The sequence below is a fragment of the Rhamphochromis longiceps genome, linkage group LG18 (assembly GCF_057381845.1).
Source record: "Rhamphochromis longiceps isolate RC_006_pf linkage group LG18, R_longiceps_female_GT1.1, whole genome shotgun sequence".
Classification (NCBI taxonomy): Eukaryota; Metazoa; Chordata; class Actinopteri; order Cichliformes; family Cichlidae; genus Rhamphochromis; species Rhamphochromis longiceps.
The window spans coordinates 20,663,616-20,807,794 of record NC_140574.1 but is presented as its reverse complement, the minus strand read 5'-3'; the positions used below and the strand labels follow the sequence as shown (position 1 = coordinate 20,807,794).

Below are 144,179 nucleotides of genomic sequence, written 5' to 3'. Positions count from 1 at the left end.
AAGATTGGTTCAGATCTCTAGATTCATGTATGTCCAAATTCCTTTGGAAAAATAAACCCCCACGTATAAGCTTAAAAACACTACAAAAGACCAAGGATAAAGGAGGACTAGAACTGCCTAACTTTCAGCACTACTTCTTAGCCAACAGGCTTCAGTTTATCTCAGGATGGCTAAAACACACCCTCTTAGATGAACCTTGGCTAGATGTAGAACAAGCACTCTGCAATAATCTAGAGATCTCAGACCTACCATTTATCAGCTCAAACATCCAACGACATGAATGCTTTAAAAGCATCAACATCAGCTCTTCTCTGACAGCATGGTGGGAGTTTCTAAAATTGACGGCGTCTTCATTAATCCCATGCAAACGTACACCTATCTGGAACAACCCTGACATATTACAAAACAATAATATGATAAACTTTTCAGATTGGAGTGATAAAGGAATCAAATATTTAGAACATATACTAGAAGGAACAGAATTTATTTCATTTGACGGACTAGTTACACAATATGGGATCAACAAGAAAAGATTTTTAGAATATCAACAAATTAAATCCATAGTAAAAAAGAAATTTAAACCGGGTCAAGTTGAACTACAAACACCACCAAGTGTGGTTCAATTTCTTACTCTTAAACCCCCCAAATTACTATCCAAAATATACAGAATGCTTTCTAAAACAGATGAATCAATATCACTTCCTATTGCAAAATGGGAAGCGGATTTATCAGTTAACTTAGACCTAAACTTCTGTCTCAGATTTGCTTAAAAACCTTTCATCTAATTAGAAATCCCAGTCTTCAATTAATTCAATACAAAATATTACATAGAGTGCACTATACAGGTCATCGGATGTTCAAGATGGGCTTTACGTCTACCAACAACTGCTCACACTGCCAAACCAATTCACCGGACAATTATATCCACGCTCTTTGGTTCTGTCCACCAGTTCAGAAGTTTTGGCGCGAGATATGTGAAGACTTATCGAAGTGTCTGAAATGTAACATTCCAACTTCCCCCTTAGTGTGTTTGTTGGGCAGCTTAGATAATGTCACTTCAGAAAAGAATATAGCCCATATGGTTTTCACTGCCCTATGCATAGCCAAGAAAACAGTCCTCATGAACTGGAAAAATAAAAATAATCTTAATTCTAACCAATATAGAAATTATCTATTAGATTACATTAGTCTTGATACAGCCTCTGCCACCACATCAGATCAATTGCTCTGGGCTCCTTTGATCAGCTCCATCACCTAGTGGGGGTGGGGGGTCATAGTTTGGTCCCGCCTTCACTGTTGTGATTGGTGTGGGGGTAGGGACAGGCTTAGGGCGTCGGGGGGTTCCCCGGAGGCATCTTCCTTGGGGGGCTCAACCCGGGGTAGCGGTCATGTCCGGTTAGGGGCTCTGTTGGCTCTCAGGTGACTGTTTCCTCGCGGCTGCGTGCAGCGGGGCTAGGGGAGGGTCTGTGCTGACGGACGTGGGTTACTGACCTGGTACCCTGGCTGCCCCTGGGTGGGTCCGGGATGGGCGTGAGGTTCTGGGGGCGCTCCGTCTCTGGGCTGGGACCCGGACCGGGCCTCGGGGGGCTTGGGTCCTGGTTGGTGTGTTGCCGGGGTTGTGGGCGGGTGGGTGCATGGGGGCCCAGCCCTGGAGCAGGGTGCCGCCGGTGCATCGAGCCACCTGGGGGGCTCTTCAACTGGTGGGGGAGATTGTCACATCTTGCAGGAGCTTTCCTCTCCTCAGGAGCTCCCTCTGCAGGAGGGGGAGATACAGGAGAGGTGGAGGAAGATCTCAGCCTGGGTGTTTATTGTCTTATGTAGTCTGGAAGATGAGTGGATGGTGGGGTGGGTGCAGTTTTCTCTGTGGTGGGGTTGGGTGGACTGTCCCGGGCTCTGTGGGGCCGGGCGGCGCTGCTGCACTGGGCCCCGGTCTGGATGGGCCTGGGCCCCCTTTCCCTGGCGGGTCGCGGAGTGTGGGGGTGCCTACTGGGGTCAGCGGGGGAGCTGGCCCCAGGGAGGGGTCACTTGCCCCTCCCTTCCTTCCCTCCCCATCTCCAGCTGCCTCCCTCTTCCCGCTCCACCACAACCACCCACACATGCAGGGCCTTGGAGTAGGGGTATGTCACCAGGGTGCAGAGGAGGCTACCCCCCCCTCTGTCCCCTTCTGGCTGCCTCTGCCTCAATTTTATCCCACAACTTAGACATTCACATTACTCACACTCTCATTACACATACATATAGGATCTTGGGGGTGGGCACGATACACGGAGTCCAAAGTACCATCAGGGTGTACACCCCACCCCTGGCATCGTTGCCCACCTCTCAATTTTAAATACACATAGACATTGAGGGCTAGCAGGAGGGACCATGCGCTTACCTGCTGCTCTCTGGCAGGTAGCTCCAAGCCCTCCTGGGTTTTAAATGCACCTTAAAACACACATGCATCAACACTACAATGAGCGGGTGGAGGGAGGTTTGGAGTCTTCTCTCACCCCCATTCTCTGCGACCTGCTGGAGCAGGGGGGCTAGGAGGAGGAGTTGGCCGTCCGACTGCGGTCTGGAGTGTGGAGCCTTCCTGCTGCTGCGGAGTCGGGGCGGTCTGCCTCCCCCAACCGCAGGGAAAAGGGAAACACCACCTGGGTCTGGGTGCAGTTCCCCCCTCCAGGGGCGGGGGCACCTAGACCCGGTTTGTAGAGTACGCTTGGGGAGTGTGATCGTGTGTACAACGTCTCTTTATGTCTGTCTCCACGTTGGTTGAGTGTGGAGTAAGTGCATATGAGAGCATGAGGGTGGGAATGGATGTTTGTATCTGTGTGTGCCTGTATGTCTGTGTCTATATGTCAGGTTGGGTGTCAGGCGCCACCTCTCTGGGGACATCTCAGGCCCTCCAAGGTTTGGAGGCCTATCTCCCCCTACCACCACTTCCCCTGCCAGTGGCGGACCCCCTCAGACATCGGTGCGTTGGTGGTTCTTTGTGTCCGGGGATGGGCGTCCAGGTACACACCAGCTCACTCCTTGGCGGCCGCTTATCGGGGCCTGGAGCCTGGGGCTCGCTCGGGCCACTTCGGAGGTGGGGTGCCCCCGGCCTCTCGGCCTGGGGCTCGGTCACTCAGGCGCAGCTGGCTGCCGGCGGAGCTCACGGGCGCGTCACTGCAACTCCCCCTGGCTTCTGCTCCGCGGCTGCTGAGTGAGCCCTCATCTGGGACTCTCCTCAGCTCTTTCTGGGACAGTGGCGCGGCTGCCCCTCTGTTGGTCTTCCTTGGTCTCTTGTGTTCTGGGGGCCTCTGGATGTCTGGAGTTTTGATCTCCTCCACACCTGCTTCATGCCCTGGAGGACGGGGCTGTGGCCCCCCCACACCCTCTAGCAGATTATTACATGAAGGAACCTTTTAAAAAACAAAAAACAAGCGCGTCCATGCTCACAGGTGTACACACGGGTGATCACACCCACAAACTACACCCTTTTTGGCTCCTACCTCAAAGCACACTGTGTTCTGTTATCTTATGTGCTGCACAATAATGTTTAACAATTAGTATTTACTGTCATATTCCCATATATCATTGTGATGTTGTTTATTCTATTACTCTTGTTCTCTTCTGCTTGCTTTCTTTTTTCTTTCTCAGCAGGTGACCCAGGTGATTGATATATGCATTTTTTTTCTCTGCTCATTCTGTTGGTTTTTGTTTTTTGCCCTTCTCCCCCGTCCCTCTTCTCAGCTGTTTCTCTTTCCCTCTTTCTTTCTCCCCTTCTTTCCCCCAGTCAAGTCTGTCCCGTATTCAGTAAGTGAAAATAAAATAAACAATAAAAGGTGAATCAAATGGACCATTACGGCAAGGCTGGGATGGCAGCCTTCAAGTGTGCCTTGGACCACTCCACGACATTTTTTATGACCCTGTCTTGACATTTTAGACATCAGAATTTGGAGGCGCAGAATGCTTTTCATAGCTTTTACCTACTTTGTAAACATCACTTAGCTCCATTTTCAGATTGTCAGCCATCTACTTAGAGGAGCCCATGACTGCTGGCTCTTCAAACTCAAGGTCTGAGCCAAAGAATTTAACTTCTAAAGCTGTAATCAGTTGAAAATACATAATAACAGTACTTGACTTAGCATTCTTAGTTTGTCATTTACGGCTTAATGATTAAGTGACATTCTGAGACTTTACAAGAGGGAACTTTTTTTCCTTAATTTAATTAATTTAAGTTTATTTAGTTTAAGGGAGAAAAAGTAGTAATGCAATCAGAGTTGAAGAAATACTCACATTTTAATATACTTTTACTGCATGGTTGCCTTTTTGCATTCACCAAAGTCTAAATGTTCCCAACCTTTTTTCATGCGATTACACTCTTCACCATAAATTTAATTGGCTTAACACATTTTTTTTTAATTTACCTAAAACTTATTTTCTATTCTACTTTTTACTACAAGCTATATTCACCCATTCACAGCACTCTTATTCTATTTACTATCTTCACCCCTCACAACCTAAAGTATCTATTGGGCCGGCAATTTGTGTCACAGATTATTGCCCAAAGACACCAAAAAACTGTGTACTGGAGGAGCAGGGGTAATCAAACCACAAACCTTCCAATTAGTAGTACATCCCACTCTACCACTCAAGCCACAGCTGCCCCAGTAAAACCGAGAGACTGTTGAAAACTGGAACAGAAACTGTGCTTTGGTTAAGTCACTGTGTGTATATGTGTGTGTGTCATTGCTGTTCATGTCTGCTCTTTGTCGCATGGCCACAAGGTTGGGGGATACTTGCCTTTCAGGGACTCCATATTTTATTTATTGTAGGGCGTGTGCATAAGAGCAAGGCAGAGAGCAGAAGGAAAAGGGAGAGGAGAAAAGCATGAGATTGACGCATAAGGATGAAGGTGAGACAGAATGAGCAAAAAAAACTTTAGAATAGACATTTGAAACAATAAAAAAAAAATACTGTAGCGGAAAGGCACATGATGAAAGAATATTATATTGTTTACTCTCCACATTTTTATACCTTCCAAACTAACTTTCTTTATCCAGAAAACTGCTACCATACCACACTGCTGCTATTCCATTATATGTCTGCATGCCTAACTCTGATGTTCTTGCATTTACACAACTGGAACTAATGGCACTGCTTCTGGAGTCCTTCCGAATTAACCCTTTGAGTCAGCCAAGCACACAAATGCACACAGACACACAAATACACTGCTTAAAAACTCCTGAGGGGAAAGTTACTAAAGAAAATTAATGAGTTGTATCAAATAGCTCAGGAACCATGCAGTGTGTGCACTTTAACTCTTGTTGTGTGGTGTCAGAGAAGCAGTTGTTAAGGTTATAAAGAGTAGCAAATTGAGTGCCCAGTTACTGGCTGCACACACAGAGCTAAACTTAGTATACTGTATCTACATGACAATACTTTTCACACCCCTCAGGCTACAGTCTTGGTTTTAAGATTGGCATTTGCAATCTTTATCTATAGCTGTAGCTATGATTGATTCAGCTATGAAAAGCTGCAATAAAACATTGTTTTTGAAGGTTCAGGCTGTTGATAAATTAACTGCATGACACATAAAGAGGTTCGCCTGCAGCTCTCAGAGGTGAGGGTTTTACACGTGGGAATTTATCTGATATTGACTAAGTTATTACATCTCAGCTCGCACAGAAATCTATTAAAAACTGGATTTACATTAATTGTGTGAGTGTGCGTGATAATGAATATTTTCTCACAGTCATGCTGCATCTCTCACGCTCAAGGTCACGGTAGCTGCATAGTGTAATAAGTTCTACCAGTAAACAGTTTGTGTATCCGTCCTACAGCAGGCCTTTCCCTCCCTGAACCTTTACAATAGCAGCAGGATTGAACTACGCTCAACTCAGACAAGTCAGATATGTCTCTGTGTGCCTGGGGGCTTGCTAAACTGAATCTGCTTCGATAGTAACAGCACTGTAGAAGTCTAAACGCAACAAATCTCACTGGATTTTCTTTCTCTTTTCATATATAAAGATGTGACAATGTCAAGCTGAAAAAGAAATATTTTATTGCACATTAGCACATTCAGAGTTAAAAGTTTAGTATGAGACCAATAGCTCCTGTCTCAAAACAGTTAGAAATACTTTTTGTTTGTTTGTTTGCTTTCTTTTGACAAAGTGTGTAATTCCAAATCTCAGGCATAAAGCAGCGGATGAGTCTCACATGGGACATGTGTACAAGATACTCAATTTCGTGCATGCTCAAAAAGCACACAGCGGCGCAATCAAGTAGTCACTTTCACACCCACATCTACATGTTAATGACATGTTAGCATGTGGCTGTGATCATTCATCATGGTAAACCGCAGGGGAACCACCACAAAAATGTTTGAAATAAACCTAATGAGGCACTTAAATCACTTTCACCCAGCTGAACATGCCCAACTTGAAGAAGGGCAAAGTGGCTAAAGCTAAAGCTAACCAGAGCTCGCTCAGAGCTAGCCAGATGTCAGCAACCACAACCTGAGGCAGCGTGAGCCTCGGTATGAGCAGTAAAGGAATCAAAGCAGTTAAAAGGAAAATTATGGAGATGAGTGAAAAAGAGAAAAAGGTTGATGTCCTGTTATCTGGTAATTTTATAATTTAAAGGAAAATGATATATAGGCACCTGACACTTGTTTTGTTGTACAAATGCTCCTGCTTTGTTTGGGAAGGTAAAATTTGTCAGGTAAAGGTGGGTGTATAGCAACTTTATTATTTGCACCCCTCTATTTTTATTTAGAGAAAATGTTAAAGCTTAATAATTTATCTTATTTGGAAAATAAAATGAAGCATTTTATGGCTGTTTGGCTGATTATTGTTTTGGTGCATCAGTGAATCTCAAATCTAATGCATTGTTTTCTGTAGTTTTGGTCCAAAACAACCGGACTAATTATCCTTTAAAGCCATAAATACTTTTTGTTCACAGCTGGTAAGTGTTGGTTGCTGGGTCACTGCCTGCCTGTTCAGTAGAAGGGAACATTAAGAAAGGCAGAAATACAATTCAAATACACATGTAACATTTAACATGAATCTGTCAAAACAATTATTATTTTTGAACTGTTAGTGTTGTTGTGCTGCACCTTTGGTATGCATGTCAGATCTTATTAAGAACAGCTTTTAAACATATATCTGTTTTATGTGTGGAAAATGTGTTGTGTCTTTGCGATGGTCACCAGCCATATGTATGTAGGTCTCTCAGTATCTGTGGGCAGCTGATTTGAGGCTGCACATGAGACACAGCTCTATGTGCCGTGGCGAAAGCTATCAGTTTTTGGTAGGGCATGCTCGTATTACAAGAAAAACACTTGGCTTCGTGATCATTTTGATGGCATTACTACAGTTTGCACATCGTGCAAATGTTGCTAATGGTGAACACTGCTGTTCACCATTTGATCAAGTTGGTCTATAAAGTCTTGGAACGACTAGAGTTGCATTTATTTAAGCCCATAATATGTGTAGGTAGTAAATAGGAAGTCAGTCGGTTAAGCTAGAGGAAATCCTGGTCATGCTAACATCTGCAATCAGCTAATTTGAGATATCAGCTAAACATTTTTGAAGAAAAAAGGTATCTAACCAACATTTGTGTTTTAGCCGTTTGTGAAGAGAATATCAACAGCGAGGCAAAATTAAAAGTAAAAAGTAAACAAAATAAAAAATAAATGAATAAATCAAAAAGAGAGACAGAAACATAGAAGGGGATAATGACAGTTAACAATGGCTGTTATGCAAGAAAATGTACAAGTCCACTTGCTCCATCTGCCACTGGGGTTTTCTTGATTAATCATGAAGGAATTTGCGACATGGCTCATACCATAAGAGAAAAACAAACTGTGGAGACCACAATGAGAAGGGCTCACTCCAGATATTGTGCAGATGACAATATCACAGCCATACATGCAAACTCACACACACGAGGTTATTACAGGTTATTTTAGCTTGTATTCCTTGAGGAATACAAAAAACCCCTGCCACACTCTAATGCTTAAACAGAGTCAAAGCTCTGCTCGGTAGCAATAAAAGCTCCTTTTACACGTGTGTAAAATGCCTCATAAAGACCTAAAGACCCAGAAAATGCGGGAAACAGTCCTTTTCTATCCTGGATAGCTCCTGTAAGATTCATATCACTGTTGTGCTATGGAGCCTTTCATTGAATTATCGAATTACAATACAGAAAACAAGGTCTTAAAACGCTCCATTAGCATAACAGGGCAATAATACTGAGTTTCAATCAAAAAAGAGAAAAGAGGAATATTGTTCCACTTTGTTCCAGTTAGCCTCATTCCATTTCTGTGAGAATACCTAAAAGCTGCAGATAGTTCCCTTTAAATCTGAAAAGCCCTGAGCATTTTTTTTGTCCTCTTAGCTCCTCCTCCCTCTTTCATCCTAATACCTCCACTTCCCTGTATAAATGTATCATTACAGTATTATTATGTCTATGGTATCCCCCCCAGCCTCCATTTACAGGGACTTAGGTACTGTGTTCTGGGACTTAGGTGGACCCATTATGTTATTAAGTCATTATGAACCGGGACACAGAGAAAATAATACCCATAATGGGAGCTACATTGGGCACTGCTTAAGTCTATAACTATAACTCCCATCCTCCCTGCTTTCCTGCCTATTTGTCTGTCTGCCTGTAAACCTGTACGTGCTCTGTGTCATGTTACACATACCCAACAAAGCTATTTACCAGAAAAACAGAAAAATAGTGTGAAGTGAAACTTCTGATTTATTTAATTATGTAAACATGTGTTGGCAACAACGGGCTCACCCCAGAATTAGGATATGCTGTCCACCCCAGCTCAGCTGTGGCCACCCGAGTGTCCATCAAGGTCTCTGCAGCAAAGAAAGAAAAAGACAGAGAGAACCAGCGGTTAGCCACACAGAAGCTATTTTGAGTACCATCCCACACAGCTAAATTATATTCAAGCGCCAGTGATCGCTTGACACTCATTGATGAACAGAAAGCAAGAATCCCTACAGTGTTTCATCCGTCTCTGTTACTCTTCTGTTAAGACTAGAAACAAATCCTTGGCACTTTGCTGGAAGGAACCTCTGAGAGACTAAAAAAAACTCTTTGCATTGTGTTATCTCGCTATATACAAGGCAAGGCAAGGCAAGGCAAGTTTATTTGTATAGCACAATTCAACAACAAGGTGATTCAAAGTGCTTTACAGAGACATTAGAAACAAGAACAAATAAAAAGCATGATTTAAAATTGATTAAAACAAGCAAATAAACTAACTAACTAATTAACAAACAAACAAACAAACAAACAAACAAAAACAGTATATAAAATCAAAACAGATAAAATCAGAACAGTAGATAAAATCAGTAGTTAAATGTAAGTTTTGAAATTTAAGCTTAAAGTGTGGATTTGGTGCTTTATTCAAATGCAGCTGAGAACAGGTGAGTCTTCAACCTGGATTTAAATAAACTGAGTGTTTCAGCTGATCTGAGGCTTTCTGGGAGTTTGTTCCAGATATAAGGAGCATAAAAGCTGAATGCAGCTTCTCCGTGTCTGGTTCTGACTCTGGGAACTGATAAAAGACCGGATCCAGATGACCTGAGGGATCTGGATGGTTCATACTGGGTCAGGAGGTCATTGATGTATTTTGGTCCTAAACCATTCAGAGCTTTATAGGCCAGCATCAGAACTTTAAAGTCTATCCTCTGACGGACAGGCAGCCAGTGTAAGGACCTCAGAGCTGGACTGATGTGGTCCACTTTTTTGGTCTTAGTGAGGACTCGAGCAGCAGAGTTCTGAATGAGCTGTAGTTGTCTGACTGATTTTTTAGGTAGACCTGTAAAGATGCTGTTACAGTAATCAAGCCTACTAAAGATGAATGCATGGACTAGTTTTTCCAGGTCCTGTTGAGACATCAGATCTTTTATCCTTGATATATTCTTGAGGTGATAGTAAGCTGACTTTGTTATTGTCTTAATGTGTTTTTCTAAGTTTAGGTCTGCATCCATCACTACACCCAAATTTCTCGCCTGGTTTGTGGTTTTTAGATGTATAGATTGAAGTTCTCTGGTGACCTGTAATCATCCTGCCTTTGTCCTGCTTATATGTGTGCAAGTATTATGAAAGATAAGTGGGTATGTCGATACACTGTATGAGGTTTGCAGATGGCCTGGCAAAAAGAGTTGGCTTCACATATGAAGAAGGAGCCCTCCAAGGTTAGGCTCTGATGTATTTGCATCAGCTTTCCTTAACCTAAAGTTATGAAAACGCATATATCTGCAAGCCATAAAATGTTTTTTAATTTCAGATTAATTAGCTAATTTTCTAAACGCCTGCCAAAAAACATGATGACCTATGTTGGATAACTTTAGGCTACACAAAATGAAAGAGTAACACAATACAGCCTGAAAAAGGAAGAAAAAAGTACAGAGAAATGTTCAAGGATTGGATTTATCTTTGTTTGGACTTTTATTATACAACATGTCATATCTGGCCACATATCAGTGCAATATGAGAACACAGATTGCCCCCTTCCTAATCCTCAGGGACATAGCTTAGACAAATAAGTCTGGCAGCTCACACCAGAAGTTTATCAGCTCTTTTTTTGATTAATATCTGCCTTGCTGGTACATGATATGTTGCTCAAGGAAAGAAGAGAGAAATATGGCAGTTTTCACAAAGCGCTCACCTGCCCCTCTCCCTGCAATACAGATTTATAGAGCGATGGACTAACTGACATGCTGGCCTTAGCAGAGTAATGATAGATTGATAATTTCCCCTGTAACAGACAGTTTATCCTCGGTCCTAAAACATTAATATTACAGAGAGTGAACCAAAGGATATTTCACATTTTCCGATGTCCCCTGCCACGACATACACTCCATTGTGTTTGTTGTTTTGTGTTGTGTCCAGACAGATTAAAAACTGCGAGACAGAAGGGTGAATGGTATGCTTGTGTGATGATCTGCATTCTGTAGTAGACAAGCAGAAAGTGTGTGTGTGTGCAATTTTCATAGGAACTGTGGTCGTTGTGTGTTTGGCTTGGAGCTCTTCCACTTTCACAGCAAATGGTTGGCTAGCACAACCCACATGTGTTGTTGATAAGGGAGAAATCTCACTCTGATTAAATGCATAGACACAACGATGCCCTCTTTCAAGATTTCCAGGAGAGGTTCCAGCCCTCATCACCCTCCCTTTACCTACTCCCCCAGAACAAGCACGCACTCGCAGCTGCTGCTAATTTGGAGTCTCACTGAAGTCGCTGTGCATTTTGAAATCATTCCAAATGACGGAACACTCAAAGCCCGTCATCCGTGGTTCAAGAGCGTTGGTTAAAATTTTTTTAAAAACAAGTACATTGTGGTAAGGATGAGTGACAAGCCACCTGTAAGAAGAAAAGAGCCTTTTCATTCTCAATCTCTACTTACTGGGAGAAACTGTCCTCAGACATGAAACCAATTAGCCCCTGCACACACAAGCACTCACAATGCATGTTAGGACACATGCAGATGGACACCCGTTCTGCTCATGCACCAGCCAACTTAGAGAGCAATTTTCTGTGTACACCTACAGTGACAGCCTTGTTCACACCCGGCTTCCATCAGAGTATTTCAATTTCCCTAAGATCAGCCTTGCCTTGTCTAGTTTCCACAGCCAGCCAGCTCCAGCCTGCCTGCCTGCCTGCTTGTACGACTTGCTGTCAGCTGGGGAGATAGGAGCATGAAACAGCCCTCAGCGCCAGCCAGCATTGTGGGGACTGCCAAACCTTTCTCTGGGGAAATCACAGAAGCTTTAGTCAAATCACACAGGGTCTTGGTCGACCATTTTTTTTTCTATTTCCTTTTAAAATGGAAGGGGGAGGGTTGGGGTTGGAGGGGATTCGGTCTAAGATAGGATGCGGAAACGAAAAAAAAAAAAAAAGGTCAAAGGCCCAAGGGAGGGGTGGATGAGCAGAGTCATGTGGTCTAATGCCTACCATTAGCAGAATATCAAAGTAGCGGATGAGTAAATGGAGTATGCTAAGTGGTGATTAGCAACGGGGAGGGGCTCGAACAGCCATCATGGCATTGCTCGCACACCTGTCCACTGGCACTGGAGATTTTGAAAATGTCCCTTGTGTATGTGCATGTGTATGTGTATGTGTGGGGCTTTTAAATGAGCACTTCTGTGAACTGTTCATCCATTAAATGATAAGTGGATTTGAATAGTTTCATTATAAAATCAACTTAATTACACGAAACATCTCTTCGAAAAAGAGGAAACATTGTTTTTTATTGCTGAAATTACAAGTTATCTAAATAGCCTAAGGTTACACACTAATTAAATTTTGGTATAGGTATTTTTTAAATTTATTTAATATTGGGTAATATTGGGTAAATAATAAACAATTAATCTGTTAGTTTAATTGGTTATTATAATGAGTTTTAGTTTCAGTTGATTGCCTGTTTCTCTGTTGCCCCTGTAATGGAGTGGCGATCTGTCCAGGGTGTACTCTGCCCCCCCACCCCACCCCCAACACAAACACAATACAGTATGGAGTGCAGTTAAAAACAATACATTACTGAAAATTGCATTTCAAGGACCCGGGATGTTTATTGTCTGTCTAGAAGCTTAATGTTGGGTTACTCCTTAGCATTGTAAAAGCAATTAGTCGTCCACGCACTCCAAGTTTATAGCAAGTCATTTGCAAGGCAAGGAAAGGACCTTGCCATGTCCCTAGTGTTTGGAAGGTAGCCCAGTGTGTTTTCTTCTGTATTCATATTCTGCTATGTCAGCTCCACCTGCAAGCTCCACTAAATTAAGACCAGGCAGTTTCACCAGTAGTTGAGTCTTTGTGAAAATTGTTAACATGGAGAGATTAATGTTAACTAAGCAGCCACGGCTCATAAATCTATTGGAAAACAATGGCTTGTAGGTGTCGGCGTCACCAGCCTTAAATACATTCAAGGATCCATAAGGCTCGAGGCTGTATTGCAACTGCATCACAGAATATTAGTTACCCTTTATCATACAATGGATGTAGGTTGGATAACACTGCAAGAGTACCAGTCAAAACCCAAAAGTCGCAAGCCAAAGCCAAGACTCAGATGAGGCCTTGCAGCTCCCAATCCCCGAGAGCACAGCTCCTTCTTATTAGCAGCAAGTGATAGATCAATACCAAATGGTAGGTTCTGGAAGCAGCCTACCATTTGGGGCTAGAGAAAGGGAGGGAGAGAAATGAAAGAGTGAGAGAGACTACATTAAACATTGATGGGGCTCTGCATTATAGATCGATAAGGCAGCTCTCTTCGCACAATTACACGTCAGCAAGCAGTCGCATGACACATCGCATAGACACGCATGATTACGTGGAAGTTGTACACACTAAAGAACATCAATAGAACGGGAGTTCAGTGAAGGAACAACAGCAAAAATGAATTGGCCAATCTCTCTGCCCTCTTTTAGCTCTCATGCATGACTTTAATTCTACGCTTTAAAAGTCAGAATGCCAACATGTCTGTGTAATTCCCTCCTTTGCAGCCAATCTGAGACTGTATGGCCACTAGTCGATACAACATGTGCCGAAGTGCCTCTCTGAAGCTTCCTGGCTCCTCAATCAATACAGCAGGCCATTCTCCACGGATTTCCATTCTCTTTCCATCTTTTACATTCATCTATTCTTTAGCCTCCCCCCACTCCCCAATGTCCTCCTGTTCAAGGATGCTGGTATACTTTGTAATTCAATGAGACAATCACGTCCAGATGCAGGATGCAAAGCTTTAAGGGTCTTCTCTTTGTGACTGTAGCAGCAAAGCGAAAGAAGATCTGAGGCCCTTGGATGACATTATGTAAGTGGGGTTTATCTTTTCTTGGGGGGATGGAATCAAGATGGTCGGATAAAGAATAAAAAAGAGGGAGAAAAAAAGAAGACAAATAGACAGAAAGACGGAGATGAAAAACCAAGTGGAGAAATCAGCGGGATTGGAATGAGCACTTAACAATGATGAAACCCCATGGTAGCCTGCTGAGCCTGGCATCTTAATACAGAGCTGAAAACAAAGTGACAAACAAACACGAACGAAAGATGCTGCATCTCCCAAACTAATCAGCCGTCCACTCAGGGGACTTATGAATATAAAAAGAACGTTTTGACAGAGTGAAGTATTTTCCGAACAAATCATGTGGAAGTGTCTCACGCAGACAGACACCACTTACCCGCTGCATCCCTGATTTCGAAAGAAAAGACCGCTTCACGTCCAGCATGGTTAAGGCCATTTAGCAGATTTGGAAACTGCAGTTATGGCACAGTACTGCTTCAGGGGGAAGAAGAATATAAAAAGGCAATATCTGATTGAGTCACCATGTTCAACAAAGAAGACAATCCATACAAATACAGATGTGAGACTTCTCTACTCCGTGCCACACTAAAGCTCTGTCACTCATACTGAAGGATTTTTACTTTAAATAGAAGATACAGAACAGGCAACTGAAATGCATCAAAAGAAATGTGTTACTTCAATGTCCCCCTGAAGACAGAAATGACAATGTGACTAAATTTGAAAACTGAAGGAAAAAAAAAGAAAAAATCTGCCAGCCTCCTCCGAGACATTAGCGCGGAGTGATGGGATACACAAGTCCTGCATCTTCTGAGCCACAGACTCCATTAAACGAACAGGCTCACAAATTACAGATTGCCCACACTCATACACACAGATTTAGTAATAGCGCACCTGGCTAACAGTCACTCACGACGGCTGTGTGAAAATATAATTTTCGCTCCGTGGAAGAAGAGCAGACACGTATGAAAGACAAAAGAGAGAGAGTCTAGAAGATAAAGATGAACAGGGCAGCACAAGGCAAAGTGTGCTCAGCAGCAGCTGTTGAGAAGAATGTCTTGTAAGAGCAGAAATTTAATAAACACACAGCATCTGAAGAACCTGATGAAATTATCCTATCATCACAGGAAGGTGACATTACCTTGGCCTCGCACATCTGGGCTGCTGTGTCGCATTCAATATAAGATTCAACCTTGCGGCACTTGGTGAGCAGCCACATTCTTTCCCCGCTGTTACCGGTTTGTAATAGAGTTGTTATGGTATTGAAGCAGGAAAACACAACAGCCCCCCCTGAGGCAGGCTTGGCAAATACAGACAGGTACATGGTCAAACAAAGGCTATACCAACACCAAAGTCTCATGCATCTGATCATATCTTAGTGGTCAGTCTGTCACTCAGCTACCTGCATAATGTAGGAACAGCACATTTATACACAAGCCCCCACGTTGCACCTTTTCATCTATTCTTCTCCCTCTTTTCCTTTCTTTCACTCTTTTCTCTTCCCTCGCTTGGTCAGGGGAGAGAGGTTAGGCACATCATTTGCATTCATTAACATTACATTAGCAGACAGAGTGATCTTTAGAAACCAGGCTGCCGGAGAGTGTCATCTTTAATTCATCATAACCCCACCACCTACCCACCCACCCTTCCGCTTTCTCTTTACCTCCACCTTCTTCTCTCTTTTCTTCCCTTTTCATCCACCCATCTCTCCCTCGTTCCTCTCGTCCCTTAATCTCAGTGCATCATTTATCCCCCTCATCCCTGCAACTTTCTTCACTCTCCATTTAACACCGTCTTTCATCTCCTTCACTTTAGCCATCTCTGTTTACCTTTACACTGCCACAGAGCTGTCTGTATTTTGCTCTGCCTCCTGTTAATGACAGGCTACCGGGAAGGGGTTCGAACCCTGCCCCTGCGTAAGCCTTTTCAATATAGGAAGGAGAAGAGACGCGCCCAAAAAAGACCAATATACACATCATAAGCATCAGTCTGGGAGACAAGACTGAGCTGATGATCTCTAGGCTTTATTCAGGGTTCTCTGGCATAACCTTATGACCCGAGCTTATTCTAAAAATAAAAAATAGCTTCCTAACAAGCTCTGCTTGTATTTGTATCTGTACAAGTGCATCTTAAAAATTTCAATAATATGATTTTACATTAGTTACACTTTTACATATTCTATATTTTTCACATGTAAAATGAATTATGTCAAACTATTTTTATTTTACTTGTCATGATTATGGGTTCTAGCTCATAAAAATGAAAAGCACATGAAATCCACAGCATTATCTAATGCCTAAAAGTAATAATTAAGGGAAAAAAATCTTAAATACTAATAACTGATAACAAGATTAAACCTAAATCATTTTGTCCTCACAAAACTGCCCAGGATCAGATTTCCTATAGCAGCAGACCAGCAGCAGTGACCAAGCAATAATCCAGATGGAAGCAGCACTGCCCTCCCACAATCATCACAATACTCATTACTGCTGATATTGCCTCAGCCAGCCTGTCTGCTTTTAAGAAACCTGGCAATTTGCTGCAGTAAAATGAGGTAATTACAACTCTTATCAAGCTCCTCACCTCACAAAACAGCATTTAGAGAGAGGGAGACTACTCTCCGATGGTTCACTGGCTGTGGAACAAGGCTTTGGCTGGCTTCCCAATCACTCAGCCACACCCACTCACTGTCATTTATTCTATTTGCAACTCCTGCTCCTACCCACTCTCCGTTGCTTCCAATAAAAGCATTTCAGTGGAAATTTGATCACTTTATTGACACAGCTGGATAAAATTTACTCCGTCAGTCCCACTAGACTAAAAGTTTGATAAGGCTTACGTGAGTCACAAGGACACAAAGAAAATGACTTTCCAGCACAAGAACTGCACAAGGAGATTCCTTCCTAGTACCAAAATGGAAAATAGGAAAAATTAAATTCTGCAAAACTCTATGTTGGAGGGCTAGCACAGAGAAAATTGCAATTTAATAGTTTCCCATAAGGAGAATGAGTCTACTCTATAGTTTTGACATTTCTAACCTTCACATGAAAGTCAGAAGTTAGCTCTAGCTTACTGTCATCACTTCTCCTGCCTAGAGACACAATGAGCCACAGAGAAGTACCATGCCCGGGTCACACTGGGATTGCGTGAGGCTGACATTTACCACTATAAGTTATAGCTAATGGGCTATTCAGAGTGAGTAAAATCATCTGTGTTTTTCAAGTCAACCAGGAAGTGCTGAGTGAACAGAATTATGTCATTCACTGAAACTCCCAGTGCAGTCCCCCTCACTCTAATTAGGACAGTAAGAATTACCAATTAGTGAGGTCCTGCATGTGCTGGAATACAGTCATGTGAAAATGAAAGAAAAAAATAAGTAGACTCTTACTGTTTATATGGCAATTAACAGGGCAAGTAGCTGCCAGCTAATCTAAGCTATTCTAGCAATCGAATTCACCAGGTTAACTTCTACAAAAGCAACATGGACATTGAGGTGTGTGAACATAATGCCTTCCCAGGACATCCTAACAAATTAACCTGAAGGCAACACAGTGTAATACTTGGAAAATTTACAAAGAACCCAAGACCTAAGTAACCTAGTGACCTCTGCAGACCTCAGTAAGCATGTTAGACGGTACAAAGACTGACAAGTATGGCCTTTTTTCTTTCTCTCTCTCTCTTTCTCTTTTTTTTTTTTTTTTTTTTACAAGGCTTGAAGAACAGTGTCTTCTCTCCAAACTGAACATGGCAGCACAGATAAGGTTTGCAACGTCACACCTGAACAAACCACAGTACTTCTGGAACAATGTCATGTTCATTTAGTGCCTGAAATGTATTGTTGAAATTTTCTAGAGCTAGTACATTCCCGACCTACAGTATTGTTTGGTCTGTGATTTCACTCTGACACTACAGTGGTTGCTAGGCAACGTGATGACGGCATAATATATCACCCATAATGAAAGTTTTGTGGATATAAATTAGATCAGATTCTTGTGAAATTACACCGATATGATGCTTTTATAAGGTGTTACAGGCACACAACAAATTCTAAATGGGTCCTGGTGGCTGGTAGGAACATGATGACAACAAAATACCTGACACAGATGTACCTGGTTTTGACTGCACTGGCTTAACTCCTGATCATGTAGTAGCAAGTCTGCGACACGTATATGTGTCCTGCAACTTATGAATAACGGAAAACAAAAGAACAACGTGCCTTTAGTGATAAGCAGCAGCACATACAGCAGTCGGATGAATAAGATAAGATAAAGACACTTTGCGTGATGGTGTCAGTACCACACCGCTTTAAAAGGCAATTTTCCAAATGTTTGCCAGTACACATTTCATACATTGCTTTTGCTAAGGCTTAAGTGTATGCTGAGCAAATATGACTACCATCTCACAAAGTGTTTGTTATCTGCAGTCGTGGAGCTATTAATGTAGATGGGTGCTGGAATGACTCCCAGAGAGTTTCCATACACTAGTACTCCTCTTTTCTCCTCCCCAGGAGTGTTGTTAGCCCGCGTGTCCCCTGGCAGCTCACTTGACATAATGAGGCTGACAGACCTAAACAAACTCAGGTGGAGAACAGGGGCAGAGAAAAAAATATCAAGTACAGTCATTGGAGATGGACTAATGAGGTGAGGTGAGCAACCTGCTATGTCTGGCAAGATGTACGGCTACTGCTGTAGTGTCTGTGGCTTAATGTGATAGAGCATGAGTCATAACACTTCTTTGTTTCCCGTCTGTTTTCCTATCATATTCTTTATTTCCTTTTTTGCCTGTTTATGCTCTGCTGTACTCAGACGCAGTTCTATAAAGGCATAGGGTGATAACTGATTGAAAGAAAGTGCACTGTACCATCTCCTTTTTTCTCCCCTTTATTCCTTCTTTTCTTCTCTTTATCTTTTGGTTCTCTGTCCCTCTTTCTCTCTCTCTCCCCAGGTGTGCTGGTCGCTGGAGCGACCAGGAAGTGCTGAGTGAACAGAATTATGTCATTCACTGAAACTCCCAGTGCAGTCCCCCTCACTCTAATTAGGACAGTAAGAATTACCAATTAGTGAGGTCCTGCATGTGCTGGAATACAGTCATGTGAAAATGAAAGAAAAAAATAAGTAGACTCTTACTGTTTATATGGCAATTAACAGGGCAAGTAGCTGCCAGCTAATCTAAGCTATTCTAGCAATCGAATTCACCAGGTTAACTTCTACAAAAGCAACATGGACATTGAGGTGTGTGAACATAATGCCTTCCCAGGACATCCTAACAAATTAACCTGAAGGCAACACAGTGTAATACTTGGAAAATTTACAAAGAACCCAAGACCTAAGTAACCTAGTGACCTCTGCAGACCTCAGTAAGCATGTTAGACGGTACAAAGACTGACAAGTATGGCCTTTTTTCTTTCTCTCTCTCTCTTTCTCTTTTTTTTTTTTTTTTTTTACAAGGCTTGAAGAACAGTGTCTTCTCTCCAAACTGAACATGGCAGCACAGATAAGGTTTGCAACGTCACACCTGAACAAACCACAGTACTTCTGGAACAATGTCCTTTAGACAGATGACACCAAAGTATAGATGTCTGGCCACAATGCACTGCACCACATTTGGAGAAAACCAAATACACCAGTCCAAACACTTTACACCAGTGGTGGGGTGATAAAGGCGGGGGTTATTTGAGCTCGTGTTGCAGCCAGAGGACCTGTGCTCCTTGCATTGAGTTGACCACAAACTCCAAAGCCAAAGTATTGTTGAGTTAAATGTGAGGTTATCTGTCCAACAGGTAAAGTTTGTCCCAAATAGGGTCATGTAACGGGGCAATGAACCCAAGCAGACCAGCGAATAGTTGAAAAAGAAAAGAATCAAATCGTTGGAATGGGCAACGAAAGTGCAGACCTCAATTAAATTGAAATGCTGTGTTGGGACCTTAAATGACAAAAATGTCCACAAACCTAAAGGAACAGAAGCAATGCAGTAAATATGAGTGGGACAAAATTCCTCCAAAAATGAAAAAGTCATAATGAAAAGGATTACTCCAAGTTATTGCTGCTAAAAATCTTTCTATAAGATACCCAATCACAGGTTGTACTTGGTGTTTTACAGATCCCTGTGAAAAGTTTCTTTTTCACATGAATGTATATACATTTATCTGGATTGTGATAGAGGAATCACAACGTGTAAAACTGTTAAACTGAGATAAATGCATGAATTAATAAACTTCAATTGTTTACAAAGGTTGAATGATAATACAATGTGAGTCCCCTAGTTGCCTTTTATAACAACACAGAGGCTAGTAGGGCAACGCAGGAGATAGAAATGAATGTCCTCGTCTGCCACACTGTAATACACTTGAACTGAGATAACCATCCTGTAATATGCAGAACCAATATGAAGGGCAGAGAGAAACTGTGAGATACAGAGATGAAGGAAAAAATAAAGTGGATAGTAAGACAAGAGTGAGAAGGAGCAAGAGGAAGGAGGAAGGCGTTCGCTATTCATAAAAAGAGAGATACTCGGAGAGACACTGTGACGGAGAGCATGTCATAAGGCAGTGCTGTGTGTTATCTTATCTAGAAATTGATCTAACCTTAGCTGAACAGTGGAGTTGGATCATTTCTTGGAAACCACACTGTTTGTGTCTTGCAACCAGCATAAACAAAGACGCTCTGTCTCTTTGTGGTTCTTGTAGTATTCATATTCAATAAAACACACACAGTCAAGACCGTCTCATCCAAACGTGGGCACAAGCATCCCGCTAACAGCTGAAAAAAGTTCATGCATAACCTATTGAAAAAAGTATGCACGCACTAAAATGTTCTCCCAACACCCAAAACAGCACAGCTCTGCTGCTCCTCCCGTCAGGACACTGCTAAACCTCCATTGTATAACTAAAACTGTGGGTGCCATCTGTCTGAGCAAAGGGACAATATCAGGGCTTTCTAAAAGGAAGCACAAATTAAGACAATACAGAAAGTCCTTTATTTCCTAAAGATTAGGTTAGTACATATTCACTTATGCTACTGGTAGTTTCTCCCCAATTTTACGAATGAGGCCATGCACCTCTGTCAGCCTGTGTTTAATGGGGGGAGCCAAATACCAGCTAGCAATATCTTATTAAATCCTGTTGTTAACCGTGTTTGGATGTGCCACAAAATTGACCTGTGACTCTTCGATAATTCCCCTATGGGTAGAGAGGAAAAGAGTCAGAAAATCGTGGAGTCAGACAGAGAAGGGACCTTGAGGGTTTGATGTCGTGCTCTCACTCCATCTCATCTGTGGCAGTAAAAGAACGACCTTCAACCACCTTGAACCCACTGGAGCTGAATTTCAATAAAACTCAAATTATCACCCGTGCCCATGGGGCTTGGGAAAAGCACTAAGCTTAAACTGACTGCACGTATAAGACGATTTAACAGTCATATGGAGGTGTGAGTGAGTCAATCATATGACACACTTCTTTTTCACACTGAGGAGTCTCAGCGGTAAGCGGTGGTTACTGTACCCTGCCGGGAGAGGATGCCACTGGGATGGATCACTGATTGTTTTCCATGTGACTAAGTGTGTGTATGGAGGGGGGGGGGGGGTTAGATCACCTGAAAGCACATATGCCAACATGCGACCGGGAAAGGGTTATTCAATTTATCTGTGTTCTCCCTTGACCGATGTAGTGAGATGCAGGTAATTGATGCCTCAGTTTGGTATTCCCTAGCCATGTGCTCTCCACCATGGGGACGTTGCTGGCTAAGACGGTGTGAATGAGAGAAATCGTGTGGTGTGATCTCACTCCCTTAACTGCGAGTGAGGTGTTCTTTGGGGATCTCGTTAGTGCAGCTCTACTACACATACACACACAGTCTCAACACCAACAACATACATACATAAGCAGTGAATACATCCCAGGAGTGAGCTAAACCACTAGCGATGGTGACCGTGGACATCCGCAGGTGGAGTTCACCTCTCGTTCTCCCCCTTGCTGCCTATCCCCATAAAAACGCCAGTGGCCTATCCAATGCCTCCGAGCAAACACAATCCTTTCCATTAAAAGCGAACACTAAATCCACCTTCTTGCAGCATATGCTCGCATGCCTGAGGACGTCTATATATTTTTGGAGATGGGCTTTGTTTTTCCTCCAGGGCTTTGCTGGAGTTTGGATTCAGCAGTGTCGGCGTGTACGAAAGAAAATAGTCCTAAGGACAAAAGAAAAACTTTCAGCAGAGGATCTTGACCTTACAGCGTGAGTCTGACATAGGTGGGTTGAGATTCTCCAATCTATAACAAGAGAGAAGGATGGGGAGAGGGAGGAAAAGAGATCATTTTTACCTTTGGGGAGTGAAAGTGAGAGAGACCTTTTTTTGAGTAGGCCTATATTTGTCTGAAGATCTCTCATACTGCAGAGGAAAATGGCGTGTGCCCTCTTTGCTTTCCTCCAGAGGTGGGGAAGAACGTAAAAAAAAGAGGAAAAGGCTTATTCTCTTAGCTCCCAGGAGAAATATGTGTTTGATGTTCTTCCATTTGATGGTGCCGTTTTTATGTCCACCATCAATGTGCCCATTCTTTTCTTTTGTTTTCGTTTTTTTTTAATCAGTTGTAAGTAAGTATTTATTTTTTTTGTATCTCGCTCTTCCTTCGCAGAGTCACTCTGAATGCTAAGCCACAGCTCAGTAAAACACTGAGCTCTTCTGGGAGAGAAAATGTCATTTCATACACATTACATTCAGTCTGTTATGCCACGGGGAGAGTGTGGGTAATTTTGATCTTGTACTACAAACACACACAGATACATGCACACGCTGAATCTGACCTCATCTCACTTGGAATCCAGGACGCTTGAGCTTTGGCCCACAATGCAACCTCAAATGTCACAGCTGTCCAGTGACACTAGTGGGGAGTGCAAACATCAGCCATCCCTCTGGCAGTCCCAATAGTAGCAATGCCAGCACTAGCTGAATGTAACATTTTCTTTTTTTTAAATATTTTAATCTCGCCATTTTGGATCTTCCAAGCCTTCTGTTGATTGCTAATATAACAGAGACAACATTGGGTGGATCATTGGATGATCTTCAGAATGTAGCATGACAGACTGTGGTTACCATCGCAGCTAAAAATCTTCCTGCCAGAGGGAAAAAAAAAAAGAGCTTCCAGGCTGAGCTTTACTTGGCATTCCCACCAGATGAGGCCGTTTACTGCTGTGCTCCAGGAGTCAAAGTGCAACACTCTGCTCGCTGTGCTGCAACCGCACAGCTAAAGAGCCGAGATGCTTCGTTAAATATGTATTCGCCACAGACACATTTTAAGCACTTCCCTTTACTTCAAACGTAAGAGGCGGCAGCAGCAGAAACTTGCTAACTGTGCACTTTGCGCACTCGAAAACACAGATTTACTAATGGCCACATGCAAATGTAAATACAGGCGGCACACACAGCTTGCACAGCTGTAAATGTTGATCCGAGCTGTTAAATTGTTTCACCACTTCAGTGCCACCGGGTCAGAATATATGCAGGTGTCTGTCCAGGGCACAGATGTGGTTATCAGCTTGTAGTGGAAATTCACAAAGTGGTTTCCAGGTGTTTGGAGTGAAGAGGACTTACTGAAGACCTACTGTATTTTAGATAAATTCATAGAAATTCTACACATTTTGGGTATGCTGCGTGTAGAGGAGAAAGTCTATACAAGTAGAATTTGGAATTTTATTGGATTTGTGTACAAACAAAAATGTCAAGAAAACGCGATAAACTCCATCCATCTTGTGTCATTTTACTTTGAATACTCATTTAAAATTATCGGGCCCTGGCAGATGGAAATAAATGCCCTAATCATAAGTGGCAATATATTGATGATTTTAAGCTTTAAGCTTTGGTTCAGAGGAAGTAGAAAGAGTATGTTTTCATTACCATCCATCCATCCATTCGCTTCCACTTATCCTTTTCAGGGTCGCGGGGGGCGCTGGAGCCTATCCCAGCTGTCATAGGGCGAGAGGCGGGGTACACCCTGGACAGGTCGCCAGTCTGTCGCAGGGCTAACACATAGGGACAGACAACCCTTCACACTCACATTCACTCGCACATTCACACCTAGTGGTAATTTGGATTATCCAATTAACCTATCCCCCCATGTTTTCATTACGTTAAGCAAAAATGTTGCTTGTCACCCTGAAGAAATGAATGCACGGCCCAAAGGAAACAGATTTTTTAAGGTTGTATTTCAATATTTTTGCTCTCTTTCGCTCACTCTCTCCCTCTCTTTCAGACACACACACACACACACACACACACACACACACACACACACACACACACACACACACACACACACACACACACACACACACACACACACACACACACACACACACACTTTATATAAAGTCAACCACTGTTATGCCAACAATAATGATGATTCACTTATTTCCCCTGTGGATCTTGAATAGGGTGGAAAAGCATTTCAAGCAATAAACACTAAAACCTTCCACTGACATCCATACAAATGAGTGGATCATAAATTCTTCCAGGCAAGCTTCTTATTCAACAGCAAACATTACTATCTCAAAAATGAAGTTATTTTACTGCTAAATTAATAAATGATATCATAGTTCTGCTACATTTTTAGAAAGTCTAAAAGAAAGCAGTAACTGGTTAGAGCAGTGAAGCTGACTCTAAAACATTTTACTTTTAAATGCTTTCCCAGTAATTATCAGTGCAGTTTGTTGTGATATATAATCAACACTGGATTTGTGTAATAACAGAAAAAAAAAAGCTTCTCTTCATTTAGTGCCTGAAATGTATTGTTGAAATTTTCTAGAGCTAGTACATTCCCGACCTACAGTATTGTTTGGTCTGTGATTTCACTCTGACACTACAGTGGTTGCTAGGCAACGTGATGATGGCATAATATATCACCCATAATGAAAGTTTTGTGGATATAAATTAGATCAGATTCTTGTGAAATTACACCGATATGATGCTTTTATAAGGTGTTACAGGCACACAACAAATTCTAAATGGGTCCTGGTGGCTGGTAGGAACATGATGACAACAAAATACCTGACACAGATGTACCTGGTTTTGACTGCACTGGCTTAACTCCTGATCATGTAGTAGCAAGTCTGCGACACGTATATGTGTCCTGCAACTTATGAATAACGGAAAACAAAAGAACAACGTGCCTTTAGTGATAAGCAGCAGCACATACAGCAGTCGGATGAATAAGATAAGATAAAGACACTTTGCATGATGGTGTCAGTACCACACCGCTTTAAAAGGCAATTTTCCAAATGTTTGCCAGTACACATTTCATACATTGCTTTTGCTAAGGCTTAAGTGTATGCTGAGCAAATATGACTACCATCTCACAAAGTGTTTGTTATCTGCAGTCGTGGAGCTATTAATGTAGATGGGTGCTGGAATGACTCCCAGAGAGTTTCCATACACTAGTACTCCTCTTTTCTCCTCCCCAGGAGTGTTGTTAGCCCGCGTGTCCCCCGGCAGCTCACTTGACATAATGAGGCTGACAGACCTAAACAAACTCAGGTGGAGAACAGGGGCAGAGAAAAAAATATCAAGTACAGTCATTGGAGATGGACGAATGAGGTGAGGTGAGCAACCTGCTATGTCTGGCAAGATGTACGGCTACTGCTGTAGTGTCTGTGGCTTAATGTGATAGAGCATGAGTCATAACACTTCTTTGTTTCCCGTCTGTTTTCCTATCATATTCTTTATTTCCTTTTTTGCCTGTTTATGCTCTGCTGTACTCAGACGCAGTTCTATAAAGGCATAGGGTGATAACTGATTGAAAGAAAGTGCACTGTACCATCTCCTTTTTTCTCCCCTTTATTCCTTTTTTTCTTCTCTTTATCTTTTGGTTCTCTGTCCCTCTTTCTCTCTCTCTCCCCAGGTGTGCTGGTCGCTGGAGCTAAATGATGAACAGAACCACAGTGTCTGCTGTCTCTAATAGGGACATTATGCAGGAGGATGGGAGAAGCACTCACACCAGGCTCGTAAATCACGTAGACTCCTGTAGAGAGACTCACTGCAAGGCCTCACTGCTCCACTAACCCCGCAACAGATACACAAATATAAACTGAAAATCTACTCAAACACACACCCATGCACATATGCAAACACATATTGCGTATTTGCATACATAGACACGAGAATACAAATTAACACACTCGCGCAAGTGTGCACTTGCACTCGTGCCGTGACTGCACACTCCATTTACCTGACCCCCAGTGCGCAGTCACCATTTGCCATGTAACTACTGAGACAAAATTCACTTACATCTGTCCAGTGACAGCACCTCTGTAGGACAGTGTGCCACACCAAGAGCTTGTGTCAATGTGATTGAAGTTTGACAGAGGACTTAAAGCATTATTAGTGCTCCCTGTCACAGCCCAGCTCACACAGAGGCCTGCCGGTGGCACAGGTGAGGTAAACACAGGCCCCATTTAGCATATTACCCATCAGTCAACACGACAGGCAAAGGAGATAAAGAAATGCACACCCACTGTGAGTGGGAAAACACGCAATCCAGTCTGCTCCATCTCACAAGGAGGGCTATATGAAAGTATTTTGACAGATGTGTGCTCAGGCATCCCGCATTCACATACCCACATCCATTCATACCCACACAGAAAGAAATGGCATGCAGAAACACATTTCAACAAACGCACACAGGTTGATGACAGAAGAGACATTACTCAAAGTGAAACTCTCCAGAAGAGAAGTGCTTCACACAGCTAATTGTCTGTGATGAACCAGCGCTAGCACACTTTGATCTTTTGCATCCTTATTTATCTCATAATTTACACTTTATTTACTCAAACACAATAAGAAAAATTCCACATAACTGGGCATTTTTTCATGTGTTTTCTTAAGCCACAAATCCTTCAATATCTCCCCTGCTGCAAAAGTGAGACTTATTGCTTCCACGAATATGCTAATCTGGAAGGTGGGGAATTTTATTTACAGTCTCTTTGTATATAACTGTCACGCTAAAATAATATATTCCATCTGAAACTGTGAAATTGAAAAAAAAAAAGGCTCAAATCTGAGGTACAACTAATTCTCTAAGGATGAGTTCTAAACCGTGGTAAGCTCCTAACAATCAGCATCATACCAAAAGGCATCACAGAGCGGTGATGTGGCAACAAGGACTTAGATAACAGAGCTGTTTGGATGACAAACAGTCAGCTGACACCATAGCAGGGAGTCCTGTTAAATGGCCTCCTCTTGAGGCACCATGAACTGAGCTGACCCCTACAGACTTAGTCAAATGTTGATAATTACAACTTTTCTCCATTTTTTTTTTAAAACGCAGACCAGATGTGAGTATGATACCCTAGAATTCTATTTCATTTCAATATAAAATGACAGCGTAGACAGATACACATACTAACATGGGAGTTGTTAATGAGCAGCAGGCTGCAGGAGCCCTTTGGTTTCACCATGCCTATTAACTGTGACACAACGGCAGACAAGTAGGATGTAAGAAAAAACAATGCAGGTGTGTTAAAAAAAAAAAAATCTCAGGCAAGCTGACAGAACGTTTGATAAGGTAGATAAAAGGGAGACAGCATGCATGCATAGTCTAACCGCAATATTTATACGGTCTGCTGGTATTTGTCTTACATCTTTGACATGGCACGAAGCAACCTTTATCGTCCCTGAAGATAATGGATTGTGAACACAAACCCTCCTCCTCAAACCTCGTCATCTCGCCTTTCTTTACTTGCCATCATCAACAGACACAAACATACACGCGGCAACAGAGACACACACACCTCTGTCAACACTCCCCGAGGCAGCAGTGTTAATTCCTCTCAGCCTATTCTCAGTCACACATGGCTGTAGAGGCAGCCACCAGCCGAGCCTCACTGCTAGATTAACCTTTGCTCTTGCCACAGATCTGTTTTTCAGAGGGACCGGCAGTCGGACAGGGGCCACGGCTGGCAGATACTAACTCATTGTCAGAACACTGTCAGCACTGGGCCCTGCATTAGCAGCTTTTGAAGAAAGGGACCGTTGACATGGGCAGGATGCCAGCCATGAGGAAAAACAGACCTACTGCCCCACACAGCTCTTAACCTGACCTCCCCACTCAGGATGTGGGAAAGGGTGGAGGAGTGCGAGCGTGCGAGCTGTCCCGTGAACAGCTCACACACTGAAAATGTCTTCTCTATGATTCAGCAAGCGTGTATTTTGGCTGGTGATAAAATGCATGGCAAGAGGAAGGAAAATAAAAAATAATGAGCAATGAGTCAGTTTAGTTTTTTTAAGGTGATGAATTTAAAAGTAAAAGATTATCGGAACATCACTGATTTAACTACATTCTTCATTTACCGTTTGGCTACAATAAAAGTAAAATAAGTAGTTGACATAACTTAAAAGGAATAAGTACAAGTCACTTTTTCAGGTTAGCAAAAAAAGATCACAATTTATTGTTTATTATAACATTAACACTAAAAACAGTAATTATATGAAATTTGTTTCCAGTAATTGCTGTAAAAACACACGATACTATGCTCTGACATTGCGATCCAGACTCTTGAGTTTGTCAGTTTGGCAACAGTTTACCATCTCCCCAACCAAGTTAAGTCTTCTGAAAAAATGCAGTGTTGATCAGTCACTTGGGATAATGCAAGTGTAGTGCATAAATCAGTGAAACCATTCCCAGGAAGTTAATCAGTAATTCTTGGGAGACCGTCCACAATGTCACTTTCAGTGATGACAGACTTTCACAGGCTGGTAATGAACTGGGTCACAGTCATGGATTATTATAACGGGGACCACCGCAACATCTCAGATCTGGTTCATCAGTTCTATCCTAAATGAATAAGAGAGATAGTGATCACAAACTAATCCACTAATCCACAAAATGATTTTTTTTAACAAACCATCTCTCCAGTTTAATTAAATACTGCAGAAAGTCTTATGACAGTAGTTGTTACCTCATATGTACGTATATATGTATGTATATATCAGATATATATCAGATATATATGTATGTATATATATATACAGACTAGCTTCTCTTTGCTTTAACCGTTTCATGCCACTTTCTCCTGGGGTTTTCATCAGCTCTCACTTCTTCACTAACTCTAAATTTGAAAGATTGTATTTCAATATAATCTCTCTCCTTGTGTAAAAATAATAATACTAATCATTCAAACATATTCAAATAAAACATTTCCTTAAGTTTAATAATGTAAGCCTGTGTCAGGGCTTTGTTAGGCTGTTAGCTTGTTACCTGTTAGCTTTGTGAACCTTGTAGCTAACAGCAACGTTAGAATCAAAACTGCTTTGCTGACATCTTCCTGAAATGGCTTAAAAAAATTGAATACTTACTTTGATACAGTGAATGCAGGGCCACCTTATGGCAGGCGTCCTGTGAGCTTTCCTGAGTCTTGACTCTTGCCCTTTCAGACTCCAAAGGCAAACAATGGCAGACATGATAGCAAGACAGGAAATTACCTCAATAATGGTTTATGTGTTGCTTGTTTGAGAAAGTAAATTAGAAAGCTAAACAACATTCTGGTAACTCTGTTCTAAGGCTTGTACTGGTACAGATTTTTTTTTTAAATGCCCCAATGGACAATTATAATATTCATTAAGTTAACATTTTTAAGTCATACGTTATTTTGAAAATGTTTCATTAAATGTTTCAAACGGCTTTATAAAAAAAAAAGCAAAGCTAATTTTAGCTGTGTCGTTTCCACAGATGGTATATAAAATTAAGTATTTTAAGTTGTAGGTACTTAATGTATATATTTTAGCATATTTCTATATTTTTTCTACTACACTACTGCATTTGAGCTTACAGAGTGCATATAGTGCATAATATCTAAACATTTTTCCTTATGTGTCCCTGTAGTCTGTGTTGCATTTATTTAAAGGAAAAGGTCACGTCACAGTGAATGTAATGGGCCTGTTCAGGAGAAATACAGCCACTGGGGCTCGAGCTGCACAGCTTAAACAGAAACAACTGCTTAGGAGCTTTTTAAAACAAAGAGCTTGTCTAGCTCTTAGCTAGTTGGTTAGCTATATGATGCGCAGTCACAGAAGACTGGTGCACAAGCTGCAAATCTGTTGCATGCTACAAACACAAAAGTTCAAATTAAACAGAAATTCACACAAGCTACTTATTATATAGAGAGATTGCAGACAAGTTGAACTCATCGGTGCGGACTGAGTCAAAATCACTAAGAACAGGTTGGCAATCTGTTTGCATTTATAAATTAGACGCCAAATACTTGTAACCCATATGGAAAATATATATAAAAATCGTATAAAGTTTGTATCTGTCTTGTGTGAAACTTGTATGAAAAGCATACAAGAGTAAAAACAGATATAAGATCCCTTGAAAAATCATATAAATGAAACTGGTCTGTTTTGGATCCTTATTAAAACAATATATGAAAGTAATGAGAAAGTGGCCACTTTCATGAGTAAATCATATAAGCCCTATATGATTCACTATATGAAGTAGGCCACATCTTATGCAAGTCTTTTATAAGTTTTTACTATTTCTTTTCCATATGGGAAACCTTTGGAATTTTGTCTGAGAGTGGTTGGAGTCACTACGTGCTGGACTTTTTGAATTAATTGGAGACAGGTTGCATGCCACCAGGAAAACTCACCACGCAATCAAAACTGATTGTCCACAGGTTAAAGATGTTGTATGCTCAACTTCTGGGCAAACAGCTGATCACTACAACTACTTTTAACCATTTGGTAAATATATAAAAAAATAAATAAATAAATACAATCACCAGTCAACCACTGATTTTTCCTAGTCACGAGGAGGTTGCCATCCTATTTTGACTCTAGTGTGACTGAGCCAGTTTTAATTGTTTTCTTCTCTGCCCATATTTGTAGGTCTGGGCATGGACAGAAGTGCAGTAAAAGAGTTTAGTTAAGATCTGTGGATCAACTAATAGAGTGACCCTCATGTAGAGCAGCAGCAATAAGTAGTGGATGAAACTAAAAAATTAAATGGATGTGATGTTCTTGGTTTGCTGTAAAAATCAATGCAAAATGCCTTCACCATAATCAATGGCATACACTTACAACGCTCTCCGATGGTCTACATTCTCTCTTACAGCACTCACTTAGGGCGAGATGATTACCTGTTGTGCTGCAACGATGACTAAATGAATGGTTTAGACTTTCAAATACATCTTTTAACTTAATAGACTAAAGGAGACTTCACAAAGCAGTTAGATGATTGCAAGATGCAGTGATACACAATAAGAATGAGAAAGCGTGCGACAAAGAAACAACATGATAAACTTCCTGAAGTGCTGCGCCACAGTTTTGATGGAAATGTTGGCCTTTCCTGGCACAGTCTTTAGCTAAGCAATAACAGCACAATGGACAGCTAATTTCCTGAAAACGAAGGATGGTCAGGTGTCTGTGAACATTCCAGTTTCACCTGCGTTGATTCCAATTTGCCAAAACCTTGTTAAAATGATTTATAATACAGCTGAGGGAACAGAGGGATGGAGCAGGGGGCAGCTGCCAGCAGCTTTGTACCTCATTGTGTGGTTTGAATAACACAGAATGTCAAGACAGTACCAAACAAAAGCAGAACAGGAAAAGACCACTGAGAGTTCCTTTCAACCCTTGTCTCTTTCGTTCCGCCCCAACCCTCTACTCGCTACCATGTCACACAGGTGAGGCTTTTTGCTCTGCTGCTTAACCAGTGAAAAGACATTCTAGCCGGTGAGGTTCCCAAGTGGCTAATGTACTCTTTAGAGCACCTTATTCTCAACTAAGAGCAGTTTGGGGCTGAACTGCTTGTAACAGCAGGCTCAGCCTAGAAATTGAGCAGGCAGGATGTGGGACTTGTCGGCCTGGCAGTTGGAAGGCTGGGAGTGAAAAAGTGATTTGGGTTTTAATGAAGCGCTGATGAATGGGTCTCAGACTCCGGCAGCAATAACTCAAGGCCCAGGCGGAGACACACGCCTGGCAGGGATAAGAGCTGCGCGCTGCTGGTTCACGGCAGGGCCACGTAATCCTTACACTCCTTAGTCGGACTAGATAAACATGACATACATTGTTTAACATGTTATTCATATAGGAACAAACGTGGTTTCGTTTGATTTCCTAGCCTATATTTTAATACATTAATATATCTTTATATATACACACACTACTACTCTGTGGGTATAGGCAGATATATGTAGGCGTTTATTGTATATTCATGTAAAATGCAGCCATGCAGCCAAAAAGCATATTAAAAGTTCTGCTTATTATGACGAAACTAGTGCCCAATAACTCCTCCCCATTACAGAGAATATAGAAAAATCAAAGCACATTATATTTATCAGGCTTCTTGAGTTATGGTATCTTTTATAGTCTATTCAATAAAATCACCACAATATTGCTCTTAGTCATATATAGCCACAGATGATGTATTTTCCATTTATGAGCAGCAGTACATCGTGAGCAACTGCAGAGATTCTGACATTGGAAGATGTCACATTTTGTTGCTGCACTTCCAAAGAAAGGGCATGCAGAGTTGTGGCAGATTTGAATACCATGATATGGATAACAGGATTAAATGAATCTCTGGGTGGTGGCCTTGTCCAGTGCATTCCATCAAATGTGTCCTTTAAAAAACTCTAACCGCATCAGCAAAACTTTTTTTTGCAAAATATCTTTTAAGAGCAGGGAATGCACGCATTTATGTTTGAATCACTCAGCACCTAATATAATACAACTCTGTCACCCAGCTTTTTTTTAAATATTGTCCGTTGGCCTTTGGACTTTCACAATCACAGTAGTGCCACTCGCGAGGCATAATTATGCTCATATGCCTCAATATCCCCTTGGAGTTAGCTTTGTTACATGCAGTTTAACCAGTCAGTGGTACATTGTACACAATATAGGCAGCAAGGGAGCCCTCTAGAAATAAGTGTCACAAAGTGATCTCAATAGCTACTGGCTCAAAAAGCTCACTGTAGCTCTCAAGGCTCAAAGATCCTCTAGTATAAGGAAGAGGGAAAAAAACAAGTTTTAAGTGAACAGCTTGAAAAACAAAGAAGTAGAACCGGAAGGTCAACGTAAAAGTAATAAAATGAATCAATTGAATATTTTTATTTTGTTATTTAACGTGAAATGAAAAAGTGGGAAGCTACTTCTTTATTTGTTTGCTTGAAACTGTAGCAGGCAACTGAAGATATTCATGTCTTCACTTGGATAAAAATGTGCAACTATAATCTCAACTATAACCACTGAGCTGCGATTTAAGCCAAAACAAGAGCAATAAGGTGAACTAACACACTTTGCTATGATTAACAGATGATACCATGTTTTTGCACAAATTTTGGCTTTTTCACGGCTGGAAAAGTTCTAGTGATCCTAACGGTACAAAGGGAATCGCACACACATACGCACACAAGCACACCCTCATTCACTGGCATGGAACTTTCCACTTTTAATCATAAGCTACCATATGTCTCCTTTATAGATCCCCTGTGGTGTCGCTCTGAGCCAGGCAGCACAGCTTTTGGGGAGTCCACCTGCGATGGGTCTAAATCCAGCAATGCAGCTCGGGTGTTGTGCTGAAACTTCTCCACTTGGTTTCACAGTGGCCCAAAGCCAATGCTGAGAGTCATACTCAGTTCACAAAAGAGCCAGTGGGAAAAAGAAGAAAAAAAGCCCAAAAGACAAGCTCATGAATACTTATGCCTTAGTAATTAAACTCTTCTGGCTGCACTATGCTCTTTTTTTTTTCTTCCTACTGTTTCGCTTTTCTTTTTGCCCTTCGCAGTCTCACAGACACACACATTCCTTTCTCCGTCTAAAGGAAAGAGCAGACTGGAAAACAGACGGATGCTAGATTGCACCAAGGCTATCAGGTATTCCAAGATAAACCTTGGACGCCTTTACTATGCAGCACCTGTGCCAGCAGCAATGCACATCTGCCTTGCATCTGCTCATTTCAGGTGATTAGCTAGATGATACTGTGTATTCATACATTTTCTAAGTGCTACCCTGCAGTAACACTACCTGGTGTCTCCCTAGATTATAAACACCACTTACCCAAAACACACTACTTAGAAATAAGTGGTGTTCTAAAGCCAAAATAAGTGCAAAATTCATGTTCCCCATCTGGCCCGTTAGGCTTGTTTAGCACAATAAAAAAGCAAATATATCTTGTTGTTTCTTCGGTGTGCCTGGCCTCGCAATCCTAACTCTTCTGCATGCTTAAGAATAACCTGTCAGACATGACACCTACTTCACAGCAAAGATGACCCAACAGGCAAACAAACACATGCAAGACTGACTCAATAATCAGCCCACATACCAGCAAAAGACAGCAGCGGAAATTAATTCCTAGTTTCAGCAGCAATGTCAAATTGTGTTAATCTCCAAAACCTGACATTTTAAATCCTTGTGTTTCCTGCTTCTTCTTTTTTTTTTTCCCTTTTCTTTCTCTGTATGAATGTCAGCACAGACACAAGGTGGACCTGCAAAGCATCCATTTTTTTAGGCTGTTTGGTTAAGTGACAGGGACGGCAAGACAAAGCATCCAAATATCCAACATTTCAACCGTGGATTAAGTGAAATTAAATACATTCAAGGCAAAATGTGGACTGAGGAGACAAAAGCAAATGCTCTCAGTGTTAATTTAACAACAGAAGCCAGAGACTGAATGCGTCCCTGTGCGTGCGCTCAACAGAGAGTTATGGGCATTTCGCATAAACATTATTAAACAGTTACAACAACCACAACAAAACACAATGCGGTGTTAAGGTATGAATTTATAGGAATCCAAATTGAGAGTCACAGACAACTGGTGCTGGATAATTTGCAATTAATATCAGTAATTGAAGCAATTAACTTTGTTTTGTTGTGGAAAGGAAACCGTTTAGACACTCACGCGTGCAAGAACGCACAAACATACTCCCTCACTTTCCAGTCGCTAACACAAAACACGCACGGCATCTCTCACTCACATACAAAAGCACGCACACACACCGATACAAGCGTGCTCTCATTAAAGTGTTCGATGATGGCGCAGCTACAGCTCACAGTTGGTCCTTTATTTATACTTCGAAGACTTTTCTAAATATAATGCTGAGATGCTAAAATCAGCACGTATAGTAACTGACAAGAACAGACTTTCTATTCATATTAATATTTAACAAACTGTTAAAAGGCATTCCAAAAAATCAGTGTTGTCTCTCTCATTTCCACAACGTACCAGATGGTGGTCCTCTCACTCCTTTGTTAACACATTTTCTTTTGTGTTATTTTTGTGTCTACCTCGCTGTACCAATAGAAAGATGAGGTCTTGGGCACAAAGCAAGCTAAAAGCATCCGCCCCTCGTTTTTTTGCTTTGTTTTTTTTAACAATGGCCGCTCAGATAACTAGCTTGCAGTCTTTCATGTAGTAATACAAATGACTGCCCAGTATTCAGGGTGAATTTTTCAGTACGCCTGCTGAGATGGGAATAGCTGCGTGGGCAATGGAGCAAGTGGATCGAGTGCAGTCCAATTATTCACTTAGCAAGAGAAAAGTTATACTTTTAGAACATTTTGGGTGTTTCAAACTAGACTGGTGAAGTGGCTAATCATGTGGTGTGAAATTACAGGAAATTTACATTGTTATTTGAATCATTTAAGCTGATCAGCTTATATCCTGGACAATCTTTAATTAGATAAATTCCACAGATCATGAAAACGATGCTATATTGCAGCATTTCATTGTGGAAGGTCAGCCAAAGCTACATAGCTAACAAAGGATAGTCCCATGCGCTGGTATCTGGAGACTGGCTGCTTACGGTAGCTTCTATTTAGTCTCTTGTCCTGAGGAAACCAACTCTTAACATTTAGGACTGTAGTTGGAACCACAGGTCAATGCACATTAACATTTTTATGTCCAAGCTAAAACAGCATTCAGTAATGTGTAAGTTAGAACCTTTAGCATTTATTTTACACTTTCAGTACAATATGGAACATTTTAACCCCTCTGATGGACTTCACATTTAAAGGTTTAACCATTAGATATTTGGCCTGTATTTTAAAGCTCTTTTAGTTTAATAATTAAGCATTATAGTGTTAAAATGAACCCAAAGCTGCTTCAGCAACTGGACTCTGGACAAAGAGAGATGAGCATGAAAGCCAAGCTCATTTATGTTTCACCCATGGTCACGAGTTTTGGGTAGTGACTAAAAGAATGAGATTATAGATACAAGCAGTGGAAATCAGCTTCCTCCAAAGAAAGGCTGGGGTCAGCCTCAGAGACGGGAAAGGAGTTTGGCCTTTCGGGAGGAGCTTGCTATGGCTCTGGGTCATCGAAATGACCCAGTTAAGGTGATTCGGGCATCTTAACCCCCACCGGAAGAGCTGGAGGAGGTGACTGCTGCCCCCACAACCTAAATCCAGATAAGAGGCACAGACGAAGGATGGATGGATTAGTAGTATTTAACTGTGACCCTATATCATGTCAACATCTGTAAGGTTTGACAGAACAACAGTTCAATAAACAGCATTAAGGTCATAGTAATGCCAGCTTTCTAGTTTTTCGTACGCCTATGCCAAAGTTGATACATGGCTATATGTGTGGGTAATACGGCATAGTCACTGTTTGTATTTCTAAGTGCTAATTTGATGCCATTTTCCCCTGGAAAGGGGTTATATTTTTTCCTCATTTTAAAAAAGAAAGTAAAAACTAAACAGGCATCTTGAGTGACATCTGATGCAAGATGCTGTTCTTTAAAAGCTTCGAGTTATGCATATCCTGGAGGAGCCAACTCCAAAATCAGCCAACACTGATGACACCCGTGGTGGTGTTTTCATGTTGTATTTTGAAAAGTGAAGAGCACAAAAAAAGACTGTACAAGGCACAATATACTATAAATATCTTTAGTTTTTATTGCAATCATATAGAATTAAAATTTTTGTAAACCTTACTGGTCTATTGCCCTATTTTTAGTTAGGTTTGTTTGGAAGCTTATGATATGTTTTATTATCTTTTTTAAGAGCAAAATTGGAGATCTACTTTTACTACAAAATTTAAAAAAAAAAGACTAACTATAAGCTAACAGCAACACCATGGCTATGGATATAATTATCTTGACAGTCTTCTCATGATGCAAAACATTTTTTTGATCTCACAATGAGGGAGATCCCCTCCTGTGGGCGTACAGCAGAGCTTCACGTTTTAAGATACATTCCTAGATTTGAGCAGATTGCGTAATGCTACATTAGAGACAAGTAGGCAATTTCACTTATAAGTCCCGGTGTGTGTGTGTCCGATGGAAAATTTGCACCAATTTGTATTGGGTAGGAATTACAGTGTTATACAGCTAACTTATAACTACATACAACAGGGTGTTACATGCTAAACAAATCTACACAGCTGCTAGCTCCAGACTCACATTTAATGAGAGATGTCTGAGTTTTTTGACTCATTTTCCAACTGTCAGACAACTGATTTACAACATGATATTTACACCGTAGCTGTTTATTGTGTAGTAAGTGTTTATCCTTTAATGTTAAATCACTTCAATCAAATTTTCATGACCAATTTTATAATTATTTCAGCAATCACTACAGTTATTCTAATCACGCAGATACTGCTGTGAGACGCCGTCTTTCCGAAGTTTTGCTGCTGATCAATAAGCGGATTTAACTTCACACAAAAGACTGCTCATCTGGATTCACCGCAGGAACCTCGGAATCCAGCCGAGGTTCGGGAATAGTATCTCTCTCTCTGCTTGTGTTCTTTTTCAGTCCTGCCTTTTCTTCATGTTCACCTTTCGTCTATTAATCCCTGTCTTTCATGCCAACAGGAATGGGCAGATTAAGGCTGGAAAAGTATTCAAACGGCACGCAAACCCTTTGCACCCTTGCTATTTATCCCCCTCTCTAACCTACACTCAGAAAACGTCTGTGAGGATGTGTGCAATGTACGCGAGCTGCTATGGGATTCCACGTAGGTGCCCGACGTGTGTGGGTGATGCAGTGCTTTGCAACATAGAAAAGTATACAGTGAATGATCCTTCAATACTTCCTGTGATCCTGTTAAACTCAATGCTCAACACCCCCACACACACACACACACACACACACACACACACACACACACACACACACACACACACACACACACACACACACACACGTGCACCTTTGTATTTCCATCATTTTACAAAATCTTAAACTACATCATAAACTGTAATTTATAGATTTATGGGGGGCTTTTGTTCCTTTGACAACGGAAGCTAATCTCGATAGTGTAACTGCATCAACAGTACACACACCATCAAACACACTTATTGTATACATACAATCTTCTGTCTTCTCCGTCTCCCTCCTTCTCGCTGTTTTATTTCTCTCTCCCTCACACACACACATACGCCACCACAGCTTTGCCTCTGTTTTTTCTTTTTTCTGTGAGTTTGCAAAAAGGATATGCGACACCTGTTAAGAACAGACCTGTTTGTCTTTGACACAGTCTTAATGGAGTTAGCTTTTAATTCCTTTCACTCTCCCCTGTCATTATCGTGCTTACTTCATCTGTGGGCACAGCTAAACCCGACCACCTACAAAATTGCACACGCGCACACTCAAGCTGCAGTTTTACTCTTGCTGAGCCTTTATGGGACTTCTACTGCAAAGCAAGCAGTCTTTCACAGATGATGGGCAAAGACTGGCAGCATCTAATAAAATGGTATTAGACTGTCCAATCTGTCCAATTATTTTAGGACCGATCCCTCTGCATTCGTTGTCATTGCAGATGGCTTGAGATATGGACTGCACAAGAAGACAGTGAACCACTCTCTCTCTCTCTGGTCACTTTCACATGTTTGTTCAGCTACAGATGTCCACAAGTTTGTGCAGACATTTCTTTTTTTCCCTCGAGTGGTGCTGGTGCTATTTTCACCAACCATTAGTGTTTTTGCACTCAGCAGACAGGTGAAGCAAAGATAGTGTTACTCAGGTTGACAACAGCTCCTTACGTGACTGTAAGTGAAATAAAAGCTGACAATACCAACGAAGGCTAGCTCTGGCCAGAGGATTAGAAGATCTGCTAATAATAATACAGCTCCATCCCTCAACAAGAAGAACAGGACGGCCAGCCTGACACAGTACACCTCCTGCCTTTTTTTTCTAAGATTACCTCAGTGCTTTCACGGGGCTTGTGAATAACAGGTATACCCTGTCATTTAAATCTGCAGACACACACACCATGACAAAACAGGAAAGGTGCACATGTTTTCAGTCTTCAGTGTGTGTGGCCACAGAGCAACACAAGGAACAAAGGTCATAAAAACATCCACTAAAAATGTCCCCCCCCCCCCCCCCCCCCCCCCACACACACACACACACACACACACACAAAATAAAAAATCTATATTTGGGTATGAAGATGACCCACATGTCCAAAGTAAGAGTGAACTACAACTAGAAATACAACACAAATAGACTATAATGCCAGGAAGTCTGGTTTGATTTACAACACAACGCTTAGTTACTGTTGCTAATTACACAGCTCAGTGAAATCATCTGGTGCTGTCTTAGATGGTTGCCTACTCATGATCTATAGCATGTGTGTGTTCTACAATCCTCGATGAATGACTTACTCAGACGACTAAGACCGAATGGTAGTTTTCTGTCTGTGTTTTTTGTTTTGTTTTTTGCATCATGTGTCAAGCCAATGCAAGACAGAGCAACATTTAATTAACATTTATAATTGTGCCTTGAAGGCTGCCTCGATTTAGTGGCAGCTTCATCCGCAGCTGATTATGTCGCAATGATGAGGTTAATGGTGCTGGATATTTGGCTGCTTGGCAAACAGTAAACACGAGGATGCCGCAGGGCCTGCGTTGCTACTGGTAACCCCGTATTCGCATGTGAATGAGTAGGGTCTGTATGAACGTGTAAATGGTAAATGATCTTGCATAGTTCTTTTAGCTACATTCTGCAAAAGGTTTTACACCATGTTTCTCGTTCACACTCAGCCACGCACACACACACACACATACCAATGGATGGGAAAGCACTTGCCTTCCTGCCATTGGGAATAACCTGGGGTTTAGTGTCTAGCACATTCTGTGGGGTCATGTACTCACTCGCCAACCCAGTGATTAGCGGACCTAAGTTGCAAATGCCCATGTGTGTACTTGGACATCTTGGTATAACGTTCTCCTGACAGAGCCACGTGACCTATTTAGTGCAGCCTACTTACATCTTTCCATTATGACAATGATTCACCTTTAGAGTTGCTGTGCACAACTTCAGCTCCAGTTTGGTGTCAGTAAGTACTTTGGAATTGTGCTATATTTAAAATCACAACCTCCACCAGACTGCCATGGCACACTGAGTCATACTGCAAGTCACAGGCTAGTTAGTGACTTTGTGTGTTACTCTGCTGCTCTGTTAGATAGATAGCACAAAGATACCACAGACAGAGATACCACAAAGTTGTTGAGCCTCTCATTTGGAGCAAACTGAGCTACAGCCTTTCAAACAGAGAATCGGGGGTTGAGTACCAGTCAAAATGCACACTTGGAAAGGCACATTTCAACCCACCCCACTCAAGCAATGCTGTTCTGTAGGGGTGGGTTTTTATAATCGATTTATCGATTAAAATCGATTCTAGCTTGGATAACGTAAAATCGATTCATTAAAATCCTGAATCGATTTTTTAATATTAATTTATTTTGCCCGAAATGCCAGAATCTCAGGTGAAAGATCACAAAATTTCAACAACCACCAAACAGCTAAGACAGTAAATGAGAGCAGGTGCACGGCTTCTGCACAAAGACGTAAACACACAGCGCCGACGGATCAGGATCAGTTAGATGTCGCTTTTCTCAGCTGACGGTCGGGGCTGAAAGCCGACAGCTCGCTGATTCTGATCCGCGGGTCCGCGCTGTGTGTTTACGCCCTTTTTGCGCTGATCATATGGCTGTTAGTTTTATCTCTCTCCAAACAATATTGACCGAACCAGCAGCAAAAGAAGATCCAAACCACGCTTCACATAAACATCGTCATGAATTCCCTCTGACTTTTGCTGACTTTTCAGGATAAAAATCACACTTCATGCACAGCTCTCTCTCTCTCTCTCTCTTTTCTGCATTATTCGCTTGCTTGTTACACACAAGTCTACCGTTGTTTACAGCGCTGTCTGCCGACGTTTTTTTTTCCCTTTTACTTACTTCCGAAAAGTAAACCTAATTTCTGCCGTTCAATATTGAACAAATTTAAACTTTTTAAAATTAAGCAAAATGCAAAACGCTTAACGTGTCTCTAATAAAACCGCTGTAACTTCAGAGGTGATGTTCATATGTTGATTAATGGTTTTCTTTCGTTTTTGATGTACTGCAGAATATTTTAAAAAAATCCCAGAACAGGAAAATCACCTTCATGTTTTTCTGTGTTTTATCTTCAGCTACTTTGACACAAAGGCATCTGCTGTGATGCTCACACCTTTGATAAAGTCTTGCGTGTGTCAGCTTCCTTTTAATAGATACAAAAATATGTAAATGTACTGATCTGAATTATAATATTTCTGACTGTCAAAATTTCCCAGAATCGAATCGAATCAAATCGAATTAAATCGAATCGTGGATCGAATCGATTCGGGACCTTGTGAATCGGAATTGAATCGATTCTAGAAATCAGTGACGATACCCAGCCCTACTGTTCTGCTTCACCAACCACACTTGACTTTCTGCCAGTATTACTGTAAAAGTCACTGCCCTCCTTTCCTTATTTCTGTCTACTATGCTGTCCTGCCTTTTCCTTCCTTGTTCCATCTTTTTCTCAGTTCTTCAGTTTGAGTTCTTCTTCAAAAAACCGCACGAATGAAATAACTGAACTGTACAATCGGGGTCGCATTTCAAATAGTCTACAACGCAGGAAAGCGTTCATTAGGACAGAGCACCAAGCAGCTTTTTACAGTGGCCATGCAGTTGAGAAATGGAACTGGTAGAGCAAAGACAAACCTGCAATCACATAAAGAATCAGAGAGTCACCCAGAGACCTGAAAGCCATTAACTCTGGTGGTGGCTAGAAGGAATGGGGTCTGCAATGGCCTATTTCTGTAGGCTCTATATCTCATCAGAGGCTCTCACCCTAGACTTCATGTTGTGTGATTTATTTGGCCTTAAAGTCCTTCTTTAAGAAAAAAAAATTAGCTGTGTGCAAGTATGTGCATGTGTACGCCTGGATGTGCAAGTCTGCCTCATCTATGTCTTCCATCACCCAAAGGCCTTGAGCCAGTTGCCATGGAGATGGGACACAGGTGTTTCAGTGGCTCCCCAGACACCTGTGATGTCATCATGGAACAGGAAGAAGAAATGGTTTCCGCTTAAAATTCCTCTCGTATGCAGGTTTCTTAATCTTTGCCACAACGGCTTACAAGTTTAGGCCAACGAGGATCTGGGTCACCAATCTGTGGCATGGCACTGAGTTTGTTTCACAAAAGTTCACTGACTGACCAATCTAGGGTAGCTGTTACTGAATATATATATATATATATATATATATATATATATATATATATATATATATATATATATATATATATATATATATATATATATATATATATATACACAGACACACAATGTTTTTTGCCAGGCAGGTGCACTCACAAAAGCAAATACAGTGCTGACAACACAAGAGGCTGTTGGTGATGGCACCAAGTGATGTGCACAAAAGGGCCACTAAATATCAGTGGGTGGTCAGGAGGAGGACAAGCCTTAAATCAATGTCTGCTAAATAATTTGAGTAGATTAAGCAGGCTATTCATTAACAAAATAATTAAAGACTCCCGTGCAATATCATTATCTCCATAGTGTTTTTTATGCAAAAGAATTTGTGATTAGCACCTTAATTCCTTTTCTCGCGATGACCTCTCTCGCTACACATGCACCGAGGTGGCTGAGGCACTTGGAAAAAATGGGAAACATCAGGTCTTAGGTCTCAACTCTGAGAGGAAATGAGCTGCAGCGTCCACCAATCACTTTAGATAATGGAGAGATTTATTAGAACGAGGCTGCCGCTGCTGCTGTGCCAACCCTAATTAATTTTCCTCTGCGTGTGAGAGAGCGGGAAAGAAGGAGAGCGAGGCTGAGAATGGAAAAAAGGAAAGAAAAAAATGGAATTAAGCGCAAATATATGCAAACAAAATTATGTGTTTTTCCAAACACGGCCACACAGGTAGGGATTTGTTACAGTGAAAGCAACAGGTTTCAAAATGCCTCGTGCGCCCTTCGTTTTGAAACGCTCTTAAACTTATAGATCAGACAGCCAAGCCCAGCCAGAGGGCCTAGGCCAAATAGGCCTCCTCTCTGTCAACTTCACCACTAATTAGAATGTTTACATGGGGCCACATATGTCTGTGTGCAAGTTTAAAGGATTCCTAAAGGAGCAGAAAAAAAGTTTGAATAAGTGAAGTGGTCCTGCTTTTGCCGAACCTTTGCAATTACCATAATGGGACTCAATTTGCATGTTTTAGGCCTATGACGGCATCCTTTTCCTAACAGGGATGCTGAGCTACAGTCTTAGTTCTTCCTAGCAAGGGTTAGAGTGACTATCAATTCTATTTTAGCACTATGATTCACATTTACTTCTCTCCGTAAACATCATGAACAGAGTTTTAGAAAGTATGCAAACTAGAGATGGACCGATCCAATATTAAGTATCGGTATCGGTCCAATACTGACGTAAATTACTGGATCGGATATCGGAGAGAAATTTAAAAAAAAGGATCCGATCCATTAAATATCAAAAAAGCACCTCACAAAACTTGCGACACGCCGTAACTCGGCTCATAACTGTAGCACGTTGGAGCAGTGTGCTCACGTGATAGAGCGGCTGTGTGTATTTGTAGCCTCGCTACCAAACCAGCATTTCATCTCCAAGGAAGTTATCCCAGAGAGAAGTAAAGCAAGTGTGTAAGTTCATCTCTGAATGTTTGTAAAGCATTCCCGCGTTAAGCTTAACAACCGATATATGGAGCGACTGCCTCTTCTCTCTCCCTCCCTCTCCTGCTGCTACTTCAATCCTGAAACTGATCAATGATCAGCTTTTCTGTCGTGAGTACGTGTCTCTTCTTTGTTTTTGGCCCACTTTGCACCAGAAAGAGGAAACCAGCGGCTGAACAACAGCAGCACATTTAAGCTTGATAATCTGTTGTTAGAATTTATTTAATATTACTTTCTAGATCAGGATCTTTTTCTACGTAGCTGACGGCTGGTAACTGTGCAGGGGCGGATCTAGCAAAGTTTAGCCGGAGGGACCGATAGGGCATGAACAGGGAAAAGGGGGCACAAAGACATACTTTTCTTTCTTATTCTCATTTAAAATGTCTAGCTTTTAATAAATAATTATCTGAATCTTACACCCAAAGTTTTAATCTGATGTAAAATGCATAGAAGTCCATTACTGTATATAGTAACTGTTAAGTCTAATATACCCTAGTAAGCTATAGTACTTTTTCCTTTGGGAAGATACCATCTGTGCAGTCTGCAATTCTGTTGAAGAAAGATGTTGAATCTATTTAATTATTCTTGAAAAATAATTTATTTCTGTGCATTTTTTTTCACACTGCATCAAATTAAAGTTGATTACGTCAATTAAGCATCATGAGGTGGAGGGTGGGGGTGGTTCCCTATTTTTTTTTTTTTTGGGAGTTTGCAACCCTATTAGTTAGGTTGCTTAATATTTCTGCTAAGTACTCTTTAAAATACCAGAATAGGAAGGATGGAGCAGGTTTAAGTTTATTAGATTGATCAGTATTGCTGAACTATGAAATATTTTGGGTGCAGTGTATTTTTTTACATACAGGTATAACAGAATAGCTTTAGTGTTGTTGTTTATTTAAACTTGAGTATGAACTTATACAAAATGCAGCAAGATATTAAAAAAACAGTTTTATTGATTAAAAAACACTATATGGGATTCATATCGGTATCGGCAGATATCCAAATTTATGATATCGGTATCGGACATAAAAAAGTGGTATCGTGCCATCTCTAATGCAAACTCAAAGACACCTTTATTTTTAATACCCGGAAAGTGGAGGTTTATCAAGATGTGATGATCAAGTGGCTCATATACTCAACTAGTCTGCTGCCCATACTGCCATTATAACAGCAATTGACAATAACAATGCCTCACATCCTCTTTGCAAAATCACTGCCCCCAGTTCTTTTGTCATATCAGTCTTAAATCCTGCCAACCAGCTTTAGCTCTTCCTTTCCCCTCCCCATAACACGTCACTATTTTAATCTCTTCCACATTCTATGGGCCTCACAGCAGAGTGATGGGTAACAGGATGGGAACATGTTGCTCACTCACAAAATGTTTTAACATGTAATCACAATGACTCCAGATGGGCACCGGGCCAACACGTTTGTTTTATTTGCAATTATGGCTCTGTCTTAACAAAATATCTGTCAGCAGCGGCTGCTGATGTCTCTGTCAGCGCGCAAGGGAAATTTATGTACGTGAAACATTAGCAGCCATAACTTGTGTGGAGATACTTCCAAGCGCTCATCATGTTTTATTATGAGTCCGCGCATGCATGTGTGTGTCTCTGTGAGTGATTGTTTTTTGATGCTGCGCTAACGCCTCGCCATACATCTTCGGAAAGACAGGGTGACTGGGCCGGCCCTCCCTCTAGATGGTGGTGTGGTGTAAATCAGAGTTGATTTGGCTTGGTGCCACAGATGTGTCAGCTCTCAGTGTCCAACAGGGTTCCAGCGAATAGGAGAGAATGTCAGTGACATCACACGGCATAGATCTTCCAAAAGGATATAGTATCCCCCTCTGCCTTTTGAAGACAGACTCCACGAGACAGACTTTTCGCTAGTGCCCCCTGCATGTCCCTACTATGGATTTGCGGCAACACAATGTCATCTCTCTTCCCCTCAAATAGGCCTGTCAGAGTATTTCCACTGGATCAAAAGCCCAGATGGCTACAGTCAGCAGGAGAGAGAGAGACAGAGAGAGGGGAAGCCTCCAGAATAAAACTGGAATGGAATCAGATGACATGAAATATACCGGGTTTAAAATCTCACTGTGCTGCAAAAACACAGACACAGATCTACATTTGTTCTGTCAAACTGATAAAGCTGGAGATTGTGAGAAAACACATAAAGAACAGAGCAATTAAGAGCATGTTTTCCTTCAAACCATACCTGCTATCCTCATGTTACAGTTGTTTTTTTTCCATAAGGAAGCATCATGCTGGTGCAATTTCTCTGTGATTGTGTGCCTGTGCACGCTTGTTGCCATGTCTGCTCGCTGTGTGTAATTTCTCCAGCAACCATGACAGAGGAGAAACTGTACAAAGTGTTCAGCGACAAAGCATTGTGTGCTCATGCTGCTGTTCCCTTCCTGCCTCTGCAGCAGGGACAAGCAGATTGATGCTACGGCAGCAGAACACTATTCCGCCGGCATGTCAGGTCACTGGTTGCACTCTGTGCCTCGGGAGAGAGCGCACAAACACGGCTTTCTGTTTTTCTACGCCCTCGTCTACCTCGTTCACTTTCACCTCTTTTCTCCGCTGGCTCGTCTTCCTCCCCCAAGTTGAGTTTTACAAAGTGCCACCTGTTATCACTAACTTTTTACTGCCTGCAGACTCGGTGAGTTTTCTCCTGTGACTAACCTCTCCGAACATAACACAGACTAGGACAGACAGCAAGGGCGCTTTGTATCAAGCCACAAGGTAAACAGTGGAGACAAAAGCACTGTAGAAGTCTATTAGCATCATTGATACCAGCGCCGCAAGAGCTACGCGATTTCAAGGAACAAAGGATGCGCGCATGAAAAGAATAAAACGCTATAATACGAGAAACGCAAATGAACAAACATGCTCACACACGTCAACATCAGGGACGTCGCACAACATCTGAGATCAGCCTCAGTCAGATTAGATCTACTTGAATTAGCATGAAAATCCAACAAGCAGACAGCGATAGAGGCGAGATTCCTCTGTGCACGAGAAAAAGATGAGTGTGGCAGCCCACAAGAGAAAGAGAAAAGGGCAGCAGATTGGGATGTAACCAGATATGTTGATATTTGTATTCCCAGTGCTGCTGTGGCTCAGTTTTGTAATTTACTTACCAGGACAAGGCAGCGTGCCTAAAAAGCATGAACACACTTTGAGCAACAGTATGAACAACGGGGATATTAAAAAGATAGGATGAAGACGAGATGGAGGCGAGAATAAATTGGTTGGGGAGGAAAAAATGAGACATGGGAACTCATTAACTTCTCTTTAATAAAGCCCGAGTCACACGGGGACCCTTTTATTCCTTTATCTATCCAGTCACTCACACACACACGAGCCAAACAATAAACTATACTGCCACATTGATCACCTCCAGATTACTACTCAGGTGGTGATTATAACCTCAGCTCCATTAAAAATCACTAACCCAAAAGAACTTCATTAATGATGGCATGTCCCCGACCTGTGTTACTGCAAATCGTGTAGCTCTGACAATAACCTCTCCAATACTTTACTCCAAGATCAAGACTCTGCTGTAAACATTCATGCTCAATATAACTATACTATAAAGAAAGCAAATATTTTAAATAACAGCACAAACTCTTCAAGAGACTCGATAGCTGCAAGGAGAAGAATAAAATATTTTTTTCTTGCTCTTCCTTGCAGCAAGCATCTTCGGCACGAGCTTTTCCACGATAAACATTAATCCTGGCACTAGGCCCAGGCCCGGATTCCCTTTTGTCATTACTGCTTGTGGGATAAGTTCACTCAGATCCTGAGGTGCAGAAGTGGGACTCGGATGGCTGTATCCTCTACAGAGAAGGAAAGCAGGAATTGAAGCTTTAAAGCGTTCTCCATATCTGAACATCCATGCCTTCCCTTGGGGCCAGACAGCAAGGCTAATTTAAGAAGCGTGGGCCCAGTCAGCTGTCACTAGCATCCGCGCTCATTGTCACACACAAACCCGCATGTAGGCACATTTATGCAAAAAACAAATAAATAAATAAAACTCATAGTGCACACATGCACTTGACTCAACACAAAGCTAATTACATAAATGTAGGCAACTGTCAAAAGTCATCATCTTTGAGTACAAAGCCAACCAACATGTTACACAACCTGGCAGTCTACTGTGTGGATGATGGGAGAAAGAAACGCAGGCAGACGAAGCACAAGAGGAATTGATTGGCTGACTAGCAACAATTATGAAAGACGAAAAACAAACAATGACAATGTCTACTTAAAGTGGACCCTATAATAATAGTAATAATAAAAATATAGGCAGTGTGCAAAACTAATTGGTTATATATGTTTGATTATTTTTTTATAAAGCTTTTAAGTGGTCAACATGTGAAAAATTTGTACATTTTTGAGATCGTTTGAGTTTTTTTCTTGTTCACTCAGTTAGGATCACCCACTTTGGACCAGAGATTTCACCACATTTCTCACTTGTTTCGCCATTGACCTTTGATTTGGGACATTGACTACATGTAAATCTTAGCTACGAAAGAGTCTAATGTCAGTGAAAAGAAAACAAGTCATCTGGTAGCTTTGATCATTATGCAAAAACACAAACAAATCACCAGGTATCACGAGAGAGAGAAACAGACAAAGGAATAGACATGATTTCTTTTTCCTCTGGTTTATTTCTCAAATGTTCATATTAGAGATGGACCGATCCGATATTACCTATCGGTATCGGTCCGATACTGACCTAAATTACTGGATCGGATATCGGAGAAAAATAAAAAATGTAATCCGATCCATTAAATATCACGAAAGCACCTCACAAAACTTGCAACACGCCGTAACTCACCTCAGAACGTTAGCACTCGGAGCAGTATGCATCACGTGATAGAGCGGCTGTGGCATGCGGGACCTGTCGGTGGTCTGGATAGCATGTGGAGCTTCGCTAGCAACCCGGCATTTCATCTCCGACAAAGTTATCCCGAGAGAAGTAAAGCAAGTGTGTAAGTCCATCTCTGAATGTTTGTAAAGCATTCCTGCGTTAAGCTTAACAAGCGATATATGGAGCGACTGCCTCTTCTTGCTGCTACTTCAATCATGAAACTGCTTAACGATCAGCTGATCGGCTTTTCTGTTGCGAGTCTGTCTCTTTTGTTTGTTTTTGGCCCACTTTGCACCAGAAAGAGGAAACCAGCGGCTGAACAACAGCAGCACGTTTAAGCTTGATCAGCTGTTGTTAGAATTTATTTAATATTACTTTCTACACCAGGATCTTTTTCTACAGCTGACGGCTGGTAACTGTGCAGGGGCGGATCTAGCAAAGTTTAGCCAGGGGGGCCGATAGGGCATTAACAGGGAAAAGGGGGCACAAAGACATACTTTTCTTTCTTATTCTCATTTAAAATGTCTAGCTTTTAATAAATAATTATCCAAATCTTACACCCAAAGTTTTAATCTGATGTAAAAGGAATAGAAGTCAATTACTGTATATAGTAACTATTAACTCATTCACTGCCATTGACGTCTATAGCCGTCAATTGCAGTGTATGAGTCAATGGGTTTAACTCATTCACTGCCAATGGCTGGCAGTGAATGAGTTAAGTCTAATATATATACCCTAGTAAGCTATAGTACTTTTTCCTTTGGGAAGGTACTATCTGTGCAGTCTGCAATTTTGTTGAAGAAAGATGTTGAATCTATTTAATATTTCTTGAAAAATAATTGATTTCTGTGCATTTTTTTTCACACTGCATCAAATTAAGGTTGATTACGTCGATTAAGCATCATGAGGTGGAGCGTGAGGGGTGGTTCCCTATTTTTTATTTATTTATTTTTGTTGTTGCTGGGAGTTGGAACCCTATTAGTTAGGTTGCTTAATATTTACGCTAAGTACTCTTTAAAATACCAGAATAGGGAGGATGGTGTAGGTTTAAGTTTATTAGATTGATCAGTATTGCTGAACTATGAAATATTTTTTTTGCATACAGGTATAACAGAATAGCTTTAGTGTAGTTGTTGTTTTAAACTTGAGTATGAACTTATACAAAATGCAGCAAGATATTTAAAAAACAGTTTTGTTGATTAAAAAACACTATATCGGATTCATATCGGTATCGGCAGATATCCAAATTTATGATATCGGTATCGGTATCGGACATAAAAAAGTGGTATCGTGCCATCTCTAGTTCATATCCAGCTGTTCCATGATCAAGAGAGATTTCACAGCTACAACATCCAATTGCCAGTCTCTTGGGTCAGTTACAGCCCACCCTATCAAATTCCCTGTCCACGTCAATGAGCTTCTGACCATTTTGTGCCACATCAGCCCTTCACCAGAAACATCAAAGGGACTTTCAAACTTGGATCAAATAATTCTAATAAACAAGTTGCAATGGTTGCTACCTGAAGAGTCCAGTCAGAAACAGTGCAATGCAATTTCTCAATAACTGTATGCAGGAATTCATTTCCCCCAAGATACTGTATGACATTCCAAAAACAGATTTCCATCTCATTGTCATGGTGTGCACCATCGCTCATTCACTCCGATGATACAACTTAGGGGTTTGGCACTGAAATATATTAACATTTTAGAATACATTAGCATACCCAAAGGGACCTGCGGTAACATTGATTACAAATAACTGCCTGCATTTAGATGCTGTTCTGTCTCTGATCACATGCAATATGCCTTTCACTGCATCTTGCCCTTCCTCCCACACACACATTGTCTTGGTGAGGCAGTCTCACCACCTGCTGTGAAGCAGGTGCCGTGATTTTATGCTCCCTTTCCCCACGCATGGCAGCACACATGCAGGCACATGCGTGTGCATGTGCATACGTGTCTTCAAAGACTGAGCTGTGAAGCAGAGGTGACAGGTCTCTGGTTCCATGCCACCCTCAGCAAATTCAGCGCTAATTGCACTCCCTCACTGTTAGAGAGCAACAGGGATCCAACATGAGCTACATGCGGACCCCAAGATAGAGTCATCTCCTTGGCAATGTGGGAAGAGAGAACAACCAAGGGGTGTTCACCTTGATATATGAGCCATTTGAACAAAATTCATGAGCAAAATAACCAAGGCTTTAATTCCACCGTGTATTCAGCTTCAACTCATGAACTTGCATTTGGCAGCCGGCCACGGGCACATGGAGAAGTTGGGGTTGTTAGTATGACAGCTGATTAGAGAGACGAGAGATTTGAGTGTGACACCTCTAATGATCTCTTCATCTGATTGACAGGTTAGGCAAGACTCCAATTCACACATCTCACTTCATCACAGAACGTGGTGGACACACAGCAAAGAAGGTCAGCATGTCACACACACACACACATATAACCCATACACACTGTTCCACTGAATGTTAGAGAAAAGACTATTTGCCTCCATAAATCCCTCCTGTGGCTTCCAGAATATTCCGCTATTATGTTGGCCCTAGCAGGGCTATTTCCTCCCCCAGTTAGCCTGTCATCAGGAGCATTGTACTGTATTGTCTGCGAGCGAGCCTAAATGGGACCTTTTCTGGGGTATTTTCAGGTACTTTCATGGAAGAATGGAGCGGATATTCATATCACATTTCAGTTTTTCTATTGCTGAGCAAATACAGTTTTGGACAATAACAACTCCCTCTAACGCACACACACACAAACAGACACCAGTACTTCCTTCGCTGACCCAAACGAACAAGTCAAGCACATTCCTGCTCCTAGCGATTTCCTCCATCTTTTCCCAACAGACAGGATCCCATTACAAGTCCCTGGCTTTTATCTCACTCGAAGGCAGCAGCAAACACTGTTGTACACATTGCAACGTGAAAATCCCAAACATATCCACAATGCACAACCATTTCCAAAATTGTTCTTGAAAAATTTGATTACTCCAGGCTACTAAACAAGAGCCAAATGATCAGTTCTTTTTTTTTTCTTAAAAGAGCTGGCACGCTGCAGCAGGCTCTGCTAATTGAACTCACACAGATCCATGTCGTGATTATTGGCAATTATCTGTCAATTAGCAATGTGCTGATGTCACTGCGATGTGAAAGGCAGCGCAATCAGGAGCTGTTAGCATAGAAATGGTCCTCCATATCAATGACCCGATCTACTCTCCACCTGAGATGGGAGCACACCGTACAACCGCACGTCCATGTGTGTTACAAATCTCCAGTGTAGCTGTAGCAATTACAGCATGATTTCAGCTTGCCAGTACAATTTCATATCTACAATGCTCAGGAGTTTGGGGGACATTCTAGGGTACATATAGCCTACCACTCGAAATGACCTTGACTGAAACCCACTTAACCCCTTCCTCAACAGCCCAATTATGGCCCAATTACCACCACTGGTGCCCCATTTCTTTGAGGCACATTTAGTCTAACAGGAATACTCACATAATGTTCTAGAATTTTGACAAATGTCCCATTGAAGGTAATATTAAATAAAAAAATACTCCCTAAAAGCGGCCGTGGGCTTATAATTTTAATGGCTTGTACTATTTAACCTATAAATGCCCGCGTGGTGGCAAAATGTCCAACTTTAGGACGTTTTTCAGCAGGGGACAAACCTTTTGTTTGCCCCTTTAAATGTTTAAAACAAACACAAAGGGACACACAGGAGATGACAAATCATCCTAGTATCCAAAAAACACAGCCAATCCATCACACAGCCACTCAGCTCTCAAATAAACAAAGGACGCTTACGACATCTGTCATTCCCTCCCCATGCTTTGATCCATGATATGATCGCAATGCCATACATCCTGGACGATTCACAATCAATCTGTACAGCCAAGACAACAGAAAGAGAAAGGACGCTTCTTGCTTGCGCGTCATCTTTTCTGCTTCTTTTTTCCCCCCTTTTTCTTTCTCTCTTTCTTTTTTTTAGATGCATTATCTGTCCGTCAGACCATCCATCATGCTCTTCCTTTTAGAAGCTGCTAAAGGATGTTTATCAAAGAGTTCAAAGAGATTCACAGAGCATTGCATGAACCACAAATTGATTACAAAAAACCAGAAAGTGCAGAAATGTAAGTCACTCTCCAGGCTCCTTTTAAATTTTCAGCCATCAGTAATAACAGAAAAAAGGTGTCCACTTCGGGCCAATCATTGGCAGGTGTCTGAAAAACATTTTACACAAGCTTGAATTTCCTCGCACAAATACGCACACAAGACACACTCAAAGACCTTGTCAGGAGTTATAACCATCACGCGAAGAGAGCAATACACATCTGTGCCTCTCTGTTGCACCTCGGGTAAAGCAAGTTCACATATCAAGTGGCTTCCTTAAGTGCCAAATGAATGGTGGGCTGCTGGATTATTTGAGACATGAAAGCATTTTCTTGGGTCAGGCATTTTCTTTTCAAACTTTCAAACTAAACCTGGCTTTCTTTACAAAGAGATGAGTCATCAACGGTCACATATTCACCAACAAACACACAGACAAAAAAAATTTGCTATGATTTGATCAGGTGGAAAGAAGAACTATGAACATGAGTCTGCAAATCGTAACAGCCTAAGATACGCACTGCTTTTTAAAAAAAGGAAGTACTTTCCCTATTTTCCCTAACCTGTTTAGTGTTGTCTGAGGAAAGAAGGACTAAAGCTTTCGTGAGGAGAACAAAAGCCTGGGAGACTGTAACACTGTAACACACCCCTGCATGACTCTACTAAGCTAACTGCTTTTTGTCTAGACATCCGCTTTATAATCAGTATTACTTAGTCAATATTGTCATTAAGACACGTTGGAACATGATATACCCACTTGATATATAGTTGGGACAAACTCAGCAACGTGATTCATTCAAACTCAAGTACTCTAATGAAGAAACGATACCAGTTGCAGGTAAAATTCTTCTCACACAAAGCGAAATCTCCTTCTGTTTAACAAGTACTGACAAACACACCAACAAACACATAAAAATGAAACTAGATTTGGTTTTTTTTGTTTTTTTAACACACTTTCTTAAACTGACCATTCCACCATGAAGTTGTGTGATGGATCATATTGGAGATGATGCTGGCGTTAGAATAGGCACCGCACATAAAACAGAAGTATGCATGCTCTATGCAATTCCCCAACCTGCAGATTTTTGCTATTCCAACCCTGAAAATATAGTCATGACACAGATCTAGATTTATAATTTCAATTGCTGTTATAAGCACGACTTAAAAAGCGTATATACAATAACACAAATGGATTTAACCTATTGATTAGTAAACACAAGTGGTCAGATAACAGCTGAACTATATAAATTAATAACATTTTATAGGTTCTTTTTTTTCTTTTTCAGGTCTTCCAAGTTGTTTTTCTATTTGTTAAACCATTCACAGGACCAGTATGGGAAAGTCTTGGGCCACCACTCATTTCTTTATAGTTTGCTTCCAAGGATTGGGGCATTCTTGTAACTTGTAAAGCAGCCTTGAGCAATAGTTCTGCAAGCTTTCTGAAGCTCTTTCAAGGTTTATCTTTGGAAACTGGCTGCCTTTTCACTCATTTCTCTGTCCAGTCCTTGCACTTGACCATTTTGAGAGGAACGTTTTGTTTGTTAAGCCTCTTAACGCTGACCTATAAATTATTCAAGAATAAATAAATACACCAGTCTCAATAGATGAACAAGTATGGTGTCTAAACACGGCAGGCCAATTTTAACTTGTATTTTTAGGCATTTTATTACCAGCAGCCTGCCACAAAAACACATAATTTCTTCCCATTTCTTTAGTTCAATCAATAGAAAATGCCAACGATAACACAGTTTGACAAGCATAAAATAGTATTTGTGCAACAACAAGGCAATTCCCAAAGAGCTATTAGTCGAAATCTTGGCACGTCTCTGCATGGCGCGCAGAGATATGTGCAGCGTCCTTAAAAAAACAGATTAAACTGGACAAGTGGTGGACAAAAGAGGGACTGTCAGACCTCAAAGACAATCTACAGCAGATGGACAACATCTGAAAGTCATGTATTTAAGAAATGTAAATCATGATGATGTTTGCACACATTTCAATAAATTACTCCACCTAGTTCTTATTTTGCTTGCAAAAGTTAAAGAAATGAGGTGTGACGCAAGTCATTTTCATAGTACTGACATTGGCTTAGGTAAAAAAAAAAAAAAGAAAAATAATAAAGAAAAATCTTGAAAATACTTTTATACGCCTACTGACTATATCATAACTATGTTATAACCTTAATCAGTCTTCATCAATTTTCACTGTTAAGTCTCTGCCCCAGTTTTTTCTAACTGTGTGTCTGTCTTGGGTTTGGTCAATGATTGCATCTGCCTTAAAATGTATGTTGTTTTTGTTTTGTGGATGTTTTGATGAATAAAACAGTTTTTTGGTGTGTTTGTATGTGTATGTTTTCTTTTTTTAATTACACGATCTTAACTAAGTGATCCCTAGAACAGACACACAAACTACATCTGACAATTTGTACAGCACAAACACACACATGCACATCATGCACATCCTCCCTAATTAGGCCTTTACAAATCATTCAGCATTACTGAACTTGTTCTGTAGCAAAGCTCTAACACTGTGCTGGAGGGGTGTTTAGGGAATTTGGTGGAATTTTTTATTTTTTTAAATAATATCCAATCGACATCTTAAATGTCAAGAATGTATCTTTTGGTTTTAACTGAGCTTCCTCTAAAATCGGTGTGACATAGTTGTAAAACACCAGGAAAACCGCTCTACAATTACATTCAGCTTGGCTTAGTAGGAACATTTATCATCTTGACACGTCATCAGCTGAGTGCAGCATGGCCGGAGTGGAAAAATGAGCACATCTGTTCATTCACGTCCACATCCCACTTTACGTTATTTAAAACTACCTGACTGTGTACCATATGTGTACAGTATATTCAGGCAGTTAATCTCCCCAGCTCTCAGAAATGGACCGACTCCGCCCAGACATCAGTGTCAATCTGCTGAGTGGGTGTCTAACAGTGTGTAAAGCTCACATCAAAGGCATGCCGCTTTAAATGCAGAAAGCAGGGAAGGGACAGACTTCTTAAGAATAGGGAATGAGGAGGAAGAGAACAATTGAAGAGGGGCGTGAATTTATACCGTTCACTGAGCCCCAATAGAGGTTTGGGAAAAGAGTGATTTACTGAGTCTGCTAACTAGCTGAATCAAGACATTCTTCAGAAATTTCAACTGCAATTGTAACAACTAAGCTTGCACTAATAGCAAATACACAAACTAGTCTGGCTAACAGCAACAATAAAACCTCTCTACATCAGAGTTGTTGTTTTTTTTCCATTTTTTTTAAATCACAATCCCCATAGAGAGCTAAGGAGACGTACTCTCATAAAAATGACATGTAGCCATACGCACTCTAAAGGCTGGATGTGCTTAAGGGTTAGCAGCCAGAACCACCAGCCTCCTCATTAGCACAAATAAGATTGTAGGCAGATACAGGCTTATCATTTGCTCCCTCTCTGTCTCTTCGTCCCTCGTCGCCTCTGTTCTCTTGCACAAATGAGTCCTAATCCTTGTCCTCTAGCTCGCCGCTAACAAAAACAATACCACACAGAGCTGTCAAAGGAGAGCGCAGAGGAAGGAACACAGCAACACTCTCTGTGAAATATATATCATCTCCTGCAGGGTTAAAAGTGTAAGTTGAGGACGTTTGGTTTTGAATTGAACTCGGGATGCGTCTCATTTAAATTAGTCCCTTTGGTCCTGGAAGGTCAGCAATATAGACTCGAATTAACTTGGCTATCAAACCAAACATAAACATGGCAAGCTAAGGAAAGAAAAATCTCACTAATAAATGAAGAAATCCCAGTGTGTGTGTTTCTCTTCAGTCTTTTGGCCGCAGTGGTTTGGATCCAAGTAGGTGTGATCCTAAGTTTGAAGTTAGCTGGATGAGGTGTGATGTCAAGGGATTTGTGACCCCACAGATGATGTCACTGTGTTTTTTTCTCAGAAATGATGTCAAATGAAGATAAGTGTCAAGGATGCCGTCCTGATCAAAGACCCCACAGTTTAACAGCTGCATGTGACGCAGAAAGTAAGGCAGCAATCAACAGACATTCACAGGCTTCTGATTCCTTCTTCTCTCTGCCAAAATGAAAACAGAACTCCACACCCAAACAAACCACCTTTGGCTTTGTTTCACTTAGGAAATGCTCCTCACACCCTGTCAGTTTCCTTAGTTGTACTCTAGCCAGCCAGCCCGCTGCCGGTAGATCGAGATACTGTCCGCTCATTTCCCCATTACCCTCTATGCTTCAAATCAATAGTTAATTACCTCCAGAAATGCTCTTTTCTTCTCCAGCTAGAAAAGTGGACAGCACAGGGCAGGCTGAAATTTGCCTGGCAGAGAGATTCAGTGTTATGCAGGGTGAAAACTGTCCTCCCACCACTGCTACTTATTGGCCCATCAGTGTCCCCCTTGGAAGCTGGCATTCCATTTTGCACTGCGCAGGCACTTCATTTTTCTCCACCACTACTTTCATTTCTCTTGCTAATGGGACACAAATGCAGACACACAAATATACGTGCACAATTTCTCTGACACTCTCTTGCCACGAAGCCAATGTTTAATAAGAGATTACATTTATGGTGAGGAGAAGGGCAGGCGAATAGTGAAATATGTCCACATGTCCTGAACCTGGGAGAAGCTCTGGCACTTACTCATTAATAATGGGACAGGCCTCAGGCCCAGGCCCTTAGCTCTCAGTCTCTGCTCGTTTCCTTTCCACACATCAAAGCTATGCATGTCGTTGTGTATGTGTGCGCTGCGAGGCTCTCGCACATTTACAACTGTACTTGTGTGTGTGTGAGAGCTTGTCAGTCCCTATGAGAAACAGCCTGTAGAGGAGCCGGCTTTTATTTAATCAGAAGTGGAGCAGCTTCCACCACCAACCGTAATTTCAGCCCTATTAACGTTCTGCCTTTAATTCCTCTGAGCGCTGGAGACACAGCATCCGCTGGGCTGCTAATTCACTTTAAATGCAAAAGTCCCACAGTTTTATAAAATTCCTGTATGGTGGCAGCTTCATATATTGCACATCTAAACTTCTGCAGCAAGGGATTTGCTGAATAAACACAGTGTGTAGTTATCAAGCATGTACTCTTAGCTGATATTCTTATCAGTTTGATTGTAGACTTTAAAAGAGACGTTTCAAGTTTCCCACGCATTGGAAGTCACAAAAACACTGATTCACTACGTGTTCTTGCACCACTCCCTTCCTACTTGTCGCCCTTAAGCCTTAGATTTTGGGCTTAAAAGTCATATTAATTCATTCTGGGCCAGACTTAAAAATAGATCTCATTATAACAATCATAAATGAAGCTCTTTCTGCCTGCACGCCTACAACCCCAACAGTCTCGCTCCTCTCTTTCTGCCAATGCTGTGCCTGTTACATCTTCAGGACGACAGGCTCATGTTTCACTTTCCCTATAATGCTTTATAAATGCATCTGTTTTTAACCAAAAACGTCTGCGGGGGGAAGGGGGAAAGATGGGGGGAAAAAACTGGGGAGAAGAAGGGAGAAATAGCCAGTTTTTCAAAGGCTGTTAGGTTTGGGAAATAAGAGTTTACAGACGGGAGTGTACCCTGCGCTTACAACCACAAAAAAACAAATCTACAGCCAAAATGCAACTAAGAAGGCTAAAATGCTGTGTAAAATAAAAACAGAGTGAAATAACTGGCAAATTATTCAGGTGGAAGTAGCACACTTCATTGCAAAACATGCTGGAATATATATTTCTACTTAAAATACCCACGCCATCCGAATTAATACTCCCACAGCCAGAGATGGTGCCTTTTGTACTTTGCACTTTGGCTGCCAATAAAAAAAATAAAAAAACAATACTCTGATCATAATCAATATTAAAATTCTTTTTTTAACAGGATCAATATCAACAGTGATGCACACTTCACCCTTTTTGAAAAGGTCAGTGAAGCTCTCACTTCAACAATACCGAATTATCAAAGAGTGAGATTAAAGAGATCAGAAATGTTAACCTGGCCGATGCACACGTCAACGTTACCTGTTTAACTATTAGCATTTACCTGACAGCCACATTAGCCATGTGTTACTGTGAAAGTAGCGGCGCGTTGCTATGGCTAATGCTAAAATGGTGACATGAAAGGTGAAGCTAGGTGATAAATGGTATCCGTCGTGCTCGTCTGTAGACAGAGGTTTAATATAACTACACAGTTATTTATGTCTAAAAAAGTATATTTCCTAAAGTCTACTGGGAAATAGAAAGAAAGGGGTCTATCTTAACAACTTTATTTGATCAGCAATAAAAACATGGTGCCATATGTCTTTTTTTTTTTTTGCACTATTAACAGGCTCTTAAAGGTTGCACCCTCATATTAAATTCATAAGAACAATCTAACAGACAAGAAGAACTTCTGAAAAAGTCAGTAACAAGCATTTTGGTCCTGGGTTGACTCTGAGTTGGTGAGGAGAAGCTGAAATGGACAAGCTTAAGGGACCATGGGATGGAGGAGAGGTGGTTGAAATGGTGCTTTAAGTATAACAGCCTCAGGAGCAAGGCTGCGTGAACACTGGGAAATAAGACTCGGTGATCAATGCTTTTTCTTCTCACCTCTCAGCTCAACAGATATTGAAGAGGCTCCCCTTTCCTGCTGACTGAACAACTGTCACCCAATCTGTAGGACAGGTGATAATGGAGAGGAAAAAAAGCCTCTGAGACTGAAAAAAAGAATTAGAAAAAGCACATTTTTCACACTACCATCCATGAGTGGTGGAGAAGCTGGGTCACTGCAGCCAATCAATAACCTGCATTGCCATTTTCCTATACTAGGTGTGGCTTGGAGGGTTCTCTCAAAGTTTGTGCTCTTGTGCACATCAAGTCTAATCACTGAGCGCGCTGCGTGCTTCTCTCCCTGTTGTGTGCTCACCATTTGAGCGATCTGGCTTCACCAGCAAACAGATGACTCACACAGTTTGAGGTTGAACTGTGTCACGAGCGTCACCGCTTTCACTCCTGTGCTCTAATGCGTTTCGTATGTTGCTGATGCAGTGGGTCTGTTTATCCCCGAGATCGCACAGATAAGGCCGTAGCTCTCGTCCCACAGTCGGCCACCTGCTCAGATAAGGGCCAAGCACGAAGCAAGACGGGTAGGAACCTAACACTGCTGATAGCATCGCCGCGGTAAATCTCTGGGCTCGGAAATGCGTGGACGACACTGGAAAACAGCGTCGTAAAGAACATGAGATATCCACGATGCAAGTCCCATTTCAGTAATTAAAATGGACCGGGATGCAGAGGAGACGCTTGCAATACAGCGCATAGTGCTTTATTTCTCTCTTTCTATGCTCTACCTTGACAGAACTCATTCTCACACTGGGGAGGGGGGCTGTGCACAAAAAATGTGCACATGCATAAGCTCCCAACCTGCATCCACCATCTGGCCATCCCATGGCTCAGATGTCTCTGGGGTAAGGTGAACTCTGAGGGGTGCTCTCTGTGGATGTCACGTGTACGTGGGCTTTGAGGGAAGACAGTGAGAAAGGAAGCAGAGACGCAGAGAATGAGGAGGAGGAAGTGAAACACATTTTGAAAATGTGGGAAACCCTTCACAGAATGTTCCTCGCACTGCGTGCGCTGGAAGTGTTATAGTTTCACAGGAAAAGAAGCACTTTTGCAGGACTGCAGGTACACAAGCTGCACGTAGGGGGTTTGCACTGGGGGTCGTCATAGCTGAGTAAGCTGAGTAAGCTATGTAAGCGAACCTTAACAACAAGTCGTCTTTTCACTGTGGGCAAAATAAAGCCTCTATTATGGGATGAGGCCATGTCTGCTGCCCCTGCCAGCTATAATGTGTTTTAGAGCTATACTCACAACATGGGGACCCAAACGCACAATACACACATGGCTGTAAAAAACAAGGGAGAAATTGAATTCTACTTCAGGTGGTCCCAGGTCAGCAGTAGCGCCTGCGGCTAAAATACACACGTCAGCCCCTCACACAAATAATGCTTTATGTCTTTTTACACTTACCACATCAACCCACGAGCCTCGGTTCAGCTTTAATTCCTTTGTTATTTTTGTCTAATAATATGAAATGAGAGAGCAGAGGAAAAGAGCAATCTTGCATTAAAATCCATTAGAGACTCAACAGGATTCTTTTTGCAGGCTGGCTCCTCTGCACAGCTGGTGAGCGCGCACAACTTACACACTGAACAGTAGAACATTTTTAACTCTGCTGTCACAAAGTATGAGCTCGGTTTTCAATGCAAGGTTTAAAGGGTGGGAGACGACAGAGGAAAGCTTGCTGAATTATCTGCACAACATGGGGAGAAGCAACAGGTCATCCACAGTGTAGTACCCCTGGAGGTGAGTCAGTGTGTTGCTCAAGGACACTTCAACAGAGCGGTTACTTACACTGAGACAAGCGTACGAACGTAAGCTTCTATACTCTCTCCTCTGACCTCTAATCAACCACACCACCACTGCTTAACTTAGCTGACCTGCATAACCTACAACTATCGATTAAGCGATCATAATTGCTATTTATTCAGGAGTCTACAATACATTCTCTTCCATCGTTTGAGGATGATGCATCACCATAGTGCAGCGCAGCTACTTAGCACAGCATCCTGGGGGACTGGTTACAGCACATTACTAACATTCTCTTATCATACTCATACTGAATAAAACTGCTGTTTTACAATGCTGCGCCATGGCTCAGACATCTACTGTATGTCAGATCCCTGATATAGCAGGGTGCTCGTTTACTTTCTTAGCCCGGTTCGTTTACAGTCATCTCATTTGTAAAACATGCATACCGTATCTTTTCTGAAACTCGCTGACCTCTCTCTTTCTGTCTCGCTCATCGTTTTATCTCATTCGGTCTCTGTCTATCTTCCGCTGCTGTTTCATCCTCCCTTCGCTCCACTCCAGCTTTCTCCACCACCACATTCTGGGCCGGTAAATGAGCGGGCTTATCTGGGCCTAATTGGTTTAAGGGCAAACATAAATAAGCAGTGGCTTTCTAAGCAAAGCAGTATTACTGCTGCTGTTGGCAAGTAGTGCATGCATACCAGAGAGACAGTGAGCTGAAGAAGCGATGAGAGAGATGAGAGCGGAACCGGGAGATGAGGGAAGAAAACTAGGAACAACAGAGTAGGGTAGACAAACGAGGAAAAGAGGAGAGCTGTGAAGAAAAGTGAAGATAATAAGGAGAAGTCTTTTTTTCACTGCTACCATACAGAGCCCTGTCTTCACACTTAACTGTTATAACCTTCTGCTCTGGTTCTGACTGCCTCTCTGCACCTTTTCAATAGCTCGCCAGTGAATGTGTTTCTGTAAGTTGATATTTTGCCTTGATGTGTGGTGTAGTATTTATGCTGCAGCTGGAGTTTAAATCCACCTTCGAGACAAATAGACTGGTACTTATATAGTACTTTTGTATTCAATTTGAATACTCAAAGCACTTTTTTTACAACAACCCTCATTCACCCGCTTTAAACTAACGCTCACACATTCACACTGCGGCAGATTCATTGGGTACACTACAGGAATTGAACCACCGTCCGTCAACCACCTGATATGATGACGCAAGCCACTCGTCCTCCTGAGCCACAGCCTACCGCCCATGCAATCACACTTGGAGTACTTCTTCCTTATAATTTCATCCCACAGTTCATCAGTACGTGGTCTTGAGGGTCTGAATCGATGATGTAATTGTTGTTTACTACGACCATATGCGTAAGGTCAAATAAACCATTCAATTCATCACAATCAGCCTTCTATATGGTCGTGGCTCTAAAGTTACACGGATACCCCGACACCCGCCGCATACAAACAGATCCCTGACACTTTGTGATTATCAGCAGATTTGGACTAATCAGATTAAGGGTGACAGGATAGGCAGGGATAATGTGATCAATGGCCCCCGCTCAATCCCTCTCGCTTTCTCTCTCTCGCACACACAGACAAAAAAAATGAAAGAGCAACAGATTGGAGTTCAGATCAGCAAAGATTTTAACCTTCCCATGGGGCAACCTCCTTTCAATTAGCATCAAAAAACAAGGAAATCGCTTTCATCCTTGTTACTGAGGTAACCCAGGGGCCATCTCCCTGCCCATCTGCTTCAGTCCCATCCCGTTTTTTTTTCCAAAGCAGAAATCCCACACCTCTTTCCAAGCAGGGAAATTTTTTTCCTCCCTCTCATCCTCCACTCATCTCTCCAAAATTACATTTCTTGCTGTCATTTCACACAGGGTAAACATTTGAACCTCAGAATATCCATTCTTGCAGAGGTAGCAATTTGGGCCTGGGCTTGGTATCCATATCAGTGTCGAAATCTGATGAGCACAAACAAGAAAGCCACCGCCAAATTATAGAGTACCGCCAGAGCTGGGGACAGCCCAGGAGGAGAGTTGTAAACGATTAAAGAGAAAACCTGTGTGTGAGAAAACACATTTTAACTGTGCTTTTAATTTACTTGTTTGTGGGAGTGGATACAGACAGCCAAGGGGAAGCCGGTGTGCTTTAGTGTATGTTATATTAGAAAGAGGCTGCTACTGTACAATAACACGAGAGAAGACACTATATATCCCATCAACACAGTCTAATAGAGTTTGCCTCGCCAATTCAAAGTGCCACAGAACAATGCACGGTGGATTTTCGTTGTAGTAATTTAGTTTAATTTAAAAAAAAAAAGGAAAATAAATGCGAGCGCTTGCATCCCCCTGAGAAAACACTACTTAGGGGGGAAAAGGAAATATAAGAAAATAACATAAATAATAACGGAGGCTTCTGCTGGCTTGCACTTATGTATAGAATAAAGATAAACAGTCACTGATAAACTATCACACGCTGCTGTGAACGCATTTTAATCATGCAACGTCTCGTTCTTCACAAGTACGAGTTACACGAGCGGAGCCGGAGGATGCTGCTCTGAAATAACTGGATGCCCACAGCGACCCACGTGCATGGCATCGCTCTGCATGCCACGGACGCAGCGCTGCCTCACACAGAACCTTGCATGCATCCCCCACATTACAAAGCGCCCCTCGGAGAGAGTCATGTCCACATATACGGCAAGTATTAGTCCCAATTTCTTATTTACCTTCCATCGCAGAGGATGTGATGACCAGCACGCATAAGAGCGCAAACAAATCCACTGTCATGGCAGAAGGGTAGTCTCCACAGCCTGTCCCCCAAATAACCAAGACGCACGGGGCGCGTCAAAAAGAATCCCAGTTGTCAGAGCGGTACTCCAGCAGATAGCCTCTGTTGTGTGTCACATTTCAAGCCGTAGTAAACAATGTGTGACAATCAGTGCGAGGAAGGAGCGAAGTGTAGCGAGCAAGGGGGTGCGAGGCAGGGAGGGGGTGTAGGTGGAGTAGGTGGGGGAGACCCGACATTGCCTGCTCACAGCCCCATTAGAGGGCCGGGGCCAATCACCGACTGGTAGCTGAAACTCACTAACCAATCGGTAACCCGGCGCTCCTCCCACCGCACATTGTCAAAACACAAAACTTTTCCTTGACCTATTTGAAGCGGTATCCGCTACAGTGAAGGGAAATAACGCCACCAGTCGGCTCAGAGCTGCACCTACAAGTCAAGCAAACCTAGAGTCGAGCTTACCCCGTAAAGCTTGACTCTGACTGTGAGAACCACTTGCTCTGCAGCCCATCCACCTTTGGTTCAAAGTATCATTTCATCAGTCTCTTAAAAATCACAGCTGATTTCATTTTGAATCACTTTGAGTGGACTTCCCAGATACGCGAATGAATAATAAAGCTGATTTTATAGCTTGGCAGCTTCACTTGTGCCCACAGGTTCAAGCCCTATTTGCACTGAAAATGCTCTTTAATAGCTTTGACAAATTCAGCTGTACCTCCTAATGATATAAAACAGGCGTTGCACATCAGCTCCCTCCCGTTGTCCCCGTCACCCCTTTTGTGTGCGTCTGTGAGGCAACAGATGGTGCACACAATGGGCTTTTCCCTGCAGGGACACAGAGGGCCAGGGTCCGCTTCAGCGGAGGGAGGGACAGTTGCTGCCCTGTAGCCCAGAACCATACACCTGTCTTGGGATAGATGTGTCCCCCTACCCGTGTCCCTGGAGCTGAAGAATTGGGATGGAGTTGTTAATCTGCAGCCTGAATAGGTCTGAATTTACCCCAGGCCACTGGCTGGCCTAATACTTCAGTGCTGTCCCTTCACAGTACACTGTCCCAGATACTTTTCACCTGCTTTCGTTTTACTGGACATAAAGGATGACTTTTATCTTGGGGGTTTTATTATTGTCCACAGCTTCTAAAATTACTGTATATGTCTTAAGGTTATAGCATAACGGAATACACTTAAATATGTGCGGCATTTATCCAACAACACTTGAGCTGTTTTGACTGCTTTCTATCTCTTTTTTTATTCTGCTCCCAACCTTTGCAATGACAAAAATGAAAGGTGACTCACATTTAATAAATGGTTGTCCCAATTGTGGCAAACTCCAGCTGATGAACTGGGGCAGACGCAAGGCTTCAGGAGCATCAGGCAGCGGTTGCTAACCTGGGGAAGCAGCTGATGAGGGCATTTGTCATTTTTAATGGTGTGGTGAGGAGTGGCACTACGATGTGGCATGGCACAGCGCAGCACGGGCTCTGGTACTGGCTGGTTTTTCAGTCTTTCGTAGCCACCTGGCCTTATTTTTCACCCGGCCAGTCATCATCACCTATGACTCCACAGGTCATCTCTAAGTACAGGAGAAATCTGTCCCTGTTTGCCGTGCACACCCTGGGGATGAGGAAGGAAGGAAGAGTAGGGGAGGGAGGAACAATAGAGCGGCTGCTGTAGCACATCCTCCCTTACATTACACTCACGGCCAAACAAGCACATAGAATAACACGGATGCGCGTGCACCCGCTCTCCCACACAGCACTCTGATAATGATCCACGCAAAGCCGAACAAGTACTTGCCTACTTCAGCTTGAGAGCCCCGGCCCAATACCAATAGTGAGCCCAAACGCATTGTAGAGAGCCTCTCATTCTCTCGGTGGCCTGATTTTTTTTCAGCATGGTTAAGCCTACAATTGCACCATCCCTGTTCTATTTTCATTTCTCTGTTCCAACACCAGAATCATATCAAATCAAAAGGTACCTGCACCAACAGGGGTATTCTCGGAGTTGTCTGCGATTAAATCTTTTTTGTGCACTACACTCTGCGAGTTGACCCTAAATTTATTGAGTTTTTGATCTGTCAACATTCAGCCAGCGTCTTCCACTCTAAGCCCAATGTGTTTATTCCCATTCGGTTCCCAGAAAGAAAAAAACAACAACACCAACAACAAAAGTGGTGTTTAGTTAGTTCTGTACAGTGACAACGACATTAAAAAGAACAAAAGGAACCAGGAATACACAAGAAAGACTTTTTAGGATGAAAAAATAAATAAGTGGGGACAGCAGTGTTTGCTCAAACTTACTCATTATTTAGATTTGTAGTAGCAGGTATAGCAGGTGACAAGCAGACAGAAAAGATAATGGTCCAGAACAAGAAAGGCAGGAAAGAGAGATGTTTCCCAGACACAATAGAAGCTGGGAAGGTTTGTCCGGTAATGAATATGAATGCCTGAAAATGAAATGCCTAAGTCAATATAGAGACAGCGCAGGGACTCAGGTGACAGAGGAGTGCAGTGCTACACCCACCCTGAGGGTATAGACTGGTTATTAGGCCAGACTTTAGCTTCATCCATCTTCAGGGGACTGTGTGCTGGCCATTGACAATATGAGTACAGCGCTGGTGCTGAATACAGATGTGCTTTGGACCAGTGTTCTCCAAATACAGGGTCAGGACCCACTGCGAGTCCCAGGCACAGTTGTACTTTCTGGGTCACAGCTCAAGAGAGGAGATGGAAAATCAGCTCATTGTAGGGGATATATGATGGCGGCTAGTTTTGCCTAAAGATGTATTTTTTTAAAGGCTGCCCTGCCAAACTTCAGTCTCTTTGGAAATGTACTGAAAAATACAAACAAACAGTTTTTCCCTGAGGTAATTGCAGATAGAACTGTAAAAAATATAATATATTTATAAGTTAAATAAATAAATAAATTCTTCTATTTTTTCCTGAGTAGAACGACTCTCTGGCAGTAGGTCAGACAAGGACACGGGACTGTATCTAAATACAGCACTCTCATTAATCTGCCCATGATGCCAAATCTGATGGTACCTGTCCCCTGCTATCAGCACACAGTCTCTTCAGAGATATTCATTACACTTTGCTGACGAAGAGCACAGACACACAGACAGGCTGCAGAAGTGGAAACAACCAAACAAACCAATGCAAATGGACACGACAATACCAGTGTGCACATGCAAGATAGACATAATAAATATTTAGGCTATCGTGTGAGAATGTGAAAGAGATACAAGAGATCCGTTTCTCCTCCTTGGAGAGGCTGCAAAGACGGTGTTGCTGTAGATTGACTCATAAGTCATTAGCTCACATCAGTTCTATTCAAGATTCAAGCACGTTGTTACCATTAATCCAAATAACACAATGAGGAGATTGTACTCAGCATTAAATGAGTAAGAGCATCATCACATTTTTCAAGTGTGTGTGTGTGTGTGTTTATACAAGATTCAGTGAGTCAATGTTAAAGAGGATGTGTTAATGAGAGTTTTACCTGTTATGCTTTATACATTCAGAGAGAACAGATTTTTAAAATTAAAGCATAGAAATAAATAAATTCATAAATTCATAAATTAAAACCGAGAGTCGTCTTTTTACAAGTAGTGATTAGATTACAAGTTTCACCTGCTCTTTCACTTTTGGTGGAAGTCCAAGAGACATGTGCAAGCCACAGATTAGCAAACCAAATTTTGGGGTTGAAAACTTCATCTTTTTTTTTGGAGTGCGGTGTCAATAGTTTTGCCCTTAATTCTATTTTTTTTAAAATTGCTGCATAAAACAGACAAAAGAAACTCCATATGTATGCACACTTAAATCTGCACATGTGGAGTGGCTGATTGCAACACACCAAACCACACACACATGCAAGCGCGTGTGCACACACACACACATGTAAGCACAGAAGCACAAAAAAAAAAAACCCCATGTGAAATCCAGTACCATCCAAAATCATGTACGTGCTTGATAATGATTCGCTGATTAATTGTTTTTTTCTTGATGGCCTTGGTGATTAGGATGCATTCATTTGCTTGTGATTAGGGGTCTCTAATCACAGATAAGGTTAATGGGGTTCTTCATTCACTCCCCTACTTTGTTTCTCTTGGAGCATTTAAGAAGCTTTCCTATTAACTGTATGGCCTCAGCCCCCTTCTGTTGTAATACACCTTTCAATTTATGCACCAACCTTTCCCACTGCCGTCAAAAGAGGCGCCTTGACAACAACAACATTTGACACATGGTAGATTGTGTTTTGTATCGCTGAACATGTTATCATGGGGCACTCAGCCAGAGAGGATCATAAAGTAGTTTTCTGGCTACAAATGCCGCATTTAGGAAAAGGACTTCTTAATGAGGAAAAACAAAACTAGACTGACAGCTCATCGCTTCATGTCAGCTCCCAGTGACAGGCTATCCCACTTGTTTTTGTCGAACCGTTTCTCTCAATAGGACACTATCAAAATGCAGCCCTCTGTCTCCTCTGACCTGTCCTTTTCTCCCTTCCCTGGCCTGTGACAGATAGTTGAGTACAATCTATCAACCTCAGTCTGCCTTGGTCAGGGCCAGTGCTTTGTAAGGCTAGGCATAAAGAACAGACATACACACACCACACACACACACACACATATATATATACACATTCCTGAGTCTGTCACACTAAATGGGACAACATCCAGTGTTGGAGAGAGACAGAAAAAGAGAGGTCAAATCAATCTGCCCTCCGTCTGCCATACACTGATCCCTGTCATAGGCTGACCTCTCCAACAAATGAAACTCCAGTGATGCATTTGAATACCAAGACAGCAGCACTTCAGTCTGGCTTTAACACAGACGATGGGAGTGAATGAACTCATTGCTGGTGGGTCTTGTTTAGTCAGATGATCATTTACTGCTTCTTAAGTGTTGCCCCCTCAGTATGCTGGAACAGGTAATATGACACGGGTTATTATTCAGTTTAATAATTATATGCTCCATTAAAACAACAAACACTTTGATACAAAAAGCTCATTATATAATAAACTTCCTTATTATTGTAAAACCAACAACAACAACTTCAACGACAAAAAAAGAGAATTTACTTTAAATACGTGGTTTATACTCAGATAACAGCATTTTTTGACATTTTCTCACTTTCTTTTGTTCGTCTCGGCCCTAAAGACTGAATGTGTTGTCCTCTTGTGCTACAAATAGGAGCGGTGAGGAGAACTACTCCGGCAGCAGTACTTTAGTTGCCTGTTTTGATCTCTGTCTCTTGAAAGAGTTCGTCAGTAGAACAGCAGTACACACTATAGTCACAAAACAGATGTGTGGATGAGAGGAAAATAAATGCTGGAATTGAGATGGGTGGAGTGCGAGCCATAATTACTGAGCAAAGGGTGTGAAAAAAAAGAAGATAAAAAAAATTATGTTTGAGTACAATGTTACCCAAATTAGTATTCAACGTATCTCTTCCTGTATGTTCTGGCTTTCATACCACCTCTCCATTCCCAGCATGAAATCGTATGGGGAGGGATTTGTCACCATAACATGGGGAAATATTGTGAAAGAGTCAATTTTGCCCCAAGCTACGATTTTTTTTCTTGTATTTTGGATGCCTAAACCTCATTTATTAACAACATGACACATAAGGTTTTACAGCCAATGGGAAATCTTTTCAGTGGTTCTAGTGTTATAAGCTGTTAATGGACCTCCTGTTTCATGCACTTTACAGTGCAATCTTTCAGAAGTAAGTCCTAAAAAAAAATCAGATATTTTAGTTTTGATTTAGCTTTCCTGCCTTCCTACGAGTCCATTGTTTTCTTAACCACTTATCCAGCTCAGGGTCGAGTCGGGGCTAGCCTATCCTAGTTGTCATGGAGAGAAGGGCCTGAAAACTCAGGAAAGTGTTGACAAGATTGCTTCAGTCCATTTTATGATCTTATGCACAAACAAATGGATCAATACCGCAGAAGTTCTAGTTGACATAAAAACAAAGGGTAAAGCAAAGGACAAGTTGGATGGTAGTTCTGGTCCAAGAAATCAAAGGTGTCATGGCTGTTGTGATCACACTAGAACAGTGGTTGTTAACCTGGGTTCGATCGAACCCTAGGGGTTCGGTGAGCCGGTCTCAGGGGTTCGGCAGAGCCTCCGCTGCGACATGCACGGCTCATTTTGTGCACCATTAAGAAACATATGTATGGCTTGAATTAAAAATAAAATCTTATTTTATTTTTCACTAAAGAGGGGTTCAGTGAATGCATATATGAAACTGGTACCTCCGAAAAAGGTTAAGAACCACTGCACTAGAATATAGTCTGGGGTTCTTCTTTCCCACCAGGGGGTCATCTGATTGTTGGGGTTTTCTGTCTAATGCTGTGGGGTCTTTGCTTTACAATCTTAAACACCTTGAGGTGACTGTTGCTGTAAATTGGCACTATTGCATAAATAAAATTGAACTGAATTAACCTGAATCAGGCAGTCAGCTTCAACAAGGTTATTGGCTGGAAAAAAATGGAATCCTCCTTTGGGTTGGGGAATTCAAGTATTTTGGAATTTTATTCAAAAACTGGGAATTACTAGGAGTGGAGTGAAAACTTGATGCAGCTGCATTGTATCTTGTAGATTAGGGGTGTCCAACTCCAGTCCTCAAGAGCTACTGTCCTGCAGCTTTTTGATGCATCCCTAATCCAACACAGCTGAATCAAATGGTTGGATTCTCTTCAGCATGCCAAGTTTGGCAAAGGCCTGGTAACAAGCCACTCATTTGATTTAGGTGTGTCGGATTAAGGATGCCTCTAAAAGCTGCAGGACAGTAGCTCTCGAGGACTGGAGTTGGACACCCTGTTGTAGATGATACGAGAGCTGAGCATGAACGTTCCAGCTCTTATCTGTGACCACAGGCTGTGGGTGGTGACCAAAAGAATAAGTTTGTGGATACAAAAGTTGGAAATGAGCTTCCTCTGGCTTAGAGTGGGTCGGGCTAGAGCCACTATTCCTACACATCTAATGGAGCAGTTGAGGTGCGAGATGTTTCAGACATGTCCTCTGAAAAGGAAACAACATGGCATGTTTCTTGGCTGGCTTGGGAATACCGAACTGTCCTACCAAGAGAGTTAGACAAGGTGACCGGAGAGGAAAAGTCTGAGTAAATCTGCTTAGACTGCCCCAATGACCTGAATTAGCAGTGGAAAATGGATGGTTGTCCTTGTCAAGCTCAGATTGAAGACAATATAATGAAAAATGAATGATAATGAAAAATGAACAGCCTTGCGAGATGTAAAACACAAACTGGTCATGTGAAAAAAGCACTTTTAAAACTGCTTTTTAGAGCTGAACTCTATTTACGTGTTCATATTATAATCTGGTTACAGAATACTAAATACCCAATAGCTGCTATAAATGGAAATTGGATCCAAAAATTCAAAACAGACGAGCTTTTAGGCATTTTTGCCTTTTACTAGAAACCTCAGTGTTCTATCACTATAAGTCTAACAAATGTCATTATCTGAAACTGATTCAATTTAATTAAAGGTGCAATTGTTTTGCTTCGAGATTTTGCATTGTCTTTTCTTATTAATTGCTCTGCCAGCCAAGGGTTGCATTTTGTGATTGAATTTTACCGTTTGGATTTGTTGTTGTGATTTTGCATTTCCTTTAGAGCTACTTTGAGAGTTTGTGCCACACTACGAGGTCAAAACTCTAATTAAAACAGATGCACCTACATTCACATGTTAAATGCTTTCTTAGTATGCATGGGCTGTATTCACACAAGCAGGTTCACACATAGTCTCAGCGGCTCTGTGTGTGATCTCTTTGACACGAGTGACAAATAAAACAATTCACAAGAAGGTACACAAGCCATGAAAGAATATCATGGCAGCAGTCCTTGTAGCTGTTTTTGCTTAGAGAAAGTGTAAATCGGTAGCTGCCAACAGATTCGTTGCACATTTATTATTTAGATAATGACCTTATTTAAGACATGCACACTACACAGCAGATATGTAATCAAGTACACATGCAAATAAACAATAGAATTAACACAATGACCTCCTGAAATTAACACTGACCTTTTGAAAGCAATATTTTCATCCCAGCATGGATCATCAGATCAATAATCATTGCTGTTAGGTCATGTTCAGGGTTATATTGACCTGTTGCATGCTCTCTCTCCCTCTCGCTCTCTCTCTCACACACACACACACACACACACACACACACACACACACACACACACACACACACACACACACACACACACACACACAATTCCTAAATGTCAAAAGCTTGTGCTGCATATGAAATGTGTGCGATAGCAGTAATTACTATTGTAACCATTATTGTACCCACGTTCGGAACACACAGCACTGCTCAGCATTGACTTCTTGACTATAACTAATTGTTAATCAGCGTTGTGTATAATATAGTTATAAGCACTGAGCACAGGTGAGAAAAGCAATTAAGAGTTCAATTTCCATCTCTCTCACCATTACTCCTTAGCATTTTGCAGATCTTTTACTCCAGTTTTGCCCTATTCAGTTTTAGCTGGCATTTCTGCCACATGAATAAAAAAAAAACATGACAACTCAGTTATTATGGATTGTTTCAGGTCACAGACTATGGCTAAATCTTACTGGTTGTCAAATGTCAACTGGATTCATTAAGTGTCACTGGGAACTGCTTCAAGCTGCTGGAAAACCGAGTAGACACTGTATCATTCGTGTTAATTATATATTTGTGTGTTTTTTTTTTTCTTTGTTCACTGTGTACACAGCATGCCTGTTGGTAGAGCACTGCCATATCGCAGCACCGAGAACACATCCTGTGGTGCTGCACAACACAATATACTGCAGTGCTGAGCCATATGGTGAGGCCACAGCACAACCTAGTTACCAAGATATGGCACTGCAGTTAGTGATGGCTGCACATGCTGATCTTTAACATTCAACAAACTCTCTGTCAGTGAGGTAAGAAGTATTTGAAACAGTAACAGGTTTCTTGACAAAATGAGATGGAAGTCTAATAATAGTGTCTACTCTATGTGGTGAGCAAGTGACATAGACAAATGGCTGACTTTAAGGTCGGACTCTTTCTGCTTTTGTTTGCTCAGGACTGAAGATCCAAGAAACATTTCTGTTTGTCGCATAGTGACCTCATTGATATGGGTTTGGCTTTAATTCAATTTAATATCAAACATATCCTATGATGTTCAGAGATGCATAAAGATCATAAATGTTTACTGGGGTAGATGGCTATGCAGCAGATTTAATACAGTCAGCATTCCTCAGCCATTCTTGTAAAATAAATAGGAAAATCTGAAGATTAAAAAAAATACAAGACTAGGAAATTTATTTTGGAGGTCCAGAGATTTTCCTTTTTTTTTTTTTTTTTTAAAGTGCAGCATGTTTATAATTATCTTTGTATTTTTCCTTAGCATTTATCTCTAGTGTTCAGGGTTTCAGGGTTTGATTTCCTTATATTAATTAGTCTTTATGATTTCTTAGATCCAGGTGTTGATCTTTTAGTATTTTCTCTTTAGTTTCATATTTTTCTCTCTTTAATTTTTTCTCGTTTGCTATGCTCTTGGTTCCTGGTTACAGTTTGTTTTCTATGAGCTCTTGTTTCAACAGATTGAATCAAGTTCTCTGTAGTCTTTCAGTTACTCACTTCCTGTTTTACTTTGATAGTCATTTGTCTCCTGTGCCTTGTATTCACTTTTACTTTCTTGTCTCATTTAATTCGTTTCAGCTGTGTCTCTAGCCTTCTGCATCCACTTCCCTTGGTTACCTGAGGTGAGTATTTAAGACCACACTTTGTTTTACTTCTTTGTTGTGTGGTCCTATCTATTGGCTCTGTTTTCCTGATGTGGTTCCTGTGTGACTGCCCAAGTTATTCTGGGTGTTTTATGTTTCTTTTGGTTTAGGTCTCTGTTTCCTTCTGTTTCTTGGTTTATTGTTGTAGATTTAATCAGCCTTCCTATTGTTCCTTATCTTTTTGTAAAGCTTTGAGGTCTGTTTGGGCTTGTTATCCTGCTATAGTAGCACATGAAGTGTTTTCCATGAAGATGAAAACCAGAATGTGTGGTTACTTGTCATTGGTCAGGCTGTAGTTGGCTTGGTGCAGTTCTAGAGTAGACAAAGCCTGAAATTTAAATATTACCTCCACCACAAAGTTTGCCACTTTGACACAATGCCTTTTACCACTTGCTGTCCTGTCTCCTCACATTGATACCTGACAGAAGTGTAAAGCTTAAATTCATCAATAAATAGAAGGGTTTTTTCCCTCTGCACTCCTCCTCTGATTTCTCTGAGGCTCTTACTCTCCGGACAGAACTTTTGCATACTGGAGTCTTGTATTTTTTATAAAGCAAGTTCTATATCACTAAAGAAGTTGGATTTAAAACTCACCCTGAATAACATTTGATCTATCAATCTTCTGGTGGTATGGAAAGTTTGGCTTTCCTTGTTGTGCTTTAGATATGGCTGAGACAGTTTTACGTGCACCTTTCCTTGATCTCTGTTCCAATCTTGTTTTTATCCCCCAGGTTATGAAATGTATTTTTCTTCCTCAGCAGCAGAATCAGTGTGACAGCTTGTTTACTGAGACACTTCAGTGCACTCCTCTGTGTGTGTGTGTGTGTGTGTGTGTGTGTGTGTGTGTGTGTGTGTGTGTGTGTGTGAAGGGGAGAGAGAGAAAGAGAAGGAATGCACATTAAAGATTAGGCATGTATTCATTTGGCTGTATACAGACCATTGATGTATTGTATCTTACTTTTACCCCTTGAGCGGCACTGGAGTACCCTTAGCTATTTTGATAGTATCAGTTACATTTCATTACATCCCTTGATTTTTATCGTAATTAAAACCAGTATTACTGATCTCTGCATGTGGGTTTGTTTTTGAATATGAGTATTTGTTATGAAAATGTATCATTTCATTTTTCATGCCTTTCTAGAAAACATGTTTGTGTGTGTGTGTGCGTGTGTGTGCGCGCGTGTGCATGCAATGCTGCACTGTCAAGATTTGTTGAAACAGCTCTAGCCTTGGATTTCCTGTAAATGCTTTCAGAGGACTGTCATTAAGAACAGAAGCCTTGTGAAAAGTAACCAATAAACCAGGCTAACACTTGAATGTGATAAGGCAACACTGCCCCTTACTGGTGAGAAACATTAACACAATCCATTCTGAAAGAGTACTATACTGCGCAAAAGTCAAGTCACCCCTCATTTCTGTATATTTTGCACGGAAAATGGGAATTGGGTGTAGAGTGTTATTGAAACGGATGGAAATACAGTATGTAAAGTAAAAGGGTTCAACAATTCTAATGATCTTGAAAATCTTGAAGGTTCTATCCCTCAAAACAGTCTGACTCTTTTAGGCAAGCTTTCTTGTCATTGCTTTCAGTAGTCTTCAGGAATAGTTCTCCAGGTTACTGAAGGACATTCAAAGCTCTGGATGCCTTTCCCCCCCATTCTCTCAGTGATCCCACACTGCTTCAATAATGTTGAACATTGGGCTCTAATGTTCTGTTGAGTGTTTTTCTACCTAGGTATGGTTTTGCTCAACTGGAAGTGTGCTTAACATAACTGTCATTCTGAAAAAATAAAGCTGTTGCCAGTCATATGCTTACTAGATGGTTTTACATGGTCTATTAAAATCTGATGGTGTTTTTCTGTATTCTTAATTTCAACAATTTGGACAAGATTCCCCAAAACACTGGGTCATAGATTTAAATGAAGACATGGAAATTTATTTTGTTTTTAAATTTTTACATAAGGCTTTAAAGTATGTTCTTTGGATTGGGATTAGGATTAACAAACAAAAGACTATTGTTCTGAAAATGGTCAGGTACAAAGAGTGAACTGAAAATGACTCAAAAAAAGCAAGAGAACGTCTAAAGAGTGAACTTTCTGAAAGACCTTCAGAAAGCCTTGAAAACTATTGAATGGGACTTTCACCTTCTGCTATTACATGATCTCAAAAAGCAAACAGAGAAACAACAACAACAAAACCCCTCCAGTCTTATGTAACCTAAGTTAGAAACAGGATTCCACACATAAAAATGTAGCATCTATAGATGCTACATTTTTATGTGTGGAATCCTGTTTCTAACTGAGCAATTCAGCTAATATATTAGCTGAATTGCTCAGTTCTGATTGTGCCACAGATGTTCCACATAACCAGCTATTTATTTCAGGATCAGTCACATAGGCCATTCAAGCAGATGACAAAATGCGGATACAGTGGGGCAAAAAAGTATTTAGTCAGCCACCGATTGTGCAAGTTCCCCCACCTAAAATGATGACAATCGGTGGCTGACTAAATACTTTTTTGCCCCACTGTATATCTCATGCTTTAGATACAATGAAATAAAACACTGTTTACTTTTTTTTTTTTTTTTAAACAAATCGGTTTTATCCAAACACATTATGTCTGGATGGATGGATGACAATGATAGTCCAAAAATGACTCATAAATGTTACAAACAATAACATATCACAAGAGTCTTTGGGGGAATAACAGTTGATGGATATTAAAAATGGGGATACATTATTTTGAGTTATGAAAAATAAAGATATCAGGCTGGCAATAGGTAGGATGATGGAACAGATTTTGAAACTGAGGAGAAGCTGCTCTCAAATTCAGCTGGATGACTCATACTGAGTCATACTATAAGGAGTATACAGTGTGACCTAACGTGGTTGTCATTCACTTAAAGCTGAAATGGCTTTTTTCATCTCTACAGCTCATTCCTCATACTATAAAACTGCAGAGGAAGAGTTTTAAAGAGTTCCGCTTATTCTGGTGATAACTTACAATTTAAAGTGTAACAGTGCAACAGTGTTCCCACTGTTGAACGGTGGATCTCTCCACCCCGTTTAAAGAATAAAAAAAATAAAATGTAATAAACACTTTCTTCCACTTGGTGGCAGCATATACTGCTGTACTGTAAAATCTGAGCCTGATGTGTTTGTGAGCTTTATTTAGTTTCGCTCAGCTCATATAAAGTCGTCTGACAGAGGCGATGAGGGGAAGCCCTTGATCTTAAATACAAGTACTGATTTAAAAATAACATAACTCAGAGAGCCAAGTATGAGGCCCACTGGAAAAGTAGGACAGCGGACGTCTTTAGTTAAATCATAAAAGAGATCAAACCGAGAAAAAAGATGAGTAAATCTGACTAACAAGCCATAAAACATTCGCCAGACATTGCATTTTAGGTCATGTAGGAAAAACAAACCCAAAAAACAAATAGAAAACTGCCTGTGTTTTTGGATAAACTTCCAGACTGGATAACGAGGTTTATAAGTTACAAAAGTTTCTCTCCAATGATTTTATGACTTGTTGGCATGAAAACATACATATAAATATGTGTTTGTTTGTTTGTTTGTTTGTTTGTTTGGTTTTTTTAAAGCTCAAATAATTGTGATTAATCACTTAAGAAAATGACATAACGACTCCCAAATGGTGTTATTTTAAACATTCGTGTTTTAGATCGTGACATGAACATATTTGATGTGTTTGGCATTGTTCCCACTGCACTTGCTGCTGGGAAAATAATATAGAGATCCAATTTGCTGTAACTTCTACATGAGATGCATTTCTTTCACGGCTCCTCGGTGAGTTACATACATTTTTTTTTGTTTTTTTACATACCAGTACAGTCATAGGGAAAGAGTTTTCCACAGGACTGCAGAGATTCCTGTGGAAAACTAAGTTCATCCCATGATTCAGTAGCTTGTAGCTTGTAGAAACACATTTAGCAACAATAACTTGAAGTATTTAATTTCATTTTAGTAATTATTTAATGACTTCTATCTATCACATTATTGTGCAGGAATTTAGTTGGCTTCACATTTGACTGCAGAACACTTTGGCATACAGAGGAATTCATTGTCGACTCAACGCCTGCAAGGTGGCCCAGGTCTTGTGGCTGCAAAACAAGCCGAAATCATCACCCCTCCACCACTGTTCTTGACAGCTGGTATGAGGTGTTTGTGCTGATAGTTTGTGCTGTGTTTGGCTTTCTCCAAACTTGTCGCTGGGCAATGCCATGCTGTTTTTTTTAAATAGTAGAGGCTTTCTCCTTGGAACCCTTCCAAACAAGCTGTACTTATTTAGTCTTTTTCTAATTGTACTGTCATGAACTTTAACATTTAACATGCACACTGATGCCTGTAGACCCTTAGATGTAGTTCTCTGGTTTTTTTGCAGTTTCTCTGAGCATTACACGGACTGACCTTTGGGTGAATTTGCTGACGTCCACTCCTGGGAAGACTGGCAACTGTCTTGAATGTTTTCCCCTTGTAAACAATCGTTCCCACTGTTGAATGATGGATTTTAAATTGTTTGGAAATGACCTTATAAGCCTTCCCAGATCGATGGGCAGCAACAATTACTTCTTTCCTGCTTGAAAGAAGACTTCAGCTTTTATAGAGGTGCTCACACTCGCCGATGATCAATAAAACAAGAGCATTTGTTTAGCAGCATCTGGCTGATACTTATTCTGTTAGTGCACTTAGCAGTTAGGGTGTACTTGGTTTTTGAGGACAATATAAACACTTGAGCTTTTCTCACACGAGCCCATACATCTGTGGCTTCATGAAGGCAAAGGTACGTGTATTGAGTTGAGTAGACTTGTCCCATTAAGCTGATATTTAACAATCATAAAAGTACAGGGAAGGGCAAACGGAAAGCCAGAAGAGTGAGAACAGTGCAAGTATAGTTGGGCATTTTTGTGCGCTGTAAGTAGAGTGAATGATTGACAGATACTGATTGTGTTTGAATCACAATATAAATGTTTCTGTCTACTGAAAAGAAACTGCAAAGGGTACTAATAATTTTGTGAAATGATTCCCAACATACTTGGGAGTGTACACTGGATAGCGCTTTAGAAATACTTAAATATTGCAGCTCCTACCCGATGGCAAGTTCTTCTGTTTCTCCAGTTTCACACATATATAATTTGTAACTTAATGAGCTTAAGACATGGAGACACCGCACAACTGCACTAAGCTGTTACCTTCTGTACGTATATTATTATAAGCACTTTGGTGTATGTAAAAAGGGTAGCTTTACAGACTCTCATAGGATAACCCTCAAGTATGTGTTAAAATCATCCTGAGGGAGCTGGTTGTTTATCGTCTACACACCGAAACAGGACAAAGCACTCAGTGTGCTCTGAACAGTTCTTCCTGTGTGGCAACACTAGACAGCAGCTGTCACCTCTGACATCATCACCAGAGCCCATTGGCTCTTTTCAGGTGTCAGTGTGCCCCGCTGCACTCTGACAAGACAACTTAGGTAGATGGTTCGATCAACTGGGAGACCCAGCACTTTTTTTCCTAGCTCAAGCTGAGCGATGACTGTGATGGAACACACCAACCATTAAAGAAAAACAGGACACAAGACTGTTGAAAATCTTACAATGTATATAATTGACACAAGATTTCAGGTACAACAGCAAATGAGACATTTTAGATATTTTTCAACCTCTTTCTGGCTTCCATGTTCACCACAAGAACAAACTCTCTGTCGATAACAATGAAACGAAAGTAAATCAAAACAGGAAAAATAAAAGTATTTTTGTCCTCATGAACTGGCACCCTTCAGATGTGCCTCCAAGTCTCAGCTCAGTGTGGAGTAAATCTGTTTCGTTTTTCTTCTCTTTTTTTTTTAACGGCTGGATAATCAGCTTTGCATTATTGCCACCTACAGTGATGAACGAAGGCAGGATTGAGGCATACACACTGATTTGAGATCAGTGCCCTTGACAATCTGTTCTCCTTCCTCTCACACTCGGGGGCTTAATGTTTACACTGTTTCACCATACTCAGACAGGAGACATCTTGCCGGGCCATATCTACGTACACACACCCCCCCAATCGATAGTTGTTTCTGGAAGGTGTCGACTCACATATTGATCAACCATCTTGTGATGTCTTTGTGCAGACAATGCCATTTATTGGCCTCATAAAAGTGCAGGTTTTTATAAAAGGGGAGGGGAGCGTGGGGCTTTGAACAACAAATTAATGAGATCAAAAGGTCAAGAAGGAGTGGGCATGGGGAGGGGTTGTGCAAATTTCAGCTAATGACATTGTGAGGCTGTCATTGAAACTGGAGATGTGAGCCTAAAGTTGTAAATCATCTTTGAACTGGAATGTCACCATCACAGTTGAAGTACTTCCTTTTATTATTACAGGGCTGCATGCGCACCTTCACATTCATATTCAGATCTTTTCTAGAGAGTCTTAAAAAGAGGACCTATGTGGCGTGCTTGCTAAACGGTACTTTTGAAGTTGTTGTTTTTCTCCTCACCACCAACATCTTGCATCATAGCATCTCTCTGTTTAAATCTTAAAACTGATCTCAAAGTATCAAAGGCAGTCACAGGCAGATTTCTTAACCAGGGACTAACAGAAAGACAGACAGACACACACGCACACACATATTCACACAGCAACAAATCGTTCATTAATAGAGCATATCAAAAAAGAAGTTACCATTAAAATAACCTGTCATGTCACACATAGGGCAACAACAACCCCTTTTCAGAGCAGAAACTAACCAAGTATATATCAGATGTACTTCTAAAACTCTGACAGCACCCCACGCTATCCTAAAGCATTCGGAGTATTATCAGCAGGGAGTGCATGTACTGTAAATGATTTTTCACAACATGAATTATATAGAGGATTGTCCCAATGCACAGGTGAAGTAATGACGTACTTTAAAAATCATGTCCACTTGACTCCTCTGCATCCTGTCTCGCTGTTCCATGAAATAAGATTCCATCAATACATTTATTACAGTGAAAGTTTTGAAAATGCAATTTCTGAAAAACGAGTTGTATTAAGCTCCTGTTACTGTCAGTTTAATAGCACTCTGTCACACCGTGTTAGTGCAGTACATTTTAGTTCATCTCATTTCTGTGTCATCCGAACTACTGTCGATTCAAAGAGGCGCTATCGTCAATCCCTCTTCTGCACTTTCAATCAAAGACAAGTACACGCATTCACACGCAAACGAAACACATACGCGGGCATCGTCCCATCATCCTGCACGCAGCACTCCTGAATGAGAACGCTGGCATTGCTTTGAACTAAATTGTGGTACATGTTTTCTCCCTAGCAAGCATCAAATTGGGCGGGGGGAGAAAGCCTTAAACTGTGTTCCCATAACATTCCCAGTAAGGTTGACACATAATGAAGCACTGTGTCATTGTCATATTGCCTTGCTACAACGCAGAAGCACGAGGAACGCTTTAAAGGTCATTATAACTGATGAGTGGGGAAAAGGGCAGAGGAGGTTGGCAAAAAATAGGCACCGATATAGAAATGTTTCAGATAATGAAAGGCGGACATGGATACTGACAGATGATGAAAAAATAAGCGGTAAGAGCACACAACGATCTTGCTTTTGTCAAATTTTGGGAACTAAAAGCATGTTTTTTTAATTTTTTATTTCCCCCTTCTACAAAATGGCAAAGAAGCAATCAAAAATATAGACGTGCACGGTGTGGCTTTTACTGTTATATGGATCACTGCGGCAATCAGTCATGAAAAAAAAAAAATCGATGATACTGAAATTATGATGCTAATCACAGGAACACTGGGCCATTGCGGGGAACCCACAAAATTTTATGCATATTATATTTTTGCTCTCCTGTGAATGTAAAAGGAATACTAAAAGAAGTGCAGCAGGACAGCGGAGCCTCTGCTTTTGTGTGCATTTCTGCTGTGCTACAAGACTCCAAGATCATTTCATTCAATCCTTTGTCACAGGGGTCATCTTAACGTGACACCTCCTTTCCACGTAGCACACTCTATAGCGAAAAGCTGCTTCCATCTGAGACCTGTCCCAGCCGAGCACGTGCTTTGCTTAAACCAGAATGTTGAGTTGATGCTACACTGCCAGCAGGTTCTGGAGAGAGGGAGGGAGGGAGACAATCTCGGTGGGGCCGGGGGAGGAGGGTGGGATGGGGAGTGTAGGAATAAGTGGATGGATGGAGTAGAGGACAGACCGTGTTACTCCTACACCGGGCGATCGTGCCAGTGTGACTGTGATCACGGCTATTATTACAGATTACATGATGAAATGGCAAAAGTGCTGACGCTAAGTGCTCTCAACCTCACTGTGTGAGCGAGTGCATACAAGTAATGATACTGTGAGGCTTAATGCATTAAGAGGTTTGATGGGTCATGCTGTCCAGATAATTCTCCTTTTAAAGTCAGCAGATATTTTTTTCTTTTTCCTATAAATATCTAAATGTGATTAAATCATTTTGGGACAAATATAATCATAAATAAACAATTCCCACGGTCACAAGTGGAATACCGACACGTAGTATCTGGGTGCCACTGCAAAAAGCTCGACTCTCCCTCTCCCTATGGTGTCAACACCAACATACTGTTAGCAATACAGTCTCGCACACGCTTTAGGAGCAGATATAACCTCAGAGAAAACCAAACACCAAAAACAAAACATTAGAAGATGCAAAAAAAAAAAAAAAAAAAAAAAGACCAGCTCTAAAGGTGTCATAGTATAGGAAGAATAAAAGATGAGAGCAGAACAAAAAAAACAAAAACGTTTATGAGTACTCATATTTCCATTTTGCTCCAATCCAACACCAAAAGGAAGTCCATCCATGTGATTTATTGTTGTTGTTTCTTTAGATTTCTTTAGTTTTGGCAAGCTAACTAACCCCCAACTTCTCCTCCCTCCCCTTTTCAACTCTCCCCAACCCCCGGTGCCCCAGTCTCAGTCCCAGTTGGCAGATTCCACCTCGTCAATTATCGCCGGAGCAGCAAAATGAGCAGTGTAAGCAGGTAAATGCTGATGGAGGGAAGGTTCTGCATGGCTGAGCCTTTCACCCTCTCGTTTTCTGGAGGGTAGGGAATGGCCACAGGTCGGTCAGTGATGGGGAGAACAAGGCGTGTATCCCGGGAACACATGTCATCCGCGCACCCGCTTCCTGAGCCGCTGGCGTCATCACCTATAGACACAGGGTACGGACATGAGCTCACTCTTCCAACAGGAATAAAGCTGTCACTAACCCTATTAACCATACAGTGCACATAAAGTGTTTGTTTAACTGCCAGTAAAAATTTGGCATTGACTGTTCAGGGGCAAAGAGAATACGGCTATGAGTCAACATTGTCATGAGTTACTTAAATTACGTGGTATGAAAAATGAAATCAGATAATCAAAAAAGGCATTCCTGATTTTCACAGGTTTAGTTGGAAAACATGTTTTTGATTAATCGTCAATGGACAAAGATGCCCTAAAAAAGCTTTCAGCATAGTGTAGTTGTTGTAGGGAAAACAAGACACAAGACACCTGCAGCTCATGTACAGGAAATGTAAGTTGTAACAGGATATTTTATGCAATCATGGGTATTTTCAGTCTAAACCAAGTGAGTAGCATAAAAAGAGTTAAAAAATCTACACAGGAAGCATAGTAGGAGTAGAAGGCAGAACAGACAGGGTGAGTTGCAGGTGAGGTGTGTCTGTTTCTTTATTTTTTATTCTTTAATTTGAGAGAAGTTACAATAATGTAATCATGAGTAGGTCATCTGATTTGAGGTTTCTTGTGGGCTGAGATGATAAAGATTACTCACTGGTGTCCTGAAATTCCACATCTTGGCCATTTAGAGCATTCTTCAGGCGGTGAGTCATAATCTTCAGCTGCATTATTTGTTGGCGTATTGTCATGTCTGGTTTGGTGATGTCAATTTCCACTTCAGGGTTGTTGATCTGACTGGCTAAGCCGTCATTCATTAACTCAGGAAGGTACCTGTGAACAGTTAACAGCCAGCGTGCTCAGCACCAGGTGGAAGTGTGCACAATCAAGCAATTCGTTTTCTGGATTTTCCAGGATTCTGGAGAGTCGCTTTCCTTAAAGATGTCGTCATTAGCTTAGCAGACTCAAGATGAGTGTAACGCAATTAGCTCTTGTGACAAAATGTTTCAAAACAAGAAGAAAGCCATACTTTAAGCTAATGCAACAGGACCACAGAGCGACTGGCATACAACAACACTGTGCATATAGCACCATGGAAAGTATTCACCCCCCTCCCTGATTTCTTAGTGTTTTTGGATCTTTGTCACACTTACATGTTTCAGATTATCAAAGAATTTTCAATATTAGACAGAGATAACCCAAGAAAATAAAAATGCAGTTTTTAACTGATGATTTTGTTCAAAAAAGGGAAAGAAGCTTTGGGGAAATTTTGGCCCCCTCTCCTTTGCAAAATGATCTCAATTGAGCCACATTGGAGGGTTTTTGAGAATGAATGGCCTGTTTAAGGTCATGCCAAAGCATCATAATCAGATTCTCTTTGAGCTTCAGGGTATGAACTGATGGCCAAACATTCTCCATCAGGACTTTCTGGTAGAGAGCAGAATTCATGGTTCCATCAGTTATGGCACGTCATCCAGGTCCTGAAGCAGCAAATCAAGATCTTTTTTGGTAAATGTGAGACAAGAATTTCTGTTCTTTTTGGTAAACAGTGGTTTTCTCCTTAGGAATCTCCCATGGCTGCCATTTCCGCCCAGGCTCTTTTTTTATTGCTGAATCATGAACTCTGACCTTAACTGAGGCAAGTGAGGTCTGCAGGTCTTTAGATGCTGTTCTCCTGTGACCTCCTGGATGAATCATTGTTTAGACCTTTAAGCCTGCTTCACTTTGTCAGACAGATTCTGTATAAGTAATTTCTTGATTCAGCAGGTCTGACAGTGGTTAGTGAAATTGAACTCAGTTTTCCAGGGAATGTGGTAATGGTAGTTTTGGATAGCATTTTTAATTTTATTCAGTATTAAAATTTGTTTGATCATCTGAAACATGTAAGTGTAAAAATATGCAAAAAAAAAAAACAAGAACAAGAAATCAGGAAAGAATAAGGAAAACTTTTTCACAACATTGGAATTCTGTGTTGAAGTAATAATTTCTTCATGGGTTCATATTCCCTACCTGGCACGGTTGTTGCCATTCCAACACTTGTCTTCGGACCCTAATCCAGTGGCCACTCTGTCACTGCAGATGAGATTTGGGAGAGAAGTCCAGTATGGCCTATTGTCCCCCAGTATTATTCTTACATCAGACACCTGAGGCAAAGTTGTTGAGAGCACATTCATGAGCATTTATACTTCCCCCCCCCCAAAGTCACAGTATGCTGTCACACACCAACAATAAGAAACACTCTGGGTCCCTCAATAACCAACTGCAGTGTTCAGTCATCTGACACATTTATCCTTCCAAGCATTCATTCCCGTCTAATCACTTCATAGTTATCTGTGCATAGGTGAAATTGAACAGCAAAAGTGGTTCAATTGGCCTTGATGACCAATGACTCTTCCTTTAAAAAACATCACTATGAATGGGACAGATTAGGCCATCAGAGAGCAATAACAAGGTGCCAATTCAGTTGGGTACATACTAACCAATTTTTCGATTTTGTCAGAGCTGGCTTCCAACCTGTCCTCCACTGTAAACGTCCCTCGCTTCATGATTTCATCATCTGTGCTGGTGGTTCCTGCTTCCTTGGGTTTGCCACATGTCTGGAAAAGCTGAGGAGGAAAAGGCAAATCGAAATGTTGAATGAGAAGATAAATGGCATAGCCGTTAATAAACAGCTGAAACAGTCCTAACAAAAAGAGGGTTTCTATTCTTTTTTGTGTGTGTGTGTGTGTGTGTGTGTGTGTGTGTGGGGGGGGGGGGGGGGTTATGTATTTACTATATCTAATATTAAAAAAAAATAAAAATAGTAAAAATAAACCAAGAATAATAACTTGTTTTGTTTATGTGCATAACCTCGTGAGTCAATGACAGCATCACTTTAGCAGAATGATTCACAACTCGGAAAGTATTACTCGTCCCTAGGGGCTTTGGATTTTATAAACGCTACTCAGGGAATACAGTAAAAACTGCAGTCAATCTGTCATCCAGTCTGGCCTGCTTAGAGGAGCCTCAAGACTTTGAACCTTCACACACACTGTAACTATTAAAAAGAAAATCCTATCTTGAGCTGCTATTAATTTTATTATGACTCACACAACATCAAAAATTAATTGATAAACTCCTTGTTTCAGGGTTTGAGTAAGCAGCTTAACAGTTTGGCTTTGACTCAGTTACAGAGCAGTGGCATATATTTCCATATAGGCTACGCAGTGTAATATCTGCATTTGGCATAATTCGTCAGGAAAGCTTGTAACACAACATATGGCTTTTGACATCAGTCGATTATGTATGATAGGAAATAATCTATCCAACACTATAACTCTGCGCGCCATATTACATGAAGATCAGAGGCTGAAGCTGTGTGTGATTACATACAGGACCAGGTCAGCGGCAGACCGCCAGTCCACTGCTAACCTCAAGGGAGCCAGCCTCTTAAACAGCTAACCAGCACAGAGGAAGCTTTGTCTTTCCTCTCAACGTCCACGCCGTTTCCCACCTTTACCAAACTAATCAGTCAGTTTTTCAGTGCTGCCAGTTGTTTTTAAGGCTCATATAAAACTGTTACCCAAGCACCATTAAAAAGTTAAGTAATTGCTTGGCCTGAAGGCTCTGTCATGACTCACATGCCTTCATTTGAAATCAAATATCTGGAGCATGATAACAGCATTAATGTAGTGGGAGGAAATGTGTTAACTGCATATACAAAGCAGGGCAATGAAGTCACATAGTGACCCAGCATGTGAACTCAAGTCCAAATGTTCTTTTGGAGGGAACCAATTTCTATTAGTTTGTGTTTTTTTAAGAGATTTCAGATCCTTTTGATTGCTAACTACTATTTTTACGGCATTACCAAGTGCTAAGGATCTTTAAAAAGCCAAACGTCAGCTACCAGTGTTTCTTCACTGACTTTCACCCATATAAAAAAAGCAAACAATGCTTCAATTCACATCTATGTTTCCAAAAGTTTTCCAAATTAGTAATTACATTGTTAGCAGAAACTAGAAACAAGTAGGACCACCTGAAAGTTAGCTTAAGTGTTCATTTCAGTTGTCGATGATGGTTTTAAGACTGTGGCTCAGCTCACAGTATCGTTTGATGTCTTTTTTGAGGTGCACAGTAAATGCTGATCACATCGTTTCGACCTGTATGCGTGTACCAGTGTGTGTTCTGACCTTGCTGTTGATGCTGGCTATATTCTCCATCATGGTATTCATAGCTTCTGATATGTAACTGGGAAGGGAGAGGATCACACTTTCCACACCAGCAGGGTCATCTAAACGGTCAGCCACCTGGATCATTGTATCTAAAGAGCCATGAGGCACAGTTAGTGTGAAGAAAGTGCGAAGTGTTTCATATGTAGGGCCTCAGTGTGTTGATAGCGTGACTCCCCTTTATTAGAATCAGGTGTGGGTTGAACGTTTGAGCTGGGCATATGGTTAAACTGGATTCATATGAGGGAGTGTATGTGCGCCCCACCTGCTAGGTGCCTCCACTCTGTGTCGAGGTCAGCCTGGTTGGCCAGACAGCCCTTCATGACGTTGGTGCAGTAGTTCAGACAAGGTCTAGCAGACGGCATCCCACGGCAGTGGGGACAGTAAGTCATCTTCATTATGGCTCGCATGCACTCCTGGCTCATTGGCACCTGGGTAAGACAGAGATATAAATAAACATGCACCACTTTGATAAAAGAAAAAAATCAAGTCAAATACTGTTTGGTTAAGCTTACATGAGAGACAAAACTTTGCACGTTTGACTATTTAAACTGTTAAACTGCTTTTGTACAGAAGACATGAATATGGAAAATGATCTGTTTTAATAAGATGTGAAAATGTACATTTTGTTTTAGCTACACAATGACAGTGGCAGCAGTAGGAGGTCACCTCCCATGATGACCTTTTTTTTTTAGTTTGCACCAGGATCTCTTTCATCACAGTTTCCTTGGAAACTAGTTAGCAAGAATTAGCTTTTTGTTTCAAATGCGATGAAAAGGTCCTGACATTCATACAAGTATTTTCAGTCTCTCACTCTATCCTTCCTGTCTCTTGCACTCTTCCCTCTATCCCACAAGGCTGTTCCCCCAGGAAAAGGCCTTCGTGCGTGAAAAGTGAAACTGGGTTAATACCAGTAAGCTCTGTTCACAAGAGAGTACAGCTATGCATACAAAACCTAAGGAAGTGTTGGGTGTGTGTCTGTGTGTGAGAGAGAGAGAGAGAGAGAGAGAGCAACAGAACGAGTCCAGCTACGCATACAAAGCTTCTCTAAGCCGACATCTGGGCCAGCCTAATGCTTTTCCGGGAAACTGCAGTTCCAACAGCAAAGTCATAGTTAAAACCAGCTTTTAACAAATATACAGTGAAAATAGGACAACAATAGGGTTCATGTGTGAAAATAATTCAGATATTTTTCTACAGATGCTTGTTGATATCAGGGGAAACGAAACTGTTCTTATTCATGCTAGCACTGATTTCTGAAGTCCATAGCACTGTTTCCTAAAAACAGCTTCCGAGCAACATTTATGGGTGTGTATTTTAGTACTATAAGTAGTCAGTAGCTACTTTAATGATAATATCAAGAAAGATCATTGAAATTTAATCAAAGATTTGACTTGCAAAACTTTATTTTGACACTTTATCAACTCTACATAAAATCTTAAACCACATTAAAAATAAAACAAGCACTGTAAATTAGTTAACACTTGTGTGTAAAAAGGGATCGATAGAATTTGGTAATTGGTCTCAGTTACACACGGACAGCAAAGAAGTGACACAGAAAAAGAATAACCGTGTTCCCAGGCCTGATCTCAAGTCATTTGAGACATGAGTCAGATCCTCGTCCCTGCCCTCCTTTATTCCCTTCCTCCCATCCGTACTCTAGTTCTTGTTAACCAGGGATGAGTCAGAAAATTGCTTTTTTTGGTGAAAGAGAAGAATGGAGTGTGCAGCGAGGACTGGGGAGAATAACTGAAAATGAGAGATACAGATGTTAAAACGCTATTAGATTAACTGAGGGGAATTTAAAAAACAACAACAAAAAAACAAAAACTGGGAGATGTTAATGAAATCCTCCTGAAAAGAGATTAATCGAGTGTTTCCTACATCATCCATGCAGTGTCAATACTGGGAATCACTGGCACTGCACAAGAGACGTGAAATGTGCAGTTCTGCTGTGTTGCTTGTTAGAGGTTAATGTTGACAACTTCCCAAGGCTGGCAGCCTGGAAACTGTGGCACACCTGGCTTTAGGAAAGTAAAAGCTTTCAAATTATAAGTAGTAATACAACCCATATCTTATTCCTACTGGAGTGCAGAAACCCATCTCGGTTTGATAAAGTTCGACATATATTCCTTGATATTTTTCGCACATGCGGATCCTCAATGTCCCTTTCATACTCTAAGTCGTCCTCGCTTCACCCTCACTGCATGCTTCCCATACCTGTTTGTACATTGCCCACAGCAAATGTCCATGAAGACACACCGTCTTTCTTTCTGTTTGTCTCTCCTCTGTAATTAGTAAGGATATATGGACAGCCTCTCCTCCCTTGTGTTACAGAACAAGCTGATCCCGACTCCTTGCCTCCAGAGTGAGCAATTCGCGTGGCCTACTTCCTACTCTCCCCTTACCCGAGGGAATAAAACAGTCTGCAAAAAAAAAGTTAAGGACACACGTAACAACTGGTGCAGCCCAAAGCGAAGCAAGGGAGGAATTAATACTCAACCAGAAAGCCAGACAGACCTTCCTGCTGACACCTTTTTTTCTGTCTTATAAAAACATCTCTAAAATTATCACTCTCTCTCTCTCTCTGCTTTACTCTATTCACAGCATCCTTTAAGGATACTCTTTCATCACCTGCCACCACAGCTAAGGCTTATCGGGAATTCATTTCATCTTTCTTATGAAAACAAACTTCTGTGGAGGACTACAAGGATTGGAGGCACACACATACACAGAGGGAATTTTGTCTTATCCTGCCTTAATACCTCCTCCAGCAGCCTACAGTAAACACCTTCAGTTACTGACCTCTTTGCAAGTTTCAGTGCACATTTTTTTTTTCTAAAAAGAGAGGCTGCCTCATTAATGCACATGCATTAATCTACTGCTAATAGAATTTCATTGGAATGGAGGGGAAAGCTGAAATTAATTTATATACAAGATACAGCCACAGGGAAACAAACAGAAACTACTATTCACAATTTACAAGGAGAAGAGCTGCAGAATTTAAAGACAACACACACACACACACAAAAAAATGAGAGAGTAGGAAGATAAGGATACGAGAGGAAGCTGGATTTTGTCAAAGCTTTCCTATATCTGCCCCCCCCCCCCCCCCCCCCCCCCCCCCCCACACACACACACACACATTTTTCTCACTGTTTTAATTTATTCCTATCAAGCGCAGTGCTGTTCCAATCTGCATAAGTACAGCACAACTGTGACTGTGTGCTGGGAGGACAGCGACACAGACAAACGCACAAATTATACATGTGAAGTTGAACAGTTGGCTGATGTCTGCACCTCGTCCAGTCAAATCCTATCAGAGAGGCCTTGACTCGGAAGAAACTTGGCCTTGCGTGTTTTTTGAAACACGCCAAAAATTCTCTTTTAAAACCAGACTGACCAAGTGTGCCCATCGTGACTATTCTTGCACTACAGAGTGCTCTACTCTAAATAGGACAGAAGGCACTCCATGACCTCATTCAGAACGCAGCAGCTCCAATACCCTGGCATTAGCGCTGAAATGACATTCTGTAATTTTGTTAAAAGCTGCGCTAATTATTTACTCGTTTTCCCCGAGCCACCCTTGTTCAGTGAACTCATCACTCACTACTCTTCAGCACTGGCAAAGTGGTCGAGGATCATGCCTTAAAAAAGGCGTAGTAACTCCGGGAGAAATGTGTGTGCACATTTTTAGTACCTTTCAACGCTGGGGTTCAGTCTGTATATGAATATGTTTGTCTAAAAAAGATGCTCATTAAAATAGCATTGATGGATCATGAATAGGAATTGCAACATTCCCCACATGTATTCTGTTGTTTACTCCTCCACCTACTTGCAAAAAGGTCAAATTGTTTTTCTGCATGTGGTACGTTAGTTCAAGAACCCCGGGTCTTTGTACGTCTGACAACGCCCACAAACTAATCACATACATTAAAGTGACAGGAAAGAGCATCACATATATTTGTTTCCTTTGCATCCAGATGTGTCGCACAGTAGTTCTCGCCCTTTACCCTTTCGTGGTCATTCACAGCACAAAGTTATCAAAGAAATACCTGTAATATTCATACTTTTTTACAGGATCTGTTTCCTCAAAGCATTTTTCACTGAACCTCATCTCTCTCCACTCTGCTTGCCCACTGTCTGACAGCAGATATTTTTCACAGGGGCATCAATACCGGCCACCTCCCTGAAATTATTTCTCAGTCTCGCTCTCATCTTAACCTTACTCTTGCCTTTTACAAAGAGGGGATCATTTCTCTTGGGGGAAATTAACCTGCCTCACAGCCTAGGGAGACATTTTTCAGCGTGGAGAGGGAATTAACTGTAGTTGCAGGGGCAAGCTGAGCCCGAGGCCATGCTTCGCAGAGTGTCTTGCTTCTGCTAACGCTGATCTGAGGGGAAAAGAATCAAAACTGAACCCTGTGGAAAAGTATTTTTAATTTTTCTTCTGTTTATTTACTCACACACACACTCCCCCCCCCCCTTTTTTTTTTCCAATTACATAACTCTGTCATTATACAGTGAATGTGACTCAGGCAGATCTGAAATATGCTCGATTAATTTCTGGATCTCGCAGTAATGTTGTTCGGGTGTCACTGAATGCTACTCGTTATTTTGCAGAAACATTAGTAGAGCTGCTGATGTTTGTTTGTTGCCAGCAGCATTTTTTTTGCCTTACATCAATACCTACAGCGCTGTACCGCACAGAAATAATAAATGCTTCTGAAAATCTGTCGTGATGTTCATGTTTCCACACAAGGGGCAGCGGTTTTAACTTCATTAACATTATATCAGCCAGGCCTCTGACAAAGAAGATGCCCCGAGTTCTTCCACACAGCTGACAACTTCTCTGGATGAATCCTGAGCTCCACCAGAGCTGTCGGTACATTTTTATTAAGATGCCTGTTATTATGTACAAAACTAGATTTCGCTGTTTAAATTATGCATTGGGCCTGGAACTGCAGAGGTGAGGGCAGGAAAACAGAGCTGCTGCTCAGTCTAAAGGATCATGCAAGATGAGAAGAAATAGTTTTACCTGGGATACTCTGCGTACGGCTTCGCCCGCAGTCACCAGGCCCTGAACAAACGAACGTGCAGCCACAAGCGTGCGCGTGACTTTCATCTTCATTTGACGGGGTGTGTCTCCAAAAGGCCGCAGTGTGTCTATCTGCTTAGACACACACTCCAGGTAGTCCTCACCTGTAATCAGCAAACACATCAAACGAAATCTTCAAGTAGAAAATCTCACCACTTCTCAAGGTTTTGGGTTAACCCCTGAAGGCTGAAGCTAAAATTATTTAAAAGTAAATAATAAATCATTTATTTTATTTTTTACTCAAAAAAAATCTTACACATGCATCGGACCTTTTAGCAGTTTCTTTAGACCTGATGTGTTACATGTGTTGCTTTTGATATATTTTAGCCTGCTTCACTTTGTTAGACACGTTGTACTTAAGTGATTTCTTGATTCAACAGCTCTGACAGCAAGCAGGTCATCAGGTGAACAAAAGATGTGGGTAATCACAGTTGAAAGCAAATTCTCAAGAAACTAGAGCTGCTAGCTGCTGCAGTGTGCCAGGTTCATGGTATTACTGTAATAAACCATGCATCGACCAGTTTCCAATATGGTTAACAGAACATGAAATAATCCCAAGCCAAATAAAATAAGTTATTTTTTTTGTTTTTTTACTGTAGCAGAGAGCCAGCGAAAAGCTTTTAGCTGTTATGTGCGTCCAACAAGTGAACTAAATGTACCTATGACATATTGCCCGTTTGCCTGGAAAAAGAGCTTCTCCAGGAGCCTGATCCAGAAGTCATTAAGTGTTTCTTCCAGGTTGATGTTGGCTCCTCGGTAGTACTTCTTCAATTCTGTGTATAACTCGGAGAAAACATCCGAATTCTTGTTGTATAGAGAGCCCCAAGTTGAAGTGAAAGTCTCTTGTAGGTTCAATTCAGAGCGGTTCAGCAAATCTAGAAAGTGACCTGAAAACAACAAAAATTTAAACAGCTGTTATAATGTGAAATATTTGTATTCTCGTGTTTTATTACTTTGCAATGTGCTGCTCCATGTAGACCTTAATGTCACCGTTTCAAAATAAGTCAGAGCCATCAATACAAGATGCGTCAATACAGTACTCTTTTGCAAAAAAAGTCACTTATTCCAACACAAAATTCCACTTATTTTTTAAATGCTTTGTGCTGCATGCCAACAGCCTCACACTGTCAATGAACCTTAAGTTAAAGTATGCGAGAATGCCTCTCTAGGGCATGTCAGGGAACTGACAGTGCTTGGGGGTTTGGTTATATACTGCTCCAAGTGAGGATTTACAGATATGGTTAATGGGCACATGCACACATTCAAGCGCACAAGCAGATAAACAGAAAGAGTCAACTAGGCAGGATGTCACACTTGGAGAAAACCATACAAATTCATATCCAACACTAATGTTGTATTGTTTCACAATACAATCTAATACAGCTTCACCAATAATTACAGACTAAAACATTGCAAAAACTCGTAGTAGTATAGACGTACATAATGTTAAGCTTAAGATTGATTTAACGTAAAGCTTTTAGATAGCAATATACAGGAGTAAACAAGAGTATCAGATGAGACAGGTGTAACGGGTAGCTCATTGCTATCCTTGGGCTTGTGTTGAGAGGTGTGCACATTTTCAGTTTGCTTTCATAAATCCCACATTTTCTGTGTTTACATCCATTTTATGTATGAACTCAGAAATTCAGCCCTGTTTCTGCAAGATTATGACAACAGAAAGTTCAACACGACAACAGTGTGCCTTAACCATCCATCCATTCCAGCCAACATTTGCATTTCTTTGTTGACTTTAGTTACAAATAGGGTTGGCACCTTAGTGAATTTGAGTGTGTGTACATCCTTGTGGATATGGTAAGTGTCTGTGTGCTAGGGAGATGGAGACTGTAGTCTGCAGCAGTATTTATTTTGCATTATAGGTGTCTTATCTTTGGCAACAACCACCCACAGTCGAGAGGCACTGCAAAAAAGGGGGATGCTGCAGCCCCCACATGGGACCCCTTTCCTGGGGTTAGCTTAGTCCCCTGATGCAGTTATTTAAAAAACAAAACAAAAAAAGCAACATCACAGCACTCACAAACATCCATCTCCCACACTGTCTTGCATATTTAAAGAAAATACAAACACACCCTGCCTTGTAGGAAAAACCGTTCCGAGTGATACGGTAGCAAAGCTATAACACCCACATGAGCAGAGCCAATCGGGGCACAGTAAGACAATCACAGCACTTGGTGTTACATAACATGTTAATATGCTAAGTCCATCCTGACCCATCTGTGTAGCATTATCCAAGCTCTGGCCTTGTTGGATACTGTATCTCTGTTCTGCCTTCCCAGTCATTAATAAACCCTAGCTGACTTTGCTCCATAGCTGCTGGTCTTTGCTGCTTTCTGGTAAAAGAAATAAAAGTGTGAGAGATTTGCTCATTTTTAAACCCTTTTTTTGTCTTTCATTCTTCTCGCAAACACTCTGAGGCTTATACTTTTCCAGTTTTGATTTTCCTATTTTGGGTGGTGGTTTAATCTTGGGAACGTGCCGGGATATTTTTCTGTTTAAATCAAGCTGATTTTCTACTTTGTTTTGGTTTCTAAAACGCCATTCCCTGACGCAATAGAGACCATTATCACATTCTTGTTCTCTGCCACATTTAATTGCCTCCTGGAAATGAAAGACAGTGTAAAATGTGGTTTTGGACTGCACGTTTTGAAGCTTCAACATTAGTGTTTTTAGTCTCTGCCATTTTTTTTCCAAGCCAGAAATTACCTTACGTGGATGTAAGGATCTAATGCTAACTCATCAGCTAGTCCCAGAGGCACTACAGTTTTCGCCACATCTGCCTTGGCCTCTTTTTTAAGCTCCAGAAGTTGCCCCTTGCTTCAAACCCAGAATAATGGCAGGTCAGATTATTTATAGTATGCTTCATGCTCAAACCCTGATGATGATTTCTTAAAACTGGCAGAAAGCAAGCAAGTCAAGTAATTATCTAATTTGAGGGCTTACTCCCTGATGACAACAATGGTAGACCAGGTTAAACTTTGTAATATATAATACTTTAGATAAATGGGGGGTTGAGTAAAACACTGTGATGATTAAAGGCTGAAAAGGTTGGTGCAAACTGCTTCAGCAAGTTACAGAAGACATTGCTAGCGAGCTTCTAATTATAACTACAGACTTCATAGCACAGAGAAAATGTCAACACATCGAATGCCATCTTTGTGATGCAAATCACTTCTTATATTGTAATGCTTGGCGAGATAAATGCTTCTGAAATGTAGCAGCTGTATATCCAGTATTTATTACACAGCAGCTGCATGACACATCGCTCCCCAGTTCCCCAGCCTCCTGTCACTCAAACTATCTGCAAACACAGCACTGGACCAGACTCCACATACCAGCAGAGCTACATGCATGATAGGAGAACTCACATTCTTATATATATAAATCGAATCAGCACACAGAGAAAGCAACTTCCAAGTGACAGCGCATTCATATGTACACAGTGAAGGATCACAGCCCCCGCACGAACACACACACACACACACACACACACACACACACACACACACACACACACACACACACACACACACACACACACACACACACACACACAATCCAGAGTACACAGCAGCAGTCAGACAGACAGAAGGGAAGCTGCTCTGACAGGTGCAGATTTACTTTTAATCTCTATTAGAAATTATTCCTGCTGTGTACTGTCAGCCACACTGTAAATAAGTCTGGCTAAATGAAATGGCTTTCAGCAGAATAGCAAAGGATGTTGTTCAGCTGCTGAGGAGAAGTTGTTTTCGCCATTCAATGCACAATCTGCATTTCTGTTTACAGTTTTTTGCTTGGGGCATGTTTTAAGTGCTCACATGTGGAGGGCAGATCTCGGTAAATGGTACAGTGTTGTACAGTTCTCCTCTGCCCTTTAACTCAAGTGAGTAATAGCCATCATTAGTATGACACAAACCCTCTGTGCATGTGTGTGTGCACGCTCGCTCGCTTGGGCTATTGTGTGTGAAAATGACCTTTCTCATTCTTCATCGGTTTGCATCTCCATGACATAGGGAGTCATATGACTTCCCTCTCTATATACGCCCTTTCTTTTACGCTCACCCACAATCCTCCGCCATCCCTCAAAGCTTAACCTCTACACTTTCTCCCCCGGTGTCTGCTCTCTGGGGGAAAGATTGATGGGAAAGGATGCTTAATTGCCTATATCCCAGCACACCGGGTGTGGAGGGGACAGACGGGACGAATAACAGCAGAAACAGCTGCACGCTATTACATGTGTTTACAGTAAAGCTATACATATATGGCGAATGCTCATGTTAAAAATGGAGAAAGATTCAAATAATGAGGTCAGCAAATTTACAAGTAATCCCTATAAGCCAGAAGCTCAGCCTTCAGACCGCTTTAAACACCAAGTTTCTGACAGTGTTTGGCATACGATGTGTATGATATCGTTAATGCAGTCTTCTCAGGCACACGGCTCTGTCTGTGAGAACACAGCAGCCCTATTTGCAAGAGGCAGCCAGTCAGAAGAAATATCCTAATCTATTTAAAAAATAACTGTTGCTGTCAAGACTTACACATTTATCGGGCAAGAAATAAACATTTATCTGCTGGGAACCTAAAAAGCCAACCTGGTATATAAACTCAAACTCTAATTTGATTGACAGGTCAATACATACACGAAAAGGAGTTTCTCAGCCTCAGGAAACCGTCTGTGTACATAACTATGAGCAATACATAACACTTCATGGCCAACAGAGTGGGTCTAGCCACAAATACACCACGTGGTGCACATCAAGTTTAACAACAACCATATTACAGCTCAAAAACCTCAAATATGAAGCTCACACTTACTACTGATTGTGGCGTTTCGCGATTTGATGATAATATTGTGTCTGCTGCAAACACCAAGCACACTTAATGCATTTCTTCATAATTAACAGCTATAACTTTCTTTAATGTGACAGCAGATCAAGAAAATCGCTAACATCACCAAAGCGACACTCTACACCCGTCACATTCTTGCTTTCATTCTTTCATCTCTCTAACTGTCTAACACGCACGCGTGAGCTAAGCGAAGCATGTGTGTCTTAATGACTTTCTTCCTGCGCTGAGTGGGAAGTTAATGATTTCATTTGTAATCACTCTGAGCTTCACATCTAGGCCACCTTGACATGTCAGAAGCTTATTTTAAGTCTATTCCTACTTTCTCTTATTTGGATGCTTTGTAACCTCCTTAAATTACATACACGCACGCACACACACACGCGCTTTAACACCTTGTATGTCTGCGCTCAGTTATTCTACAGCCCCCTGTATTCTTTCATGCTTTAATACAGTCCTTTAAACCAGACAAACAGCCTCACCTTCCATGTGCCCTCTTCACGTGACCGTCTGTCTGGCTTTAATCCTCTCCCTACTACTCAAGTTGTGTCACTGACAGAAGATTCAGAGAAAGGTACCAGTGATGTTACCCCAGCTGCCAATCACTCTTTCTTAGAGCTTGGACTGATCTCAAATGGTTTTCTCACATCAGGGTATTAACTGACTGAGTATTATGTCACTCATACGATGGGCTTAATGGGCCTGGGAACATTTACCACAGTCTAATAAAATTGGATCTCATGGAAACCATATCACTGAATGAAAAAAGCAAAATAAAAACAAACAAAAACAAAATTACAAATAGGTTCATGATTAGGCTCATTTTAAAAGTGCAAATTCTTTTGCAGTGTGCCTATTATCACCTCCTCTCTCTCTAGTCTCCAGTAAAACTTAAGCGTTTGTTTCCTCTAATTGGAAGGTAACAGTTCCTGGCATGTGCAGAAAATGTTTCAAAGCCCTTGTGACCACGCTTGAACACTGCAAATACTTCCAATCCCAGAATTGTTTACAACAGAATAACATTATAATCGAAACAAAATGGCAAAATAATTAAAGTAGAAGTGAATTCCAATTCTCATCTACTTTAATTTGTGCATACTGTACTTACAGCAGCTCATCCACTCACCCCCATATAGCTAGTGTATGGTCGTAAATAGCAAACACAAGGATGTGAAGGATGAGCTGTGTTTTGGCAGAGCACCACGTACTGACAGGGGCCGATCGGACAGATCAGTGAAGGAATGAAAAGGTAATAAAAGAAGAAAACGGTGCTGCCAAGGCAGCAATTGTATATTTCGCTCTTATTTGACAGCCTTGATTCTGTTTGTCCGTTTGACAAGTGCTGAAAAATCACATTAGCTGATGGTTCTTTGGCAGAGAAGAGAGAGACGGGGAGCAAACCATGAAGCATATGCCAAGAGAGAAGGAGGGAGGAAATCAGGTGGCAGAGATAGAATAAAAAAAATAAAATGAGAAAGCAGAGGACATTCAGTACATCTGCTATCGCTGAACACATATTTTAATACTGGAATATTTGTGTCTGTTTCTACTGCTGATGCCCTCTACATTAAAATATAAATTGATTGGTCATGCTTTTAATTTTTGTTGGTTGATGGCTGAGCATTCAGATAGTTTCCTGGGGTATTAAACACTGGTGCAATGATACAGTTGCTCCAGGTTTTTCTTCTATCCTGACCTCCAACTGACAGTGTTTCTAAATGATAACATTATTTTCAAATTATAGAGGAAAAAAGACTAAAAATGTGTTTCCCTTGGCCGATAGCCTAATTTCCACTAAATGAATCTAAATGAAAAACAGATATATGGCTCTGTGATAGACTGCTAGCTAAAAAATATCCAAATAACCAGCAAGACACACCTGAGTGATGCACTCTGGTGCTTTTACTTCCCTTCTCCTACGTATACTACTACCAATAATAATAAATAAATAAATAAATAAAACATGCATAAACAAACAACTGCTGTCTTGGGCGCAGTGAATGCACAAATGATAGTCTGGGAGCCATTAGACTGTTTATGAATCAGACTGGCTCTCCATCAATAACAACACTTATCACACACATTGTGCTCCAGGAACACTGCGAGCCCCTTAGTCAGAATTTAGATGCCGTTAAAAAGCCTCTTATATTAAACAAGCCGACACATCACATAATGCACGTCGTTTATCAGCAGGCCCTCTGCAAAAGCCTTTACTCCACTTTCTCTCTGTCTCCCCTCCTATTTTCCCTGGCTGGCATTATGCACCATTTACCCAAAGCTGTTTCTTCCTTATCCAGCTGGTTCTCTTTTTCAGACTTTTTTTTTTCTCTCTCTCCCTTGGTTGTTTCCACCAAAAGTCCATACCATTGCTTATCCTCATTATCATTTTGTTCTCTTTTATTCCCTTAATTTACTTTCCACTGCATTCCTCAAGACCATCCTTCCTCGCACATTCCTCTCTCCCTTTCTCACTTTTGTCCCTTTTTTTTAAATTTTATCATTCCTAGGCGTCATCGCTCCTGGTGAGTAATGTGTTTGGCATAATTAGGCCAGCCTACTCCAGGTCTCCACTGACATGATTTGCATGCAGATAAAATGAACCGATTATGGACCACAATGGGAGTAGATGTCCTTGTCTCTCATGACATCATCAGAGGTGACCCTAAAAGCAGGAAATTAGAAGGTTTTGTGGTTTAGTACAAGGTGCAAGTGAACTGACTAAATAAAAAAACATTGCAACTTAAGTGTACAATTCAGGGATTTTGTGATCAGATGAATGAACATGCTTTGGAGAACCACTGGTCCCTGACAGGTTGTGAGTGGTTCCTGGAGGTTGCTGGTAGTAGCTAATGTGAAACTGATCTCAAAGAGGTATGTGGTGCTGCATCGAAAATCCCCTTGACATTGCTAACAGGTTACCCCGGTTGTTACTAGTTTGCATGGGAAGGCAAATGTTCTCAATTTTGATTTTGTGTCGCACTTTTTCAAGTTTCCCCACAGCTCAGAGAATAAATGACGAGTTTTTGCAGACATGTTTGTATCTTATATTCTCCAACTGGATGTGGAACGCACATTTTTTCCTACGTTGCCAGGGGATCACCAGCAGGTCTCTAGGCCTGTCTGACCTTTCTACTCTACCTGAGCACTCAAAGCACTGCATAGACCTTGCCTTTTTTTACTACTCATTCACACAAGCACTTTTTTCTATGCTGAACCTTTCTATCTAACATTCACACACATTCATATTCCAATGGATGCATCAGAGAGCAACTTGAGGTTAGCATCTTGCATTTATCTATCTTGCCCAGGAATATTTGGCATGCAGACTGGAATAAGAATCAAACCACCAGCCTTCTGATTTGTAAATGACCTGCTACCTCCTGAGCTAGTAAAAGAAAGTAAATGAGGTTGTGGTCCAAAAGCACCCTAGTTTGTCACATACTTGGGTTTATATAGAACTTTCTTAGTCATACTGACCACTCAAAGTGTTTGAGATTATAAACCACATTTAACCCGACATTCTTTATTCTGCTTTATTCTACACCTTTTATATACCTCATACACGTGGCCAGTTTATCCACATTCATGGGTTTGAAAATACACCCTTTACTACTTTAAAGACATGCTTAAGCTATCAACTCATATGACAGTGGTATAAGATAACAATTCATCAGATGACCGTGAAAATTAAATAGAAGGATCTATGGGAGTTCTATTAGTTTTGGCAAGAAAGAAAAAAGAAACACTCCTTAGGTCACGGTCCAGACAAGCCAAGTCTTAGAGTAGCTCTAGTCTGCAAAGCAGCAGGATCATGACAGGGGTTTTGTAATTGTATAGAGAATGTTGTAGGGGCAGGGTGTGTCTCACACTGTACCAACAAGTTTCGTATACAGTAAAAGTACACTCCTGCATTAAGCTGTATGTTTGAGATATACAGCCAATAACACAACACACACACACATGCACAGTGTGTGCACACAATTATCCAGATGTCACTGATGACACTATTAGGCCAAACAGTGCCTGCCAGGTTTAAGGTTTCCATCTGTTAAACACACCTGGCTGCCATCTAACACACAGCTCCCTTTGGTGCCATCACTCTCTTTGTTCTTCTTGACCTTCTCCCTCTCACTTTCATATGTAATCCCATCTTGCTGTCTCTTTCTGGTCCCCCCCCCCCCAACACACACACTCTGCCTTTGCATTCCTTCTCTCTCTTTTATCCCTCAAGTTGCTTCATTTCTGCCCTCATTTCTATTCTCACTGACAAGTATTTGTTTGACTTTAATTTTTTATTTCTCCCAACACTGGTTACTCATTTAATGCTACATAAAAAAATCCCTTACAGCCAATCATAGTGACACAGAATAAATCACAAACCTGCAAACATACACATCTAAACATATAGTTGCATATATGCAGTGTACAGTCTCTCAAACCCAGAGTCAGCTGATGTGAATATGGCAGTCCTCTAATCTGCGGCTTGGTTGGTGCTTCTTCCAGAGTTCCTGAATCTAAAAAGGCCTAACTTCTCTGGGCTGGAAGAGTAACACCCTACATTTAGCCACATGGTGCAAGCTAGCCCACACCCTGCTAAACAGAGCCAGATGTGGAGAGACTGGAAGCATGGTACCGTGTCAAGTCACTGAACAAATAATGCTCCTCTCAATATGGCTAAAATCTACTTCTCCTCATCTGTTTGACCATATCTCCCTTAACTTTGCAAAAATACTTCATGTTTAGGACTCTTGATCCAGACACCCCACTTTTAAAACACTCCAATGCAAAAGAAAATGTAACAGTAGCGGTTTAACCGTAGTCTGACATAGAAGTAACGTGTCTTATTTTCCACTTCACAACAGCAAAGGCTAACAACAGGATGTCTTTAGGAAAAAATTGTTTTATCCTGCCAAACTGCTGGTCATGTGGTTGCAAGTGTGACACATTATGGTCCAATTAACCCCAGTCTATCGTTCAGCTCTCTTTGAGAAGACGGCCTTTAGCAGATGGTTTTCAGGCCTCGAGGTCCCAACACACATATACTTCTCCCTCTGTCAGCTCTGCATCGCCATATGATGCTCACTGGGGTAAGATAAGGGAACACGAAAAACAGGCAGAGAAAAACAAAACTGAAAGGAGTCCGGTGGGTGGGGAACAGAGGCTGTACAAATGTTTTTACATTTGTGATCAACAAAACAGAGCAGTCTAATTAATTTACTGTCTCAAGCAACAGCAGCTATCAAACATTTATAACAGCATGTCTGGCAAGCATACACAAACACAAAACAAGCTCCAAAAATGACCTCATTGTGACAGAACACAACCAACCATGTTCGGGATGTGTGCGTCTGTGTGTGTTTATCTTAGAATTTTTTGGATGCAAATCATTACAATGTTTAGAGACTGTAGCTGAGTGCTGCTTAAATGTGTGCGTCTGTGGACTGTGTTGTTTACTGGCTCTGCTGTGCTAAATGAAGTGTCTCCCCGAAGAATGGGAAAGTTCAAGAACTGTAGGATGACGAGCTAAAATGGAGAGAATTTTGTAGGTCTTGGATTGCTTTCTGTGTGCTTGTGTACTTTTGCTTCGGAGCGGGGTGGCTCACAGCAACGGCGCCGTGAGCGAAAAGGAGGGTCCATGAGAACGAAGGACACAGAGCAATAGAAAAAGAGTAAACAAAAGTCTCTCAGCCACTAATCACTGTGATCTGAAAAGGTCAGGCTAACTAGCCAAGCTCAGAGTCTCGGCTGACAGATCCATTGTCACAGTCTGGCCAAGGGGAAGAAGTGGAGCACAGAGACACCCTTCTATTAACTGGAGCAAGTCATTACACACAAATAATTGCCTTGGTGTACCAATGCACTCATTTAATCTCTCTCTCTTCCCATCCCTCAGACTTATAACATTGTACTTAAAATCTCATACATTTTATATTATTATGATCTTATTGTATCATTTTTCAAGGTGTAGAGCAGATTTAGTGATTGAGACTATAATAATAATCTTATATAGTACTTTCCAAACCTCTAGGTGCAGTGAGTTATCGAAATGTGCAAATATAAATGGAAATACAGAGACTGTATGAATTTAATGCATTTGAAAGTCAATATATTGGGTTAATCACCTTTGTTCTCCAACTCGGTTTGAACTCTCTTGGGCACAAGTTCTTATAATGTCTTTAAGTAGTCTTCAGGACTAGTTCTCCAGACTTTTTGAAGGACATTCAAATCTTTTCTTTGTATATTGGCAGCTTTTACTCTTTTCTCTCTGAAAATGATCCCACAATGCCTCAATAATGTTGAAGTCTGGGCTGGACTGGATCAACTGAAGGACCAGGTATCTCTCAGGTCAGGTCTTTAATTTTTTCCCAATTTTTTTTTTAAGGACAATGCTGAGATACATTTTTCAGCGCTCTAGGATTCACCCTGTTGGTGCAAAAACATTACATACAAAAGAAATGGCAATAAATTATGTGTTTTTATGACAGGGTGCAAGTAAAGTCCTTGAATGCCTGAATGATTCACAGGTCAGTGTTAAGTGGCTTAAGAAACAAACAAAAAAGCCAGTACTTCGATAATGATTATCATGTACAAAGGCTAGACTGAAAATGAGTGAATGCCAAAAGAAAAACATTGAAAAGCCTTCAGACAGTCTGGAGAACTGCTATTCAAAAAACGAAAAGAAAGTATGGCTCCTTGAAAAGAAAATATAAAGAAATGAAGGATGGCGCAGCTGTTTTACACTGTAGTGTATCTTAATTTTAGTCTGTTGATGGGGTATACAAGAGTGTTCAACAGTTAACATGATATGACACTTTACTTAATGATTTCCAACTGATTGAACCATTTGCATGCTGTACAAAAAGTAACATTTTTCACACATTAAATAGTGTAGAACGCTATCAACTCACTGTGAAATGTGTTTGTCTTTATCCTTTGTTTGGGCTCAGTCAGTTTCTATGAAGCATTTTAAACCACTGAGCCACCAAAGGTTTAAATGACTTTGTTCATTTTTTGTGGTTCTGACTCTTTGCATTAAATCGTGCTTTGTTTTACTGATATCAAAGCAAAAGGGAAACAAAGTTTTAATTAAAGTTAACTGCAAATTGCTCCTTTTGAAGCATGACAGCAGATCTTTGTAAACTTTGTAGACTTTGAGATAAACTATCATTGATCTCCTTCGCTTTTTGTCAGTTTGTCTGTTGCGTCAGTGAATGTTTAAAATGAAAAAAACAAAATACACAGACATATACTCTGCATCATAAATACAAAAAGCTCACCATCGAAGATTTTGTACTGTCCGGTAAGCGAGATCTGTAAGGAGCGCCCGGCATCTTTGATTACGTTCTCCACTTCGGTGCGGCTCTGCGAGGCCAGTTTGTCCTCCACGTTACTGGTACAGCAGGTGTAACCCTGAGGACAGATGCGCAGGTGCTCGCCTATCAAAGGACAGGTGGAGGCAGAAAAGAAGAAAGTGAAGGTGGTGGAGGAAAGAACAAAAGGGGATAAAAGGGGGTGACAAAGAACAGTCAAGAAAAAAAAGAAAGATGTCATTAGCAGATTCCATGAGTCAGCACTGAATGACAAAACTGAGATTAAAAGCTTTTGTGTTTCCGCTGTTTAAAATACTCTACAGTCGCTATGAACATGACAGGACTAAATTAACTACAGTGGCTGTTTTTATGGCCTTTTTTATGGTCTGCTGGCAGTCAAGGAGGTAGAGCTGCGTGTATTCGCCCCCTTGATTTCCTTGCAAGACGTGGTGAACTGCGTGGCAGTCGTACAGCGGCAATCGGCATTGAGTTTTAATGAGCACTCCTGACACGCATTCCTGTGCCTACATTTGGAGACAAGTGCATGCACACACAAATGCACAACTCTGAAAAAAAAAGGGAAGTAGGTGGAAACTATTTCAGACATTGTGACGTTCATACACACACACAGTCAAATGCCATATACGAGAATTTACTGTAAACAAGGAGGCTGTCAGTGCAATTAAAGCTGCAGTCAAGCTGCAGCTGTAATCAGGACAAATGATGTAAGATGGAAATTCCTTCAATCCAGACATAAGGCGAATGAAATTTTTGTGACGTTTGATGAAAATAGGATAAACTATTTAGTGTTTGCTGAAAAAAAACAAACCATCTGACACCCCCACACATCCACGTCCACGTCCACGTACATTTTTACATTTCTTTTAATCAGTGTTTTACAAAAGAAATTTTAGTGAAACAGCATAATAATAGCAACACTGCATCAGGAAATGCTTGCTTGGTTAAACTGACCCCATAATGATCCATGATCCCATACAGTCATTCAGTGTGCAGAACTAGAACTAAATATATCTACTGACCTAAAGATAACCTTAACCCAAACCTAAACCAGCCTAAGCTAATAACTTGTCTTAACCTTAAAATGTGTAAAACCAATAACAAGTCCTGAAAATCAACCCAAACTGAGACACAACTTAAAACAATTTGTGAAATAGTTATAAAGCTATTTTTTTTCATTGGTGATAAAGACAAGGTGCTGTATGGAAAAGCTCCTTGTGATTGCTTTGGTTGCCATGGTCGACAGCAGTTTGCATGGAAGCGGGACTTGTCTGCAATCGCTTGCTAACTGCTCGCCAACTGGTAGTGAAATTGTGAAAACCAGAAAACTGAAACGGTCTGCCTTCAACGTTAAAGTTGTGCAATTTGAAATAAGTTGGTTGCATCTATAACACACAGCATTTAATCTCAAGGTGAACATCCTCTGTTCCTGGTTTACTAAATTTTTCAAATTTCACTACAGCTCAGAGGGTAAACAGCGAGTGTTTGCAGAAAAGTAAACACTCGCTAGTTCATGCAAACTATGTGTGACCACTGCAATCTGCAAGCAACCAAAGCAATCACAAGTAGGTTTGTGTGGTGCAGCAACCTCTTTGCAACTAGCAGCAACCAGAGGTTAAGTGATTTCTAAGCCTGTGCTACTGAGGTCTAACACAAAACACAAGAACAATATATTTCACGAAAATAATATGCGCATGACACTATGTGCACTTTTTAAAAATCTTTTATCCGCTCTATCCATCGGTGAAAGACTAGAATCCAATAACAAGTCTAATATAAGCCGATGAATAACTACGTCTTAGTATTTCGTATTAACATGAATTAAATATGTTGTCTAAGCTTTAGTCTGACAAACAAAGCTTTGCTGGTTCTGACACGTCTTGAAATGCATATTATGTCAGCTCACATGGCTGAGCTTCACATGGTGTGCACAAAGGCAAATTCAATAAACACATACTGGTGTTGTATTAATGATTAATGTCCCTCGAGCTGACATTAGCATGCATCTAGAAGACTCTGAGCTCAGGGCAACTCTATAAGCAGAACGTGGAAATCAATGAGATGGACTCTGCCATCTATTTCAACATCAGAGCCAGTGATTTCTGTGCACACTGCCTCAACAGTTACAAGCAAGTGATTCACCTTCATTTACTGTAGCTGTATTTTCAGTCGCCCACTGAGGACCCCCATCCTGTCCACAGCCTCAGTTGTGTATTCCAGCCAGTGGAGTGGGTTTGTGTGTATAACAAGAATCCTTGCATTTCACTGATTAAGTGGCAACCAAGTTCTCTGTCTTTTAAGTGCCTTATGCAGGCCAGCGCTGAAGTGAAGCAATTAAAGGCAATTGTCCCCCTCAAACGCTAAAGTGGAGAACAAGCTCTGCAGACCAGAGAAGGTGACATTGACCGTCTCTCAGCACCCTCTCACTGATAATGATGTGACTCACACCCACGGACCATAGGATAGGAGGACCTGGATAAAGTCTTCGCGATTTGTGCGAGAAATAGGAAATGAAATTTAACAAAGAGAAAGGAGAAAACCGAAGGGCAGACAGCAGACAGGAAAGGTATGCTGTTCTTTTGTGCGTCAAATTGAATGCAATCTACCAGCACCTTCTAATGGACAGCTTTATTGCACATGTGTATTAAGAGACTGCAGACTTTTCTTCCACTGCATCACTAAAAAAAGAGTGGACAAATAGATGCTGACGCACAAAACACTCACATACACACATATAGCAGGAGGTGTGAAGCTTCCAGCTAAAGCCACTTCAGAGGGTCAATTTTTTATGTATAAATTAGTGCTGTCTAAATTAACACGTCATTTTGGAATTCATTTCAAATATTTATTGTACTTTTTTAAATACAAGTGACACAGCTAAATTTGTTTAATTACTTTGAAAGCTGTCTAGAAGTGGGAGGCGCGCTTTATAGGGCTCTGCGAGTCAGGCATTTCATTATGACAAAGCATAAAGTTGTTTATGCGCTATGAACCCATGTCCTTCTAGTTATGAAAAACAGACAAAAAAGTAGACTTGAGGAGGAACTGCAGGAAGTTTAATGTCAGCACATAACACTCAGTTCTAACTTGCAGTGCATCTCTCTCTAGTCGGTCTCACTGAGCTATGTTGGAAGTGCATCTTTTGATCTAGCTGTATAGATAGACGCTTATAGATATTGACATATATAGACATTAATTTTGAGTTTTCACACTTAAATATTCACTTGCTTAAAGCTTCAGTGTTAATCGTGATTAATCACAGCAAATGGTTTGAGTATTGTTTTTGATACCAGCTGTGGTGTAAACAACATTGTGAGGATTTTCACTGTAACAACCACAACACTCGCAGTGGGAACCGACCGAGTCAAAGTCTCACAGCCCTGGAGACACATCTACTGTACAGCGAGAAAGGTCACCTGTAACAGAGCATTATGTTTCCAGTTGACTAACCTAATAGTCAGCTAATAATACAAACAAAGCACTCTCTTCCATTTGACTCAGTAAACTGGAGTGTGTGAGTGTGTGTGTTTGTTTGGGTGCCAGCAACGCTAAGCCACTCTCCAAGTACAAAAGGAAATATATACTTGACAGGAAGTTGTGGCTCTTCTCGTTTTAAAGTCGCTTAAGCACTCACACACATACGCATACACACACTCACATGTAGGCTACACACATATGCACACACACTCCCACAGCTAGAGGATACTAGGTAATCAGCAGAGGAGGATGGGCCATTTTCAAGTGGGAAGCCCCACTCATGTAGAGGGAAAAACATCTAAAGGGTGAAATAATGCTAATGCTTAAAATGGCTATTTAAAAAAAAGAAATCATAGCATCCACTTTCTGTTACGCACTCACTGATGCTGCATTTATTAATGCATTTAGGTAGTAAATACATGTGTTCACACAGTAAGTAAGACTTATACTGAACAGGGAAAATGACGGGGCCATATTTTATTAACTTTTTAATAAAACCAACAAAATAAAAACAATGCTGCTCTGTGTTCCTCTTGCTGAGGATGTGCATACCCTCATCACTGAATGATTGGCCACTGAACGGTAGGTGTAAATAGACTGCAGAGTGTTCAGTGTGGTGCTATCCACTTAGCCAGTGGTTGTTTGATTTCCCCAGTGTCTAATTTCCAGCAATCCTCTTGGCACTTAACCGCATACACCATATTGCTCTGTTTGTGCTCGGGAACCCGATCCTTGGAATGGATTGTTTCCTATTGTTAGATTTAGAACATGTTTTACTACCACAAAACCACTCTTTGTTTATTGCATTGAGATAAAATTAAACCAAACATCTATAAGATCTTAAAAACAGAAACAACAACAACAACAACAACAAAAAACCCTCAAATGGTATTTTCAAACATATGCGAGTTTACAAAGTAGGTGCTCTGCAATAATTGACCACCTTCTGCAAGGCCAATCAGTACAAACATAGCAAGCCAATAATCTGGCACTGCTTAAAATGGCTCACATGCATACACCACCCACCAAATTTATCTGTTTAAAAATAAACTAGGTGTTCACTCCACAGCAATCCCTTTTCTTTTGACAGACACGTCCGTTAAATAGTGAGCAATTCCCTGCCCATTAGCTTATCATTGTTCACCAGGGGGGAAGGGTCCTATTAAACACTAGTCTTGGAAGGCAGAATAAGGTTGTGCACACTGAGATAAAGCATGTGAGAGACTGACGGTCAAAGGCTTGTAGAGATGATGAGACACACAGAGAGAGGCCAACAGGAAATTAAGAATAATTCAAAACACCACTAGTTTGGGAGTCGGGGAGCAGAGGTCAAATTTTTTGTTCTTGTTCAGATAGGTCACCATAACTGAGGCAGTTTTCAGTGATGCTTTGTTTCCTTATGCACGTAGCCACTAAAAACATCTTAATGAGAAAAAAAATACAAATACAAATAAACACCACCACAGCCATTTGTGGCAGTGTATTTCACATAAACAGACACAACAAGTTTTGATGCTATATTTGTCCCACCAGTTGAAAATGTGCTAACCGCTGCAGCTGTTATGCTGACTGAGACACTGTATGCAGTTTTCAGATGGTACATTCAGGCAATTCATGATGTTCATGGAAGATTTAGGCCATGCCCCCAGATGCAAACTTTGGTTCCTTTGTCCTTTACACTGGTAGAAAAAATAATCATGTAAGGTAGTTTTTTTTTTCATTGATGCCTGCTGAGCCTGTTTTTGAACATTTTATTTGTACTGTGAATAAGCCATTTCAAATAATGTCACCTGGTACTAAAAAAGGCCCATCTTTTTTTCATAGAAAATAACATAGTTGAGGTAGTTCAGGCTTCTCTGCATAGACAGTTTCCCCCCAAAAAAGGGAAGACTAAGATGCAGAGAATGGATGGATGTATGGATGGATGGATGAAGAAAATACCTGGAATGACATAGAATCCCTAATGCTGCATTTCTGCTCTTACTTTGCAAAAATGCAGTAAAGTCAGCGTCTGAGCATAATATGTATTCATGTTGAGAAGTCAGATCAGTGAATGTATCGAAACTAAACAATCCAAAGATTAAAGCTCTGGAGCTAAAAGCAGAATTTACAGTGAACCTAAAAGTGTTGGCTTTATTTCTTTCAGGCTTAAACTGTCTGCACTGATACTTTGGAGAAGTATGCATGCATCATCGGAATTCAGGATGCATTACATGCAGCAGTTGTTAAATCTCCCTACTTTTCTGCCAAAGCACATTTGACAAACTAGCGTGACTGCGACACACTGACATAACTGACGGCTCCAAGTAATGACCGACATTGCATAACTGATACCGTTTCAGACCACAATGCAGAATGTCAGCGCATCTGCACGCGCGCATGGGTGTGCACGCTCGCTGTGGGATCGGAGAGATTAGCAGCATAATCCCGACGGTAGTGCGAGTGTGTGTGTGTGTGTCGACAACAAGTCGCCGGTGCCGAGGAAAAACATCCATGGAACACCAGGAATCACACGGGCGCGTGCACACCCCCTCAAACACGCTTGAATAGTGGATTAAGGTTAAACAGATAAAGTACAAGAGGACTATTTGGCACTAGAGGTTGACATAATGTCTGACCCACCAACTGTACACAATGAAATTTCACATACCAACCTGACAAATGGTCATTACAGGGTGGTACCATTCTGCATGCCTACTTGTTGTGAGTCAAATAAGTCTGCTTGTCCATCTTTGTCCATACTCCTATACTTAACACATAGAGTACGACCCAGGCTTTCACCTAGACCCTAGACTCACCAGTCTGGTAATGTGAGACCAGCAGCTATATAAATAGCTTCCTCGAGCCAGACAAGGTGGCAGCCACACACAGAAAGCATTACTACTAAGGTTAGGGTTATGGAAGTTCCATGCTGTTTTTTCCTACTGCTCTCTCCCGTCAACCCAGGCCTGGATTCACTTGACTTGAGTGAGAGTCATTTTAACTGACTGTGAAAAGTTTAACCCTCTGATCATAGCTACGGACGACAGAAAAGACTCAATGGATAACGTAACATTATAATCACGTGGAGTGTGGGGGTTAAAGTTAAATTGCTCTGGCTAAGCTGTGCTAACAAAGGGTGGAAAAGAAATGAAGTGAACTAAGGACGTGGGGTAAAGGAACAGGAAGTGCAATGATACAGAAGAGGACAAGACAAAAATATGACAAAGATAATAATGTCCTATTGTCAAAAAAGTGCTAATTGTATAATGGTAGCAAACTAGATACTGTTTAGTGTGGACATTACTGCTTCTCTGGCAATCTAGCAGCACAATGTTGTACAGTGGTAGAAAATGAAAGTGGGTGAAAATGAGAGATAAACTAAGCAAACCTCTGTTTTTTCCAAACACCAATGCATTACATGAATTTTAAGCCCTACAGTGCATGCCTTCTTTATCTGCACTGTTTTGGACAGACTTTACAAGATTCACATCCTGCTTCAGTTTTCTTAGCTGTGATTTATAAGGAACATGATGGATTATAACAGGTTTTGCAATTAAGTTGATGTAGCCCTGAGAAACACTCTTGATGGCAGTCCCTTTGTCCTGGTCCTTCTTTCACTGTCTTTCTCTCTGTTGCTCTCTCACATTCACAGTGAAAAACACAAATCCCAGAGCCAGTGAATAACCTAAGAGTGTAAATGCCAGCAGCATTAAATGATGGGGAGCAACCAGTCACATTCACTTAGCACGTACAGGCAATGTGCTATCAATAATTGGTGCTTTAGCTGTTCAGCAGCCTTCCTCAAGATCATCTCCATTCTTCATCCATTCCCTCAATTTTTTCAACCTAATTTACTCAAGTTAAGAAGAAAAACTTACACACTGAACTTACACTGAGACGGCCTACACACAATGTCCAAGTACTGCTTGTTACAGACATGCCATAACTTGACCTCATCTGTGTGTTTCCTTAGTTACTAAATGTGTTTGCACAAAAAATAAGGGAGACAAGAAGTAGAAGAAATCAAATGAAGATGTAATTCTCAGGAATTTTATCTGGATCATTTCAATGTGCTCATGATATCTTAGAGACAATATATCACAGACCATCCCAAAGTAAAAAAAACAGCAGTTACACTACAGGGAGCTGACCTCATTTCCGTCTATAAAGGACTGTGTGTTGTTTTGGGGTGTGTATGTGTGGGGGATGATCTAACATAGGTCTTTGACAGCAAGTGTCTGCAGTTGACGCAAATCACGCAGAACATCTTGTCACATGATGCGGATGATAAAACGGGAGTGATGCTTCTGTGTCTGTGTTTAAATGCGCACAGCACTGCAGAGCTGGACTGAAATGTTCTAAATGTTTGACTATGTGGGTTTTTAAACACAGGTATCCACACACTTAACAGTTTTAAATTCTGCATTGGCTTTTTTCATTTTGAAATACTGTACTAATCAAATAATATTATGTAATTATAAACTTTTTTTATTTAAATGTACAATTATTTTACTTTATCGCATTTATTTATATTTCAGATTAGCTTCTAAATTCTTCAGATATTTGTTTTTTTATACCATTCTGTCTTTTTTACCTATTTATTATGTTTTTCTGATTTACCTTTATTTTTATTTTTTTTCTGGGATGAATAAAGCAACAGTTGGGTCCATAAGTTCTTCGATAATGATCCTTTTTTATTTTTTCATTTACCTCTATACACCACCACTGTGAATTTTAAGTCAAATAGTTAAGATGTGATTGAAGTGCAAATCTACAGTGGGTTTAAAAATGTGCTGCACTTGATGCTCAAAAGAAAGCAGCCAAACTAGCATAATCATAAATATAGATACTATATTGACTGCCTGAAGTCACTTTCAACTGCTGCTTCTTTGTAGGTGTGTCTGCCTTAAGCTTTGTGTTCAGTAACTGATAATCATGCTCCACTCTGTGGAGATCAGGTGACTAACTTGGCCATTGAAGAACATCCTGTTTCCTTGCCTTGATAAACTCTTGGGTTTGTTTTGCAGTATGCCCGAGTCATTATCCTCTGCACAGATAATTCATCCTGCTACTTCTATCAGCATTCACATCATCAATAAACACAAGTGACCTGGTTCAGCTGGCAGCCATACATACCCATGATATTGCCTTCACCACGTTTGACAGACAGCGCAGTATGTTTTGGACCATGGGCTGATTCTTTCCTTGTACATGTTGTTCTCTTTCCATTCTGGTAAAAGTTCATGTTGATTTCATCTGTCCAAAGAATTTCTTTTTGATGCTTTCTAGCAGATTCTAATCAAGCCTTCCCGTTCTTGAGAGTAGAATTTTGCCATCATGCACGTAAGCTATCCTCTCCACAGTTTTCCATGCTTTTTGATGCTGCTGAGCTGGCCAGCGCATTCCTTCATTTTAAAAGCATACTGGACTGTCTTGGTCACTTAGTTATATTTAGAGTTCCAGTGAACAGCTACTAAATGTGGGTTCGATAGGTTTGTATCAACTCCAGATCTTTCATTCAATTTATTTGTCATGACAAAAGAAGGGAGCATCTCTCCCCTGGCCATGAAACAGCTTCTCAATCAATTATCCACCTACTTTGATCCTCTGGGCAGAAAGGAGCAAGCAGTTCAACAATCAGACACACATATTTCAGGGTTTACTTGGGTGAGTATCTTTGGATCTTTACAGCTGCAATATTTCATTTGTTTATATAAATAAAAGCTATTATGACTGCAGTTGGATTAGGATGCTAAATATGTGAACATTAGGTTTCTGGGAGGCTTGATGACAAAGCACTGAAACATCCAATAAAATCAACAAACTTTCTCAGGAAGTTGAGCTTGATCAATCTACCTCAGTGGGTTTTTATCAACTTCTACTGAAGTGCCATAAACACTGTTGTCACCTAGAGCCAAGACTGCATGGAATGCAAGGACGTGCACCACGTAGTAAAGCTTGCCCATCATATCACCAGGACATACTTCCCGAACTTAAATCTGAATCTAGTAGCGTCATCAGAGACTTAACACACCCAGTCTATGATCTGTTTGTCTGGAAAGAAGGATCATGTGATAAGATCCAGGACAAACAGACAGAAACAGATTTTTACAAGAACTAAAGTTTGTGCTGTTTTCTAGACTTGTTTTTCTCTTCCAGCTTTTACACAAACATAAAACACAAATCACCACTCAAGCATCAAAATTTTTTATCTACTGCACTGCATTATTGCACTATTGCATATGCAAAATAACACTTATGCCAAGTATATATTTCTTTTAATTAGCTATTTTCATTTGTACGCTTTTGTGAACAAAAGTTTTTTCCTTTTTCCTTTACCTACATTTTTTAGAGCTATTACCTTTGAATGTGTAAATATGCTGTTTTTTCAGGTAAAATAACTGAAAAACAGGGAAAAGGAGGCCCATTTGTTTTGAAGGTCCAAAGACCTTCAAAACAAATGGGCAAAAAAGAGGGGAGCACGAACATACTTGAGCACAGGTATTTGTGCATGTGTGCCAGAGAGTGCTCATGGCTTGACTACTATACACTTGCAGCCTTCTGTTTGTGGCAGGACTGTCTCTTGATGGTGAAAGAACAAACAAAGCAGCCAGTTCCCCTCTGGCCTTTGCTGCTTAGGGGCAGAGAAGCTGACAGATAGAGGCTGACTTTTTGTTGTTGGGCCCTGTCAAAGCAACACGAGCTAGAACATATCCAGCCAGAACTGAGTCAGATACATGAATGGTGGTAAATGATGCGGCTAAGATTTTGTATGCAAATAAAGAAAGTAAAACAGAAAGCAGGGATTATTAGGAAACAGAGAGTCACTGAAAACAATAAGAGTGCTTGAAAATAGAAAAAAGAGCTGATGGTTAGATATTGACTTTAAGTTTAGAAGTAAATTTTAAATGAGCCAGTGCACCTGCTGCTGGTTGAAATGTCACATGAAGCATATGAAGAGGCATTAGAAGCTACAAATAGCTTTTTGGAGGCGGTATTTGGAGCAAAGCACAAGTTGTCCACAATACAACTACTAGATAAAGAGAGAGAAACAGGTGTGTATTGTTCATTTTAATTGGAACTTTTGTTTTGAAAGGCTAGAAATTTTACAGACATCTGGTAAACCCCGAAAAGCAGCTTTAGTATTCACAAGCTTTCATTCTTACAATATAGTACTATTCGGCTAGTCATTGTTGAAAGGTGAAACAATGTGTATTTGTCAGACACGAAGTTTCGGAGTGTGAAAGTGAGAGCTAGAAAAGTTTAAAAATGTTAAAATGTTTTTATTATTTTTTTTATCATTTATTATGAAGTTTTAATAGTGATTAGTGATTTTAATAATAACAATGAAAAAATCCCCCCCAGTAAAAGGTTTGGGAAACAAACAGAAAACCAAAAACCCTGATATAACCTTTGTTTTGAGTCTATTTACACATCAAAATCTTTGTCAGAAGAAGGACTCTAGTTGTGCACTCCAATCACATTCACACAAGCACTTTTTTCAACAGCTAAGTGTTGTCTAAGGCTCACACTGTGGCGAACACATCAAGAGTCAGCATCTTGCCCAAGGAGCAGCCAGGCATCAAACTACCAACCCTACAATTAGTAGATTGCAGTGACATCGCCGTCAGCTAATGTACAAACTTTGTACAGTCTCCTCCTCTACAGCTTATACTGAACATGCTTAGGATGGATTAAAGCAAGAGAACAATTTTCCCTTTGGGCTCAATAAAGTTTACCTTCCTTATCCATCCATGCATAATCATCAACTCTACCTTTCGATCCTGTGAAATACTGCAGCAATGACACTAGAAGAAAAGCTAACACAGATTGCTGAATGTAACATATGATGAAACTCTTAAATTGTTATTTTTTTATTTAATGCAGTTCATTTCTTTACGCTACTATGATACAAAGACCTCTACAAAAACCATCAGTCATTAGCTTAATCCCTATAAGCACACACCCCTGAGACTCCCACCGAACCATTTTCTAAATCCTAATAAAAAAATGTTGTCAAAGCCTCAATCAGGTCTTCTTTAATCCCCAGTAATGACTCATCAATGAGACATTAAATATTCCGTGATCTTATTATAGATCTCTGCTTGGAAAGAATATGACTGACACTCTCTGCCTCAGTCATCAGATCGAAGCACAAACAAGCCTCTCAGTTCCTCCCTTTGGTTCTCACATATCTCTCTCTCCCTCTCTCCTTGCCCCATGACTCCCTCACACACTCTTCCCTTTCCTTCCTTTGCCTTTGGCTGGGAATCTGGCCAACAAATCTGGGCTTCCAAAGAGCAGATCCATACTTGCCTGGATACTCAAACACTGGCTTGTTTCATGTATTGTCTAAGAGTCGTTAGCTTGGAGTTGTATCTCTGTCTATATCTTTTTGCGTTATTTGTCTACATTCAATATAAATCAAGATATCAGGGTATCATCATCTGTCGTTTGGTAAAAATGTCACGTTAACTAGTTTAAAGAGCGCAAGGTATTGGTTGTGTGGTGAAGCCGCTTCCACATACACTCACAGCATGTGGACATTTTCATAGGAGAAGAGATTTAAATTCTGATGTGCTCCTGTTAACTGACACTCAGAAACAGTATAAAGATGGCTCTGGGCTTCAATAAAGTTCCCATACATCTATTAACCAGTGAGTCATATTAAAAGCCTGATCTGAAAGAGGGTTTGACATGTGAACCAAAGCTGTACAAGGAAAGCCCTGTTTTGGCGATGTTGTCTGTGCATGGTGTGCGTGCCAAGCTGTCTATTTTGAAGTCAGGTCAGGACAGGCTAGCACTTCAGGCCTCTCTCAGTCACTGTGAGTCAGTAAATTGTCTTGACAACAGACAGATAGACACGGCTAACTGACGACCAGACAGAGCGACTGAAAAGAAAACAAACAGAAACATGTAAGTCACATGGCAGGAAAGAAGCGATAAGAGAATTTCAAATAAAGGAGCCAGGAAGCAGACCACAAACAAAGCCTGATGGGAAAGATTCACATTCAGCACACAAACCACTGGAAAGCAACCAAATGCCAAGGCAAAGATGAAGATGTTTAGGGAATGTCAAGGCTATTAAGCCTGTGGTTTCTACTTTCCTCCTCGCCTCCAAACAAGCCGATCTGTCAAACCACCATGTCACTCCATTTTCCACAATCAGGAACCAGGCCACCAAGTCATTGTTCTATGTAGGCCACCATCAGTGATGTCACACATCTCCTGCATTTTGCAAAGCAGCGTGGGCCTTGATAATTTACACATAATGACTGAAGAATCATTCCAGCTGTGCTTGTGCCTGTTGGGAAAAACAGGGGATTTTAGGAAACTGACTCATCGGATCTACAGGATGTTAGTGGCACACAAAGATGTTGAAGATCCGTCTAGTTTACTAGTAGCCTGTTTTATAGAACCCAAACATAGACTCAATTAGATTAAGATTTAAACCTTCCTGTGAAAGAGTGGTCAGCAGTGAGTCAAATACTACATTTAGATTTTAGCAAGGTACTTGAAATGAGGTAACCAAGTACAACGCAATGGATTTTGTTCTATAGCTTTAAATTAAACATTGCTCTAAGCGATTTCAGTAAATTCAATAAAATAAGTTGAATGTTGACCACTAGCTGCAGCGTTTGCACATAAAGACGAGGTTTTACCAGTGTCCAGACCTTGATAATAAATTAAATCTTAAGAACTGATTCAGGCTTGGACACTTGATCTCTGCCAAACTAAGAAATAAAGGAGCAACATTCTTCTGCTAATGGCCAAAATCTGCAAATACTATTGACTTTGTCATGGGGGTAGCACTTGTTAGCAAGACAGGGCAAGGCTGACTGGTAACACAATGACCCTCTAAGTGTTGGCACAAGCTTAATGATGTGAAAAAATCATTAGCTCCCTAACTGCTTACTGGGGCAGTGGGCAGATTATGTGTAGTTAGAGAATTTATGTTCTGCTAAAAAAAATCAAAAAAAAAAAAATCCAAGCATTCGTGATGAGTAAGAACTGCAGAAAATTACTGCTACCTATAGCTGTAATGGAAATTACATCCATGAGAATTTAAAACTAATCTGCAACTCTGATGTTAAAAACTAAGTCTGGAATATACATGTATATATTTTTTAAATGGGAAACATATGCGCATGAGAACGTAGAACCGGAGATATATGAACATCACAGAAGTGTGTTGAAAGAAGAATTTAAGGCACCTTAACAAAGCCACAGAGCATGTATGGTGTTAAGATTTCCACATGCTGCCTATTAGGCCTCTAGAATTCAAAATTCTGGCATATCGCCCATATGGGAGCAGCTTCATTGTACTGCTCTGACAGGTAAATGTAGAAGATGTGTAAAGGAATGTTTCTATCTGTCACTCCCCTGTCTAATCCCCGTTTCAGTCCAGGCCTGAAAGAGAGCTTTTCATGGTTTCATCTATGAAACAAGAAAACCTAAATGCTTGTCAAAGCTGCACTCGTGAACTTGGGAGTGCAGCAGTTCTGTGCTTGTTGCATTCCTCTGACTGCCTGCCCCTGTCATTCGGTTCTTTTTTGACTCCCTTGCTCTGTCATACACTCTTTCATTGTGTTCCTCCACGAGCCTCTGTGCCTGTTGATGTCATATTTTCAGATGTGCTTCTGTTGTTTACCTTGATTTCTTGGTTTTCTTTCCAACTATACCTAAAGGTCTGTCTTGCTTGTGCTTTAGGGTATGGTAAAGTTGCTCCTTTATCAGTTTTAAAGACATCAGATTTCCCCAAAGATTGCTTTTAAAATGTGGGATTTTATTTTTACATTTTTTTTGGTCTTTCTTAAAAATTTTACTACTCGGTTAAGTGACGATTTTACTACTATCATTACACAGATGCTTGTTTCTTGTTTCTTAGCATTAGCTGTGTGATAGACTGATGACCCATCCAGGGTGGGAGAGGCTTCTGCCTTCAAACAACCTTATGTTGGGTAAGCAATTCAAATAATCAGTTGGTGCCTTGTAATACATGGGCATGTATAGTTTTAGCAGAAACTAGGAAATAAACTCCTGGAAAAAAAAAACAATATAGCAGAAGAAATGTAAGAAGAAGAGGTTGAAGTCTGTGCTGTCCAAAACACTTGTAGTACTGTAAGTCTTCATGGGAAAATTGCAAGTAGCACACATATTAGCTAACATATATGTTTTAAGGGAGAAACAGAGAGGAATCTTATTACATTTTACAGATCAAATTGTTGCTTTCTTTCAAAATGTCATAGAATTTTCATTTTCCTTCAGCTGCTCCAATGCATCGCAGTGAGTGGGACAAAGCTTGTCCACTGTCCTCCTTCACTGGAAACAGTCATTAAAAAGGAGCTGGATTGTGCTGAAAGGGTAGATGGTTATCCTCCCGGAGTGAGATGAAGGCAGAGGAGGAGGGCGGCAGAGAGATTTGGGAAGAAGGCCACAGGGAGACAGACAGGCCACAGGCTTTTGCTGAAAGGGTGGGTGGTTTAGCCATCCAACCAGAGAGGGAGGAGGAGAAAAGGCTGAGATAGAAAAAAAAATTACAGAAAGGGAAATGCTGGCAGGAAGAAAGGAGAGAATGAGGAAAGAAAAGAAATTAAAATCCTTCTCTGTTATATAGCTCATGATTTTCTGCCATGATGCATCAGAGGTCTTGACACCAGTGAAAAGCAGACATGGGTTAGCATGTATTTGGCAACATTACTGTTAAAGTTCTGTGCGCATAGCTATTAATACTCTGGGACCCATTTTCTCTTTCAATATTGTTCTATATGCATAATAATTGGTTTCTATCGGCAAAATATTATATACAGTTTTGTTAAATAATATGAAGACTGTGACTAAAACTACATTTTACTTTCATTTTTTAATCTAATGGAATTGTTCAACATTATGAACCGCATATATTGACTTTCTTATCAGGATGGCCCTGCAGCTTATTGCAACTTCATGAAATCACGCACACACATGGAAAAAAACTTATTAAATGCACAAAAATGCTTTATATACATCAAGCAAGACTAAAACCTTAAATGCTGCTGTTGGAAAATGTAATTCATTTTATATTGATAAACTGATTAACATTTCAGAGTAGGCTGAGAAAGAAGGACTGTTTAAGGAGGTAATATAATAAGCTATACTTTACTCCAAATTATCGCCCACCATATTATTAACGGGGAATGTAATTCCTCTTTCGGATTAGAGTGCCACCACCTGTCCCTCCCATCCAGCTGTGAGAAGGTGAATGCTCTTAAGTCCACAGGACATAAATGTGTTGAGTGAAGTCAGATCTTGCCTGACATCTGTAGCCTTTTCCTGCATCACAACTTCTAACAAAGCCCGTCGTTGTGTGGCCCAGCTTGTGCCCTCCGCCCACGCCCATCTAACAACCCAGATCCCACTGAACTGGCATCAGTCAATGGACAAAAACTGCTTTAATTAACTTCAGATCTGTCAGCTACCGCTGAGCTACGCCAAAGTAGGCATGTAAGTTCATGCCCCATTTGATCTTTATGGGGATTTTTTCCCCCTTAAATTAGAAGAGAGAAAGGTACACATATAATCCAGCAACTGAAAAAAAATCCTTACAGAAATTTGCAGCCATACATAAAACATAGGACTCCACTTTGATCTGATGCATGTGCACTTTTGTGCATTTATACAGCAGGTGTTATGTGCGTCCGTGTAAGCCTTTGATGTAGATGTCCTGATTTTCATAACAATATATCATTTGTACAGTGCAATTGTAAGAGCTCATTACCCACAAATAAAAAAACACTGCAATAGTTGTTAGAAAAGTCCTGAATCTGTGTGTCGCTAACGTTTAATTAGCAGTTATACAAAATCTTCTACTAGGAGGGCGAAGTAACTGGTGGCAATAGGGGAACAGCAGCTTGATTCCTAGTTAGCAGTTATCTAACAGCTGGCTGGAGAGTGTTGTCACAATGGAAGGCTGGTTTCTTTTCACCTATAGTGCAAAAAAGGAAAAGCAGAAGAGAGGGGAGAGAGAGCGGGTGTTTCCATTGCAGCAAAGCAGCATCGCTTCAGAGAGTAAAGACAGTGAACATCAAAGCTGGCCCTGGGCTAGAAAGAGGGAAGACAGAAGAGGAGGGAAGTTAGAACTCACAGACAGCGGTCCCTACTGAGAATCTTGGGTAAGGAAGAAAAAAAAGGACATGGACTGGTTGAAAAAGATGGAAAGAAAAGAGAAAGTCAAAGCCAAAGAGAAGGTCTTTTTACTTCAGAAAAAGGAACACGAACTTGACAGAACGTTATTAAGGTGGCTGTCTACAGGGGTAGTCACCACTTGACTGCCAGGGCAGATGTCTATATCGCCTAATACTGCTGGACTGCTCAACAAATGCCTTTACAAGGGCTACACAAGGCTTTAACTACAAGGACAGACCTGCTCATAAAAGCACATATCTGCTCCACAATGTTCCACACAGACACATGCAGTTCAAGAGTACAAACACACCACAGAAATGCATAGAGGTTCACTGGAAATCCAAAATCACAAAAGGCTCTGTTTGCTAAACAAGCATGAAGCGCTATCTTGCAGACAAAAAAAGACAGCCACACCTTGAACGGATCTCTACAAGGACAAACAGAGACACGTGCACAAGCTCAAATCGCTTCCATCCACTTCCTCTTTCCCGACCTCAAGCGTTTCATTAACTGTGCTGCAGAGTGAAATGATAATTTCTCTTTGGACAGACTTTGCAGCAGTTAAGGGGGCAGTTAGCCATCTGAGCCTGCTGCTGTGAATGTGTTTCACTGGGTGGCAGATGGGTTCAGATGGCAAGAATTCACGGGGATGCTGAGAGACCAGGAGTATGTTTCCCAAGGAGCTTAATTGAAAGAGATTGGAATCTAATCTGTGAGTAAACAGTCAGAGAAGAGCAGAAGCTTTCTTCCATCCATCATTTGCTACATCAGCAAATTTGAACAGGAAATCTTGACAAGGATCCGTTCTCACTAAAAACCTCCCAAATTATAAAACCTAATACTGGAATGACTTGTGATTGGTGATGACTGAATGGTGTTATAATTATCCAAATGTTTTTCCTGTTGTGGCATGATAGGAAAGGCTATTAAGAATTACAGGTGCCACAGCTTAGACTGATTAAAATATTGATTTGATGATCATAGAGAAGCAGCAGCAGGTTTATCATCACTGAAGGACAACTTTCAACAGAGTATGCACAAAAATATAATTTAGTCATTTAGGTTAATATGAAATATAGCATTTTTAAACACAATCAGTTTAGTTTGAATGTAGATTAATAATCTATACAAACACAGATTTTGGCCCCATTTGTCATTCTGTGGTGTTTTAAAAATTAGTAATAACTAATTCCAAATTACATGAATTGAAGAGATGCAAACTTTAAGAGAAAAAGGCTGATGATTTTACTTTCTAAAAAGTTATTGTGGGTATTATTTTGTAATATACACACATTTTTGTTCTTCATCTTAGTTGTTTTCCAGATAATACCCTGTTGTGTTTTATGTAAGAGCACATATTATGTGCTCTTTTAACTGTCACACTGTCAAAGAGCAGATGCAATGAGAGACTTTGTGCATGTAAATGGGAAATTATCATCACACATGAAACGGAGTTCCACAGGGTTCTGTGCTGGGACCTATACTTTTTACATTATGTGCATTTCCCTGAAGTAATATTATTATAAAACACTGCATACATTTTTATTTCTATATAAATGATACCCAGTTACATTTATCTATGAAGCCAGATAACAAATTCATTAAACTACAGGCATGTCTGAAAAACCTGGATGACCTGTAATTTCTTACTTCTAAATTCAGACAAAGGCAAGGTTACTGCATTTGGCCCTGAAAATGTTAAAAAACATGGTGTCTAACCAGATTACCTTGGCCTACAGTAGCACTTTGAGGACTTTTGGAGTCATCATTGATCAGGATATTTCCTTCAACATGAATTTTACACAAATAAGTAGGACTGAATAGCATTTTGTCTCAGAGTGATGGTGAAAAATTAGTTCATGCATTCCCTGCTTCTAGGACAGACTACTGTAATTCATTTTTATCAGACTGTTTTCTAAAAAGCCTTTAGTTAATCAAAAAACAGTGCAGCCAGTACTGACAGGGACTTTAACGAGAGATCATATTTCTCCTTGTCTCCAATATTAGCTTGTCTTAATTGGCTTCCTATTACTGTAAATCCAGAATTCCTTCTCTTCACATATAGTCTTTATAATCATACTCTGTCATATCTTAAAGACCTCCCAGTAGCATATTAATCTAAAAGAGCATGTTGCTCTCAGACTCCAGGCTTAAATTTGGCTCCTAGAGTGTCTTAAAGTAGAATTGGAGGCAGAGCCTTCAGCTCTCAGTCTCCTGTCCTTTGGAACCAGCTCCCAGTTTGGATTCAGGAGACAGAAACCCTCTCTGCTTTTAAGATCAGAGTTAAAACTGCCATTTTTTGATAAAGATTATAGTTAAGGTTGGATCAGGTGACCCTGAAGTATCCCTCATTTATACTGCTATAGTCTAAAGCTGCTAATTAGCAGTATGATAACCACTCATTTAATGTCAGCAGAGTGTTTTGTATTATTATTCATCAGCCATGGAGTGATTAAATTATACAGTGTGGTTCCTGAATTTACAGAAAGGAAAACTGAAGGCAAAGGGCACATTGTATGCATCAAGGTAGTGTGTGTGAGTTTACTGCCTGCCCAGCTAGCTGAGGTGAAACACTCCAGTTTCCCATAGTCTGAGCCGCCTCAGTAACCCGAGGCTACACATCACTACCTCAGAGAGTAATGCAGAGGAGTTAGGCAGTGCTCCACCCACAGTTATTTAGTTATTTTGTATCCTTTGATTTTTCTGTTTCTGTTTTTTAATTTATTCATTTATTAATTCTTTTTTTTTTTTCATCTTTCATTCATTTAGACATCATTCAAAGTGAGCAGGGCCAGGGAATGAGAAAGATAGCAGACCACATTTGTAAAAAATTCAAAAAAGAGTGACTTCTGGATAAGTGTGACAGCTGTGCTTAATCATGGCAAGCTAACCAAGAGAGATGTGAAGAGAGCAAAGAGTAAAAGAAGGCGAGGAAAGCTGACAAGAGGAAGTGAGAGCCTGAGGGGTGAAAAAAAGGTAAATTTAATTTCTAAAGTCATATCGGAAAACACTAGGAGCCTAAAAATGAATGGAAGCTTTAAGAAGAAAGTGGCTTCTTACAGTAATAGAGTTGATTCCAGTAAAAGCACAACTCTCTTGAGAAAGCATCCCAATATGGAACACCAGAACTTCTCTTTGTGTTTCTTTTATTGCAAAGAAAAGTAAAAAAACAGGAACATTGCTTTTTCTTTTGTTACGTTTTAAACGGGAAAGTAATCTAAAATTGCGTTATTAAATATATATTACTATAATAACTAGTAATTATAGATATATAGAAGTTCGTTTTGAAGAACAAAAGAATTCAGTATGTAGAAGGAGAATATATGATGACCAAAATCTGCCTGGGAAATGACCTACACAAGTCCCACTTACCTCGGTTCAGCCCTTTCAGTCCTCTAGGCCCTGGCCATTCATCAGCAGACATCACATGACAAACCAAAACCATTCATCCTGAGCCACAGCCTCTTCTGCCCAAAAGGATTTGTGATTCAATTTGACTGAGTGATGCCCTGGGCCTCAGGGCTGGGACTGAGTCTGCTAGGGTTTGCTGGGGAAGTAGGGTGCATGGTATAGGGACACGCAAAGGACAGACTGTATGACAGAGCGCTGCCACTACTGCTGCATCACAGCTACATGGTGTTGCTGTTCATAACATTGTTTTTAGAGGACACACAAAGCTGACAAATACAAAGACAAACACACATTTATAAGATGAAAAAATGATACAGCATGCAACTTTTCTTTGTAACAAGACAGATAATAAGATCAAGTGGCTATAAAAGACGTGATTCTTAGTTAAAATTCAAAAAAGGCACACATAAAGAATGACATAATGAAACTGAACGTGTGTGAAAAAGTAATGATTTATAAACCCTTTGAATCATCTCTCAGCTTCTCTTTTTATCTCAGTAGGATGGTAGCAGGAGCATGAAAGATTTAAAGAGAAGGCTTTTAGTTTAAACCAGATCCTGGACTAAATACGCACACTCAGGCACAAAATGAAGAGCAGAGATGCTAGACTATCTCTGACAAAGCTTTCTGTTACAATCACCAATAATGTCACTGGATACAAACGGTGCAAGACAGTTGAGCTTCCCTTAAGGTGTCAAATACGACACTGATGAATCAGGGATTTCAGCTGAAATACACTGCTGCAAGATACCGAACTCACTGTATCACGTTCTGCATATTTTCAGTCAGCTGAGAGTTTCAGACAGGCTGCAGAGGAGAACAGCGTAAGATGAAAGACTGTGTCTATCCTTGCCTCCTACTGCCATGCCTTTATTACATTCCAGTCAGCTTAAAAACTGGCTGTGTTCCTGTTTCTTTCAACACAACCTTTCCAAACTTCAGGTGGTCCAGAATGCTGCCGTAAGGTAAGACAACACACCATAAACAACTGTCTTTAATACATTCTTTAACATGTTTTTTACTTTACTTTTTTGACTTTTTATCTTTGTACTCATGCTCCATCATCCATCATTTAGAAATATGTCCGATTTAGCTTGAATTATACTGATGGTACAGTTATTTTATATGTAAAGCATTTTCTTTCTGCCATGTCAATAAAGCTATTTTAAAACTTTCTATTGCCACAAATTAGAAAAATGTGTTGTCTAATATGAGTGCTTATTAAAAAAAAAGAACAAAGTAATGCAAGACGAGTAGTTTTTGATAGGACAAATTGAAATACACTCGGATTTACATTTTATATGTTATAATCAGTGATTCAGGCATGCACTAAGGGTTGACAGAGTTCACTGGGAAGATGTAAAATATTTATGCAGGAATACTCTGCAGGGTGGGAAGAAGAGATGAAGACTGCAAAGGACAGGAAATAAGACAAATGAAACACTAATGAGTGATTCCAACTATAATGTTTGGTGTTACAGCTGAAGAGAAGCTGGGGAAAGCTAAATAAGTCATTGGCATTGGCAAGTTCATTTGTTCACTGCTTGCCCTCCTCAATAAACAAGCAGAGAAGAGTAAAAAGGGGGTGTTGACAGGGTACCGTAGAGGAAGCCCTTTTTCAGCATTTTGTTCAGTCATGTGCTGCCAAGTTGTATAGAGCCAAGCAGCTATAACATAGCATGAAAACATATCAGTATTTCCTTACACGTGTTCCAAACTGGCTTTCCCCTACTCTTTTATTTTTAGGCAGACAGATATACAGGAGCACTACTAGCAATTAGGTGGTTCATATGGCATGTCTATTTGGAGGTTACGATGCTCATAAACAGGCAAAGAAAAGGGAGACACACTGAGAAACTGACGAGAGTTAGTAAAATTGGCTGGTAAAGGGAGTGGACAGACGGGAAGGGGAAAAAAGAGCATGTTAAGGAAGAAGTGAATAGTGAGTCAGAAAAGTGGTGGCGGTGGTGATATGTGTGTGTGTGGGGGGGAGGGGGAGCCATAGAGGTAAAGCTTTGGGTAATAAAAACTAATCTTATACTAGCAACCAGGATGACAACTGACAGTAATTGCATATTTTCCCCCTGTAATTATGAGCTTTTTTTATGCGACCCTCTTCTCACAAGGTTTTAGTAATCCTCCGGTCATTTCCTGCTCCTCCATCCTCAGACAGTCACTCTACCTCCAAAATTAAATCGCAAGGGCTGGTCAAGCCATATAAGCAAACCACCATGAACTACTCAGGCCTTTCTTGGTCACAAATAATGCTTGACAAATGATGTCACATGAAATCAGATCTCACTATTTAAATAGAGAAGAATGTGCTTAGAAAGCACTAAATCTGACAGAAGATGAGAGTTGGAGTGGACTCGGATTTTTTTTTTTTTTCTAAATGGAAGAAACTGCTTTACCAGAAACTGGATGACAGAGATCTTCAAAAGACTGAAGTGCACATTTAGAAGAACGTATTTGAGTATCCTGTTTGCTGCAAGAACTAATGCCATGAAAGGCCAGTGATCTTTACAGTTTATTGCAATTAGAAAGTTGAGGTCCCAAAAATGTACCAGATGGAGAAGCAAACATGCTGTGGGATCATGGAGTTTTTGAAAGTCTGTTAAAACTGCTAAACTGAAAGTTTCCACTGTAAACACGTTCAAACTAAGAGCAAAGGAAGATGGTGCATGTAGGAAAATAGATTTACAGGAAGAATCGAAATGGCATTAATACTTTTTTTTTATAAAGAAGTCATTAATCAGCCATAGCCAGATCTTTAATTCATTTTAAAAAATCATCGCATGACCTTTATTCATTAGGAGCACACTTTGTCAGAGCCATGCTGAAAATCTAGCCTATGCATTTGTTACTTCCAAGTTGAACTAGCCTACTGTGGTTCCTTATTATCAGGATGTTCCAATAGTCCTATAAAAGCCCTCCATCTGATCTAAAACACAACTGCAGGAGTACTGACAGAAATTAGAAAAAGAGATAATTTTTCTCCCATATTAAGTTCTGCTCAGTGGCTCCCAGTAACAGTCTGAAAAGGTTTTAAAATTCTCCTCCTTACATACAAAGCCCTTAATGGCCAAGCTCCATCATATAAAAAGACCTCTTAGTACCATATTATCCCAACAGAGCACTTTGCTCTCTGAATTCAGGCTTACTTGTGGTTGTTCGAGTTTCCAAAAGTAGAATGTGAAGCAGAGCCTTTTAGTTATCAGGCTCTCCCCTTCTGTAGTACCAGCTCCCAGTCTCTGCCGGGCAGACAGACGCCCTCGGCACTTTCCACTTTTACTTTAAAAAAAGGAGGAACCTATATTGTACCATATATTTATCTATTGCTTAAGAAATAAAAGGAAATAAATAAAAAATTACACACGCTTTAAAAAAAATATCTGCTTATGTGCAAGTAAAACCACCTGACTGTATTTTACACTGCAGGTGTGCCTTTTAGTTAAGGTGCAGGAAGAGCACTGGGCCACAGTAGTGTGGGGAGCAGCACCTTATGGTGTGATTGGCACTCCTCTGCGACTTTGCTAATCAGCTTCTCCCTTTTATGCAGTCGCGTGCTGGGGCCGGATGGCACACACAGTGAGACTTCACGGCTGACGCTGTGCTGTGCACTGAGCTAAGAAGACAAATTTCCTTGAGTTTTTTAAAGTTCAGTATGCAGGGCAAGCACACAGTTTCTTTTTGCTTTTTTTTTTTTTACATTTGTGTGTGTGTGTGTGTGTCTGCACAGTGGTGAAAATAACCTTTATCTGTGTCGCAGAACCCATGGTAGTGGCAGTCCCTCCTACAACATTATTGACAAAAATTTGAAATAACTCGTAAAAAATCTATACATCCTTCCAAGCTGAAATCTTCCCAGCATGCCTCTTATGTGTGACAGTTCCTATATCACTGACCTTTTGATAAATGCTACACTTCTATATATTTGACTACCAGGACCTCAAAATGAGACACTCTACTTTTCTGCTCTTTATGTATTTATATGCCATTATCCGGTCGTTAAGGACGTCACTAGCCGTGTCTGGGCCTAAACTCCGCTGCAGGTCCATATATCAAACGATCACTATGGCATTACTGAGAGTTGAAAAACTGTCTAAAGTCTTTCATCTTTAATAAAATGATCAGCGTTCTGCTCTACCAGGTGTAACAATTGAGTTTAACATCCAGGCATCCATGAAAATGGAATTTATGACATTTAACGGAGTTAGAAATTAGCAGGAAGTTAGCTTGCTAGCTTCTATCTAAATACAATATAGCATGTCCTGACTGCGGGGTTTTGGAAACAAATTAAAACGTACAGCTCTGTTATCACTTCCAACATAAATGAAGACAGAAAGCTAAACAGCAGTGACGTTTGTAGGGTTACTGAAGTTGGGCTAGCTGGTATATAATGATGTGCTACGTGACCGCTAGCGACACAGCTATATTAGCATAATATAAACAAGCTAACTTTCTTTCCACTCGATAAAAGTTAACGTGAGTGTTCTCGGTGGTCAGGAACAAATGTAATTGCATGGCAGGATGCTGTAAAAGGACCAAACTTCAGCCAGGAGAACAACTGAGATAATCCATCCACAATACCAGGTTAGTCATTCATATACTGCTGCATGGGCTGGGCTGTAGTTACATCCTAAGGATTTAAAAACTGAGCTTAAATAAATGATTAGCGGTAATAAAAGCCGAGGGAGGTCAAAAGTGATCACTGACTGTTTTAGGAGCTTTTTGAGATTAAATAGAAGAAAATACAAAACATTAAACACGTTAACAACACAAAAGCCATATTAAACGCAGACTACTTTAGGCCCGGAAGTAGGATTCGTCACGTCATCACTTAACGACCGGATTGCATGTGATATGTCTTATTGTCTCTCCCTCATAGTTTCATAACTCCTTTCTAGTCATTTTTTCTTATGTGTCCATCTGCCTTTGCCAGCTAAGCTGCATGTTAATAATCTGTTATTACTGGGCCAACCCACTGTCCACCTTTTACTGTTTGTTGCTTCTAAATACACGTCTCTTCTCTCTCCACTCGCCTCTCATCAACCAGTCGAAGCACAGGCCAGGTTCTCTTTGAGATGTTAAAAAGTTATTTTTTTTCACAACTGGTTTAATTGTTGGGTTTCTCTCTAAAATATTGTAAAAGATTCAAATGAAATGTTTAAGAAAATACATGTTGTACTTCTTCTCATATTGTTTATGTATCTCTCTACTAAAGCTTGGAGGACAGACAACTCAAACGCAGCTCTTGACTTTCTATAGAGCCAACCATATAGCCATATGGAGCCATGAAAATCACAAACGAGCAACAGAAGCAAACCAGCTATGTTTTTGCAGCCCATCTGCGAACATGCAGTAAATTTGCAATGAAAATTAAATGAATTCACAACTTCCTCTGCAGGAGCAGATATGGAAAGAATGAGAGCGATAAAAGCTCAAAGCCAGAAAAGACTTTGGGAAAGAGGAAGTATGCAGCGGGAGGAAATAATTAGAGTAATAGAAAATAGTGTGAAACAGTTTATCTCGCTGAGAGAAAATCTTCAGGAAATTATGAATTCCCCACCCAAAAAAAGCAGTAATAGCTATTGTGTGCAGGCACTTGCCTATAGCAGCTAAAAAATCCTCCAAATGACCAATTAAATTTTTTTTTAAAAGGTCAGAGCTGGAGATTTGATAGAGCAGAAGAGAATGCGGCAACGTGTCTGCATCCAAAGTACGGAAACAGAGAGTGATGTTTACACCTCGGGGGAGAGGATGAGAAAACGAAGACAAAGAGGATATTCACGACTCGAGAACCACCTGGGAAGCCTGCGTCTCTCACACAGTGATTCAGAAACATGTGTACTTGCTGAAGGTTTAATAACTTGCAGTCATGTTTCTGCCCATTTTCATTCCACAAAGATGTCGCCTATGTTTTCCTCAGTGCGCTAATAAAAAGGGGGTGTGCAGTTGTGGGATATGCTGCTATACCTGTGTGTGCAATATTAATTCAGTTTCTACTGTGCATGCCAGATGTCATTGGACAAATTTTAGGTATTCACTTCTTTCTTTCTTTCTTTTTTTTTTTTAACAACTTTTTATTTTCTCTTTTTATTCACCGGCACAATCTCTCCTAAACGCCCATTTCAGCTTTTTTTTTTATATGTTTGTAGATATAAGTCTGACAGCTGTTTCCATGGATTCTTTTAATTATACTGCGTATACAGAACTGGATCTGAAGTGAAGGAAGCGCTTAGGAGTGTGCCGAAGCTTCACAAGAAGCATTAGTGAGAAAATGTAGCTGCCACACACAAATCATTTCAAACAGTACAAAGCATTTCCTAGTCATATGGCTCAACACTTAGCTGATAGTCACAAGTGCATTCTTTCTCTGCTTTAAAACTAACATCTTGGGGAGTGGGATGGTCTGTAGGAAAAAAACAATAATTTGATCATCATCTTGGGCTGTTGTAATCTCTAATCGCCATTTTTTCATAGGTTTCATTGATTATTTATTTCAGGGATTCATGCACAGCCTGTGAGATTTATAAACTCAGGCAACAGGAAAACAAATCAATCAATAAAATATAAAATAAAATACAAGCTGAAGATTTTTCTTTCTTTAGAAATCACTATTTTTGAAGAAATCTGCTCCAAATACCCAATAAACAGATACATGTATCATCAAGACAAATAAATTGGTAATCACAATCAAACAGTCAAATGAATACTCCAACTTCATACATGCATTTGCATCTACTAAATTTGTTGCTGTAATGCTGTATAGGCATAGGATTTCCCCTCTGAGGAGAGTCTTAGCTGAAGTACAAAGATCTCCCAGCATATCCTGTGGTTCACACCTGCAGACGGAATATATGTGTGTTTTCTAGGGTGTGTCACATTGCAAAAACAAGAAAGAAAATCATACTGCATGACCTCAATTGAAACGGCAGTAGCCATTGGTTTGTCTTTGAAGCAGCTGGAGTAACAGAAAGAACGCTCTCATACAGCCGTAGCAAGATCCTTGACACTTCAAATTCTCGCCTAAACTAAAGAAAGCACAGCTGGAGGGGACATGAGTCGCAGCAGCATGGCAATGGTACACATGCACATTAACGTAACTGAAGAAAAAGCTAAATACAAACGTCTGCAGTCATGCACAAACACAGTTTTGCACATGAGGACAGAAAATGAAAAGAAAGCAGTTTTTAAACTCTAGGAGCCGTGCACGGTGCACACATTCACGGCACACCCACGAAGATTCACTTCTAGGCTCGTGGAGACACCGGGTACACATGTGCACACACATCTGCACCCAACCTTCCCCTTTCCCTGCTCCACTATCCCCCACTCGCTTCCACACACATAGAAACATACACACAACTAGAGACACTGAAGGAGCTTGCTGTGATGAGGGAATAATTCTCCTTTTGACACAACCAATTCCTCTGAAGACAAAAGAGGAATCATACACTGACACACTGCAGCCCTCTGAGGGAAACAACACACAAGCCCCTGATTCCACACACACACACACACACACACACACACACACACACACACACACACACACACACACACACACACACACACACACACACACACACATGCCTGATGCAAAGACACCGCCACCCCCTGTTATCTGTGCTGTCATCTGTGTGTCTGCTGTTTCTGTGTGTGCGTTCACATAGAGGGCTCTACATGTGAAGTCCTTCTCTTGCATTTGATAAGTGACAGTGAACATAAGACAATGGGAGCCCAAGATGAGAGAAGAGGAAGTGGTGGCTGTCAGTGAAACTCACGTAGGTCAGAGAGGAAGCAGATGATGCTTGTCAAGATAGTACATCACATTCTAAAAGCCAGCCGCCAGTCTCTCAGACCACCTCAATTTCTTACCTTTTACAAGGTGTGGGAAATAGTTGTAATTTTCTGACATTAGTCATAGGAAGTGAAAACAAAAATAACAGCAGGTTGGTCAGTCTGCCAAAAAAAATGAGTCAAATTAAGTAGTTGATGCTTTCCTCCGGCACATTTGCATGTTTCTAACAGGCTTTTCGAGAATAAACAGTGATTACACAAGGACTTTTTAAAAAGAGGTTGTTTTCCTTTAACCGTTTTCCTTGTCATAATTTATCATTTTTTTGTGTGTTATATTTATTTATTTCGTTTTCTTACAGTTGGTTAAGAGGGCGGGGCAGGACAAGAAAAACCAAGCAGACCAACCAGGGCAGGCCAAGTCAGTCAGCAGTCCATCTCTCTCTCTCTCTCTGTGTGTGTTAACTTCAAACATGCTGTGGTCTGTTTCATGCTCCCTGCAGCCCATTATGGCTTAATGCTTCAAGAGGCTTCTTACTGACTTCAGCATTTAACAACTTTGGTGTTTTCAGTTGGTACACTAGCACACACACACACACACACACACACACACACACACACACACACACACACACACACAGAAATGCATGCTCACAAACACTCTTGTGCTACACACAAACAAGCACAGACAGGAGCCCAGATGCAGGAATTGACAGACTTTAAACTGCAGCAGAGTTATGAGCCTGCACGCTGTGATACTGAAACAACTGTTGCTTTTGCTTTAATCTGTTTGAAGAGGAAGACCAACAGAAGCATGGGGCTTTATGCTGACATCAACCTTCAAATAAGCTTCAGCTCTCTTATCTTCGAGTCAGTTAATGAGTTCCATTCATATGTAATTCTGTGTGATCAATTAGTTATCCAGCATAAGGAGAATAAGAACACCACATCAGTGGGGATAAGGGATAGAGATAGGGCTAACACTTATCTCAACACACACAGTATTTTCTATTTATGTTTAAGTTTGCTGAGTCCCTTTATCTACAAAGAGTCCTTTATAGAAAAGGGACTACACGTGTGATCATTTATCCATCCGGCTTACATGCTTGCATAACTTGTGCACTGCAGACTTGCACTGTTGGATGTGTTAGTGTTAAAGTGTAACGAAATTCAGCCTAGTGAGATAATTTAAGAAAAAAACTATATTTTTTTTCTTTTTCTTTTTCTACTACGTAAGGATACTTAAGGCAAAAATGAGCCAAATACACCTAAAAAACATGTAACTTAAGACATTAGGTTGTTATATTAGTAGAATTTCAAACTCAATACAGATACCCAGAACAATACAAGCTATTTAATACCACTGTCAGAACCAAGGGAAAAAAAATGACCAGTGTGATAGCGTTAAATTGCCATCAACAGACAGACAGAACAGACATTTGGTGCCTAGCACCGACATTAACATTGCCATTTTATTATTAGCCCTAGCTGCTAGCCACTACCTTAATGATAACAGATGGCTAATGTGGCTATGGGGTAACTGCTAACAGTTAAAGAGCTAACAGTTAAAGCCGTGTGCCAGCTCAGTTAACATTTATGGGAACTATTCAATACTTCAGTGTTGTTAAAACTGGAGCTTTACTGACTTTAATCTAGAATTCCCACATAAAGTGTTGTTCAGTGTTGTGAACATCAACTACTTCAGCTGGTAGCGAAGAGACAGGCCTGCCTATGTGCATTTGTGAAGTGTGCAAACTGGAAATGCTAAAGACTGCACTGCTGGTATTGGCACTTTTGCAAATGACTAATGTAATCTGATTGCCTTTTTTTTTAGAATCCATCAGTGTCTGAGTACCGATTTTTTTATTTGTTTTGACAATCCTGCTTGGACATGGACGTGACAAGAATACGTCCACCTGCAGTCACATTTATGCAACACGTGTATTTAAGCTGAGATGTTGCATTTAAAGCATTATTTCCACAAATATTAACCATACATCTAATCACAGTGCAATTATTTTGATGGCTATATGTATAGAGACTGAGAACAGAGTCCCTAGGACTGCTTTTACCGAGTGTGCTTTCATTATATACTTCACAGCAAAGGAAACTAACAAAGGGGAAAAAAAGTAAATGTAAAATGTAAAACTAATATTTTAATAGTGCAAAGTGCTTAACCAAGCTTGTCTTCATTTCCTGCAAACGCACTTTCATTATAGTATAGCTCTTTGCTGTTACAATAACATAATGCATCCACTTGAGAGTAAGCTAATAAGAACACAGTGGGACAATGATGTCCAAATAATCTGTAAGACTGTGGAATTATTTTTTTTATTATCCTTACTGGCATGAGAGTACATTGCTGAGGGTGCATAAATGATACGACACCACAAGCGTCTTACTGCAACTTTCCAAATATAATCTATATTTTAATAAAATACCCATTTACTTTGGGAGGCTTTTTAGCCTTTATTATGATAGGACAATTGAAAGTCCTATCATAAAAACCCCAGAGCAGATTTGAACATGGGCCTCTGCAATAGCCATACAAAAATAGTGCTGCTCAAGATAGTAAGCAATACTAGCACCCATAATTTCACCATTTACTATTTGTTTGCTGTTGTGGAGTTGATTTTGCAGCCTTTCTGTGGCTTGCCAGCTTTTTTTTTTTTTTTACTGGCAATGGACTTCTTCTACATTTAACCTCTGGCTGAAAAGAGGAGTAAGGGGAAGCAAACACTCTTAGCAGCCAGTATTTTAATATTATTAATTTAATATTATTAGCCTTAGTCAAAGAGATGAGAGGAGTAACCAGCTTTTAACTTCAGTGCTACTTTCCCCCCCTAAATTCTAAGTGAAGCTGTCGAGTTCAAAACATTCTCATACTTCTCATGGTGGGCTGCCATACAGACCAGTCCATATTTCCAGCCACAAGCCAGTCTTTAGTCAAGAAGAGTTCCTAGCAGCCTTGGTAAATAGCAGTCCTACTGTATCATTAGCCAAACACTGGTTATAATGACACTCCAGAGCACTGTGCAACTCACAGTCAGTGTGTAGCAACCAGCAACCAACAACACAAATACAGCATGGGAAAATCAATGGCATACCAAAATGTTACCAGCCTTCCTGCAGATGTCTCATACAGCTTGTCTCTTTGTATAGGCTTATGTGACATTGAGGATCTAACGCTCGGTGGCTGCCAACTGCTTTCAAAGAGTGCCTGGCGCCTCTCTCTTTAAGAGCCGATGAGAGAGAAACACAGAGAGATGAAGAATGTCATCCCCTGAAAGACAACAGGATAAGTCATCAAGACTGTCATGATGGGGTGGGACAGGGAGGGGGCAGCGCAGCGAGGAGACATAAAAATCAATCATCCATTTTTGGTAAACATGGATGAAAAAAAAAGCTGTTTCCAAAACTGATTACACTCTACAGAGCCGAAATAGCATCATCATGCTCATTTAAAAGCATCAATTAGCTCACTTTAGCCCCTGTGAACTTGTTTAAGGAGCTCAAATTATAGTTCCCCCATGGTCCGGTAAGCATTACGTCAACACAGTGATAACAAACAGCTCACCCTTAACTCAATAGCTCTCCTCCTCGTGGCTTTTTCTGCAGGGCAAATTACTTAAGAGTAGGGGACTATCCAAGATGCTAAAGGAGGCACATCCATGTGCATCTAGGAACCTTTATTCACTGCTGACTGAGGATAATCAGATGGAGCCTGTGATATGGGGTCAGATTTACTGCACATGTATACTTAATGCCTTAAAAAAGTCAAATTAACAGAAATGAACTTAGTTCAGAACTTGTCTATCTTGTTCAAATTTGATTTACTTAGATGTCCGCACTCCATGCTCAAGATTTATACATCTTAAAAAAGAAATTTAGTGTTTGGCTCATAACTGCACGAACTGCTTTCCATGCCTGAGTAATAATTATTTCATAAACTGTGCAGTGGCCATGAAAAAAGGATTTCAAAGTACTGAAAGTCGACATCATTTTCACAGTTGGAATGCAACTCTTCCTCCCAAAACTGAGTCACTCAGCATGTGACCTTGAGTCAGGCCCAGCCAATACTTTACGCTGATCGAACCCCCGTGTCACAGCAGGAAACAAACTCTGCAAATGTCAGAGATCAACTGCAGCATTCGGGCGGCTCATATTTTGGAGGAATAAATTAAATCCTTCTTTTTTGGTTTTTTTTTTTACACGATTTTTAAAATGCCTCAATTGAGCACCTGAAGTGTATTTTATGCTAGAGAACAAAAATATAGAGACACAAGGAAAGTATTGCTGATGTGCAAAGCCTACCCATTGTCTCATCTGTCTTTTTTCTCATCCTCAGTTCCTGTGTCTCCCTCTCCTCTCTCACTGAGGAGGCATTGACCCCAAACTTAAGTAAGCTCCACGTCATTGATTGAAACAAGTGATACAGTTAATGTCGTGACAAGACAGATTCCCTCTTTAAAGCATTATGGATTACAGTCATTTAGAAGAAGGGGGTATCTCTAAGGAACCAGGGCTGGTGTTAATTCCGTCAATTGATTTATTCAATGTGTCTGTCAAGTAAATGAGAAGTGTCCACTTACCACTTGGCCCTTTACTGCTAACTAAAGATAAATGGAGTGATTTTTTTTTTTTACAGTTTCATCTGCTTTCTATAGCACTGTCAAATTTGATCTTTTCAACTACCCTACCTAAGAGTGTAATCACTTGAAAGGGTCTACTTTGCGTTATCGTGCTCCCCATTCACACTCATCCTGTTGCCTCTCAGAGAGAGCTCAACATTAAGCAGAAAACTAAGAGAGTTTAAAAAGAATATCTGACTTTTCTAAACCACATCCCCCCCCCCCCCCCTTTTTTTTTCTTTCCTGCATCCACACTGTGTTGTGTTAGAACTTAACCGGAAAACAGATCACAGTTTTGTGCAAGGGTCAAGGGTGTGAGATGCGTGACACTCTTGTCTCGGAACTGTTCAGTCTGTGCTGACCAACCTCTCAATCTTCACAGGGGAGGCGAGTTTATCTGCTGCTGCTGGCTCTCGGGACGGGGAATTGGACAGTGGAGGAAAAAAGTGTATGTCAATCTGGGATAGGAAAAGGTGTCTTTTTGCAAAATCCAAATGTAAATTGAGTAGATTGCTTTGTATGTGTTGCCATCTACTTTTTTTTTTTTTTTTTACTTTTCTTTGAAAGGCACTTGCTGCATTCAGAGTCTGCGGAAATGGAAAAAGTTCAAAAAGAGTTTAAAAGTGAGTGATGTTCCATTTGAATCTACATAAAAAACGGGACCATGAGCATAGATGTCCTGTCCTTGCATGTGTGATACTGTAACTATAGAGCAGAAAAGTGTGTGTGTGTGTGTGTGTGTGTGCGTGTGTGTGTGTGTGTGTGTGTGTGTGTGTGTGTGTGTGTGTGTGTGTGTGTGTTTATATGCTTGAAAGCATTGCACTGAATTCCAGGGGAGGCAAACATGCAATCATCTAAACTGCAAAGGGGCTTGTGACTGCCTTACATCAGCCCCTGAATGACACAGTGAGCAGCATCATATTTGCATGGTTACAGCACATGGTCAAGTGACTGGCAATTTATAGGCTGGCAATTCCCCACAAGAGGATGACACAGTTTAAAGAAGAGGCAGAATTAGGGAGTGTCTTTAGGAGTTAGCAGCTTTTTTTTGTTTCTCTAATGAAGGAAAACTGAAAGTGAAGCACATATCATATATCTGTGTTTCCAAAATGCTGAGTGTGGGATGATTTCTCATAGTTTTGATCAGGAATCAAATAGACAGATTGCCTGGGCTGTCATACTATCTTTTCAAAGCGGTGTTTCATCTTAAGACATACAGAGCTCTTGTGCTTTACCATGTGACATGAAAGATGGATATCTTCTCTGCTTTCAGTTACACCAGAAAAAAAACCGAAAAACTTTTTGATGAAGGCACCGTTGAGTTACAATTTCCTGTAGATCCTCTGTGTGCACAAAATTAAGAGTTTGTGAACCAATGTCATTTATACACAACTTGGATATACACAGCCTAGTGGTGACTTTGTCCCAATCAGTCTACCATTCTTAGCGGGATTTTGCAAAGAGATTATGATACTGTTTAAAGCAGCTGTGTGGCTCTTACGGGTATAATTAACGTGTTTTTGCGTGTCATTTACAGTTTTAGGGGTAAAGATGAGGTGTAGTGCGCACAACACGAACAAAAGCTTACCTGATATTTCAAACTGAGGGACATCTTCCACAAGGAACCCCTTTCCTTTGTAAAACACCTTGATATCAGAACAACTCCGGGCTTTGCTCGTCCCTTTTTCCCCATAAGCTGGTGCCGTTAGAGAGCACACTGCCAGCGCCGCTATAATGAAGGAATCCATGCCGGCCGACCACATAGAGTCTAATTGTGTCTATGGACTCAGTCAAGTGCAAATCCGACCGAACACCGAGTTCTACTCGGAGTAGCAGACTCCCGGCTTCTTTAAATTGGGGTTGCTTGGCCCTGTTGTGCGTAAAATATCCTCCACCTTCCTGTCTTCCCTCTGCCCCTTCAGTGCGTCTGCTAAGTCTGTGTCTGCAATCCGCACACTGCTGCCGGCACAGGAGCGATTCCTCCAAGCGCAGAGGTCCCGTCTCTTCTCACTTCTAAAGCTGGCCGCTGTGAAGAGGGCAGGAGCTTTCTTACCCCCCCTCAATTAATCTTCTCACGCAGATTGCCAAAATGAGCGGGTCTCTTCTCTCGTATATCCAATGATTTTCTTGTCTTTTCTTTTTCTTTTTTTTTTCTTTTTTGGCTTACCTGCTCGGAGAGAGGCGGAAGATAAAAAAAAAAACAGGTTACCCGTTAGCCGCTTTTAAAAACAAAGAAACAAAAAAATAGTCAAAATTGCAACGTGCTGGTTAAAAACCACGCAGCTATGTTGTGTTGATTCATACCTACCGGTGACGAGCTGTGTAAAGAGATGTACAGAGGCAAGTACCGCAGCTCAGGGGTTTCTGGACGATGCTGTGCCAGCGCTACCACTCTGTGGAGTGAGAAGGAGGCGGAGAGAGAGGGAGAAAGGGGAGAGCGAGGGAGAGAGCGAGAGAGAGAGAGAGAGAGAGAGAGAGAGAAGGGGGAGCGCATAGGTTTCTTGATACTCTTCCAATTTTTGTTTCATTCTGTTGTATCTATTAGTTATTTTTGGACACGTTTCAGAGTAAACTTACAGTTTAACAGGTTTGTTTAGCTTTGTGAAGCCTCCGAGGCATCCTGGTAGTCTGTGCACGATAAGGTGGTCTGGATCTGAGTTAAAGAACGTCCTCTACGCCTCTGACAGCTTGTTAGCCACCGACCGGGTGTCACAGATGAATTGTGGGCCCGCCCCTGCGCCCAGGTGCCTACCCACAATACAGGTCAGCCCTGAGAAGCGTCTCCTCCAGTCTGCAGAGCATTTGTGTACATCACTCCTCAAGGTGCAATTACTCCGCCAGCAAGTCATTACCTGCCTTGACGCCGTTCCCGGCTTACCTGTCACCCGCTGAATGCCTTCGTTAACTTCATTTTCTGTACGTGTTAATATCAAGCCCGAGAATGAACAAGCCCGAGAATGTTTTTAAATTGCTTTTAGGCCTCATGTGACCTTTTGGGCATCAAACACGCTTTTATTATATGTCAAGTAATGACCCTTCACGTCCTATTGGTTTATTGTAGCATAGATGTCAAAATAACAAAAAGTTGAAAAGATAATCTACATTTTTAGTTTATTCATTAGATTTAATAGGATCAGTGACTTCAAACACTGCAGGCAGTGTTTCTTCCTTCCTTCCTTCCTTCCTTCCTTCCTTCCTTCCTTCCTTCCTTCGGATAGCCAGGAATAGAAAGGGCTGTTAGAAGAGTGCAAGCCTCATACCACACCTACCACATAACCACGCACGTGGGCATAAGATTAAAAAAATTTTAAAAAAAAAGATTATGGGGTTGTTTTAATGCAATACACAACTTTTTCAAAAAGCCTTCAACTGAGTCAAGGATATGGATGTCTGGATTTACATTGTGTCACATAAATTAAGAGACATATGCAGTTACTTTACTTAAAATAATATCCCATTAGTCATTTCAGTGCGTGAAACTGAATCAGACAGTATTTAATGGTGTCACTCCCGTGGGAGATGCTTTTTAAAGGCTTGTTTGCACAAGAAGATGCCTCTGCAAATCATCTCACCGACACATGGAAAAAAAAAACTCCCGTGCAGTCCGTGCAGTAAGTGGGCATCGTCTGACAGATAGAAAAACCGAACTGAAAGGCAGAGAGAGAGAGAGAATGGGAGAGATCCACATGGCATGCACAGTCATTTCCTGCCTCTAAATCATTCTATTTATGTAGACTGACTATGTTTATGAATCCATTAGGAAATGTGACTCTATAATTAGTCTGTTCCTCATCACTGGATGAGTCCAAACAAAAAGGACAGAATCTCGGATATCACCAAATGACAAATGGCTGCGCTCGCTGCCCATTATTGCAGCTCTAAAGTGAGTGGGCATGAATTACACCTTCGCTCTGCAATGTCAAGTGTCTTCCTCATATTTGCTCATGTGTGGAGTTTTTTTTTTTTTTTGGAAAATCACCATTGCAGTTAGTCTGCTAGAAGTTCAGGAATGTGCAGCTCTGTGCCACACAGCAGACCGAACCCACTCGCTAATTATGTGTAATAATGTTGCTTCACTTTTCTTGTTGCGCCAAGGGGAAAAGCAGGCAGCGCTAAGCACATGTGGCCAGAGGTTAAATCTGGTGGGCTCAAAGTGTGTCAGCAATAATATGTCAGCCAGTATTATATATGGGTTTGTGTATGCCTGACCTTTATGTGTATATGTGTCTGTGTCAAAGGCGGTTGGTGTGTGTAATGTGAGTTTATGTGTCTGACTGGGACCCACATGTGGCCATAGGTCGGCAGAGCTGTCGGAGAACTGATTGGCCCTCTACTGTCTGGCATCAAGATTATGTAATTAATGCTCAGTAAAGCCACAGAACAGCCATGTTTTCTTCAGGCTGCCTCTCATTGAAGTTTTATTGGCTCTGACCATGAAAGGCCCCCTAATGAAGGGCAGGATGCTGGGGGAAGTTGAGGAGACAGGGGAGAGCAGATGAGGGGAGGCAGAATGGTAGCAAAGAAAGAAGAGAGCATGGGGTGAGAGGCCACTCATTTTAGCCTACTTGTGCAGTAATTATGTGGTGAGCATCTCTACAGAAATACTATAGATGTTAGACTAAATCTTCCTAGAAAAAAACCCTCGCGCTTGGTTCGAAACTGGATAGTTGTAAAGGGAAATTCTTACGCTTTCCTTCAGAAAAAAATTGCAGCAAATTAAACGTCTTTTCGTGTAAAAGACACAGCATAGTATAAATAAACTATGAAGAGAAAAGTATTGGGCCAAATATCTTAATCTTTGAATTCAGGTGTTTTTGGTCTTGTTGTCACATGATTATAAAGTCAAGCACCTAGCCGTGCAGTCTGTCTTTGCAAGCACATGTGCAAGAATGAGTCACCCTAAGAAAGCTTACCGAATTCAAGCACGGTGTGTTAATAGGATTGTGGCATCCATTGTGGCAACAAGACAGTTTGGGAAGTTTCTTCCTTTCTAGACATTCCACCATCAGCTGTAAGTGCAACGGGAAGGATTTAGGAACCACAGCCACAAAACTTTAGACCACATAAAGTTACAAAGGGGGGGTTGCCAGCTGCTGAAACGCGTAGTGCATAAACGTTGCCAATGCTCTTCTGGTTCAGTAACTGCATAGTTCCAAGCCTCATTTCACTTTAACATCAGCATGAACACTGAGTACCAGGAGCTGCATGGTGTGGATTTCCACAGCAAGCAGCTCCTGTAGTACTTTTGTTCATATACTGTGTAATAAACTGTTAATAGTTATCAGTAAATTGCCCATTTAAAAGGTTACTGCAGGTTACAAGAGTATGAAGAAATCACAGTAGTTTGTATTTTTAAGACAGTTGATCCATAACAGAGTTCATTGGGACCCCACTATTCCATTTTTTGTCCACCCAGTTGCAGCAACAGTAACCCTGAACCACAACTCAAGGGTTATCTTATCAGAGCTGTTGCTGTCTGTTGTCAGTACTTCCTCTCCTCCTTTGTCATTGCAACAGATTTACAGTTGGACCATTTTGTTTTTCGTTAGGGATAGCCATGTTGAAATGTGATACTAAGCATTATTAGGCTCACCTCTGGGGCTTTAACAAGTCATTCTCCCACTGCATTGCCTAATAAAAGATCAATAAACAGAACTGTAATTTGAAGGGAAACACTGGGTAATAAATCACTTTGAAACTGACTCATTTATAGTAATTAAAGAAAATGGCTTTGCCTTGTATAAATATTCATATTTAGGAAAGGAATTTTATATAAAATGGTTTGGAATAAACTTAAATTGTAATTTTATTTCCCCACAGCAGCCTTTAGATTACTGTACAAGGTTCTACTTTCTGCCTCTTAATAACTGGACTGAAATGCGCGTGCTAGAATTCATTGCTGTCAAATGCAAGACCTCTGTGTTTTCCAATTTAGTTTCATTGTTTGTATAAGAAAAGTAATTGTGAAACCTGCACATGTTAATGTCAGCTTTTCTGGGAAATTCCCCATTGACTGAAATGCCTCCATTGCGTGGCACCTTCTGAAAATGAAAACTAAAGGAGTGGAAAGTTGTTCTTGAAACCACATCTAGATTTCAACAGTGTGAGTGCACTCGGGTCTCAAAGTGGTTAAAACATTGCTTGAGAGACAGAAAAAGCAACAGCAGTGGCCAGTGTACAGGGCTCCCGGCAAGGCCTCAGCATGGTTTTTATGTAAATATAAGTGTGCTGTTTCAACAGATGTAATCGGCCTTTAGAGCGAGATCATTGTGTCCTCTCCCTAAAACCAGTCTCATCCTGGGCTCTTGCAGATAGCATCGATTCTGCATCCTCTCTGGGTTTTTATGTCAACCATTAGCCAGAGTTCAGCACATTCACTGGAGTGCTCAAGTGTGTATGCATCACTCACTTGATCTGTCTCCCTCTTTTCTTGTTTCTCAGTCAATGCCTCTTTGCATCAGTCAGTTTCATTTACATTTTCTCTCTGTTTTGCCATTTTTTTCCTTCCTTGTACGAGCGTGGCGAGTCCAAACGATCATACCTACATCCTTACGCGTTTAAACACTTTAAAAAACAAAAGTTTGAGTTGTTTTAAAGCTTGTTTTTTTCTTCTTGCTAGCCATTTTGCATTGCCATTTTTGATCTACTTTATTGTCCCCTTGATCACATTTACCCAGCATCTGTCTGTGCACACGCAGCTTCCAGAAAAACCTAGATTTGCCCATCTCCAAACACGGAGCCCTCCACAGTTGCCAAAGACAGATGATGACAGAAAAAGGAGAAATGTTGATGGTTAGTGCAAAGGGTAGACAGATTATATTGTAGAGAAAAATGAGAAATAGCGAAGGAAACTGTGGAGGGGGGTGGGTGAGCTTATGAGGCAAGATAAGGAGGGGAGAGAATATGATGATGGATGACTTAGGGAAAATGACAGAGAAGTGAGCTGAGGGGAGAAAGCGGCAGGGAGGGATTTGCATTCAGAATGGTGAGGATAAAGTGCAGGAAATAGAAGAAATAGAGAACTTTCAGTGAACAGGAGCGGGGAAAAAATTATTGGAATTAAGTGAAAATGGCAAATGGTCCTTTGATTCTTTGGGTTAATCTCGCAAACAGGCACTGTCGTGGATGAGAAATGTCCCCTGTGGTGTGTTGCGTTGTGCTTTTGTATGTCTCTGTGGGCATCCTGGCACTGTTGCTGCTCAGTAATCTGAGCACATTCCAGTCTTTTCCATGCATGGAGAAAATCTTAGGTACACCCACAAAATGCTTTCCCAGAAATTACCACCGGACAGAGCGGTGTCCATGAAGTCTAATTGAAACACCACTTTCAATACCTTTCAATAATGATCACTGAACACATTTTTGATTTTGTTTTTTGTTGACAGTATATTTTGCAGTGATATGTGACTTTATTCAAAAAAGGCAAAAAAATCTC

At 40.9% G+C, this 144,179-nt stretch overlaps 2 protein-coding genes across 4 annotated transcripts in view; both read right to left on the bottom strand.

The window, feature by feature from the left end:
• The window catches only part of ephb1 (EPH receptor B1), a 184,737-nt gene extending 120,695 nt beyond the window's left edge, over positions 1-64,042 (bottom strand). For both annotated transcript variants that reach the window (XM_085389992.1, XM_085389993.1), the window contains exons 1-2: positions 63,788-64,042; positions 8,776-8,840 (exon numbers count right to left, since the gene is read on the bottom strand). In XM_085389992.1, coding sequence (XP_085246118.1) covers positions 8,776-8,840; positions 63,788-63,848 — 126 coding nt within the window. In that variant the 5' untranslated portion in view covers positions 63,849-64,042. The remainder of the gene's footprint in view (positions 1-8,775; positions 8,841-63,787) is intronic.
• An 18,279-nt stretch (positions 64,043-82,321) lies between these two features.
• Positions 82,322-139,394, bottom strand: gpc1b (glypican 1b). Of its 2 annotated transcripts, none has more exons than XM_085387954.1 (12): positions 139,322-139,394; positions 139,049-139,137; positions 138,333-138,911; positions 104,229-104,387; positions 92,751-92,978; positions 92,032-92,195; positions 87,259-87,424; positions 86,955-87,085; positions 85,266-85,391; positions 84,796-84,929; positions 83,444-83,619; positions 82,322-82,819 (listed from the first exon to the last, which is right to left on the bottom strand). In XM_085387954.1, exons 3-12 carry the CDS (start codon positions 138,505-138,507, stop codon positions 82,617-82,619), a joined length of 1,662 nt encoding a protein of 553 aa, XP_085244080.1. In that variant the 5' UTR covers positions 138,508-138,911; positions 139,049-139,137; positions 139,322-139,394; the 3' UTR covers positions 82,322-82,616. The 2 variants fall into 2 exon arrangements, with proteins under 2 accessions (XP_085244080.1, XP_085244079.1); XM_085387953.1 differs by having other exon boundaries at positions 139,053-139,137.
• Positions 139,395-144,179: the final 4,785 nt, after the last annotated feature.

Excerpts from the sequence above, each read along its gene's own strand:
- gpc1b (XM_085387954.1), bottom strand. The coding sequence starts at position 138,507 with ATGTGGTCGGCCGGCATGGATTCCTTCATTATAGCGGCGCTGGCAGTG. Across the intron at positions 92,196-92,750 it reads AAACGGGCAATATGTCATAG|GTGAGGACTACCTGGAGTGT; the intron begins GTACATTTAGTT and ends TGCTGATTACAG. Across the intron at positions 87,086-87,258 it reads AGAGTGGAGGCACCTAGCAG|ATACAATGATCCAGGTGGCT; the intron begins GTGGGGCGCACA and ends ATGGCTCTTTAG.